General features: G+C 32.2%; 2 protein-coding genes and 1 long non-coding RNA gene across 3 annotated transcripts; 2 read left to right on the forward strand and 1 right to left on the reverse strand.

The window, feature by feature from the left end:
* Positions 1–9617: 9617 nt before the first annotated feature.
* Positions 9618–60438, forward strand: LOC134689769 (serine/threonine-protein phosphatase 6 regulatory ankyrin repeat subunit B-like). Its single transcript, XM_063549738.1, has 6 exons — positions 9618–9725; positions 10258–10480; positions 13237–13479; positions 53322–53375; positions 55856–55993; positions 56837–60438. The coding sequence occupies exons 1-6, from the start codon at positions 9618–9620 to the stop codon at positions 60436–60438; spliced, it is 4368 nt and encodes a 1455-aa protein (XP_063405808.1).
* A 7220-nt stretch (positions 60439–67658) lies between these two features.
* Positions 67659–71570, reverse strand: LOC134689559 (uncharacterized). Its single transcript, XR_010101866.1, has 3 exons — positions 71442–71570; positions 70370–70498; positions 67659–67833 (listed from the first exon to the last, which is right to left on the reverse strand). It is a non-coding gene; the product is annotated as an uncharacterized LOC134689559 (long non-coding RNA).
* A 24389-nt stretch (positions 71571–95959) lies between these two features.
* On the forward strand, positions 95960–96427 carry LOC134689770 (uncharacterized). The gene has a single exon (XM_063549740.1). The coding sequence runs from the start codon at positions 95960–95962 to the stop codon at positions 96425–96427; it is 468 nt and encodes a 155-aa protein (XP_063405810.1).
* Positions 96428–144179: the final 47752 nt, after the last annotated feature.

Here is a 144179-nt window from a genome sequence, read left to right on the forward strand (position 1 = left end):
ACAAGTCTAAAAGAATACAACATCACCAAAAACACAATAAAACGAACAATATGTTAGATATTTCGGATAACAGATATCCTTCTTCGGTTATTGCACGATGAAAAATGAATCATGTCAATTCAAATTAAGACTCTATCAAAATCTTAATTTATACAATTTAAGCGAACGCTGGAACAATTTTAAAATTTCCAAACACACCGCAAAGACTACAAAAATATGCCAAAAATAAAAAAAAAGTTATTTACGATGTGAACTGGCACAACTCTAAATTCCCAAAGGTGTTGACAGTTGAGATGTTAAACAACTGCGTGGAAATACAGTCCCAATAAACAGTCCTGACCGATCTAAACTGGTATGATATTTAAAATATGACAACGGTAGGGCAGTTGCATCAGAGACTGCGTATTTAAACATCCCAAAAATATAGTAATTTGATGATAAGAAAATTGAGTAATAATTTTTTACTAAGGTTAAGTAATAGAACGTGGCTGCGTACTTACATATCTTTGCCAACTGTAATCAAAACTAATATAATTCAAAAATTCCTGAAAAGTGTAAGGGTCCAGTACGGAAGCCGTAGTAACTGGCCACAAGTGGTGGCAGGAAATAAGGGATGGTAAGAAAAATGAGTGACTCTTCTATGTTTTTTCATTAATGCGCTCTGGGGAAACTGTCCTCAGCTTTCTTATCCAAAAATTTTCCCGAGCAAGTCTGTCGGCCTTTGACCAATCTTCGTTGTGATCTATGATAGTGATGGTAAGTTTTTTAAGATCAGCTTGGGCGTGCCCATGTGATCTTAAATGACGACTTACGGGGAGGTCGGGCTTGCATGTGTAGTCGCTACGATGACCATGTATGCGTTTGTTGAATGGCTGTTCTGTCTCGCCAACATACTGCATGTCATATCGACACTGAAGAATGTATACAACATTCTGGGTTTTGCAAGTTACATTACATTGTGTACACAGACCCAGTGGAGTGGCAAGTAAATGTTGGAGTAGTCACTATTTGTTGGCAAGTCAGACATCGTTTGTTACCACACGACTTGCACCATCCTGTAGTTGAACAGCTTTTATTAGAGGAGATGGCAGCTTTTACAAATAAGTCTTTTAGACTTGCTGATCTCCGAAAAGCTAAGACAGGAGGATCGGGAAAGATTGTGGATAATTTTGGGTGATTGGCAATACTTTGCCAATTGGCACGGATCAAACGTGAAAATTTTGAAAAGGCGGGATTGTATGTTAACACAAATGGAACTATTTTGCTGCGCCTCTTCTTTTTGTACTGTAACAGGTCTTTGCGGCTGTTATTGTTAGCACGCGCAAATCCCGTATCTATGTCCCATTTCTTATAACCTCGTTTGATTAGAAATCCGTGAAGTTCCTGTAACCGCTGAGTGACAGCCTCCTCAGAGGAGCATATCCGCTTTACTCTAAGAGCTTGACTGTACGGGCTACTTTTTGTACAGTGTTTGGGGTGACAGCTTTGGGGAGAAAGGTACTGATGTTTATCTGTAGGTTTACAGTAGAGGTCTGTTGATATGACACCGTCCTTTATACATGTAGTTGTGTCTAAGAAAGATATCTTAGAGTCGGATATTTCATATGTACATTTAATTGACTGGTGGGCGTTGTTTGCATGTCTGATAAAAGCATCCAATTGTTGTTGGGATTCGATCCATTTCATGTCAACATCATCGATGAAACGGAACCAAGACAGAGGTTTGGATAAAGATGATGAAATAATATGTTTCTCTTATTTGCCCATGGAAATATTGGCGTAAGACGGTGCAATTTTCGTCCCCATCGCTGTCCCGTTTATTTGAAGGTAATATATATATATATTTGAAACGTCTAAAGAACAGTCAACGATTTTTTCCAAGAGGGCGCTGGAGAATTACGAGTAACGATACATGTTCACAATGAGTTAATTATATAAACGCCTCAAAAAGTGTGCACAACAAAAAAAGTAAACTATAAATGTATATATGTAGGACTCGGAACCACGATTGTTCTTCGAACCTCGATGGTCACGCTGAAGTACGATGGTTCACGCTGAAGTGCGATGGTGACATTGTGACGCGTACTTGTTGTTAGATACGCTAAAGTGCGATGGTCTTACTGTGACGTATGTAGTACTAACTTAGCAGAACCAGATTTTGGGTTATTGTAAGTGTAATCATTTATCAGCTCTAATTGATTACAATTCTTCAGGTTATAATTGTAATCATTAGTCAGCCTCAAACCTGATTACATGTTATTTGATTTAATCAATTACTTTCAAAAATTCCTTGTAATTCTGATTACTTTCTTATTTCATTCTGATTACAATCAAAACAATCAAAAATTGTGCTCATGGTCAATACATGAACCTTTTTCTTATTTATATTTAATAAATATTTAACATGTTAAAACAGTTTTGCTTACTTTAAGCATGTTGATTGATTTGTATACCTCCGTAAAAATAAACTGTTACGGACTTATAGTATTGAAAAGTCATCATTAGCCTAAACAAAGAAGTAAAAGATATTGTACATATTCACAATTAAAAGATGCACATACACATGTATACATGATATATTTTTTTGATAATGACTGTTATGATCAATTATTAACCAACTCACTACAATATATATATATATATAGAAATGCCTATGCTTTATACGTTATTACTCTTTGTTTAATCTAAGAATTAAAACCATTTAATAAAAATGTTATAAAACTGGCTTATTCTGACTTGGTCCTGTTGTAGTTTGAGAATAGCTGTATAGTTTGGATCCGAGACTCGAAGACTGTTCTTGAATGAAGTTGCCTTAGCTGGTTAATAAAAGTATCAATATATGGACTTTTTCATATTGGTCCTGTAACATGCCCTAGATATTAATAATGGCCTCGGACAGTTGTAATGGCCCTCGGCATGCCTAAGGGTCACTACATCCATTCTTGGCCATTATTTATACCTCCGGCATGTTACAGGACCAATATGAAAAGTCCATACACTAATACTATACTAATAATCCTGAATTATAATATTTTGTTAAAATTATTTTTGTCAACTTTCAAACTGACAGATAGAAGATTAATTAAGGTTTGTTTTATTGCAATTATCCATTACAACTACAGGGCAATGTATATGATAAAGGATTAATCAGACATGTGAAAATTTATCTTATTAGCAAAAACTAAATTAAACATTGGACAAATATATTGTTCAAAATTGGCATATTTTGGTATTGAGTGAATTGCCAACAACACTCATTTATATATAGGAAATAAAAACCATTCGGGTTTATTTTGGCATAACGAATTGCAGTAGACTCAAAATAAAATTATTAAGTTTACTTTTTTTTATTACAAAGAAGGTTTCATCTCAAGAATAAAACAAAAATATAGCTTCTTGTTATCACGAAAACATTGCTAATAATTTATTTAAGTTATTATTAGGTTATGTATACATAAAGAGAAGAGTAAAACATAATATTGAAATTAATACATTTTAAATGTCTTTCAAAACTTTTTCGGAATGCACTATAGTTGCTTCTAGAAACACTGGTTACAATGTAGCACATTTTGACACCAAGATTATCAATGGTTTGTTTCCGATTTAGTTTGGAATATATGTGTAACCATCCCTATATAGATATGAGATATGGTATGAGTGACAATGAGACAACTCCCCATCCAAGTCATAATTAATATAAGTAAACCATTATAGCACTACAAACCATTAAAGGCCTATATCTGTACTCGACTGTACTGATTTTTACATGACTAGTCTGAATTGGTGTGACTTTTATTTGACATTACCCATAAAACACACATGTACTGAGGTAATTACACTATAGTAAAGAGCTGTATGTATGCCATGTCTTTAATTTGACAAAAAATACTTAAATTAATTGAAATAAGTGTTTACTGTAACTGTGGAACACATTTCTTTTTTTAAAAAGGTTATTAAGGATTGCTATGGAAATTTAGTAATCACGATTATATAAAAAACGGTTCAGACTAGGTCGAGCATAGTTCAGACTCGTAAAAAATGGTTAAGTACTGGTTAAGTACAAATTCAGACGGTTAAGTTTTGCTCAGTCTACAGTCGAGTATAATCGATTAAATTTTAGACCAATTCAGACTGGTCGAGTAAAAATCAGTACAGACGAGTACAGATATAGGCCATTTCAGACATTTGATGGTTTATAGTGTAGGTCAAAATAAGGTCCTAAAAACGGAGAAATTTAGTTTGACAACGTTGTATTTGAAAAATGTCATATTGTTCAAACGTAATGCCAAACCATCGCACTCCGTCGAAGACCATCGCAATTCAGCGTGACCATTGAACATCAGCGCCCCAATCGCACCTCAGAGTCCTATATGTAAATGAGTCTAAATTGAAAACTACGTTCAAACCCAAATTGCGTTGGATAAAAACCGCAATTTTTATATGTGTGCATGTAAAACAAATTTGGTTGTAGACATGGTCGAAGGGTCTGAAAACAGCACAATCAACATTTTCCAAAAGACAAAAAAGTGAAAAAGTATATTTAAAAAAAACGCATTTGACTAACAGGTCGAACAACTGATGTTCGTTAACCCTGCTGACTGTCATTGGCGATTGCCAAATAAAATTGATCACAAGATGTAACAAAATGGATCTTAATATAAATTTAATACTAAACAGAAAAAAAATTTACTGGTTGCCACGATGCTATGCCACAAACATACGGTGTCAATATTTTTCTTGTACACCAGATCCGGATTTCGACAATAAATGTCTCTTCGGTGATGTTAGGGATCGAAACGGTGTTTGGAAGGCCATATAAAAGGTACCCTCAATTTAAGAAAAAAATACCCTTATGAACGGATCATATAAACCGGAAGGAAAATATGATACAAGCCCAAACGAAAAAAATAGAAACGAGTCTAAATTGAAAACTACGTTCAAACCTATGATTGCGTTAGATAAAAACCGCAATTTTTATACGTGTGCATGTAAAACAAATGTTGTTGTAGAAGGGTATAAAAACAGCACAAACAACATTTTCAAAAAGACCAAAAAGTTAAAATATATTTAAACAAAACGCATTTGACTAACAGGTCGAACAAATGATGTGTTTGTTAAACCCTGCTGACTGCCATTGGCGATTGCCAAACAAAATTGATCACAAGATGTAACAAAATAGATCTTAATATAAATGAAATACTAAACAAAAAAAAATAACTTGTGGCCACGATGTTATGCCACAAACATACGGTGTCAATATCTTTTTAGTACACTATATATATCTAAATACAAAAGTCCGTCATTTCCGGAAAGTTCTTATATTATTTATTACTCACAAATACTTTCATGTTTTACAACAATCTTCAGATGAAAGGCGAATAGTTGTAACTATGACACTGTCGTTAAGTACGTAAAGTCATTAAACAATTAAAAAACGATAAATGCCAATACTAACATGACATGTAAAAGTGAAAATTTTATTTATTGCATTTATTGCTGCGGCTGCAAAGAAATTAACATCGGTCAAACTGGTAATAGTTTAGTGGAAAGAACAAGCATTCATCGACAACACATCCGACAGCGGCAATATAGAAAAATCATCTTAGTGAACATTAAAGTCGTTGTAGTAGAGGGCTTTTTAATTTTTTCACATTCTATAAGATTAATATAGAATGTGACATTAAAATATCCATAAAGGAACAATATTTTATAACCAAATTCAAGCCAAAACTAAATGCGCATTAGGCTTTCAATAGCTTACATTTCCATATTTTACTTTAGAAAGTTTGTCTCCCTTTTCTAATAGTTTAATGACGTTACGTTCTTAACTACCATTTCATAGTTACAACTATTCGCCTTTCACCTGAATGTTGTTGTAAAACATGAAAGTATTGAATATTAAATAATATATGCACTATCCGGAAATGTAGGACTTTTTTATTTAGATATATTTATCTATCCCCAAGACTTTTAATATGACTATGATAATTGAGCTGATCTGTAACATTAATATCTCCATGCCTTATATATCATGTACTGTAATACAACGCTAGATTAAAACTGACGAGGAAAGGTAACACACAGCAATCGAAGCTTTATTTTAGTGAAGCTCATGTAGTCGTGTGGTCTAGCAGGACGGCAGCAGTGCAGGTGATTTGGTGTCACGATATCTCAGTCGAATGGGTTCGAATCACGGCGAGGGATGAATAAAACATTTGCGAAAGCAAATTTACAGATCTAACATTGTTTGGTTGATGGTTAGACGAGTTGTATATACATATTGAACACAGGCATGTATCAACATCATTGATGGTGATCCGATGGACAAATCTGTTGTAGAGTTGTCACTGACTAAGACGTACTTATAAATATAATTATATTCTGTGAATGTATCTTACATTAATTTGAAGAATCCTTAACTATAGATAATTGTGCTGATCTGTAACATTAACATCTCAATGCCTTATATACCAGACGCTAGATTAAAAATGACCAGGAAAGGTAACACCCGGCCACCAAAAGCTTCTGTATCTAAAAACTAAAAGGAATCGTATTTCTCACTAATGTCAAACTATATATCAATTTCATTATTTTAGAATAGATACTCAGTAACGATAGCTGTCACTGATGGAACAAACCTTCAAATGTACAGAAATTAAAAAAACATTATATAAGATTCACAAAATGGGACAAATGACACAACATTATACTTACTAACAGAGAATGGATGAAGAACCATCTACATCACGTGGTAAAAAACGTCAAATAACACAAGACCATGATGATGTCACACATGCAAAACGTCCATGTAAAGAAGGTATATTAAATTGTTTTTTTAGTTTACAAATATCGTACTGAGTAGACGTAATGCATAATATTGGAAAGGAAATGGGAAATGTGTCATAGCAACAACAACCCGACCATAGAGCAGACAACAAATTATTGCAATACTACAAACTCATATAATGACATTAGTAACATACATATATTGTGATAACTATGTTTGCATATTTGTATGTTCTTCAGAAATCCATATCATAAATGTATGCAATACTTTCTGAACGTACGGGAATGAACAAAAAATAACAGAACTTAACTTCATTGATTTTTAGACTGCATATTCCGACAACCTCTTGACAGCTTTCAACAAACTTAATTATATTTTCAATAATGTTAATTTGGAAATAACTACCAATAAGAGCGTTTCATTGACATTGCCTTTACAATAAATATAAAAGATTGTGTCTAATTCTGATTTTGTTATGCAAAAAAGGCTGAAGATGCCTGTTTTATGCGTTTTCCCATGATATATGTATTCATTTCCTTAGGCTTCCACAAATCTCCCTTTTTGAAATTTGATTGCACCAATCATTTACAGTTGTTTTATGTGTAAGCTTAATAACTTCAAAGAATACATGTATTTTCCAGCGTTTCAGAGTATAGCGAGAAAATGTGTTCTAAAAGGAACGTTTTATAAGAACGGTATGTCATGCGTAGTTGTATACGTGGTTACGTGGACCAATCATTTGGATTGTGGCAATAAGTATTTTTATGTTAATGACGTGTAAGCGGGTGTTTGAAAATCATTCCGCAGACGTTCAACACTTAACTTCAATATTTGATAATATTTGATATTGTATATTATTTGGCCGTTTTTTCTTATTATGGAGTTTGGCATCGATATCCCGAGGCGTGCCTTGAACTTTCTCCGAACACAGGTTTCTATATCAATTTTCTTAAGTAAAGTTTTCTGTTGGTTTGTCCTGGGCAGCGAGGTTACGTTACAGACGGATACATATATACATTGTACATACATAGAGATATGGGCTCTTATTGATCCAGTGTAAACTTGTTTCAGATGTTTACTATGCATAAAATTGACACCTAACATCCATGTATTCCAACATCAATCCGAATTCCGATAGCAATCAATCTTATTGATTTTGCAGGACTCCGTATACATACATTTATCATAAGCATATAATACAAAAACCGTCGAAACATTAAATTAATGTCGGATTGATATAAAGCAATTGCAAGTCTAGTAATACTAGCATCATGTGATCAATATTTTGTAATATAATTACAATAAATACATATAGCATGTATACGGAGTCTTCCGAATAAGATTGATTGCTCTCGGAATTGGATTGATGTTGGAATACGTGGATGTTAGGTGTCACTTGTATACAAAGTATTAGTATTCTTTCTGTGTACCTCATTTGAAATGTATATGCATTTCATATATGTCATGTTTATATGATAAAATCATAATCTTTCAATCAGTTTAATTGAAATCTGGAGCTGGCATGTCAGTTAACTGCTAGTGGTCTGTTGTTTTTATGTATTATTGTCATTTTATTTATTTTCTTTGGTTACATCTTCTGACATCAGACTCGAACTTCTCTTGAATTGAATTTTAAATGCGCGTATTGTTACATTTACTTTTCTACATTAGCTAGATGTATAAGGGGGGGGGGATCTCATAAACATGTTTAATCCCGCCGCATGTTTGCGCCTGTCCTACGTCAGGAGCCTCTGGCATTCGTTAATTTTGTATTTTCCTAATTTAAGTTCTTGTGAACAATTTAGAAATTAGTATGGCGTCATTATCACTGAACTAGTATATATTGTTTCGGGTCCAGCTAAAGGACACCGGAATTTCTCGCTACATTGAAGACCTGTTAGCATGGTTAGTGAGCTTCTGCTGTTGTTTTATTTTTCTAGGGTCGGGTTGATATCCCATTTCCTTTCTCAATTTTATTAGTATATAAAATATACATTAAACGCCGGCTCTGTTAGTCTACACGGCAAAATGCATTGCTTTGTGTTTGTTATTATAGTAGTGTAATTGAGACAAGCATTTTAACTATTGTTTACATTTTGACTTTTGGGTGGTTTAGCAGATGATTTTTTTTTTGGGTAAAAACAGAGAAAATTCTGCAATTTATTTCTTTTTGCCGAAAGTGTTAGGGTTTTTGTTTGGTGATGCGATGGACAAGAACCAAGAAAGCTGAGTATATTAACTCAATATCAAGCCAAATACTGTTAGCATAATAAAACCTTTAAAAACATAATTTGAAAACATATTGTGTGAACCATGGGAATTTTAAAAGATTGTACGAATAAAAGGACTTTACCAATGTACTCATTAATGAGCCCACCAACGCCTTAGTAAATAAGACTTTTTATCAGCAATCACATGTTAGAAAATTAAGGAAACATTATAATTGTGTTTGCATTGATGTGTTTGGTGTATTTAACAGCAAATTGTAAGCAATATTGTTCAAATGTTATTTACAGCAAAACAACTAACTTTAGCCGATGATGAAAAAAGGTGGTTGGTTATTGGAATATGTCTGCACATTGTACTATCACCAGTCTTGAGGGAATATGTTGAAATAATTTTGGAAAATTTTTATGAGACATTAAAAAGCTCTCATGACATTGATAAGCAAATATATTCAAACCATTTAAAAAAAGATCCGAAGACAGGTTTCGTGCTGAATTATCAAACTGCCAATAACAACAAGATAAATGTTGGTAAAAGAAAGGCCGAATACGACTACAGAATCAATAGTGCAGTTGATTTATCCACGCTTTTTCTACAGACAAAAATGGTACACTATTCAAAGTTTGACCAAGCATGTGACTCTTCTGCTTTGCTGGGATTGATTATAAATATTGACAAGTTTGATCCAGCTCTAAAAAAGGATGCTGTTGATGTATGTAAAGTATCTGTATAAACTGACTGATTACCACTCTTGAACACAAACTATAGATATACTTTGATCAAGATAAATGAATAGAATGAAATTATAGAATAGTGTTTTTTGCAGACAAAAAAAAAACAGTGTCATACATTTTTACATTGGTCACAGAACAAATTCAAATACATAGTTTTGAACATTTTCAGAAATGATCAAACTCAATAGATTATAAGACTATAAAAAATCTATAAGTGGAAAGTCCACCATATAATAAAAAGATCACTTCGTTTGGTATACGAACAGGTGTTTGCTTAATAATTGCACTATGAAATTAAATTGACAGGGATATAAGACAATTGAATATAAGAAAATGTAGTAAAATTGTCAATAATAAACGCTCCTCAGGAGGCAAAATAAATTTTTAACATTCATTTGAAGACTTTTTAATGCCATGGTATTTTTTACTCTCTTTTTTTTACTGATATCTATTTAGTTTGAGAATTAAAACCTAATATAGTACATGGAGTATGATTTTGTTTTACGACAGGTACGTAATTCTGTAAGAAATCCATGGGCACATTGTGATTTCTCTGAGTTGGATGCTACAAAGTGTCCCAATTCTTTTCAACTGATGAAAAAACTAGTGAAAGACCTCAAACCGGAACTAGTGAAAGACCTCAAACCGGAAATAATGGAAGACTTTAAACGGAAATTCAGTGAAGAAAAGTTAAATACATGTATAGAGGAAATAGAAAAATGGGAAATGAATGGTAATGTTGAATTATATTTATGTTTGAGTGACAAAGAATATACATTTGCGGAATGCCTTGTATTCGATTACGATATATGCATACACGTAACTTGTAATGCTTTACTTAAAAATTAACTTTTATTTTTAAAAGTACTGTCAAAAGCTGGTTTTTATTAAATGTATTATTAAAAAGTTGAATTACAAAAATAATCAACTCTAGTCGGGAAGTCCTTAATCACATGGCAAAATAAGATGACAAAACAAACCAAAAACGAATGGACAAGACCTGTATTAACCGTTAGATAATAATACGGAGAGTGTGACTGTGGACCCGTGTGCATTTAGAGTATGCGACGCTCAATCGTATGTTAAAGTAGAATCTAAAGCATTTTCAAAAAGGCGACAGAAGGTAAACTTTCCATTAGTCACCAATCTTTCTTTAATATCATAGAAGTCAAAGTCTATACGCCCGTTATTACTTAAAAACTTAGAAAACATCTTCTTCCATAAAATACTTATTAATCAGCGTCAAACCGATCGCACCTAAGACACCATCGTGATTCGAAACCTCTGAATGAATTGGATTAAAAACCGTAATTTGTATACGTGTGCATGTAAAACAAGTTTCGTTGTAGAAGGGTCTGAGTACAGCACAAACAACATTTTCCAAAAGACTAAAAAGTAAGAGAGTATTTTTAAACAAAACGCAAAACAAACAGGTCGAACAACTGATGTTCTTTAACCCTGCTGACTGCCATTGGCGATTGCCAAACAAAATTGATCACAAGATGTAAATAAATGGATATTAATATAAATTTAATACTAGACAGAAAACAATAAAATTGTGGCCAAGATGTTATGCCACAAATATGAGATGTCAATATTTATTGGTACACCAGATCCGGATTTCGACATTATATGTCTCTTCAGTGAGGTTAAAGATCGAAACGGTATTTGGAAGGCCATATAACTAACATTCAATTTTAGACAGACTCTTAAATTTTTAGAGTCATTATAGGATGAACGGATCTTATAAACCGCAGGCAGAATATGATACAAGCCCAAACGAAAATATATATATGTTGTGTACAAGATGTAGATTTGTACAAATTATAATTTGTACAGGATTTTCAAACAAATTATAAGTTTTTTGACACATACCTTTTTGAACCAGGTGATAACAGTTTATCTTTTGAAACGTATCAGTTAAATATCTTAAATTCAAATGTATATACTTCAACCTAGCATTTAGTGCTATTGTTGTTGTCCTCATACTGGAAAGAAGGACAACTGCTTGGTTTAACATTTTATTTATTTTTTCTCCTTATACCAAAATCATATCCATAAAAAGTCTTTTTGCGATCTTCTTATGTTTTTGTAACAATGCTCAGTAATAGAGTGTATCATGTAGTCAAGGACATATGATATAAAAATGCGAAACAAAAGACTGTGTGCTTGAAACATCCATTTGTGTTAAGCAGTTCACGAAACACTGATAACTTGTACAAAAAATCTGTACAAATTATAATGTGTACAACATTACAACTTGTACATAACATACATTGTATACATAAACAAACATAGTTTCGCAAAATTACACTGTTTTCCCATCTTCCCGGGCGAAAGAGGGTGTATGATTATAAGGGTTAGGGGAATGTAACATTTTAAAAAACGAAATGATTTTGTTGACACAAACTTCTAACTTTACCGGATTCGAACATCCCTTAAAATTAATGTATTTCATATGTATTTCATTCTATAACTGATTATAGTTTAACTTATTTTGAGTGGTATTTTGAATAACGAATAATCAGTATTTTGTTATAAAGCATATAAACATGTCATTGTTCAAAAACAGTGCCCACATGCACATTGCTTAGTACTGTGTATCGATTTATTTTCGTGGGTATCAACTTTCGTTGATCAAAGAAAACTGGCATATTCGTGGATATTTAATTTCGTGGTTTTTCTGAAGTCTGCATACAAGCCTATAGAAAATTTGGCATTCGTTGTTTTTTTTTTTTTTTTTTTTTGGTTCACCTGTACCAACGACATCAACGAAAATTGGTATCCAACGAATATTAATGAATCCACAGTATATGACAAACCGCCTTTTAGCCCTTTCGATGCTTGATTCATAGCTGGAGTATACACATGCTCTTTGCTTTACAGATATTATTTAAAGAAAAATCCATCAATTAGTTTTTCGTTTAAATTGCTATACGTTTTTGGTAAACACTCTTTATTCATATGATTCTTTACATTGAAAGGACAACTTTATCAATGGCAAATATAATCATAAATACAAGATCAACATGATAACAAACAAAATAGTTAGAATACCTAGATTTGCAAGTATACTTCCTTTTAAAGTTGTTGCACTGAAACGAAGATTTTGATCCTGATCGCTTTATGACTAAACACAGCAGTAAGTTGAAAGAAACAGTAAACATTTAAAATAAAACAGTAATACGGAAACAACACAAAACGTTGTATTCATGAATTACAATTAAACTAACATGTAGGAGAGTAAATGGAGAGTGTTGAAGATGCGAATACATCCAGGTGAGAGGCAAAAGCTCTAAAGAACCTCTAATACTGTTTGATGGTTTGGGCATACAGTGAACGAGGGCATAAAATAATACGATTGATAAAGAGCACTACTATTTTAAATTGTTTTATAGTTGAATATGTTAAAAAATCAGTGTTAGTACTGTTGTGTTAAGGTACATTTTAGCTCCTATATTTTTGTACATTCATCTCTTTTTTATTTAGGTGTACGTTTTGTGAGTGGAAATACTCATGATCCGGAATTAGTCTACGAATTACATGAACAAACCTGTATTCTTGCTGAATATCTGAACTCCTTAACAAAAACAGACTACGAAATCAAGAGGATCAAGAATGCCCTTGCAAAATTTAAAATTATCTTTCGTAAAATAGGAAGACTAGAGAAAGGATTTTCTGAAATGAAGAAAGACATGAAAAAGGGATTTACTGAAATAGACGAAGTAAGTAGTACGTTAATAATGTATTTGAAATAAACTCATGATTGATGTCGATTTTAGAGTTACAAAATGTACTGGTAAAAAATAACGTTTATCCTAATCACGATCCAATGCATGTATATGACCTATAATGGTTAACTTTTGTAAATTGTTATTTGGATTGACAGTTGTCTCATTGGCACTCATACCACATCATTCTATATCTATATATCATACACTTAGTCTACTGTTCACGATGTTATCATTTACGCATCAATAACGTTCTTCCCTGGCCGGAATTCGGACTCATGCTACTGAGATATTAGAACCGAATCGCCTTGCACTGTATGCGACGCGCTACTCGGCTACCTAAGCTCTACAGTTATAAAGCTATTTGTTGGTCGGGTGTTCATTCCCTCGTTAGTTTTAATCTCCCGTTGTAATACAGTACATGATATATAATGCAAGAAGTTCCGCGCCGGCTATAGTGCGAAGTGATTTGGTGCCACAATTAATTAGAAGCATGCATTATAATCTAGGCCATGGTAGAACAAATTAACAGATCATACATTAAAGTACTAGTGCAATAAAAGTATGCTTACCGGAAATTGTTGGAATATATAGTATGTATATTCAAATGCAAAACAATGTTTGGTAGAGAGGTCTACATACAGCACAAACAATATTTTCCAAAAGACGTTAAGGTGAAAAAATGTATTTCATCAAAAAGAACTGGAATAGCAGATCGAACAACGGATGTTCTTTAACCCTCACCATGGATTGTTGCCAAATAAAAGGATAAGCAAATTTAACAAAATGGATCTAATTAGTTATCAAAAGTACCAGGATTATAATTTTATACGCCAGACGCGGGTTTCGTCTACATAATACTCATCAGTGACGCTCAGATCGAAATAGTTAAAAAGCCAAATAAATACAAAGTTGAAGAGCATTGAGGATCCAAAATTCCAAAAAGTTGTGCCAAATACGGCTAAGGTAATCTACTCCTGGGGTAAGAAAATCCTTAGTTTTTCGAAAAATTCAAAGTTTTGTAAATGATTAATTCGTAACCAAACAGAAAACAATAAGCTTGCAGAAAAAATGGTATGCCACAAACAACACGTGCAAAAAGATGTACATCATATCCGGAACTCGACATTTAATTATCTTCAGTGATCTTATGAATCGAATCTGTATTTAGAATGCCTTATAATTTACCTCAATTTAGAAAAGACTCTTGAATTTGAAGAGCCGAAAAAAGATGAAAGAATTATAGAAACTCGAAGAAAATATAATACACCTGATCGCTATTTATTCCATTCCTGATAAGTTATTAAATTACACAACTTTTTCATCCAGTTGAAGCTATCTGGAACCCTGTTTAAATAATGCACCCTGCATGATAATTTTTAATGTGACCTGTTTAAACTATTGTAAATACTTCAAACAAAATATTTTGTTTACCTCAATTCAAATTTCGAAAAAATGGATCATACTCTATCAAAATTTCTTAATGGTCGCTTTCTAAAGTTTTTCCTTCCCCCAGCTCACTACTAATGACCTCTATTTTCGTTGGCATGACCCAAATAGGAAGTTATGTAAATGACTGATTTTCCCGGATTGGATTAAATAGCGACAAGGTGTATACAAGCCCAAACGAAAAAAATAAACAAGTCTTAAAGGAGACGTGTCACAACGTTTTTTTTAAATTATTTAAAAAATATTGGTAAAAAAACGTATTGAAGTACATTTTTCTTGTCAAAACCTCATTTAACGGTCTTTATATGGTTAACGAATCCAGCGCTTGTCGTTATCTTTGATTTAGAAAAATATAAATTTCTTGATCAATTATATATGAAGTAACTTTATTACTAAAATGTATTCAATAGATGTCAATAATGATCAAATTATTATAAATGATATTAATCTATCAATGGCTTCATTGTGGCATCAAATATATCCTTTGCATGATAAAAGATTCATGAGAAATTTCTTAAACAAGCAAATCACTAAATACAATAAAATAAAATATTTTTCTATCATTCTCTTATAATTTAAAAACCACCGTCATAAATTACCTATTACCTTACCAAGTATGTTAGGTGTTAAATCTAAAAACAAAAGCTGCCCCCAATAAATGTGTAATAAGTATGACATAACAAGGGGGTATTAAAAGTTTTAAAACAGTAAAATATGTCAATATGTCTTTTTCTCCTCCATTATAATCCCATTGAAAATGTTCTATGAGCACTGACTTATTTGTGTGATATTTTTTTCGTGTGGTATATCTTTAGTCTATAAATTGTTTTGTATTTTGTGAGATCTCTTCAACTTCGACAAAATTTGACACAGGGGCCTTATATGTAAAATATGTTAAATGAAAGCTTATGGTATTGACGTAACATTATTGAATTGGCTTCAGAACTATCTACACGACAAAACAGAGAGCAGTAATGCATAACAGCAAGAATTAAAAAAACGATGGGCCATTAATTAAAATTGAATGTTTCATTTGTACGGCCCAATGAAATTGAATATCATCCTAACGTAAAATGAGGTGTTCCCCTTCATTCCTAAACAAAGATCCATTTAGAGCTAATATTATAAATGATCCTTCTTGTCATTGTGGGTCAGATATTGACATGGTTGAGGATGTCTACCATTACTTCTTCGTGTGTCCAAAATACACATCGCGTAGAAATCCCTTATTCAGTAATCTTAACTGGCTATCCGAAAACATTGTTTTAGATACAAAACTATTAATTTGCGGACTCATGGAACTTTCGAATGAACAAAATATTCAAATTTTCAAACATGTTCAAAATTTCATAAAATGGTCAAACAGATGTTGATGCCTTGATAAAGCGTTACTGTTATTGGCACGGTACATCATCGTTAGCATCATCATAATTTTTAATATGGAGAAGACTTCATAAGTATGATTTACTTGTGTCTAAATTATTTTGCTTAAATTTAGCAAATAAAATATGTTTTAACTAACTCTGTCTATACTTCTACATTATCTTCTTCTCCCAGATCTGTATAAATTGGATTTATCTACATTATTTAAGTTAAAACTATATTGTTCAGCTTCATGTCTTATGCAATATCAAGATTTGCATACATTCACTATCCAAAATATTTGTTTCTCATACAAGTCACCTTTTGCATAAAATTGCTTGACACGTTAACCCTGCATCAATAGTCTGTCATTTTTAAAGCATCACTTGGCTAGCATCTATTCACAATTATTTTTTTCTCAAGAAATAAAATAATTTAAAATAGATAAATAAGATAATAAGAGTAAAAACTAATAACTAATTGCAATATACCTTTCATACTTCCTTAATTTTTATTAGAAAACTCAGAAAGAAATTTATGTACCAACTACAGGTTAGGTATTAGTTATTATTTTTTGTTCACTTAAGAAGCATTTCTTGTACATTCTCTATTCATTTTGCTTTTTTAATTTTATTTATTATACTCCTTTCTTTACAAAGTAAATTCACAAATCAATTATTTTCTATCCACCCCCTTTTTTAAGCTGCACTGTATATTCTGTAAAGCCTAATATCCGACAGTTAGGTATTGACTTTTATTTATTTAAACAGGTTAAACATATATGCATTACGTAACATATATCTTTAACAATTGCTCTAGTCTATTTTTCAACCTCACCTGTGCACCCAATAGGTGATCATCAAATTGGACGCATGTTACGCAGTAGTGCGTATTGCCGATGTTTTATATATCACCACCCGGGGGCATGACACCTGTAGCTTTCAAGTTCAAAGATAACCCAGCATTGCATATAACGTGTGCCGCATACCTGTAACTTTTGGTCGATGTTGAAGACTTTTAATGTATTTGTCCAATTTCAGGGTACACCTGCATACGTGAACAGGTAGGGAGGTACACAATACCAAATTTTGAAAATTGAGATATATTTGGCTATACAATTATACACAAATATGACAAAACTATAAAATATAATATTATAAAAAGGGACGCACACATTTTTGCGAAGAAAAATAAAATATTTTCCTAAGCCTTTCTCCGCTTTTTATAAACTCCCAACGTAGGTATATGTGACCTTGGCTCAGCTGTCGTGGGTTGTGTCAATGGAATGTGCGGTATCCCATTTGGACAGAGTTTATTTTACTTTTATTAACATTTAAATTCATAATTTATCCATTTTAACGATAATTATATTGCTTTCAATGTTTTTTTAGGGTAATTATATATAAATAAATATTTATTTACAAACAAATTTAAAAAAAAAAATCATGTCACATCTCTTTTAATTGTTAAGTACATTCAAACTTAAAATTACGTTGGATAAAAACAGAAATGTGTACACGGTAGCCTGTAAACACTTATAGGGAGAGGGGTATAAATACAGCACAAACAATATTTCCCAAAAGACCAAAAAAAAATAGAAAAAACATCATGTCAATTTTGTTTTTATATTTACAGAGATTCGTTTCTCAAGATCACACTATAAAAAAACACGATACACAGATCGGTAAGTTATAAAATTAAGATGGAAAATAGAAAAGAAACACTGTGTTTGCAAAATGTTTTTGTTCATCGTTATATAATTGAGTAAGACCAATTTCCATGCATTCAATTACCATAGATCCTGTAATGTGTAAATTATAATTTCATTATATTTATGAATCATTTGTATAAAACGCTGGTTGTGGTGCTTAATCCCCATTTATAATACTCTATTACAGCATATTTATGAATCAAATCAGCTTTATTATCAAAGTTTTCGCATCCTCGTTTTGACGGTGGAACTTCGTCTCATATAGACTATTTACGATTAAATGACATGCTTACTCTAAATGCTGTGGAAAGAATTTATTCTCCCGTTACTTATTCATTTTCGTAGTTACAAATGTAGGAAGCCTTATAACTTGTGTTGAACCGTTATCATTACAATCTAAATAGTGCAGCAACCAACTTCTTTGTAAAAAGTTTCTTTTACGATATTGCTTGATAAACAACTAACGCATTATATATTTGAAAAAGATAACTCTTCTATCTTTATGCTTTCGATGTGTTTGTGACCAAATCATTTTAATGGCACGATTGTAACAAATGTATTTAATATTGAACAGTAAACCATCTAAATTTGGGGGACCCAAATATGAACACGTTTTACTTCAGTTATTTAACAAAAATAGAAATTATTCAATAACACATATTTGGAACATTTCCCGAAAAAGATGATTGCCAAATAGAGTCAATGGACTGAGTAATTTTCCCAAATAGGATGGTAAACAAAAGTAATAAATAGAACGGTGAAATTCACTATCTCAGTTGATATTCAAAAGGAAATATGTAGACTGGGGAAATTTCCCCACAAGAATGATAACCAAATAGTAATTTATAAGACTCGGAAACTATCTCTACAGAAAGGATTACGTTCAGTGAAAAATATGTCGTATTTATCAATAACAGGGGAAATTGGCAGAACATTTCCACAAGCAGATAATACAAAAAAAAACTTTCACTCTGGTAAATTCAACATCAAATATTACAGATAAAGATGAAATAGTACACGAAATGGGATAATGTACTTACACTAGTTTTTTGTTTAACTGTAACTGTGTATACCGGGGTATTTTATAGTCGAATATATGTATTGGTTTTCTCATTTAAATTGCCGAAAGGTTGCCTCTAATTTCTAATATCTGTATATGAGCTTTAGAAAGATAATTATGTAGCTGTGAATTTTGATTAACAGATATTGAATGCTGTTTTCTATCATTATTCACTCATTTAACTAAACGTTGTTCGTTTAACTTTCATTCATGCATTTATTACAAAACTGAGTTTTCTTTTCCCTTTTTTTTTGTATACATCATTGATATCTAGTAAGTAAAACACTTTTTTTTATAAACAAGGCAGTCGTTAAGTTTTGCTGCTAGTAGAAGAGATCGATTTAAAAGATCGTCTTAAGTGTTCGGGTTATATTTTTATATTGTATATACATAAACCAATACTTACTAGTATTAGACACACTTAAGGGGGGCTTTATCCAATTTACACCAATATATTTTTGACAAGGTAGAATGATAGTTTTCAACAATTGAAGAGGGGGCTCTTTCAAAAATTTAAAACACATGATAAATGAAGAGCAGCCAATTTCATTTAACGAGCGAGTGTACAGAGGAGGCGGGAACCCGGGAGTCAGGGGGAGGAAATCGGGAGTAAGGGGGGTAACGGATAGGAAGGAGGCCAGGAATCGCGAGCTAGCGTGGCGGGAGCATAGATAATTTTAGGAAAAATGAAAAAGGTCGTTTCCGGACTTTCCGTAATGTCCGTACAGTATTGTATCTGTTTCCAACAGAAAACTCCATTAATCGTTCAAACCAAAAAATAGCGTGTATACTAAAATTTGGGAGTATATAGGTTTTACTTTGTCTGTTTGTCTGAACTTACTGCGTCCTTTTTCTAAACTTAATACACTGACTGACCACAGTGACATAACACGAGAATTGATATTCAAAGAATTCTCGTAAAAGCGTGCGGACATCGAGACTTCGTTTGAAAATTTTATTTTCAAACTTAAATCGCTTATATTTCGAAAAAGAGAGGAAACGTTATCAGAGGGCCATTCAAACTCGTAAGTAAAAAATTAAATGATTACACCATGGCTAAAAAGAAGTAGACCAAAAGGAAAAACAATAGAATACAAACACAACATAGAAAACTTAAAACTGAAAAACATGAACCCAACCATAAACTGGGGATGATGTTAGGTGCTCCGGAAGGGTAAGCAGATACTGCTCCACATATGTCACCCGTCGTGTTGCTCGAAAACGGAAGAAATGTTCAAAATAAAACTTTCTAAACTCTTTCAACAAATTAACCGATTTTAAGCTTTTAAAACCAGTAAGTTGTGCTCACAGAATTTTAAGATAAGGTAAGATATGTTTTATTTTCCAAATTAGGTCCCAAGGGTGGCATATACACATAACATATGTAATTAATACAAAATACAGTATTTTAAAAGCCATTCATATAATAAACTTTAACTATTGAAATAAAGTCATGCATGTATCAGATTTTAGATAACAAAGTATTAAAAGAGTTTCTACTACAGAGATACAACTTTTTTTTTCTCACTTGATTTTATAATATTTTGCTGAACATGTGTAAATATAAATGATTGATTAGCTGCAACCGACAGCAAGGGATGATGCTTTAGAATTGTGAGCTTAATAGCTCTCGCATTCATCCTCGTATCTGATGCAGACAAACAAACACAAATGTACAAACAAAGTTCATGTGTATTCACAGCAAAAAAAGTATACTGCAGCAATAGATTTTGAGAATAGTGTAGGTTTCCCTACTGCAACAGACACTAAGGGGCGGTTCTCAAAGAGCTGTGTTATTTGCAAAGTCCTCCTCGTGTCTAAGCAAACAAGAAAGCTATATAATTAACAATTTTTCGAAATAAATTTATATTAGAGGCTCATAAGAGGCTGAATTGTTCAAATGGGTTTTATTTGATTATTGGAACATATAAAATGCAAAATGTCAAAGTAACCTTGATATTTATCTTTGACTAAACTATGTGTGCGGCACAATGTTTTTACTACTGTTGTTGCTTAAACACAGCATAAAGCGAAATACCATTAATATGATATGATATACCACTGTGGTTTTTTTGTGGGATCGTGCTGCTCAGTTTTTATGCCCTACCTACGATAGTAGAGGGGCATTATGTTTTCTGGTCTGTGCGTCCGTTTGTCCGTTCGTTCGTCTGTCCGTCCGTCCGTTCGTTCGTCCGTCTGTCCCGCTTCAGGTTAAAGTTTTTGGTCAAGGTAGTTTTTGATGAAGCTGGAGTCCAATCAACTTGAAACTTAGTATATATGTTCCTTATGATATGATATTTCTAATTACAAAGACAAATTAAACTTTTGACCCCAATTTCACGGTACACTGAACATGGAAAATGAAAGTGCGAGTTTCAGGTTAATGTTTTTGGTCAAGGTAGTTTTTGATGAAGTTGAAGTCCAATCAACTTGAAACTTAGTACAAATGTTTCTTATGATATGATCTTTCTAATTTTAATGCCTAATTATATTTTTTACCTATTTTCACGGTCCATTGAACATGGAAAATGATAGTGCGAGTGGGGCATCCGTGTACTTTGGACACATTCTTGTTTATAATTAATTTCATGTATTTCCTATATCATAAGGAACTATAATTCGTTTTATGCCATTCAATTGTTACCTGGAAGTTCAAAGTGTTAAAAGTTAACGGACGACGGACGCTAAGAAATGAGAAGAGGACAAGACCACTTTTCCAATAATTACAATTTTTTTTAAAATATACCAGGAAATAGTTTAGAAAATTAATTGACATACCAGTATTTGATCTTATTGGTTAAACTATATTTCAAATGAATAAGAAGTATCAAAGTTAAATGAGGTGATCGTACCTTGTTTGTTGTGTTTAACAAGCCCGGGATACGGTGGACTTTCCAACCTTGCATTTTATTTTCCACTTACCATGACATGCACATATCAGTATAAAAAAAATGGTCTGTTTTAATCAGTTTTCAAAACACTGGTCTGTTTTAATCTGTTTTCCCATAGTTATAGACATTTAAACTCAAAAAGCTTAACCTATCGAGCATGCACCTTGTGATTGCAACACCTCTGACATATCTGACATAAAATTTAGTAGGTTGTTTCAGAGACATATATATATACATGTGTATATATGTCTCTGCTTAAATTTGATAGATTTTCTACATCCCAGAACATCTTGTTATCGCCACTCCTCTGGTATGGTATCATCGGTTAGATACTCGTGTGCATGTGATGATGTTCATATCTATTGAGGATCATTGAGATGAACCTCCTCACCAAAGGACTAGTTGGAGAAAAGGAGGTATGTTCGCGGTTCTAGGTTTTTTTGTGTGGGGGTGGAAAAGAGGCAAATCTGAGCCAAGGGGAGGGAAGCGGAGGTCAAGGGAGGAAGCAGAAATCAGGGGATGGAAAGCGTGAATGAAATACCCTTTTTCCACCCCCTATTTAACGACATCTTTGGTTTACTTTGGATATTTAGGTACTGTTTTTCAATAAAGTTTTCTGTTATTTGTATGTAAGTGATACAATATGTAATCAAAACAGCGAAAAAGAGTGATAACATGCTTTTTCAAAAAAGGTTTGTACTTTTAAATTTAAAGATTGATTTATATCACAATATTCTCATTTCATTTGCACCATCAAATGAAAAAAAGACCAATTAAAGAATAGCTCTGTATCGCTCATCTTCATCGCTTTACATAATCAGCATATGCAATATTCAACCATAGAATAAAAATGAGAAGGGAAATAGGGAATATGTCGAAGAGACAACAACCCGACCATAGAACAATATTAAGTAGTTGAGTGAAAATTTTATTATTCTGAAGAAAAAAAATAGACCTAAATTTGCTGATATGTACGTTTTAGATTTTCTCAATAACCATCATGATAACTATATCGAAGAATATCGAAAAATCCGTACCAAATAACCGTAAAGGGCAATAATAACATGAATAACTATAAGGGGTCAGGTAAACAATTGATTATGATTTTTTTTTAAATCTGGTCTTCCTTATCACGTTTGCTTTTATTAGTTTTTTTTATCTGATATAGTTTACAAGATGATAAAAAAAATTATAAAATAGTATAATTTATCATTTAAGGTAGAACAATACAAAGATTTTTTTACATCCAATCACTAACCTTTGAAATGCTGTAACTTTCTTATGAATGCATAGAAAATAATAAAAGAGGTATATATAGATAGATAAAAGATAAATCTTTTAAATGAATGCAATATTTTATTATGCAATCATTATGTAATCAATTATTATGTAATAAGTGGCAAAATCTGGGTAAGGTCATTTGAATGAATTTAGCTCTATTATCTCTTTAACTATACGGCAAATATTAACGAAATCTTAATCAACACATCATGGGCTTCAAAAGGGTGTCTCATATTGTCTCTATGGTATTCTATTCTCTCATAAATCTCCAATTAGTGAAAACATCCTAACCACATCAAAGAAGATAATGTTTAATTAGGTGTAAAATTTGTTCTATACATTCTATCTGAAATCTGAGACACCCTTTTGTAGATAATGGCCATAGGAACAACATATAATAAAATCAACCCTCTAGGGATACCTATGCAGAAGCTAATTTAGTTTGAAAGTGGAAATTTGGTGAAAAATATTTTAGACACTGTTAACATTATAATTGGTTACATAATTGTTGCATAATACTAACATTGCATTAATTTGAAAGAGTAATCTGTTAGCGATCCAAAACTACCACTTCTATAAATTTTCAAGCATTATTAAGAAAGTTACAGCATTTTAAAACTTGGTAGTTGGAGTTATAAAATCTTTGTATTGTGCTACCTTAAGGGTCATGAATTGAGGTTGACCAAACAACTCTAAACATTTCTGTCAAGTCGGATGTTTTTTCTCTAGTAATTTTTTTTATAAAGAACCTTTGTGAGCACGCTCACATAACGCACGCTCCCACGTTTTCACAGGAAAAACGCCATCTCGCCACATTTCTAAGTTCATACAATCATAACATCTACAAAATTCATCTGATACAAGTTTCTTGTGGATATACACTTTAAAAAGTTTCATAAATTGCTGTTGGGTGGTTTCGGAGGAGTTGAGGTAAAACACTGTTGCAGTAGTACTTTTGGCCATAATTCTAAGGCTTACCAACATTTTGGTAAAACTTTCCACAAATGCATAGATTCCCATTACTAACATACATACTTTAACCTTCAGAGTTTGATTTCAAGATTTTAATTTAGAAATTGATATTATATATTAAAATAAGTATGCATTGTCAATATCGTGACGATGGCTTCATGACTAAAGAGTGCAACGACTTATTTTGGTTATTCTAAACAATGCAAACAAAATATTAATATTATTTCTTTGATATTCTTTTAATTTCATGAAAAACAACCAATTCAAAACTATAAAAAGTTAAAAAAATCCAATAGCGGTCAAAAGTAACCATTTTCGTAGGAAGAAGTTTATTTTAACAGAGTCATATAATACAATTATGTATTATATGTATCTGATGATAACATTATTTAATACAATACTATTAATCAACACAAACAATTTAATTCTCTAAGCATCTTAATCTGTTATACCTTTTCACTTTTTTATTGCAACTAATTTTATTACAAATTAACGTGTAAATTAAGGTGTCTTCGTAGAGGTCCGCGTTCATCGATTGTAAACACTGTCGAGTTCGGTATACATAAAAATTTTAAATATATACGTATCCGTCCGATCCGTGCATAAATTTAATTTACTGATGGATCGGTGACAGTTGTCAGGGTAACTCTCACATAGGTTATTTGACTTATCTGACGGATCCTATGGGTCACCGGTCATCGATCACTCATCGATCCGTCAAACATCTGTCACCGATCATTCATCGATCAGTCAAGTTCAAGTCAAACAGTAATGCCTAAGGTTGCAAGTACTGTACCTTCCAAATACAAATGCACATCATAGACATACTTTTAAAAGTATTATAACAGGTGAAAAAAATTAGTCACATAAGAAACAAAAGCAATAAAACTGATCTTAACAAATAGAGGCAACAGTAGTATACATAGTTGAGTGAAAATTTTTGTTATTCTGAAGAAAAAAAATAGACCTAAATTTGCTGATATGTACGTTTTAGATTTTCTCAATAACCATCATGATAACTACCTTTGTACTATACCTGAAATAGTTTTCGCAAAAATATCGAAAAATCGGTACCAAATAACCGTAAAGGGCAATAATAACATGAATAACTATAAGGGGTCAGGTAAACAATTGATTATGATTTTTTTTTAAATCTGGTCTTCCTTATCACGTTTGCTTTTATAAGTTTTTTTTTTATCTGATATAGTTTACAAGATGATAAAAAAAATTATAAAATAGTATAATTTATCATTTAAGGTAGAACAATACAAATATTTTTTTACATCCAATCACTAACCTTTGAAATGCTGTAACTTTCTTATGAATGCATAGAAAATAATAAAAGAGGTATATATAGATAGATAAAAGATAAATCTTTTAAATGAATGCAATATTTTTATTATGCAATCATTATGTAATCAATTATTATGTAATAAGTGGCAAAATCTGGGTAAGGTCATTTGAATGAATTTAGCTCTATTATCTCTTTAACTATACGGAAAATATTAACGAAATCTTAATCAACACATCATGGGCTTCAAAAGGGTGTCTCATATTGTCTCTATGGTATTCTATTCTCTCATAAATCTCCAATTAGTGAAAACATCCTAACCACATCAAAGAAGATAATGTTTAATTAGGTGTAAAATTTGTTCTATACATTCTATCTGAAATCTGAGACATCCTTTTGTAGATAATGGCCATAGGAACAAAATATAATAAAATCAACCCTCTAGGGATACCTATGCAGAAGCTAATTTAGTTTGAAAGTGGAAATTTGGTGAAAAATATTTTAGACACCGTTAACATTATAATTGGTTACATATTTGTTGCATAATACTAACATTGCATTAATTTGAAAGAGTAATCTGTTAGCGATCCAAAACTACCACTTCTATAAATTTTCAAGCATTATTCAGAAAGTTACAGCATTTTAAAACTTGGTAGTTGGAGTTATAAAATCTTTGTATTGTGCTACCTTAAGGGTCATGAATTGAGGTTGACCAAACAACTCTAAACATTTCTGTCAAGTCGGATGTTTTTTCTCTAGTAATTTTTTTTATAAAGAACCTTTGTGAGCACGCTCACATAACGCACGCTCCCACGTTTTCACAGGAAAAACGCCATCTCGCCACATTTCTAAGTTCATACAATCATAACATCTACAAAATTCATCTGATACAAGTTTCTTGTGGATATACACTTTAAAAAGTTTCATAAATTGCTGTTGGGTGGTTTCGGAGGAGTTGAGGTAAAACACTGTTGCAGTAGTACTTTTGGCCATAATTCTAAGGCTTACCAACATTTTGGTAAAACTTTCCACAAATGCATAGATTCCCATAACTAACATACATACTTTAACCTTCAGAGTTTGATTTCAAGATTTTAATTTAGAAATTGATATTATATATTAAAATAAGTATGCATTGTCAATATCGTGACGATGGCTTCATGACTAAAGAGTGCAACGACTTATTTTGGTTATTCTAAACAATGCAAAGAAAATATTAATATTATTTCTTTGATATTCTTTTAATTTCATGAAAAACAACCAATTCAAAACTATAAAAAGTTAAAAAATCCAATGGCGGTCAATAATAACCATTTTCGTAGGAAGAAGTTTATTTTAACAGAGTCATATAATACAATTATGTATTATATGTATCTGATGATAACATTATTTAATACAATACTATTAATCAACACAAACAATTTAATTCTCCAAGCATCTTAATCTGTTATACCTTTTCACTTTTTTATTGCAACTAATTTTATTACAAATTAACGTGTAAATTAAGGTGTCTTCGTAGAGGTCCGCGTTCGTCGATTGTAAACACTGTCGAGTTCGGTATACATAAGAATTTTAAATATATACGTATACGTCCGATCCGTGCATAAATTTAATTTACTGATGGATCGGTGACAGTTGTCAGGGTAACTCTCACATAGGTTATTTGACTTATCTGACGGATCCTATGGGTCACCGGTCATCGATCACTCATCGATCAGTCAAACATCCGTCACCGATCATTCATCGATCAGTCAAGTTCAAGTCAAACAGTAATGCCTAAGGTTGCAAGTACTGTACCTTCCAAATACAAATGCACATCATAGACATACTTTTAAAAGTATTATAACAGGTGAAAAAAATTAGTCACATAAGAAACAAAAGCAATAAAACTGATCTTAACAAATAGAGGCAACAGTAGTATACATAGTTGAGTGAAAATTTTTGTTATTCTGAAGAAAAAAAATAGACCTAAATTTGCTGATATGTACGTTTTAGATTTTCTCAATAACCATCATGATAACTACCTTTGTACTATACCTGAAATAGTTTTCGCAAAAATATCGAAAAATCGGTACCAAATAACCGTAAAGGGCAATAATAACATGAATAACTATAAGGGGTCAGGTAAACAATTGATTATGATTTTTTTTTAAATCTGGTCTTCCTTATCACGTTTGCTTTTATAAGTTTTTTTTTATCTGATATAGTTTACAAGATGTTAAAAAAAAATATAAAATAGTATAATTTATCATTTAAGGTAGAACAATACAAATATTTTTTTACATCCAATCACTAACCTTTGAAATGCTGTAACTTTCTTATGAATGCATAGAAAATAATAAAAGAGGTATATATAGATAGATAAAAGATAAATCTTTTAAATGAATGCAATATTTTTATTATGCAATCATTATGTAATCAATTATTATGTAATAAGTGGCAAAATCTGGGTAAGGTCATTTGAATGATTTTAGCTCTATTATCTCTTTAACTATACGGAAACTATTAACGAAATCTTAATCAACACATCATGGGCTACAAAAGGGTGTCTCATATTGTCTCTATGGTATTCTATTCTCTCATAAATCTCCAATTAGTGAAAACATCCTAACCACATCAAAGAAGATAATGTTTAATTAGGTGTAAAATTTGTTCTATACATTCTATCTGAAATCTGAGACACCCTTTTGTAGATAATGGCCATAGAAACAAAATATAATAAAATCAACCCTCTAGGGATACCTATGCAGAAGCTAATTTAGTTTGTAAGTGGAAATTTGGTGAAATATATTTTAGACACCGTTAACATTATAATTGGTTACATAATTGTTGCATAATACTAACATTGCATTAATTTGAAAGAGTAATCTGTTAGCGATCCAAAACTACCACTTCTATAAATTTTCAAGCATTATTAAGAAAGTTACAGCATTTTAAAACTTGGTAGTTGGAGTTATAAAATCTTTGTATTGTGCTACCTTAAGGGTCATGAATTGAGGTTGACCAAACAACTCTAAACATTTCTGTCAAGTCGGATGTTTTTTCTCTAGTATTTTTTTTTATAAAGAACCTTTGTGAGCACGCTCACATAACGCACGCTCCCACGTTTTCACAGGAAAAACGCCATCTCGCCACATTTCTAAGTTCATACAATCATAACATCTACAAAATTCATCTGATACAAGTTTCTTGTGGATATACACTTTAAAAAGTTTCATAAATTGCTGTTGGGTGGTTTCGGAGGAGTTGAGGTAAAACACTGTTGCAGTAGTACTTTTGGCCATAATTCTAAGGCTTACCAACATTTTGGTAAAACTTTCCACAAATGCATAGATTCCCATAACTAACATACATACTTTAACCTTCAGAGTTTGATTTCAAGATTTTAATTTAGAAATTGATATTATATATTAAAATAAGTATGCATTGTCAATATCGTGACGATGGCTTCATGACTAAAGAGTGCAACGACTTATTTTGGTTATTCTAAACAATGCAAACAAAATATTAATATTATTTCTTTGATATTCTTTTAATTTCATGAAAAACAACCAATTCAAAACTATAAAAAGTTAAAAAATCCAATGGCGGTCAATAATAACCATTTTCGTAGGAAGAAGTTTATTTTAACAGAGTCATATAATACAATTATGTATTATATGTATCTGATGATAACATTATTTAATACAATACTATTAATCAACACAAACAATTTAATTCTCCAAGCATCTTAATCTGTTATACCTTTTCACTTTTTTATTGCAACTAATTTTATTACAAATTAACGTGTAAATTAAGGTGTCTTCGTAGAGGTCCGCGTTCATCGATTGTAAACACTGTCGAGTTCGGTATACATAAGAATTTTAAATATATACGTATCCGTCCGATCCGTGCATAAATTTAATTTACTGATGGATCGGTGACAGTTGTCAGGGTAACTCTCACATAGGTTATTTGACTTATCTGACGGATCCTATGGGTCACCGGTCATCGATCACTCATCGATCAGTCAAACATCCGTCACCGATCATTCATCGATCAGTCAAGTTCAAGTCAAACAGTAATGCCTAAGGTTGCAAGTACTGTACCTTCCAAATACAAATGCACATCATAGACATACTTTTAAAAGTATTATAACAGGTGAAAAAAATTAGTCACATAAGAAACAAAAGCAATAAAACTGATCTTAACAAATAGAGGCAACAGTAGTATACATAGTTGAGTGAACATTTTTGTTATTCTGAAGAAAAAAAATAGACCTAAATTTGCTGATATGTACGTTTTAGATTTTCTCAATAACCATCATGATAACTACCTTTGTACTATACCTGAAATAGTTTTCGCAAAAATATCGAAAAATCGGTACCAAATAACCGTAAAGGGCAATAATAACATGAATAACTATAAGGGGTCAGGTAAACAATTGATTATGATTTTTTTTTAAATCTGGTCTTCCTTATCACGTTTGCTTTTATAAGTTTTTTTTTATCTGATATAGTTTACAAGATGTTAAAAAAAATTATAAAATAGTATAATTTATCATTTAAGGTAGAACAATACAAATATTTTTTTACATCCAATCACTAACCTTTGAAATGCTGTAACTTTCTTATGAATGCATAGAAAATAATAAAAGAGGTATATATAGATAGATAAACGATAAATCTTTTAAATGAATGCAATATTTTTATTATGCAATCATTATGTAATCAATTATTATGTAATAAGTGGCAACATCTGGGTAAGGTCATTTGAATGAATTTAGCTCTATTATCTCTTTAACTATACGGAAAATATTAACGAAATCTTAATCAACACATCATGGGCTTCAAAAGGGTGTCTCATATTGTCTCTATGGTATTCTATTCTCTCATAAATCTCCAATTAGTGAAAACATCCTAACCACATCAAAGAAGATAATGTTTAATTAGGTGTAAAATTTGTTCTATACATTCTATCTGAAATCTGAGACACCCTTTTGTAGATAATGGCCATAAGAACAACATATAATAAAATCAACCCTCTAGGGATACCTATGCAGAAGCTAATTTAGTTTGAAAGTGGAAATTTGGTGAAAAATATTTTAGACACCGTTAACATTATAATTGGTTACATAATTGTTGCATAATACTAACATTGCATTAATTTGAAAGAGTAATCTGTTATCGATCCAAAACTACCACTTCTATAAATTTTCAAGCATTATTAAGAAAGTTACAGCATTTTAAAACTTGGTAGTTGGAGTTATAAAATCTTTGTATTGTGCTACCTTAAGGGTCATGAATTGAGGTTGACCAAACAACTCTAAACATTTCTGTCAAGTCGGATGTTTTTTCTCTAGTAATTTTTTTTATAAAGAACCTTTGTGAGCACGCTCACATAACGCACGCTCCCACGTTTTCACAGGAAAAACGCCATCTCGCCACATTTCTAAGTTCATAGACTCATAACATCTACAAAATTCATCTGATACAAGTTTCTTGTGGATATACACTTTAAAAAGTTTCATAAATTGCTGTTGGGTGGTTTCAGAGGAGTTGAGGTAAAACACTGTTGCAGTAGTACTTTTGGCCATAATTCTAAGGCTTACCAACATTTTGGTAAAACTTTCCACAAATGCATAGATTCCCATAACTAACATACATACTTTAACCTTCAGAGTTTGATTTCAAGATTTTAATTTAGAAATTGATATTATATATTAAAATAAGTATGCATTGTCAATATCGTGACGATGGCTTCATGACTAAAGAGTGCAACAAATCACAAATTAATGAGTTCTTTGCAATTGCAAACAACATTCTACTGAAGTTTATGTATAATTTCTCCAATACAGAAGTAACGTACTAAGATACTGAGGTGAACTAAGAGTGCGTTTTAAATCGAGTGGTATCCTTGACATCAGGTAGCATATCAAACCAACTGAAACTTATCATTTTAGGCAACACACACACAAATGTAATATCTTTTTCCTTATAAAGTAAGCATATTCTATGAAGAACAGCCAATCTTGATGAACAAAAAGTACTGAAATCATATGATGGTTAATAATTTGTATCAAAATAAATCAATAACTGCATTCCTATTCCACAATAATAAAAGTTTAAGTATTTTTCTCATTATATCGCAATTCTGATTAGAAGACTTGTCTCAAGATGGTAAAAATAACTGATTTCAAATAAAATAGTATCCCTTTTGATAAAAAGAGGACTTATTTTGGTTATTCTAAACAATGCAAACAAAATATTAATATTATTCCTTTGATATTCTTTTAATTTCATGAAAAACAACCAATTCAAAACTATTAAAAGTTAAAAAAATCCAATGGCGGTCAATAATAACCATTTTCGTAGGAAGAAGTTTATTTTAACAGAGTCATATAATACAATTATGTATTATATGTATCTGATGATAACATTATTTAATACAAAACTATTAATCAACACAAACAATTTAATTCTCTAAGCATCTTAATTTGTTATACCTTTTCACTTTTTTATTGCAACTAATTTTATTACAAATTAACGTGTAAATTAAGGTGTCTTCGTAGAGGTCCGCGTTCATCGATTGTAAACACTGTCGAGTTCGGTATACATAAGAATTTTAAATATATACGTATCCGTCCGATCCGTGCATAAATTTAATTTACTGATGGATCGGTGACAGTTGTCAGGGTAACTCTCACATAGGTTATTTGACTTATCTGACGGATCCTATGGGTCACCGGTCATCGATCACTCATCGATCAGTCAAACATCCGTCACCGATCATTCATCGATCAGTCAAGTTCAAGTCAAACAGTAATGCCTAAGGTTGCAAGTACTGTACCTTCCAAATACAAATGCACATCATAGACATACTTTTAAAAGTATTATAACAGGTGAAAAAATTAGTCACATAAGAAACAAAAGCAATAAAACTGATCTTAACAAATAGAGGCAACAGTAGTATACCGCTGTTCAAAATTCAAAATCGATAGAGAAAAAACAAATTCGGGTTACTAATAAACTTGAGGGAAACGTATCAAATATAAGAGAACTACGACACAACAGAGACACAACACCGAAATGTAACACACACAAAAACGAACTATGATGTAAAAATGGCCATTTTGTATCTAACAAACACATTACGACCTAGGATAGAGGCTATGATAAGCGTTTTGTCTACATAAGACTCATCAGTAACGCTCATATCAAAATATTTATAAATCCAAACAAATAAAAAGTTGAAATGCATTGTTGATCCAAAATTTCCAAAAAGGTGTGACAAATACGGCTAAGGTAATAATTGCCTGGGATAAGAAAATACTTAGTTTTGTCAACAGGAAATTTATAAAAATGACCACATTAATTTATTGATATTTATGTCAAGACTGAAGTTTTGACTACTGGGCTGGTGATACCCTCGGGGACAAAACGTCCGCCAGCAGTGGCATCGACCCAGTGGTGATAATAGTTATCAAAGGTACCAGATTTGTAATTTAGTACGCCAGACGCGCGTTTCTTCTACATAGGACTCATCAGTGACGCTCATATCAAAATATCACCAAAGATGTCAACTACAAGATTGTACGATGCAGTACTTTGTCAACTGGTAACTAGATATAACCCTACAGTTATAAATTTTACAGGGCTATTAAGAACAATTAAAGCAAATTTTGCAAAGAAATGAATATTGTAAAACACATATAAACGCAAATTTTTTTCAAAGGAGCACTCAACAAATCAAGACTTGTTAATAGGAAGCCTTTTGAGAAGGGACCCTTGCTAAGATAGAATTTATCTAAAACTATATGTGTCGAAACGACCAGAATGGACCCATCTCAAAAATTTTAAAATATGCAATTTCAACAACACATGTGGACAAAAAACGATGGTAGTTTCACATATCAAAAGTCCGTTCAAAGCCCAATATCTGAAGGCGTTTAAAAGTCTGTATAACTGTGATTTTCAACAATTTATCAAAGTCCAAAGCCCGCAATTTTGGCAAAATTTAGCGGAGCGGAACGAAATTCCAAGTTGATATGTTACTCGTCATGGTAAACTAACATACCAAAAATTAGCCCTATATCTGAAGGCGTTTTAAAAAAAAGTCCTTTTAACTGTGATTTTCAACAATTTATCGTAGTCCAAAGCCAGTAATTTCGGCAAAAATTAGCGGAGCAGAACGAAACTCAAACTTGATCTGTAACACATCATGGTTAACTTACATACCTAAAATCAGCCCAACATCTTAAGGTGTTTAGAAAACAACAGTACAATGGTTTGTAACGGGATGGCGGAATGACTGAATGACGAACAAGGGTAAAACTATATGGCCCCGACAACTTTCTTGCGGGAAATTCCAAAGGTGACGACAGTTAAGATGGTACAACAACTGCGTTGACAAATGGTCCAAGTAAACAGCCCTGACCGATCTAAGTTGGTATAATATTTTAAATTTGACAACGGTAGAGCAAATTTGACAACGGTAGAGCAATTGTAACAGAGACTGCGTAAATAAACATCCAACTAAATCATGTAAATAGCAGTTTTATAATTAATAGAAAAATAATAAAAACAAATATTTACTAAGATAGAATAACTGAACGTGGCTGCGTACTTGTACATTCATTCCTAATGATTAGAAACCTGTAAATCTAAACTGGTATTATTTTTAAAATCCTTAGTCAAGAAAGGAAGCTGGAGTTACTGGAAAAAAGTGATGACAGGAAAAATGATTGATGGCAGGGAAAATGAGTGATGGTAGGAAAATGAGGGACTCATTCCATGTTTTTTCTTTTATGGCCTCTGGGGAAACTGTCCTTAACTTTCTTATACAAAACCTTTTCCGAGCAAGTATGTCGGCCCTTGACTTACCCTCATTGTTCTATGATTGTCATGTTAGAGTTTTTCAGTTTGAGCGTGCCCAGGTGATCTCAAAATGATGACATATGGGAAGGTCGGATTTGCAGGTGTAGTCACTTCGATGACCATTCATGCGTGGGTTGAATTGCTGTTCTGTATTGCAAACATACTGCATGCCTCATCGACACTGAAGAAGGTATACAACATTCTGGGTTTTGCAAGTTACATTACAAAATACAATATACACAGACCCAGTGGAGTGGCAAGTAAATGTATGAGTATTAAGTACTTGTTGACATCGTCTGTTATTACACGACTTGCATCATCCTGCTGTTATTAGAGGAGACGTCAACTCTCACAATTAAGTATTTCAGACTTGCTGGTCTCTAAAAAGCTAAGACAGGAGGATTTAGAAAGATTTTGAATAGATTTGGGTGCTTGGTAATAATTTGCCAATTGGCACGGATAAAACATGAAAGGTTAGTAAAGGCGGGATTGTATGTTAAAACAAAGGGAACTATTTTGCAGCGTCTCTTCTGTTTGTAGTGTGACATGTCATTGTAGCTGCTATTGTTAGCACTAAAAAAAAACACTTATTATTGTCGCATTTCTTATAACCTCATAATTTCAAAACTCTGAGAGTTTGACTGTACGGGATACTATTTGTACAGTGTTTGGGGTGACAGCTTAGGGGAGAAAGATACTGACTTTAATCTGAAGGATACAGTAGAGGTCTGTTGATATGACATCGTCCTTTATAGATGTAATTGTGTCTAAGAAAGATATTTAAGAGTCGGAAATTTCATATGTTAATTTAATTGACTGGTGGGTGTTGTTCGCAATATTTGTTGGGATTGGATCCATGTCGTCAACATCATTAATGAAACGGCTCCAAGAGTTTGGTTTGGATAAAGATGTTGAAATAATTTGTTTTTCTAATTTGCACATGAAAATATTGGCGTAAAACGGTCCCATTTCCGTCCCCATCGCTATCCCGTTTATCTGACGATAATGTCCACCGTTAAAGGTGAACTAGATATACATATATATATGAATATATACATATGTTCCTAGTAAAAAGACAATTAATCATTACGACTCTATAAAAACGGTGCTTAAGATTTAAGTATGTATGCTGGTGATGGGAATCTATGCATTAATGGAAAGTTTTACCCAAATGTTTGTAAATGTGTTTTCATGGCATTTTCAATGTCAACAATAAGACTGACGGACATACATAAAGACAAACGGAAACACGGACGGGTCAACAACAATGACAGTCCCTTAGACAACAAAAAGGAGAACACATATATGTAACATGGAGTACCATGATGTAGCGCACAGGACCACATAGGAGTTTAATAAAAGCACAAAGGACCTAATGGATATAATATACAAGTTATTGTTGGAGAAAAATCATAAAAATTGAGATTTCCTATATGTATGTTTTAGTGTATTCTCCCCTATCGGCTCGTTACAAACTTTTTATATGAGTTATGTTGTAGCTTAATTTTTGAAGTTTACAAATAAAGCAACATCTAAAAAAAATGATATAAATAATAATGATAACAATCACTATAATTATTCACATTTTCTCTAAAGATCACATAATTTAAATAGCAATACTAAATGACCATATTTAGAGACGATTTGAAAATACTTCACTTATGATCACATACAAAAAAACGTAGATTTAAATTTTGAAGTTCATTATTTTTGTTTTAAACAGAAATATTTATGCATTTTTTTACAACGTGATATGCCCTATCTACATTTCATGTTCGTCATTGTTAAGAAACTTGAAATCTTGCATTTACAAACAAAAAGGAAATTACAAATATAGAGTTAATAATTTTTGAAATATTTGTTCGCACATTATCGGTTATATATGTTGCAAAATGTATACATGTATACTTGATTTTTTAAGTTGCACTCAAAAGAGTATTAATAAAAATCTTATGTCCCGCCGTCGATTCAATTATGTCATTGTTTTGCCTGTATGATGCTCATTTTTTTTTTTTTTTTACAAATTATCAGAACTCACCACCGAAACCAATCTTATATGTAATGCTCTATACGTGCGTGTAATCTACATAGAACTCCTTAGTTGCGTTCAAATTAGATTAGTTGAAAGCCAAACTTTCAACTACACGATAATCTTTCCAATTTATCAGTACTAATATACCATTTGCTTCGTCGTTTGGCGTTGCACACACCTGTTATTACGTTAATTTCGTCCATTTTAACACTTTACTTCACTTAAGGTGGTATGGGAGTCTAAAATGAAAATGATAGAATTTGTTCATACTTTGTCAAAATGTAGTATCTATTGATACATGTTCAAAAATATTATAAAAATGATAGGTCACCGTGCATTTTCTCAAGCTACAGGTTATGACAAAATGAAAAATTTTGTATGGATTATACAGGAAAAAACTAAATTTTGTGAATAGCAACTAAACAAAATGATAGAATTGTAAAATAAATTAGAAAAAGATTGCTTTCATACAATGCTTTGAGAATATCAAAAGAAAAGGTAGGGTCACCGTACTTTTTTTCCGGCTAAAAGACAAAATAGGAAAATTTCACGAAGAGTCCTTCAGAAAATGCACTGTTTTAGAGTTACCTCCACTTAAATTGCAAATTTGAAAATATTAAAAAAACAGCCAAAAATAATCTACACTTGTAAAAATATTAATATTTATAAGTTATATTTTTATAAATTGGTTCTTTTAAATGAAAATTCACATTAAAAATCTGCATTCCTGCATCAAATTTTGCTAACTTGATAGAAAATATGGACCTTAGATTCTCTGTTTTTTACAATCCAAGATGGCGAAAGACACCCATACCACCTTAAGGGGTTATATTTCGTTCATAAAAAATTGTCCGAACAGAGTTGTGAAGAATATTGATTACAATTGACACACTATATATATTGTACGGTCCCCATCATCAATTCATCGAGTGATATATATACTACTTAACAAAAGAAACGGTACACGACTTTGGAATAAATTTCATCAAAAAATATTAAATATAAAACAAAATGAGATACTTTGTTTTAAAAAGCTTTCATTTGCAATGTACGCACATATGATAATGAAAATCAAAACTTGTCGAAAAGTATCTTAAATACGTGTAAACGACCATAGGGTGCAAATTAGTTTTGCGGAAAGTTGAATAAAAAATCGACACATAATTTTCTAAGTACTAAATAAAATTTCAAATTTATTTAAAAATATTCAATATGCTAATCAAGTTATGTTTATGTTGTAACTAATGGGTTAAAATATTGTTTTTTTTTACAAATTTTTGGGAAAAAAAGTCTTTTTTGAAATCTTAATAAATGCAAAAAAAATAAAAAAAATTGGTGTTTTAAATCAATGCTTTAGATTTGAAAATAACACACAGTAAATTTGGAACCTTTCGAATTAGTTATAAGATTGTTACCGTTTTTTTTAATTTTACTTTACACATACTGTCTGTGGTAAATCAGTTGATAATGTATACATTTTAACGATTTCTTGTGGGGCTGTATGATTTTTCAAAACAAATTGATGGCAAACATTGATTTTACCTTTAAATGAGAGGTTGGCATCATTAGTTGGTACTTCTGTTTTTAAAATTGTCGTTTTATGTAAATTTTGTAAAAAAAAACAGATCGCCAAAAAACGTCACGAAAGCAAACAAAATATTTTTTTTAAACGGATTTATATTTCCATAATGATTAAGTATTACTACCTTCAATATTGGTCCTATAAACGGAAAACTTTATCTTTTGAAAAAAAAGAGTCGTTAATCGTTACTTTTGTTGACTAGTATATGTTTTGGTGTCTCAACTCAAAAGCTGCTTGTTTTTGTAGTATCCTATCGTCAGATTCATATTGTATCAGAAATGTCGTGTTCTCTGTTATTTTCCCGATAGTGCCGCCTGCCCGATTGCGACATTATTAACTGTTTTAATGCATCTAAAAACCGTATGTCTGCCTCGGTATTCAAAAGACTTGTTTGCCAGTTAAGCAATTAACCTGTAAGATATTGATATATATGGAAGTAAAAAATGAAAAGAAAAGAAAAAGACCAGAAAGAAAAAAAAAGGAGTTTCATAACGTAATAGCTAATATGGTATAGTTAAATATGACAACATGCTTACAAACAAGAGGAAAATTAAATAAACTACCTTGCATTTTGCACGACAAAACGTCTACCTCTCCTTTCACAATGGATAATAATTGCAACTAACCAAAATAAACAAATGTAAAATACATGTAATAAAAACATAATGTCTCTTTGACAACTTGGAATCAGGAAATATACAACATTAAAGTATTTTGGGGGAAGGGCGGGTAGGGGTGGGTCTAGAGTAAAACCCATAGATCTTTTTATTAACTTGTCTCAAAATGTATGTTATAAAGGTAAAGTGGTATACCGCTGTTTACTAGTCATAAAAATGGATTTAACTAAAATGAATCCGGGTCACAAACCAAACCGAGGGCACACATCATTTTTAAGTGAAAAACAACGGAACAACAGAAACACTGAACTGCTACAAAATCAAACGCTAACGTGCATATAAATGGATTATTACAAAGTATGTAGGACCGCTTTTTTCCAAATTATTTAAATTGTGTATAAATTATGCATGGAAAACCTTATTTTGTGTGATAAAAAGAACTACACCGTATAATTTTGATGAAATATGAAAAGATATTTCTGAAAATATGTTTTTTGGATAAGAAAATGAATAGAAAATGGTGTCACAGGATTTGTTTATTTGCTATATAATTAAATTATTAAATTCAACCATCAAGCCAGTCATAGTTGTTAAAAACTCCAATTTGCTGTGGCTACCTTTAGACGATTTGCAGTATTGTACTTAGCTAAATTGGTAAAAGTTAATGATTTGACAATTTTAAATTTGATGCTGATTAATGTCTTTTTGTCTATTTAAAGAATACTATAAATATATTGTATTATAAATTCTGTAAAGTGATATTATGTTTTTGTAAATGATCACACCATCAGTATAATATATTCGTCCTTGGTAAATATTTTGCAGGTGTGCTTTATTAATGTATCGATTACAATTTAGAACATTAGCATATATCTGACATATTTTCCCATTCAACATAGTATAGAAATTCCGTGTTCTATTAAATTGCATCTTTGTCAAATGAAACAGTCAGCTAATATAACCTTATTATATTCAGTAAAGTGATATTATGTTTTGTATATATAATCAAGCCATCATAATAATATACCCTCTCTTGGTAAAATAGTGCAGGTGTGTGTTAATAAATGACGCACTTGTAGAAATTTTCGATCAATATTTAGAACATTAGCACAGCTGACATATTTAAACATTCATTTTAAAATAGAAATTCCGTTTCATATTAAATTTCATCGTTCTTGAATGAAACAGTTACCTCTGCTGGAGGACTTACATGTATCAGTCCCCGAGGGTATCATCAGCTCAGTAGTCAGTGCTTCGGTTCTGACATGATTTAACAAACTTCACTAGAATTGTCCGTTTATAAATTTTGAAATTATTATGAAACTAAGGTTTCAACTCCCTCATACACAGTTGGCTTTAGATGAATTTGGCTATCTATTTTAGATATTTTTTACATATAGCTCTTCAACGATTTTCGGTGCTTATACATCTTCGGATTTCAGATCTTTGGCTTTGAGCGTTCCTGATGAAGGTAAATCCAGAAAAGCGCTTCGGACGCAAGAAACTATCAAACGTGTTGTGTAGCTAATTCAACCATCTCAGATTGGTAATGGGGGAAATAAATCACACATATTTACAATTCCTTATCTTTAAATGCATGTTCCTAAACAAAACACATATAAAAATGAACAAAAAATAAAATTACAGTCTTATAATTTCATTATCAGAGTATGTACACAAATAAATGGGGTACGATTCCCGATGAGACAACTATCTACGTGTGGTTAATCTGGCACTCTTCGCTCTCCAATAGCGCTTGAGCTGTCTTGCCTGAGAAACAAGTTCTTATATTAAAACATACGGTATTTAATTCATTAATCCATGACTATTGAATTAGAAACTTATATGTTATGCAACGTTTCAAAGAAAACATGTTAGCAACTGTTTCTAATATAATGGGTATTTCATTGCGAAAAAGTATCTAGGATAATATGGATAAGCAGCGCATGCAATGCAGGAAAAACATTTCTACATAGTTTTATCTTTTTAAAAAAGGTGTGAAGGAATATTCATTGTTTGATAAAGACAACAGTAGTATACCACTATTCAAAAGTCATAAATCGATTGAGAAAAACTCAGGGAAACACATGAGCTACAAGAGATAAATAAAGGAACAACAGAAGCACTTTAGTGAAGTAAACGCCAACATACATATAAACGAACAATTTGATAACAACTGCCATATTCCTGACTTGATTCATAATATTTAAATTTAAAATTATGAGTTGAATCTGGATTAACGGTTAGCCAAACATCTAGCTTATATAGCAATATTTAGAAAAAAAACATCGCTAAAATGATAACAATACGCGACAGAAATACAGCACATACACATCCAAGATCACTCACTACAGAGACACGAACAAATGTGTAATTAAATAGTTCTTACAACATGTAAACGGAGAATAACAGCAGTGAGGTCCCTTTTCGGTGTATAGATATTAACCTTGTTGTTTTGTTTTTTCTCCTTTAGGAATTCCTGTGAAAAATAAAGACGCATTCTATATCTTTGAGACTGCGATTATTTGTTAATTTTTGCTTTGGTTATTTTTTTTTTTTTAATAATTGTGTTTTGGGGGAGGTGAAACAGAGCATCAATGGCAAATACGTGTGATTTTGTTATATCACGACTATTCTTAATCTGAGAAACATTTAAAAAAGATGCAAATTATTTTTTTAGAACACCGGATTTCCATTTTAAAATAAATGTGAAAATATGTCATCCGTGCTAACGTTCTCCATTGTGATCAAAACAATTATAAATTGCGTCATTAAATATAAAACAAGTCAGTCTGCAATTTACATTCATCAAGGACGAGTATTTGATAGTTATGTCGTGATAATATACCAAAACATAATATCACTTTGCATTACTAACAATACAATATATTTATAGTTATTTGTATTCAAATGGGCAAAAAAACATAAATCACCATAAAACTTAAAAATTTCAAATCATTAACATGATTAAGTTTCATAAGTTTAGCATAGTACCCTTTTTAAAATCGTCTTCATGTTGTTGTTTTCCATGATTCCAAGGATTCATAGAGAAAGTCGGTACTTATTGTGTTACATTTGAAATGACATTGATAGGTTAATTGCAATTAGTATCCATTGTGGTTTTTCTTGCGTTTAGCTGATTGCCTGGCATACTTCAACTGTCGTCCAGAATATGCATGAAATATTTGTCTTTGGACGTTAAGCAACCACCAACAATCAATCACCAGCTGAATCCATCAGTATTTCTTAGTTGTTTTTCAAAATAATGGATTTAGGCTCTCGATACTTAGGGCCTTGGATAACCCACTTCGCAGAATTTTTTTTATTTGTTTGTAGTACTTACTTAAGTTTTGTTTCAGTGTTGTACATAGTTTTATTTCTATAGATTATAGGCAACCTGAAATGAACTGCTTCTTCTGTCAGTAGCTTCTTATTGAACATGCATATATGTGCAAACTAGTTATATTTACTTACTTTCTCTGTTATTTCTAACAACTGAATTGTGCTGTGCGAATTTGCATCAAGTCCAGGAAACTGAAACACATAAATGTATACTATGTTTGTTGTCTAAATATGAAATAAAGGGTACTATTTTCATATAAAATGATATACAAAGAAAATATGAATATGGGTCACTGATGCCATACTTGCACTATAATTGTCCATACTAGTCAACAAAAGAAACGATACACCACTTTGATAAAAAATAATATTTTACCGTTTAGTAGAAAACAATTACAAATAGATACGATATGTTATTTTAACGTTCTGCGTGACCAGGTAACAAAAAATAAAGTTCTACACAGTTACTGGACCGAATACGGACGGGGCAAAGTCAGTATCTGGAATTTTAGATTGCGGAATGTAATAGCGAGTATTGTCGCCTTCTCGCAGATACCACAGCTTCACACCTAGAAGGCACAGAACCAACATAAGTCATAATGTTGGATTAGTGGATATTGTTTAACTCCTGTTTGAGAGCAAAATGCATGCTTTGTAGCGTTTCCGGTGGAATTTGGTTTATCGAACATGTCTGCCAATCTGATCCCATAAATGTTCTATAGGAGAGATATTCAGTGATACTGCTGACCAAGGGATAACTCGAAAATGGTTTTACTCAAGATAGTCAATACAAATCCGTGCCACTTGACATCTAGCGTTATCCTGTTGGAAAACGTGGTTGAAACCGCATGTTTGCGCCTATCCTAAGTCAGGAGCCTCTGGCCTTTGTTAGTCTTGTATGATTTTTAATTTTAGTTTCTTGTGTATAATTTAGCGTTCAGATTCACGTCCAATATCACTTAACTAATATATATATATATATATTAGGGGCCAGCTGAAGGACGCCTCCACGTGCGGTAGTTTCACGCTGCATTGAAGACCTATTGTTGACCCTCTGCTTTTGTCTGTTCTATGGTCGGGTTGTTGTCTCTTTGACACATTCCCAATTTCCATTCTTAATTTTATTGGCGAATGTCATCCCTAAATCTCAAATAGTTACAAGTCAACTTAAACGATGTTTAACTGTGTTCGTCCGTTGTGATATATTCCACCCCATACAACCGAACTTCATTCTCCAAAACGGTAGCGGAAGTGTTAAAAAAACGTATCACGCGATTTTAACGTTGTGACGTCGCATTTGGTCAGCCGCTACGGGGTCTATTATTTGTTGGGCCGGATTGCCTAAGACGAATCATCAAGTTTTTATATTGCTATTCCTGCCCAATGCGAATGATTTGTGACGTCAGCGTACGTCATTTCAACTCTGACGATAACTCCAGCATGTTTATGCACATTTTGTGGCATCAATTTTATTTTGTTTTTAACCATTGTTTTAAATGGCAAATTGTTTACCAGATGCAGTAGCTCAATTATTGGCTTTAAAAAAAATAAATGCGTCATTAGTTCACAGTGAACTCGATCACCGGACGAAAAAATAACACGAAGGATTTTCGTCGTATTGATTTTGAATATTTTGTGAAAAAAACCACTTAACAGATGGTTTTTGTCGTTAATTACAGAATAAACTTATACAAAAACTTTAAATTGAAAAATATAGAATAAGTGATAAATCTAAATGTGTATCGTGTTTTGTTGTTGACTAGTAAATATTCAGTGGACCATAATGTAGGGATACAAATTCTTTTTTGAATTATATTTAGAAAGACAAAATCAAAGGGAACATGTATATTGAGAAGTATGGTGATTAAACAACTTCCTTCATGAAAAACTATAACCAAAAATTAAAACCTGAAATTGGAGGGACAGATAGTCTGATAGACACACTGACCAAAAATAAAATAATTCCCTTATACTATTGTAGGCCTGACAAAATAAATAAACACATCATAATCTGTCTAGTAAGTATGTGTTATGTAGAACCATGTGCAACACCTTTCTCAAAACGTTAGCAGAGTCACTCAAGCATAGAATGTGACTTATTGTAGATATTTCTGAATAGAGTTGCATTATACCTCCAGGCTGTAGTGTTGATATATCTCTTATGAATAGCAATGTCAGTAAGATTTCCTAGAAATAAATGTTGCAGAAAATAATTGATGACAGTCACTGAACCATGAAAAATCATATTTTAGCTGTAGTAAAATCTCAACGATGCATTGTATTTCTTTTCCCGTGCTCGCTTACTCTCTCATTAAAATACAAACTATTGTTCTACAAATCTTGCAAATAGCTGAAAAATAAAAGGTCGACATCAATATTTCCTTAATAACAGTAAAATCAAAAGGAATTATACCAATGAACCTTATTTCTGGGTAAGATTGGGCAATACATATCTATACTATTAAACGAGAGGACCTCATTTTGTGTGTCGCTTCTCTTCCTTCCACAATAAATCAATCATCATGCCTCTGTGTTCTTTAGGAAACATGCACAGTCGTATTTGACATCCATTCTTATGATTATTCAGATTGAGTTATTTTGGGAGAAAAACCACAAAATAGGTGTCCGGATATTGTTTTCGTTATCAGACTGACTTTTAGTCATAGATTAGACTTCCAGTTTTAAACATGCACAAGAACAACCAATCGTATGATAGATTACAAAAATGAAAAATAAATAAGCTAATCAGAGCGTTCTCCATATCATGCTTTTTAGATCACAAGAACCACAACTATTATACCTCCTTAAAGACAATTGTTTTTCGCGTTTATCCACATGTACACTACGATTATACTGCTATAATATGCAGAGACTCTCTGTATTATGTTTACGTTTTTCTGAAATATTTACTATACCAGTTGCATATATATTAAAATAAGTAAAACATGTGGAAACAAGAATGTGTCCATACGGATGCCACATCGGCACTATCATTTACTATGGACCGTGAAATTGGGTAAAATCTCTAATTTGGCATTAAAATTAGAAAGATGATATCATAGGGAACATATTTACTAAGTTAGGAGTTTAACATCAACTTCATCAAAAACTACCTCGACAAAAACTTTAACCTGAATCGGGACAGACGGACGGTCGAATGAACGAACGGACGAACAGACTAAAAAACATGAATCCCATAAATGGGCCATAAAAATTTATTGTTGAAAGTGAAAACTTTAACTTGAAGCCGGACAGAAGGACAGACAAACGAACGAACGAACGAACGAACAGACTATAATTCCCATAAATGGGGCATAATAATTTATTGTTGAAAGTGAAAGTAGTGATTTGGACAAAATGACAGTAGGGTTGACATTAGAAGGAGGCAGGACTTCTTCGGGACGTCGGGATCGGGTGTTTTGTAAAAGCTCATCCGTTGTGATATGTTCCACCCCATACAACCGAACTTCATCCTCCAAAACGGTAGCGGAAGTGTTAGCCCGGTTCCCGCCTGGTTACCGCAACGTTAGAACACAATGACTACACAATTTTGTCCGCATCAATTTAGAGAGCCCCAACAAGTCCTCTTTTTAGTCAAAAATTTAAATCCTTAACAAATGTCAGTAGTTTTGATACCCCAAGCTGACTAATATAACCAAATTTGTTAACCGCATCAACCAAATGTGACCAAATCTGCACCTTGTTTTGAAGTTATATATATCCCAAAAGTAAATCAGTAATATTTCTATGCAATTAAGGATTGTATAATAAATATAACAGCAATATTGAAACACAATGACTACAAAAAAAAATTCAAAATTAATTACATGAATTAGGAGTGCCAGTATTTCTTCTCTGTATTCATAAAAAGAATTGTCACTAAACTAAGTAGTGCTTTGTATTTGAAACAAATCATATCTAAAGACACAATCCAAAGCTGAAATGACTGTTGCATATGTTGTACGTTATAATGAAAAGTATGGTAGATATCTTCCTGGAATAGTATACTGTTCATTGACGTAAGTATATTATGTCCGATGATTGATTTTGTTTGTAGCTTAACGTCCAGAGACAAATATTTCATTCATGTTTAGAACGAGTTCGTTTCTTTGGTCGTCCCAGATATCACTTTTAATCGGTAATCTGAGCATTGTGCAGGAGATGTATGTCTAAATAGACGAGATGGTACGAAATCATTTAACGCAATATATATCGTCCCTACACTGTACAATTTTCGTTAGAACATTCCGCAAAACACAGAATTGTAAATTCAAGGCAAACAAGGTGAATTACGCTTAAAAATATTTAAGAAAAGGCTGATAAAACGAACATTGTAAAACATGATGTTGTTATCCCATCAGATAAAAAAGTTTCGATATGCGTAGGATAATCTTTATATTCGCCTTCTTAGTAAAAAAACAACGTGTGATTATCGTATCGACATTATTCAATGTATTTAAAAATATGAAAAGAAAAAGACATGTTTGATATATGCATTTTGTGAGTCGATATTTGTACCTTTAACATGTTTAACTTTAAAAAAAAGATAGGAAACCCGCTACTTTAAGTTTTCAAAACAATATTTTTGCAATTAACAAAATTTAATATGCTGAACTAAAAGTATTTTTGTTATTTTTTTGGTTTTAAAAATATATACCTTAATTAAGAAAACAGTTGTTTATCAAAATAGAATAAATGTAGAAATATGTACGAAGGTTATTTCATAACTTACACAATCAGTTAACGCGAAAACTAAACTTGGTTTACTTTTAACTTGTCAAATATGACGTATACGCCCGTTAACTACATACTAACGGACACAGAATAAACGCATGTTTTCTCGGATAGACATAAGAAATTTCCATGTTTGTCGCATTGACGTAAATCTAGTAAGAGCACGTAAACTAGTAAACGTGAAACATTGTAGTTAAATATATTTTATTTCGTTTGAAATTGCCTTTTCCCGTTTGCTACTTGTAGTTATTATTTATATATAGTATAACTAGTTCTGATACTAGTTCTGCAACAGTATGTACTATCTATAAAGTTTGATGTTATGTGCATAAGGCACGAGGTAAGTTTTTGGCTGTTTTTACGGGTGGGGTTTAATGGTACTATATACAGTTTTGCATTTAAATGTATTAGCGTCAGATTGAGATTGGTCACATTGGTATATTTACAGTTGCGGCTATGTTAAGGAAAAATAAACGATACGAAAGAGGGACAATGTTTTAAAATCTGTACAATAAAGTAAAATAAAATATTGAAACACAAGAGAAAATAATATGTTACTGCGAGCAACTAATAATTCCTGTGGTTGTCTTGTTTATAGCCTAATGAATTTAGAGATTACATATTTTAAATTCGGAAGAACAGAGCGAGGAAGAATTTTACCAACAAAATACGTGCAATCATCGTGACGTGCGTTCACTTTATGTAATGTTTGGATCGCCGCCAACTGTATATATAGAACATGTCAATTTGCCATTTTCCTGCTTCAAATCCATTCTAAACAAACACATCCATCTATAGAAGGATACTTGTATCCCTAAATGAACGGTTTATCCCTCTATACAGGTATAAACACCATATAGAGGGTTTGTTCCAAACCTGTTGTATGGCCATGTAATGATTCTTTTGTAAATGAATTTGATTAATTCTAATTAATTTTATATAACCATGAATACAAATATTGAATTTGAGGAAATATATGGAAACTTGTGTAAAGTGTTACTTGGTCTAGTTCATTGGACTCTATCAATACCCGAAGTGTTTATGCAATGAACTCTATGCTAGGTGTTAATGTAACTTTGCGTATAGATTCTGAGTACTAACGTTGTTTATCATTTGAATAACGTGTTATATTGTTCTTTTTTGTGTCTTTGTTCTAATGTTAATCTTACTTTTACTACTTTGGTTTTTTTTTCTGATATCCCTTTTATGTGGTTATATTGAATTAAGTGGTATTTATACATCTCGTCAAGATGTTGTTTGTATTATCTTTCATTTTTGCTGTTGTGTTTTGTACCTGCGACTGTTTGTGTTTCTTTGGTACATATTACGTGGCTTCATACTTTAACAGATCCAGTCATAATATTATTATTCTTTTATTATTTTTAAAATACTTTGAACGACAAAATGAGTTTACTCAAGTAATGGTGTTAACCATATGTTATAAAATTGAGAATGGAAATGGGGAATGTGTCAAAGAGACAACAACCCGACCATAGAAAAAAACAACAGCAGAAGGTCACCAACAGGTCTTCAATGTAGCGAGAAATTCCCGCACCCGGAGGCGTTCTTCAGCTGGCCCCTAAACAAATATATACTAGTTCAGTGATAATGAACGACATACTAATTTCCAAATTGTACACAAGAAACTAAAATTAAAAAAATACAAGACTAACAAAGGCCAGAGGCTCCTGACTTGGGACAGGCGCAAAAATGCGCCGGGGTTAAACATGTTTGTGAGATCTCAACCCTCCCCCTTTACCTCTAGTCAAAGTAGAAAAGTAAACGCATAACAATACGCACATTAAAATTCAGTCCGAGTCTGATGTCAGAAGATGTAACCAAAGAAAATAAACAAAATGACAATAATACATAAATAACAAGAGACTACTAGCAGTTAACTGACATGCCAGCTCCAGACTTCAATTAAACTGACTGAAAGATTATGATTTCATCATATCAGGCACAATCCTTCCCGTAAGGGGTTTAGTATCATACCATCATACCATATATGAGAAGAACATAACCCGTGTCATGCCAACAACTGTTTTTTTTTAATAAATGTGTTTAGTTCCGATGCAAAGACCCTATAAGTGAATCAATATTAACGCCAAAATATGCAATCATTAATGACCTGACAACAGTATCGTAACTATATCCCTTCTTAATAAGTCTATTCAAAGGCTTTGTTAGTTTCTGAGGTGAATACTGACACCTTTGTGCTTTATAAAGAATATTTTCATAAAACATTGGATGTGAAATACCTGAACGTATAAGAAGTCTGCATGTTGAGCTATATTTACGAATGATGTCCTTATATCGATGATAAAATTCAGTAAATGTTTTGACTAGTTTGTGATATGGAAAACCCTGGTGTATAATTTTTCAGTAATACACAAATTTCTCTCGTTAAAATCTAAAACATTGTTACATACACGAGCGAATCGTACAAGTTGAGATATATAAACACCGTAAGATGGTGACAAGGGAACGTCACCATCTAAAAATGGATAATTAACGATAGGAAATGAAAAATCATCTCTTTTATCATAAATTTTAGTATTTAGACTTCCGTTAGTGATATAGATATCGAGATCGAGGAAAGGGCAGTGGTCATTGTTAGTATTAGCTTTATTTAAAGTAAGTTCAACAGGATAAATTTCTTAAATATACATAATGAAGTCGTCATTATTGAGAGCCACAATATCATCCAAATATCTAACGTTATTATTAAATTTGTTTATCAGATGTTGTTTCGATGGGTCTTTGCTTATTTTTGTCATAAATTGTAACTCATAGCAATACAAAAACAGGTCCGCCATTAGTGGTGCACAGTTAGTCCCTATTGGAATTCCGATAATCTGACGATATACGGAATCCCCAACGCGAACACAAATGTTATCTAGCCAAAATTCAATGGCATATATAGTATCAACGCATGTCCACTTAACATAGTTTTTTTGTTTATTGCTACTAAAAATGACCTAAAAGAGTTTAAACATATATATTCACATTCTGACTTTTTAAATGCCCATTTAATTAGGTGTGTGATTTTTTTCTTTATGAGAATGTGAGGCAATGTGGAATACAGGGTAGAAAAATCAAAACTTTGAACAGATTTAAAATCACCAATATAACCATGCAATTTATCAAGTACTTCCAACGAGTTCGTTACACTCCAAAAATCATTAATTCCACTATTTTCGAAGGCCTTATTTGAACAATTTATTATCAGGTTTTTAATTGTACCAAGTGTGCTGGTAAGAAGAATAGATAATTTAGTAGTGGAACAATGGCTTGAAGACGAAATAAATATATATGTGTAGGGTGTTTTGTGTAGCTTCGGAAGCCAGTACATAGTTGGGACTTTCATTGTTTTAGGTTCTGCTTGTAAAGCGGTAGCTAAAAGTTAATGTTTGTTACAGATATCATTTTCTGAAAATGGAGTCAGATAGAATGTTGGTGAGTTGGTGATTTCTTTTTTCAGAACCTCAAAGATTTTTTGTCAGCCTTTTCCCGTTTTATCCATTTCATACAGTAAGTATGGGGTGAGTCGTGGATGATATTACGACACTCATTCCAATTAATAATTGACGGGGGACGATATTTAGGTCCTTTACTGAGGAATGATTTTAACTCTCGGTCTTGAACGATGTTAAGATCTCCAGCTATAACATGGGAAATGGGTCCATAAATATATTCGGAGATACTACAATTACATGAAGTAGGTGTATTTTCACTAATAGTAACATCTTTACACAATTGACTATAATTAAACACAAATTTCCTAGTAGATTTTTTGTAAATATAACAAATAAGAGGTAGCTCAGTATTGTCAAAATATCCAGGTATTTGTTCTTTAACAGAATGGTCGTTAAAAATACTGGCAATATTTACAAAATCAAAACCTTTATTGACAAACCTTTTTATAATAAAATGTTTTTTATGATCTTCAGGGCGATCAATTTTGGGAAATAGTTTAGAATAACAATATGCCATAATAATTTGAACAATTTCATACTTAGGACTGCTATATGAAATTGTGTTGCAATCCTCCAAAAAAATATTTAACTTGTTAACCGGTAATGAACAGAGTTTTGTTAACAGATACTGTCTGCCGTTGTTTTTTGAAATAGAAATTAGGTCCGAAATATTGGTATGAATGTTCCGAAATTTTCTTTGATTGCGATTTGTTCTACGACCGTGAGAACGGTTTTTCCGAACAGTTTTAGAAACTATATCCAAAATGTTCACAGAATCGGTTCTAGATATATTACCAATTCCAATGATATTATCATTAAGACCGAGAGGGTAGACTGTCTGTAATTTTTTAATCCAATTTAATTCAATTATTTTCCATGATCGTACAAACTTTGAATGAGATTCACCAGGCTGCTTATTAACTACTTCTAAAGGTTGAACTGCTAAATATTTAAAAGGATGGTTGTGCTTCTTAAGGTGTTGGTAAATGATACTTTTGAATGTATTGGGTCTTTTTAAACGATACAGATGTTCTTGAGTGCGTTTAGATAAATATCGTCCAGTTTCTCCTACGTACTGAATACCACACCCCGGTTGAATCTGTAAAATTCTAAAGAACTGTTGGATACTTTTAGACTTCGGTCTTTTTCTGATATAAGTTCTTACAAAACCCTGTTTACCACCGTTCCCCATGTGAAATTATAATTTTGAAAAAAAATTGAACGACACATATATTTTATATTGACGTATACATTCTAACGTATCTTTTTATTCTTTTTTCTGCGTTTTGTAAGGCTTGCAATGGATTTCAGATCATGTCGGTTGCAAACACATGTTATATTTTCAAATGTATTAAGCCAATGTCTGTTAACTGTGTAGCTTGTGTTTAATAGTTGAAGCATGTGAAAGTTTTTAATCATATTTTAGTGTTTATGTCACAAATTACACGAGAAAGTGGTTTTTAAAATGGACAAGCAACATACACAATGAAGTTAGTCACATTCCATTGAATATTTAAATGATAATTCTTTGAAAATAGAATAATCATGTTGTCTGCTGGAGTTGTGAATTTTCAAAAAAAGGAAATTAATCATTTGTTCAAAACAGTAAGATAAGTTTGAAAATAAACATTGCAATTTCATTTATGATATAAGGACATTAAGTGCATCTATAATAGGTGTTTGCATAATAAAAGAATTTTTTATTACGAAAATATTAATATAATATTCAATTATGTCAGTGTCTCTCTCTGGTGTAAGTTTTGTGTTCCTAGAGGTGACATAAACCTATGAGCGCGTACGTACCTGTTTAATTCTCTGACTGATACCCTAAAGTTTATTCGTGTCCTATTCGCTTGTCATACAATTTTTATACATTGTATACCTTTATACAATATTTTTTACATTTTTTTTGTATTTCTTGTGTTAAATATCTGTTCGTCAACGTGAAATAACCCTAGCGACACGTATGCATCTGTTTCAGTGCTCGACTAGTAACCTGCTACTTATTCGTTCCGTTTCCGCTTGTAATAAGTGTGTTATACGTTGCACCTCGACTGATACCCTGTCAGCTATTCGCTCATTATTCGCTTGTTACAGGTTTGGTATACGTTGCATCATTTTAATTTCACTCTCTGGTGTTAGCTATGGGTTCTTAGATGTGCACTAACTGTATTAGCGCGTATCTGTCCGTTTCAGTAGTTTTTAATATTCATATTTTGAGAAAAATTGAAATTATGTAAAGTTAAAAGACAAGAAATGATCGTTGTTTTTAATGACATGTTGCTAGCTCACTTATTTTATTAAAATTTGTTGTCAATAAAATCATTCAAAATTTCATAACAAAATATTGGAAGATTTAAAAAAGGAGATTTTTACCTTAAGAATATTCCAGTAAAACAATGCCTGTTCAAATAGCACAAAATGCATACAGTGCATGCCCCTCTCAGTCATGTATCAATGCAATAGGACGAAATAAGTCGAATGAGGTTCGTTATGTCGAGTTAAGTCATTTCACTCTGAATGTCTAATGGGTTCATTTCATCCCTTATAACCTATACCTAAAACCAGAGATGAAAAGATTTGTTTATAAAATGAACTGTTTAACACACGTATTACAAAGAAGAAGGAACAAATTGGAAACCGGGTTGCAGTGGAACGCTGAATAATAGAGACAACAGTGATATAACGCTGTTCGAAATTCATAAATCGATTTCGGAAAAAGACAAATCCGGGTTACAAACTTAAACCGAGGGAAACACTTCAAATATAAGAGGAGAAACACAACATTAAAATGTTTCACACATAGAAACGAACTATAATATAACAATGGTAATGTTTCAGACTAACACACTGCAAAGTTTGATGCTTTTACCACAACCTGAACAATTGTTTCACAAATTCACAGGACTATTATGGAATAAATGACATTAATAGTAGTCACCAACAATTGCGTAGAATTTTCTTAGATTTTTGTTTTATTAAAAGTGTGTCACATAGCCAATTAATAAGCACATTGGTAACATTAGGTAAATCCCTTATTCGCCATACCGTTTAGTTATGAGGTAGAGCCATACTCAAGAGATCAGTTTAAGTTTAAAATTTTGATCTTTTTAGGGTTTTTACTTTTTATCGTTTGCCACATTGCTTTACGTATTACTTTATATTTAAACTTTTATAATTTTCAGACGAATTAGAAGAACATGTTATCAAGTGTCCCTATCATCATGGTCATGGTCATGGTGAGTTTTATCTTTTCAGAAGTAATGCAAATTTAATCATCATTATCATTGTAAACATCTATGGCCTTAATGTAGTAGAGAATGTATAAAATTCATAAATGAAAAAAAACAAAAACGGGAGGAATAAATGAATTGAAAAATGAAAAAAAAAAGATTTTGTCGAAGGCTTAAAGTTTCCTGCTATATAAAAATCAGAAGATTATTTAATTGTCAATGCAAAAATTTTCTCAAAGGGTCATAACGAAGGAAGAAGGTCAGAAAGTGGCTTTTTCTAAGTTTATATTAGTGCGGATTATCATGTTTGTATTGTTTAAATGGTGTAAATATGGACTTTTCAGTAAGTTATGTGTTTATAAACGTTATTTCCACCGTTATCCTATAAAATGTATACATTTAAGCAGCTAGCATAAACTTTTATTATATATTTTTATAAAACAACATATATTTACCCTGCTAGTGGTTTTTTAACTTATCAAATATGAATTGTAATGCACAGACTCCTCGGGGAGGAAACGGGAAAAGCCAAACGTTTTTTTCGGTATTTTCTTACACTTCGACCTATAAAAATACTGCATTTGTCCTGTTTACTTTCGACGTATTCTGTCTTACAATGTAACTGTTGATCATGTTGATATTGGAGAATTATCGTTTTACACGATTTATTGTGTTGTAATATGTTTCTCTAATAATTTGTATCCTTCCTTTTCGAACATTTTCAGAAAGTTGTGTGTTTTATATTGGATGTCATTAGACATGTTTGCATTTTTTCGTGACGTCACAGTAGGAAATTCAGAAAAAATCATCAACATTGTAGATTATAATTTAATTTTGATCAATTATTTGCTAAGAACAGATATTTCACTGGTGACGAGAAATGTTTTCTTACACCGCTCAGGAAATATGAGCACAAACAAATATAGAAATTGTGTTTACAAAACAATGAACTTCCCACGAATCTTACATTTATCGAAATACGATCTGAACTTATATAAAGTTATCATGAAATACAATGCATTGTATTGGAACGCTAAACAGGACAAGGGCTCCAAATAAACCTGCAAATCTTGTAATATTGTGATTAATTTTTTGATGCAATTAATATGGGTTAGATGCATGTTAACGTGTTTTTCAAAGGCGATTTTTGATTTTAACAAAATGTGAGTGCAAAAAGCTTATTATCAGATTTGGCTAATTATCGTTCAATCCTATTCTATATTGATGAAACATACTGAAAATTACATGAATCTAACCCTTGTTTTTTGTTTTGCACGAATATAATTAAAAAAGATTAAAAAAACGACTGCATGGTAGTAGTCATGTTCATTTCCAAATTACAAAAAAAAAGTTACTTCCCTTTTCCCCCTCTACTTGAGAACTTTAACTTGTCAATGATAAAGCTATGAAAATCAAGAAAATATATTTTCCCGCCAAAATTTCAATGGCTTATATCTCGAAAACAAGCACATTAACTCCTATATTTTTTTTTCGGTTTTGATAGCTTGATTAAGCCCCTATAAATATATATACTGATGAAGGATATCTGTTATCCGAAATATTTATAAATAATTACATTTATAGTTCCTTTTTATGTTATTGGTGTTGTTATGTACACTTTTTAGGCGTTTATATAATTTATTTTATTGTGTACATGTATCGTTACTTTTAACGATCCAGCGCCCTCGTGGGAAAAATTGTTGACTATTTTTCAGACGTTTTATATATATATTTATATATTTATATATACTAAAAATTGAATATATATATATTTATAAAAAGCTATTCATTTTGAAACTCAGTAGCGAACTTCCTCAAACAATTTATGAAACCATTAATAACAATTAAGATTTTTTTTAACCTTGGTAAAATTTAAATAATTTCTCAAATCAAGCAACCTTAAAATTTGTTCTGTCAAAGTCCCATGATGCCTCCATTTTAGTCTTTGATCTTTGTCTAGTGAATCTTGTACGGCCTTCAACAATGAGCAAAGCCCATACCTCATAGTCAGCTGTAAAAGGCCCCGAAATGACAATGTAAAACAATTCAAACGAGAAAACTAACGGCCTTATTTATATAAAAAAACAATTAACGAAAAACAAATATGTAACGCATAAACAAACGACAACCACACAATTACAGGATCTTGACTTAGGACAGGCACATATTTAATTTTTGTGAAGCATATCTTCGAATTGTTAAAGTGTACCGATAACTTGCATACTGTCTTATGATTTTTATGATAAAGGGTTACTTCTTGAGAGGGTGCTTACATCTAAAGTGGTACATATAATGTACTCCTTTAAAAGACATAATAACGATTTATCTGTAGAATGTATCTTGTGTTTTTGGTCAGATGTATCTAAATATTATTTTTACGTACGTTTTTTTTTTTACTCAATTGGTTGGTGTTCTCTTTTTATATTTAGATTTTGGTTGATTTTCTCTAAATTTTCTTCTAGATAAAATTTGCACTATTTTTGTAGGTGCCACTAACCTTCAAATTATTGAATGGAAAGATCAAGATCTCTTGTTCGTAGAAACACCTGTTGTAAAAGCTATTTCACAGATCATAGAATCAGAAAACAAGGTCTTAATAGTAGGAGAACCGGGTATTGGTAAGAGTATGTTGATGCATCATATCGCTTTACATCAAGATAGCACGAATGAATACAGTATAATTCCATGTTGCAGTATCACGGATATACGCACTTATTATGATGAAAATATAAGGCAGATGTTTGTTCTTGATGATATATGTGGCACAATTACGGTCGGTTTGGGTGATCTCGAATATCTTCAAAAAAATGAACACTTTCTAAAGCTGATGATGCAAAAGGGAAAGACAATTATAGCAGCAACCTGCCGATTAGATATTTACAGTGACGAAAAATTTAAAGCATCATGTTCTTTTTTTACATCAAGTATCTTTAATTTGTCCTTAAAATATTCAAAGGAGGACAAATTAACGATCGGTGAAAAATATTTAACCGTTACTGATTTTCAGTGCTTGAAAGATCAAAATGAATATTTTACACCTCTAATGTGTTTTCTTTATTCTATAAACGAGAAAACTGAAAACTTTAACTTGTATGATTTTTTACACAGTCCCTACAAAACATATGCAGAGTTATGGGGGAATATGAAATCACAAGATCCACACAAGTATTGCGCCCTTTTTTTACTTGTTCTTTTAAATGGCACAATTACGGAGTCATCCTTTGATGTGTTTAATGAAAATGATACAATAGATAAACAAGTCTTGGGAAATTGTCTTGAAATCTGTACATTAGGTCGTGATACATCTATTGTTTTAATGAAGAAGGTATTTGACCGATTAGTTGGAACTTACTTACAGAAAACAAGAAACGAGTATAGGGTTATACATGACCAAATGTTTGATTTTTTGTGTTTTTATTTCGGTAACAACGAGGAAATATTTGTAAAATGTATATTGCGTAACGCAGCCATCCAAGTTTTCAATGAACGAACACAGCTTATATCGATTTCTGATCAAGGTAGAAAATTCACTATACCAATATCCAAGAACGTTGAAAATGAATACTTTGAGAGAATAAAAAAAGATTTAGAACTTGGAAAACTGGATCAATCTTTTGGCAATGCACATATGAAGCACGAAAAATATAGAAATAAATTTCTAGAGGTATTAGAGTCAATAAACATCAAAGCCCTTACCAATGATCAAACTATATTACAACAAAACTTTATAACATCATGCTTTCGAGGATATTATGGTATAGTAAAATATTTCATTTTGAATTATGTCGATTTAAACAAAGGAGATTTGTACAATACACCTTTAACAGCTGCTTGCAAAGGCGGAAATGAAAAGATAGTACAGCTACTTATAGACAAAGGAAGTGATGTTAACCAGGTTGATGGAAACAGAGATACACCTCTGACCGCTGCTTGTAGCGCTGGAAATGAGAAGATAGTACAGTTACTTATCGGCAAAGGAGTTGATGTTAACGAGATAGATGATTTGGAACACACACCTCTGGTAGCTGCTTGTAGCAAAGGCAGTGAGAAGATAGTACAGTTACTTATAGAGAAAGGAGTTGATGTTAACGAGGTTGATAGTGTGGGAGAAACACCTATAACAGCTGCATGTATAAGAGGACATTATAAGATAGCACTTCTCCTTATAGACAAGGTAGCTGATGTCAACCAGGCTGATAGTGAGGAAAGAACACCTTTAACAGCTGCCTGTGAGGGAGGCAATGAGAAGATAGTACAGTTACTTATAGACAAAGGATGTGATGTTAACCAGGTTGATGGTGTGGGAGAAACACCTCTGACAGCTGCGAGTAAGGGAGGACATTTTAAGATAGAACGGCTCCTTATAGACGAGGAAGGTGATATAAACCAGGTTGATAGTAAGAAACGAACACACCTTACAGCTGCCTGTGAGGAAGGCAATGAGAAGATAATACAGCTACTTATAGACAAAGGATGTGATGTTAACCAGGTTGATGGTAACGGAGATACACCTCTGACAGCTGCATGTATCAAAGGCAATGAGAAGATAGTACATTTACTTATAGGCAAAGGATGTGATATTAACAAGACGGGGTTGATGGGACACACATCTCTGCTAGCTGCATGTGGCAATGGCAATGAGAAGATAGTAAAGTTTCTTTTAGAAAAAGGATGTGATGTATACAAGGAAAGTATTATTGGAGAGACACATCTAATAGCTGCTTGTAAGGCAGGAAATGTGAAAATAGTAGAGTTACTTTTAAACTCAGGATGTGATGTTAACCAGGTGATGTATAGGACAAACTCACCTCTCCTAGCTGCTTGTATCGAAGGTAATGAGAACATATTACAGCTACTTATAGACAAAGGATGTGATGTTCACTGGGATGGTAATTTGATAGAGTCACCTCTAACAGCTGCCTGTGAGAGAGGATATGAGAAGATAGTACAACTACTAATAGACAAAGGATGTGATGTTAATAAGGCTAATGGTATGCAAATAACACCTCTGGAAGCTGCATGTAGCAAAGGAAACGAGAAAATAGTAAAATTACTATTAGAAAAAGAATGTGACACTAAGCAGGCTGGAGATACGAGACCCCCACCTTTGGTAGCTGCTTCTACAGAAGGAAATGAAAATATAGTAAAATTACTTATAGACAATGGATTTGATGTAAATCAGAATGGTTGTCAAACAAGGGGACCCCTGACTGCTGCTTGTGAGCAAGAACATGAAAAGATAGTTCAGTTACTTATAAACAAAGGATGTAATGTTAACAAAGTTGATGGTTTGATGGAGACCCCTCTGACAGTTTCATGCCAATATGGAAGTTCGAATATAGTAAAATTACTTATAGACAATGGATGTGATGTTAACCAGGTTGGTGGAATGTGGGAGACACCTCTAAGAGCTGCCTGTCGTGGAGGAAATGAAAAGATAGTGCATATACTTTTAAACAAAGGATACGATATTAACCTGGTTGATGGAGTAAATAAAGATACACTTATCACATATGCGTGTATGAGAGGAAATAAACAGATAGTACAGTTGCTTTTTGAACAGGGATGTGATGTTCTCTATGGAGGCAGTAAGGAACAAACAGCTTTAATAGCTGCTTGTCAGGAAGGGAATGAGCAGTTAGTAAAGTTACTTATAGACAAAAGATGTGATGTTAACCAGGTTGGCTGTTCTGAGACACCTCTGACAGCTGCTTGTAGGACACTCCATACAAATATTATACAATTACTAATAGACAATGGAAGTAAAGTAAACCAATGTGATGGTAAGGGAAAGACACCTCTGACAGCTGCTTGTAGGACACCCCATACAAATATTATACAATTACTAATAGACAATGGAAGTAAAGTAAACCAATGTGATGGTAAGGGAAAGACACCTCTGACAGTAGCTTGTTCTAAGGGAAACAAGAATATTGTACAGTTACTTTTAGAAAATAGTTGTGATGTTAATCAAATTAATAATTTGAAAGAGACGCCTCTGACAGTCGCTTGTTCGGGAGAAAAAATACAGATAGTAGAGTTGCTTATAAGCAACAGTTGTAATGTAAATCAAGTTGTTGGTACGAAACATACACCATTGACAGTTGCTTGTTTGAAAGGATATAAAAAGATGGTAAAATTTCTAATAGAAAACGGAAGTGATGTTAACCAGGCTGATGATATGGGAGAGACACCTCTGACAGCTGCTTGTAAAAAAGAAGATGAGAAGTTAGTACAGTTACTTATAAAAAATGGCTGTAATGTTAACCAGGTTGGCGGTATGAAGCAGACACCTCTGACAACTGCTTGTTTTAAAGGATATGAAAAGTTAGTAAAGTTACTGATAGAGAAAGGAAGTGATGTTAACCAGGTTGATGGTAATGAAGAGACACCTCTGACGAATGCTTGCAAGATGGAATATGAGAATCTAGTACAGCTACTCATAGACAAGGGATGCGATGTTAACAAGTCAGATGGTATTAAACATACTCCTTTGACAGAAGCTTGTTTGGAGGGACATGCTGAGATAGTAGAGTTACTTATAGACAATGGCAGTCATGTTAACCAAGTGGATGATAGTAAAGAGACACCTCTGACAATGGCTTGCGCTATGAGATATGAGAAATTAGTACAGTTCCTCATAGACAAAGGAAGTGATGTTAACAAGTCAGAAGGTATTGAACATACTCCTTTGACAGAAGCGTGTTTGGAGGGACATGCTGATATCGTAGAGTTACTTATTAAAAATGGCTGTGATGTTAACCAGGCAGATAGTGAAGATTTTACACCTCTGGCAGCAGCTTGTTATAATGGAAATGAGGAGATAGTACAGTGCCTTATAGACACTGGATGTGATGTTAAACAGGATGTCAGTACTGAGTATACACCTCTTACAGCTGCGTGTAGAGTTGGAAATTTGACATTAGTACAGTTACTTATAGACAATGGATGTGATATTGATAAGGTTGATCGTACAGGAGACACACCTCTTGCAGCAGCTAGAGAGAACAGACATGAAAATATAGCCCAGTTACTTCTAGACCAAAGGTGTGATGTTAGCAAGGTTTAAAGAAAGGGAGATACATTTATGACAGCTGCTTATTTAGTGCAAAAATAATATCCATATGCCAATATTGGCATCAATTATCATAGTTATTACTTATACAATAACTATTTGCAAGTATTGTCTACTACAGGAATAGACTAACTCATACGTTTCTGGCAAACATTAAATTGAAGTAAACACTACTACCGATAGTCCAATTAGTTATCGACAATTGTACAGTTGAAACACTTGTCATAAGAGAAAGTATAGAAATAAATAACGGATATACATAATTAAACAGTAACAGCTGCGGATTACCTCGACTGTAATTGGACTAACCTCTCGTTACGTTACGTGAAATCTGAACATATTCATTTTCCTATTTCATTTGACGTTTCCTTTTAGTTAATTCGGGTGTCTATTGTAGACGAAACTGTTGTCTTGAGAACACAATTATAAGCCTTGCATCAATAATTTTGGAATTAATTGTATTTGCAAATGCAAATCCCTAAATCGAAAGATTAAACACCAACTGAATCCTAGTAACGTTTAAGATAAAAAAAAAAAAAAAAAAAAAAAAGTTTAATGTTTCAACATTAATGTGTTCTTTGTGTCCTATGCAACTGCATTATAGAAAAGTTGTATATATTGATGAAAACATAAAGCGTATCATTTACATGCATCAGATACGGATTCCAATAACTAATATCTCTTTTAAAAAGGTTCAGACCAAATTATTTGAAATCTGTTATCTTCTTCTTTCGTTGTAGATCTGATCAAAACTGAATAAGACTAAAGGGAACCCAAATAATAAAATAAAACTGTCTTCTTCCTTTTCCCATAATTTACATCTTAAAAGTATTCATCCATTTACTTAGCTTTTTTCTTCTTCAACTAAAACACAACATGTTCATTGTTTATGAATGATAAATAGTCAGTTCTTCCAGTTCTGATTTTTGTTTTCTTACACTATAAAGATTGATGTAATATTAACATATGTATACATAATAATATGTCGATGCTAACGACTACCATTTTTGATATAGCTGTTCTGGTTGTACATATCTTTTGTTTTAATTATGTATGAATAGTCTCCAAACATTGGTTTAAGTTTTGAACATTGAAATAATTTTGCAATTGATTATTTACCGTGTTTGAAAACATGTATGTACATTATATTTTTTCTATTAGATGTCTACTTCACGTTACTGCATAAACAAGGTATATATTCATAAAATTGTGTATTATTTGATATACTATAGTATAAGTCTATGGTATAATACATTTAAGAATTACTCATCATGTTATCGTGCTAAGAATTAAAGATCAATCAGAATAGTATCTTTTATACTGAAAGATTTTTCTTAATCAAGCGTCTAAAGAAAAATAAGAAAAAAAGCAGACAAAAGATGCAATATTATTTTAGTTTGGATATACTTAAAAACGGAAAAAAAATATATGGATCAAATATACATGCACAATTATTGTTTTATTGTAATTAGTTGAGGTGAAGTTGGTCTACCTACATTGCCCATAAGATATGTATTAATTGTACATTTGGAAACAAATATGCGAACAAAATCAGGTAAATGCATTGTCTGTTACCAACAACTGTTAAATTCATGGGACTATTGTTTTCGATCTTATATTCGTATTCAACCAGATGCAAGGTACTATAATTTGGTAGTTATAAAACCGAAGTAAAGAGAGGAAGACAATCAAAATGTAACAATGTGATTTTTTTAGTTGGACAATCATATTAACACAATGAGTTAATTTTTTCTTTGGTCAAAATAAATATCATTGTTACAATATGATTATTTTACTCTCCTAACTGTGGTTTAAGTTGGTTCAAGTAATGTTTATTTGCATATATACAATGAAATGTCATGTGAAACTTTGTCTTTATTACTCAACATGATAAAACTGTACCCATGCCAATCATTTCTTTATTTGAAATAAAGAAATCTGCACAACTATTCGAAAAGTGTCAATTAAAAAAATGAATAAAAGGGAAAATCAATAGTGGAATTACACCAGCACGGATATGAGACAAATGTGAATTTAAAGTGAAAAACATATTTTCTTCGTTTGTTTGCGTTATAGTTTGTGTACATATTGTGTTTTGTTTTAATATTTATTCACGGTCTCAAACTTGCATCTTAATATATACCCAAGAACGGAAACACATATATAGACCAAATATTAATAATCTATAATAAGCTGTTTGTAATTAATTGAGGTGAAGTTCGTCTACCTACATTGTCCATACGATATGTTTTAGTTGAACATTTGCAAATAAATATGTCAGCATACTCATGTAAATGCATTGTTTGTTACCAACAACTTTCAAATTCATGGAACTTTTTTTCGAAGTTATTTTCGTATTTAACCAGATTTTAGGACCTTTTATTTGGTAGTTATAAAACCGAAGTAAAGAGAGGAAAACAATCAAAATGTAACAATGTGATTTTTTTAGGTGGACAATCATATTGACACAATTAGTTTATTTTTTTGTCAAAATAAATGTCATTGTTACAATATGATTATTTTACTCTCTTTACTATGGTTTCAGTTGGGTCAAGTGATGTGGGTTTTTTTTTAAATATGTATACAAAGAAATATCATGTGAAACTTTGTCTTTATTACCCAACTTGATTTTTAAACTGTATCCATGCCAAGTATTTCTTTATTTGAAACAAATTAAATTCGCCACAACTACTCGAAAAGTGAAAGTTTTTAAAAACAGTTCTAAAAGAGAAAATCAATATTGGTATTACACCAGCACGGATATGGACCAAATATGAATTTAAAGTAAAAAATATTTTCTTCTTTTGTTAGCCTTATAGTGTGTGTACATATTGTTTTTTTAATCATTAGTGGTCGCAAACTTGTATCTTAACATATACTCAAAAACTGAAAAAACATATATGGAACAAATATATATGCTCAAAAATAAGCTATTTGTAATTAATTAAGTTGAAGTTCGTCTGCTTACATTGCCCTTAAGATATGTACTAATTGTACAATTGCAAACAGATATATTAACAAAATCATTTAAATGCATTGTGTGTAACCAACAACTGGTATATTTCATAGGACTATTTTTTTCGAACTAATTTTCGTATTCAACAATATGTTTGGTACTATAAAACCGAAGAATAGAGGAAGACAATCATATTGTTGACTTTAGGTTTTTGCGTCAAAATAAAAATCTTGTTACTATATGATTAGTTTACTTTCTTTACTTCGATTTTAGTTGGTTCATGTAATGTTTATTTTCATATAAACAACCAAATGTGAGGTGAAACTTCGTCTCTACTACTCAACATGATACAACTGTATCCGTGCCAAGTGTTTCTTTATTTGGAACAAAGATAAATCCTACACAACTGTTTGAAATGTTTAAAATTACAAAAAAACTGAAAAGGGAAAATCAATAGTTGTATTACACCAGCACAGGTATGAAACAAATATCATTTTCGTTTTTTTTTTTACATTACTATGCTCGTTTTCAAAATAACTAATTTCATGTAGACATGTCTTGGTTCTTGGTACCTGTTTTGAGCGGGCCAGAAATGAGGCACCGATTCAGTTTTTGGTTTTATATTTTTAAACAAAAGCTGTAACGTCACCAAGATTTACCGTTCATAACATGTTGGTAAAGGTCATCTGACTACAAAAAAGATGCCTAAAACTCTGCCCAGAAATGTTATTATTACTAAAAATATTAAAGATAATGCAATTTCCGCCATTTTATTAAGGTCAAAAACATTCTACTCTTCCCTGGATGATTATCAGTCCTACATCCACATTAGCCGATAAATATATGTAACCGCATACTTCCCCATGTGGTGTTTTTGAACTCACATGACTGTCATGTGACATAGTTTGACATTTAAGCGGGAATCACAGTAGAACAAATGATCGTCGCTTATATAATTTTCTATGGTTTATCGATTTTTGATTCATTCAATGTATGAGGTAAACATTGATAAATGTATTATTGTCATTGGTGTTTTATGAATGCAACTTTTTATTTTCAAATATATGGAATATATATATATATCAGTTTCATAAATTTTGTACAATTTTATAATAAAATTGAAAGAAAAAAAATAATTAAAATTTTTGTTCTACTTTCCCCATGATCCTTCAAGTGTATGAACATTTCAAAATTTGTAAATAAAATATAATTTGTTGAACAGTGTTAACTTTAATGACTCCAGATTGAAGCAATTTTTCGATTTACCGGTTACGAGCAAGTGTTTTTTACTGGTTTGTTGACAGTGCGGCATTACTGGTACCCATCATTTTTGACAGTCCGTTTGTAATGTTTGCAAACAAGATTTTTATTGCTTTTAATGTTTCAAATATCTATTGTTTAATGATTGAAATATATTAACAAGTAGTCAATCTTTTATTCCATTATGTTTTCTCTACTTCTTTTAAATGGTTGATTAAATGCAGAGACAAACACGACGTTAAGTGCGTCATTACTGGTTCCTCTGGGATATGAATCTAAAGTAAAACAAAAATCTTCTTTTGTTCGTGTTAAAGTTTATGAACGTATTGTTTTTATATTCATTAGTTACAAAGTTGTAATCATTATATTTGTTTTGTTCATTTGCATTTAGTTGTATCTTATTTGTGCATTTGATTTCGGCTACACATTTCTTTTTAACTAGCTTTAAATGTTTACAATTTCTATGCTAATAAAGATTTATACTTCTTGTATTTGACTCATTTATAATGTTATGTTATATACATTTATTTTATGGTTTTACTCATTGTTGTCTAATGCTTTGAATTGATAGTGGATGTAATTGTTGTTGCTCACAAGGATGTTTTTAAGCAAAGAGTTCGATTGTTTTCACAGACGCCATCAAGTGTTGGTTGACCAATAATGAATATCTGTTTAAAAGATGACAACTACCATGTTATATTTGTCATGACTCCAATCCCATCACCTTTCTCCAAAATGAAGTATAAGGAATAAGAAGAAGAACTTGTTTTAAACTAAAATGATCAACACGATAGGTACCTTATGTGTAGCACAATCGTCTGAATATCTTAAATTACCATGATATTTGCAAGTGATATTTAAGTGGTTCGTGTTGCTCTTTTTTCAGTTATACGACGTATTGTTCTTTGATTGTGTATACTTATAAATGGTTGTGTTGTTTGTTCCGGTAACAGTCTTGTATATCTTTTGTAATGGAAATTAAAAATAAAATACAATTTTAAATTATCAAGTGTCAGAGATAGCAAATTTTACACACTTTTGGTACTACCTAAGGTAATGTTAGGGTTTGATGAAAGTCAAAATCAAATCCACTATTATGTTGTGTCTTATAGTTTTATATACTAACCTATATACATCAAGATGTGTTATATGAGGAACAGGGTGGACGGAACGCACGCGTGTGGTGCAGAATATGTTTGACCTTTGGGAGCACCGGAGATTAATTAAGTTTAAAAATTTTGTGTTGCTCTGTCTTGAGTTTTTGTGTGTTTTCTTTAGTTTACTGGGCCTCCAAAGGGTCCCATGTTACATTATTCCATATCTTGGAGTCCGTCATCGTCCGTGGTCGTCAATTGTCATAAACTATTTCAAAAATCTTCTCCTCTTATACTACGGTGCCGAATACCTTCAACTTTTAACTAAATTTTAAGAAAGGTATCTAGTTAATAAATTGTATCTGAAGTGTTGATCTATCGACAAACATGGTCATCATTGCTAAAAATAGAACAAAGGGGTCAAATGGAGTTTTTGGCTTATATCTCAAAAACTAAAGTTTTAAGAGCAAATCTAACAAGTGATCAAAATTGTTTGCAAGGTCAAGATCTATCAGCCCTGAAATTTTCAGACGTATCAAACAACCCATTGTTGGGTTGCTGCCACTAAATTGGCTTTTTTACTGAAATTCAACCCTTAAGGAGTTATTGCCCTTACAGGGCAATTTTACACCAGTCGTTATGTTTTTAAACTTTAGAAATCTTCTCAAATGAATATAGTATACATTTTGTACTTTATGTTTTTGTACGTCAAGAAACATAGACACTATTGTTTAAACGGAACATATGGATAAAATGCAATAATGTACTTTTGGAGAAAATAAGACAGCTACAAGGATATTTATTTTATGAACATTTAAATTGCATTTTAAGCAACTCATTTATATATATTGAAAAGTAAAAATTATCATTAATGAAAGATTTAAGCAATCAAAAAACAGGTGAGCGATTAAGGCTCTTGATAGCCTTTTGTTCTTTGTCAGCCTTGACATCGACACTGTCTTTTTGTTTTGACTTTTAAAAAAACACTTTAAAACTGCGGTATTTGTTTGCACCTGTCCTGAGTCAGGGATCTAATGATCAGTAGTCGTCGCTTGTTGATCTGATTCATAAGTGTTTCTCGTTTCTCGTACATAATGTTTTTATAAACAAACAATGTGGGTTGAATCTGGTTTTGCAGCTGGCCAAACCTTCCACTTTTGTGGCATTGTTAAATATAGCACTATAAAGTCAAAACAGATGGATATTTATGGAAGATCATGGAGTATGAACTCTAAGTAAAATGAATAATTACTAAGTAATGTTTTTGTTGTATATGTAATAGTTTTATAATTTTACACTATAAACAGCTCAGAGAGAAAAAGGATCATGTAACGTTGAGTACAGATTTTACGTATATAAGACTTGACGTAATCACGGTAATGTACTTTAGTGTACTTAAATGTATTCGACTTTGTTTTGGACTGTACTTAATAAGTCTGATACATTGCTTGATAATCTTGGTGTAATCTGAAAAAGTCTCGACCAAAACTCAACCCGTCTTGACTCAGTCTCGACTCAGTCTCGACCTGTTTCTACTAGACGTGACAAAATTTGGACCAGTTTCAACCAGTCGTTACCAGTTCGACTTGTGTTGACCAGTCTCGACCTGTTATGACCCGTCTCAACCTCTCTTTATGAGCCATGATTTTTAAATTTAGACTAGAGTTGTCTGCATCAGCTCTTTCATTCTATACATTGAATTACAAAATCATAGGTCATTTGGTAGTTCAAATTAAAGAATTATTTTTTTCAGTTAAAAAGATAGCTATTCAGTTTTGATTAATATTAAGGTTGCAGTCTTGTAATTGATTGCTCCATAGGCTTACATGCAAAACAGCTGATCTTCAATAAATTTTTATTCAAAAATGCTACATAGAAAAAATATTTAGTCTACATTGCATGCATTTAGTAATGTTATACTATGATTTCATGCAAAAAAAATGGCACCTTGCCACGAAGAATAAAAAGTTAATCAACCTCAATGTCAAAACTTCCTTTTTCTACTTTCTGTTTGCTGTTTTCATCCGACCGCACCACTTCTAGTAAACATGAGATCCTTCCACCTTCCTGTTTTAATTTCTGAAAAAAGATGACATATTTTTGTTACATTTAAATAGTACTATCAATTCATCACAAAGTTTTAATTAAACAGTTTATAGGCTGTGCAGAAAAAAATTAGAAAAATTGGGACTATTTTATTACACTCCATGTTTTGACATGCACCGGAAACTGAAAAATGTAATACAAGACTGGTACCTACAACCGATTCAACATTGCTCGGAAAATTACGAAAAAAATATTTAAGAAAGAAGAACCATTTTCTGACTTGTATGCCAAATTATTTTTGTATTACTATTAAATTGCGGCTAAAATTACATTTTTTAGAGTTGTACCCTTTTTTGGATATTTCAGATTTTTTTTGTTTTTTTAACTATAGGGTCATGTCTAGTTTTTGCTTACAAATTTTTTCTATAGGGAATTTTAAGCTCAATGTGTGATATTTTTGTTTGTTATATATTGATCTTACTAAATATTAAAGAAAAAACTGTATTTTTTAATATTATGTAATTTTTATGTATTTTTAATTACTGTATTGTAAAAAAGTTGCTTTTTATCAAATAAAAGTTAGATTGTTTTCTTTGTGTTAGTTTTAATTCTTCATTATTAGATGACTCTGTGTAGCAGAATGTGTGTAGATTCTTTTGACTGCTTGATGGTTTTATGGTACTTCACACCAAGGTTAGAATTGGGTCTTTAATGTCATGTGGTGGAATTCTATTGAATTGTCATTATCATCCCTAAGGTTCTAAGAGGCTGTAATATCTGGCATTTATATGCAATTAGTTGCATTTTTGTGGTGTTTTGACTTTTGACACAGTTGATTGATGATGTTGGAAAAGTATAAATTCAGAAGTATTTTCAAAATAGGCATCAGAGTTCAAAGATGCCGTATACAAGTAAGTCCAAAAGTGTTCAGTTTAAGAAGGGAGGTGATGATAGGAGAGTAATTCCTGTTGTTGAGTGGGATGAAAAGACTGATATTAGGAAGAAATATGTTAGGCCAGATGCTGGCAAGACCAAAGAAGAAAGTTTGAATGACAAAGCCTTGACAATTTTGAAGGAAAATGTTACTAAGGTAGATAACTCAAAAGTAATATCTGTACTGAGACCACAGCCTGGGGAACCCAGTGTGTTTGAAAGATATACAGATAACTTAATCAGAGGAGATAGGAACACCTATAGGTTTTTGCATGCAGATAGAACCTGTAAACTATTCACCAGAGCCTTTCATGAACATTTGGAGCAGTCACCAGGCTGTTATGGGAACTTTCAATTTGATTATGATGCCGAAGAGCAGAGAACCATGTGTTGGAGAGAAAAAGTGCTTTGTACTCTGTGTAATTATGAGTCCTTGATGTACCCCTTGTATGAGGAGATAGAGGAGGATGGAAAAAAGGGCAGGAAAGCAGGTGCTCCAAACAGAAGGTTGCAAATTGGACTTGCAGATACAGGTATTTCAAATACTGCATGGTGCCAATTGATGCGTACCGTTAGCCATCCAGCTCCATCAAGGACCGACATGCAGAGACAATCCAATGAATGCGGTGATATGTTGGTCGATATGAACAGGGAAGATATGAAACAGCAGCGACAGATTGTAAAACAAGCATTGGAGCGCTCAGGGTTCCCAACCGACACACCGATACCAGCAGAATGTGACACTCGATACAATAATCCACTGTTTGGATCTCGAACACGGACCCCGTTTCAACCTGGGACACAAGCAACAACCACCATTGTTGAAAATGTGACAGCTAGGAAGAAGATCATTGCTGTACATGGTGCCAATAAGCTCTGTAAAACAGCCAGCTATCTAAGGTCAACTGGGGAAAATGCAATTTGTCCAGGACACCAAGGCCACTGTTCTGCAAACTTAAAACCATGGGACTCGATTGGTAATGAAGAATTGTATGGGGAACTACTGGCAGACCAATTAGCAGAAGATGAACAGCCTCTAGTTATTGGACAGTTAACAACAGATGGAGACAGCCATGCCTACAGAGGTTTCAGCAAGAAACATAGTGAAAGTGTTAACCTGACACCAGAAAACTTGCGGGACCCACGACACTTGGCCTCAACACAATTGCGGAGCATTGATAAGGCAGCTTTTAGTGATTTCATGTTTGACGGAAGGACGAAAGCAAACCGTGATAAGATTCACAGGAGATTTTCCTTGGATTTAACCAACAGATGCACTGTGGAATATAACTTTGCAATCAAGGAGGCTGCTGGGAAGTTGGATAAACTTGTAAATAGACTAAGTTATGTAGCTGATTGTATTATTGACTGTTACACAGGACATTGTGGAGAGACATGCCGCGCCTATTCCTATATTTGTAAAGGGACAGAAAGTGATTTCTGGGGAAAAGAGTTCTTGCCTGAACATGCCAGATGCCTATACATGACAGAGGATGATGAAAAACTAGTACGTGACTGTATGAACATAAGATTTGGGAGGAAAAACTTGGAGAAAACGCGATTCGGAACAAGTACCCAAAAATGTGAAGCTACAAACAGAGGATATAATAAGTCAAATCCTAAGGATATTACCTACCAGAGAAATTTTCCTGCTAGAATTCACTCCACTGCACATAGAATTAATCATAGACCTGGAGAATCAGCTGTTTTAAAATGTGAAGCTCTTGGTGTACCACTCTCTCCAAATTCACGTCCGATTCATCAACTGAAAAGGGAAGACGAAATTTATGAATACCACCAGTTGCGTAAAAAAAATCCTGTTGTTAAACATGAACGAACTGTTTCGAAACTTGAAAGATTTGAACTTTACGATGAAAAATCTGTAGAAAAAGAGACATATCAGAAAGATCTGTTGGATTCAGAGAAGACTTTACCAAGTAAACGGAGAACTCGTGCTGATCATTCTTATACAAAGTGATATTTCTGTATTTTACTTACTTACTGCAACTAAATTATGCATTCTGGGTACATTCCATGTGTCTGACAGGTTTGTGGAACTAAATGTTTACATATTTGTCTGCTATTATTTATATTGGGAGGTTCTAGAGACAAATGTTCAGGATTTATACACAAACTATTGTGACATAGGTGCGAAACATGTAAATTCACAGCTATCTCTGTTAAATCATTATGCAACATAAACATAAATCTATGGGCCAGATAAAATTTAGTTCTTCCATTTGGCCACTTCACTTTAAGGCGACCATATTTTGGACCACGAGTTAAACCCTTTCTCTTTGATTGACTGAAAATACTGTCGACCAAAATTGGCAACCCTTGGAATTTTGGACATTTTGATCAATTTTTGAAATTAAGCCTGCTAATTGCACAACTTTCCACTGAGGATCCATTTTAAAAATACCATGAGGTAGTATAGTACCCAGAATATGTAAATCAGTTGCAGCATCCTGGGAAATTTGCATTTTTAACATGAAAAAAAAATCCAAAAATCACTACCCAGGTTGCAGTCTTGTAATTGATTGCTCCATAGGCTTACATGCAAAACAGCTGATCTTCAATAAATTTTTATTCAAAAATGCTACATAGAAAAAATATTTAGTCTACATTTCATGCATTTAGTAATGTTATACTATGATTTCATGCAAAAAAAATGGCACCTTGCCACGAAGAATAAAAAGTTAATCAACCTCAATGTCAAAACTTCCTTTTTCTACTTTCTGTTTGCTGTTTTCATCCGACCGCACCACTTCTAGTAAACATGAGATCCTTCCACCTTCCTGTTTTAATTTCTGAAAAAAGATGACATATTTTTGTTACATTTAAATAGTACTATCAATTCATCACAAAGTTTTAATTAAACAGTTTATAGGCTGTGCAGAAAAAAATTAGAAAAATTGGGACTATTTTATTACACTCCATGTTTTGACATGCACCGGAAACTGAAAAATGTAATACAAGACTGGTACCTTAAAGAGTCATAATTAAATTAACGGTACCATTTTTTTGCACCAGATGCGCATTTCGACAATATATGTCTCTTCAGTGATGCTCGTGGCCAAAATATTTTTAAATCCAAAGCTTATATAAAAGATGAAGAGCTAATAATCTAAAAGGTCCAAAAAGTATAGCCAAATCCGTGAAAGGAATCAGAGCTTTGCATGAGGGAGATACATTCCTTAATTTATAATAATTTATAATATTTTCTAACAGCAAATTTTAATAACACAAAAAAATCCGTATTTTCATGCCAGTACCGAAGTACTGGCTACTGGGCTGGTGATACCCTCGGGGACTAACAGTCCACCAGCAGAGGCATCGACCCAGTGGAAGTAATTAAATTAACGGTACCAATTTTCTTGCACCAGATGCGCATTTCGACAATACATGTCTCTTCAGTGATGCTCGTGGCCAAAATATTTTAAAATCCAAAGCTTATATAAAAGATGAAGAGCTAATAATCCAAAAAGTCCAAAAAGTATAGCCAAATCCGTGAAAGGACACAGAGCTTTGCATGAGGGAGATACATTCCTTAATTTATAATAATTTATAATATTTTCTCACAGCAAATTTTAATAACACAAAAAAATCCGTATTTTCATGCCAGTACCAAAGTACTGGCTACTGGGCTGGTGATACCCTCGGGGACTAATAGTCCACCAGCAGAGGCATCGACCCAGTGGTAGTAATTTAATTAACGGTACCAATTTTCTTGCACCAGATGCGCATTTCGACAATACATAAGATTTGTTATGAATTTATCCTTTTTATTATATAGCAAGAAAACGAGTGCCGTGACCCCATTGTTTATTTTTCTTATCTGAAAACATATTGTTAGAGCTACATTCGAATATTTTATATTAAGATTTCTTTGGTGCTGTGTTCTCATCCAAAGTTTGGTTTTCCGTGCATAACCTATACAAAATATAACAGTTATGTAGCAAGGAACAGAGATCCGTCACCACTATAATGTATTGTTCTTATCTGAAAACATATTGGTATAGCTTGTTCTAATATTTCATCTTAGCTTTCTTTGGAGAAGTTTTCTTTTTATCACACAGCATTAGGTTTTCGTGCATACTCTTTACAAAATATAACAATTTTGCATAATCTATTGCGTGAAATAAAGCGCAGTGAACTATACGTTTTATTATATTTTTGAAAACAACATGATATAAACTACATTTTGACAAATTATCCAAAATATTCTATGGATTTAAATTAAGACCCCCATCTACCTTAATCCTTAAATTCACAGCAAAAATGTAACCTGTCATTCTATAAGCTCTTGGTATGCATGGGATAATTGTAACGTTTTATGTAACCCATGTGTATTTGAAATAGCTATAGAAATAATTAAGGCTGACTATCTGAATTTAATGAAGACTAAACGGTCTATTTTTTTATCTTTTAAATGAATCTTTTAATGTGACAGTAATGAATCAAACTACCAATATATAATTGAGTTAGATGACACAGACTAAATTAAAAAGTGAAGACTGCTTGATCAGACAGGTCGAGACTGGCCAAATCAGGTCGAAACTGGTCGAGATAGGTCGAAACTGATCACGACTGGTCGAGACTGGCCTAATAAGGTCGAAACTGGCCTAATAAGGTCGAAACTGGTCGAGATAGGTCGAAACTGATCACGACTGGTCGAGACAGGTTGAAACTGAGTCGAAACACAACAAAATTCGTCGAAAAAAAAAGAATGGGTATGAAAACAGAGGAAGGTCTGTAAATATTCACATTCGGCTATTATTGCAAAATACTTTCATAAAAAACAAGTATACTTCGATTACGTGCAAATGACCCTCCGGTTGAGTCACCTCGTAAAATACAGCGAGAGTGATAGCTTCAATAATTCTAAGAATTTGGGTGGTTTTCTTTTTATATCAAACTTAGAATATTGTTTTGTATTGGATTATGTTGGAAGTTGGTAAGGTAAGCGGTTTGTTCGTTTTTCGATTTTCGATATTCAAATTTAGTTGAAAATCATAAAATTTAAAATATTTGATAACATTTAAATCATGATTTTAATAGCTAAAATGACTGAAATGATACATAGGAAATCGTTGTATGACCACTTTAAGCTGTCGAATATAAGCCATTATAAAAGGGGATTTTCATCAATAAAACGACATCAGAGATGTAATCTTATACATTCAATTTCTTAAAACAAAAACAAAAGCCGATAAATCTAGAAGCATTAACATAATTGAGAACTATAAATATAAATATTTTGGAAAGCTATGGAAAGCCACACGCCTCGCCACTTCCTCCCAGATTTTTGGAATAGCGATAAGATCCCCAGGTTTTTCAATGTACCATCGCATAAATTTCTGAATTTATAGTACTCTGATACTTCGTTAATTATGTTGTTAGATTATTACTTGACATGTTGGTTTTTTTTCCAAAAGTGTTCGAATAGCATTATTGTAAAAAAAATGGTGAAGGGTTTCATAGAACCCTGCTTTTCTCTTGCTTCTAGTGTAGTAATCACTGTAAAAAGTGAAGATCTTTTTATCATTAAAAAAATGTCCAATTTGATTTTTTTTTTCCTGATCTGGAAAATTAGAGTATTTCTAATATGTCCAATACTTATAACAATCCATGGAGGTTAACAAGGTTTCATGTAAACTTTCTTTATTTTTGTTAATGTGTGATGCTAAATAACTTATATTATCAAAATAAGATGTGTTGGTAAGATTGCCAATGAGATAACTTCCCACTTAGGGACCTAATGACATAGACAAAAACAAATAATAGTCACCGCAAGGCCTTCAGTAATGAGCAAAAATCAATGTATGGATGTAGCAAGTATTACAAGGCCCTAAAAAGACAAATGTTAAACAATTCAAACAAGAAAACTTACTGCCTGATTTATTTCAAAACAATAATCGAAAATTTATAATTGATAATACTAATCCGCAACAACCGAATAACAGTGTATTAATTTAGCCGCAATTTCATCTACCAGTATAATAATAAAACAAAAAAAAACAAAAATATATTAGAATTTTGTATCAGACATAACGCTCTAGCATGAACAAATCTTCTGCTAATGTTTCATAAAAGGTTGACAAAAATATTGGACACATTGGAGGGCAACATACTTTAACCTTGGATTTCGTCTAATATATTTGTTGTTTTATTTTATCTGTTAAATACGGAAAGTGCATTAATATATAGGACTAAGAGACAAGACATTAATTATATTACATAAGAATTCTCTGATTTTTTTCAACGTGTATGATCATTTACATGATTTAAACATATATATCCTAATATAAATCTTTTATTTTGATAAATTGCGTTCTTTTATATACCTCACACTATCTTAAACATTCGGAATATACTGTTCAACGATAACGATGGATATGTTCCAATGATCACTTTCTCTCTTCCACGACCTACCGAATGAGACTTATAACCGACTTGGACAAGACGACGAAACCAAACGTAACTATGATTGTTAGTGTTGGAACCAAAAACGCAAAGAAATAAAGTATTGTGTTGTGTATGTACAGTTGGGTGCAGACCAAGCATTACATGTAGACGGGCCGAAAAAGTTAACGCGGCGTTTACTCGCGTGCACTTCATGTAAACGCCGCGTTAACTGTGCGTTAACTCCGAAATTGCAGTAGACATTAAAAGTAAACGGGCGTTTACTTTCGCGTTTACATCCGCGTTAACGCAAAATCGGCGCGTCTTCTAATTTTGTAAAGAGTAAACGGGCGTTTACTTTCCCGTTTACCTCCGCGTTAACGTGGAAAAATGCGCGTCATCTATTTTCGTAATAAGTAGACGCGCGTTTACTGTTTGTAGTAAACGCCCGTTAACGCAGTTTGTCATCGTAACCTGGATACACTGACCTTAAATATGAAATGATAAGGAACATCAAAATTAATTGACCAAATGGTCATTTCTGCTTGACATTTTGACGATTAAAGTTATTTAAAAATGTCACACATTTGTATTCAATTGAACAATAATTATAGTAAATTTTTGGTTCTTCGCAAATAATAGTTTAAGTATGTTTATTCAAATACATGTAATTTAATCCTCACCAAAAATAAACAGTTTTCTCATCTTAGACAGACTGACTCGTAAAACAAAATTATTTGATATCATTAACCAAAACTGACAATATTTACCTCTTAACAATTATCTTATTCTATATAGAAGTAATTCAGTTATATTTTTATGCCATAATTGACCATATAATACAATTGACAGCAATTGTTGTACGAGCCTGACGGCCATGACCTCTTTTTATTTAAAATATTGAATAGTAAACAAAATTCAGTAGTTTTCATACATCAGACTAACTCGTAATATATAATTATTTGTTCGCAACAACCCAAACTGACCATATAAGCAATTTATTAAGTAAATCTATATAGCCCGCATAGTAAATGAGTTATATTTTGATATAAAGATTGATTGTATAATAAAAAAGGAAGCAATATTTGAATATTATGACATAAAAATTTTGTTTGCATCAATTTAGAGTGCCAGCATGTCCTTTTTTATTCAAAATATTGAATCGCAAACAAAATTCAATAGTTTTTTTTACCTTAGACTGACTCATATAATAAAATTATTTGTCCGCAACACTCAAAACTGACCATATAAGCATTTCATTATGTAAATATATATAGCCACATAGTAAATGAGTATATTTTCATGTGAGAATTGATTGTATAATGAAAAAGATAGCAGTTTTTTAATATTATGACTTAAAATTTTTACTCGCATCCATTTAGAGTGTTAGCATGTCTTATTTTTTTATTCAATATATTGAATCGTAAACAAATTTCAGTAGTTTTCATACCTCAGACTGACTCGTATTATAAAATTATTTGTCTGCAACACTCAAAACTGACCATATAAGCATTTTGTTATGTAAATCTATATAGCTGCATAGTAAATGAGTTATATTTTCTTGTAAGGATTGATTGTATAATAATAAAGGTACTAATAATTGAATAGTATGACTAAAAAATGTTGTTTGCATCAATTTAGAGTGCCAGCATGTCCTTTTTGTATTCAAAATATTGAATCATAAACAAAATTCAGTAGTTTTCATACCTCAGACTGACTCATATAATAAAATTATTTGTCCGCAACCACCAAACTGATTATATTAGCATTTTATTAAGTCTATATAGTCACATAGTAAATGAGTTATATTTTCATGTAAGAATTGATTGTATAATATAAAAGGTAACAATATTTGAATATTATAACCAAAAAAAAAATGGTTCGCATCAATTTAGAGTGCCAGCAAGTCTTTTTTTTATTCAAAATAATGAATTGTAAACAAAATTCAGTAGTTTTCGTACCTTAGACAGACTAGTATAATAAAATTATTTGTCCACAACAACCAAAATTTACCATATAAGCACTTTATTATATATGTCTATATTGCCATATAGTAAATGAGTTATATTTTCATGTAAGGTTTGATTGTATAATATAAAAGGTAGCATTATTGGAACAGTATGAATACAAAAATTGGTTCGCATCAATTTAGAGTGCCACAATGTCCTTTTTTTATTCAAAATTTTGAATCCTAAACAAAATTCAGTAGTTTTCATACCTCAGACTGACTCATATAATAAAATTATTTGTTTCACAACAACCAAAACAGACCATATTAGCATTTTATTATGTAAATCTATATAGTCACATAGTAAATGAGTTATATTTTCATGTAAGAATTGATTGTACAATATAAAAGGTAGCAATATTTTAATATTATAACTAAAAAAAAATGGTTCGCATCAATTTAGAGTGCCAGCATGTACTTTTTATACCAATTATTGAATCGTAAACCAATTAAAGAAGTTTTCATACCTCAGACTGACTCGTATTATAAAATCATTTGTTTCGCAACAACCAAAACTGACCATATTAGCATTTTATTATGTAAATCTATATAGACACATAGTACATGAGTTATAATGTTCATGTAAGAATTGATTGTATAATATAAAAGGTAGCAATATTTGAATATTATGACCAAAAAATTTTGTTCCCATCAATTTTGAATGCCAGCATGTCCTTTTTTTTCTTCAAAATATTGAATTGAAACAAAATTCAGTAGTTTTCATACCTCAGACTGACTCGTATTATAACATTATTTGTTTCGCAACAACCAAAACTGACCATATTAGCATTTTATTATGTAAATCTATATAGTCACAAAGTAAATGAGTTATATTTTCATGCAAGAATTGATTGTATAATATAAAAGGTAGCATTATTGGAACAGTATGAATAAAAAAATTGGTTCGCATCAATTTAGAGTGCCACAAAGTCCTTTTTTTATTCCAAATATTGAATGGTAAACAAAATTCAGTAGTTTTCATACCTCAGACTGACTCGTATTATAAAATTATTTGTTTCGCAACAACCAAAACTGACCATATTAGCATTTTATTATGTAAATCTATATAGTCACAAAGTAAATGAGTTATATTTTCATGCAAGAATTGATTGTATAATATAAAAGGTAGCATTATTGGAACAGTATGAATAAAAAAATTGGTTCGCATCAATTTAGAGTGCCACAAAGTCCTTTTTTTATTCCAAATATTGAATGGTAAACAAAATTCAGTAGTTTTCATACCTCAGACTGACTCATATAATAAAATTATTTGTCCGCAACAACCATAACTGACCATATTAGCACTTTTTATGTAAATCTATATAGGTGCATAGTAAATGAGTTATATTTTCATTTAAGGATTGATTGTATTATATAAAACTGGAAGGTAGCCATATTTGAATATTATGACTAAAAAAATTTGTTCGCATCAATCATGTCAATTTAGAGTTCCACCATGTTCTTTTTTATTCAAAATATTGAATTGAAACAAATTTCAGTAGTTTTCATACGACTGACTCGTATTATAAAAATATTTGTCCAACAACCAACACAGACCATATTGGCACTCTTTATAGCTGAATAGTAAATGAGTTATATATCCATGTAAAGGATAGCAATATTTGAACATTTAAATTGACGGAATGGTACAAATGACGTACATACTTATGTTACACTTTATAAATATCCCCGTACAATTTACGTTTGATAATTTGTTAAAACAGAAGCTGAAATCATGTCAATCCAAGATAAACGAGGGGAATTTCGATTAAAGATTATATATTAAATGCACCGAGTTATAGAATTCAAAGAGACAATTAAAAATGGGGAATGAAACAACGTAAACCTTGTTTATATCCCATCATATAAAAATATGTTTCCGATGTCTCGGATAACCTTTCTTTCCGTATAGATATTTGTACATGTAATTTTTGAAAAGAAAATATAGAAAATCTGCTAATCAGTAAAATAATGCACTTAATGGAACTGATTATGTGTAATTGAATAAAATTAATATTCGAATTAAAAGAATTTATGAATTGTTCTGGTTTAAAACACATATACGTAAAATACAAAGACTAAAGGTCGTTTTTTATAGAATAAATGTACAAAAGAACTTGAAGTTTATTTATCAATTAATCCAATCAGTTAACGCGAAAAGTAAACGCGCGTTTACTTTCAATTTCACGTAAAAATAAAGTTAACGAATTCTGAAGTAAACGCCCGGTTACTTTTAAGTGCACGTAAAAATAATGTTAACGAATTCTGAAGTAAACGCCCGTTTACTACTGTCTAAACGGAAACAAAGTAAACGCCCGTTTACTCGGGTAGACATTAGAAATTTCCATTTCGACCGCGTTAACGTAATTATAGTAAACGGGCGTTTACTTGTAAACGGGAAATCTGAAGTTAACTAACGAAATATGTGCACGCGGCGTTAACTTGCGTTTACTTTATGTAATGCTTGGTCTGCACCCAACTGTATTAGTTGAAACATTACAAACAAATGATGGACAGCAAACTCGTTCATTTGACGTCATAGAGTATTGATATTTGTTGTATACATATTTCGTTTTGTGTGAATTATCTATTCTGTTGGATATTGTTGCACTAAAACACAAAAGATTTAATTATGATTTTAACTGCATATGGCAACGTGACTTGCAAGTAATGGTTGTATATCACAGACCATCACTTGAAATATAAATTCATAATCAGGTACGGTTTTAATAGTTGACGACGACTTGAGAAATCTCCACTTGAATCGTGATTGTAGAAAATGCATGTTAGTATTTACCAAGGACTGCTGTTACTGAGTAAAATCCTGCAAATCTCTGCTGAGCAATGTTCACCAGGATTTATCCGGATAAATCCAGATAAACGAAATGTAAGGTTGCGTGGATTTGCTTATCGTACATTTGAAAACATGTCACCGAGGGCATGCTTCCAAAAATGTATCCGGCGAACAAGATGCCATTCTTACAACTATAACAAAGCTTCTCTTAGATGTGAACTTAATAATTTGAAACCAATGTATGTTTTGGAAGGCGATCTTCAAAATGATAGCGGTTATGTCTACGTTGAGGCTCATCATTACAGAGCGGTAAGATTAAAATTCGAATAAGGGCATGCATTCATGAATGTTAGACACAAACACAAATCCTATATTCCCGAGTAACGTTTTTGTTTTGTTATTACATTTTAAATTCAACGGGTATAAAGTAATTTGGTAACATGTGTATAAATATGTTATCGTATAATAAAATAACAATATGTATGGTTGTCTCATGATTCTTTACTCTAATTCTTTGCTTATCTACAGAAAATCAAAAAGAATTAACCTCTATCAACAGATTAAAAAAAATTTGCATCTTAGTTTTTGTCTAACCTTTAACTTTAGTCGAAATAGTGAGCCATAGCAATCCTACATTCAGTCGTCAGTGGCGTCCACAAATATTCACTTTGTGGTTAAAGTTTTTGACATGTTGATACAATACATGTAACTTGTTTAAACTATCCTGGATTTCTATCAAACTTGGACAGAAACCTGTTTATGATCTAACAACAGGTATTATCCAGAAGTAAATTTTGTAAAAGAAAAAAAACATTTTGTGATTTTTAATGATAAAAGTGCTGGACTTAATTTTCTGTATTATATATGAAAATGTGTAAAAATTCTTGTTTTCATGATCCTAGCTTAAAAATGATATTTTAAGTATTGAATGGTTCTTTTTATAACTTCATAGGGTAGTAAAAGTGTTGACCGTGCCCAAATTTTTACATTCAAATTTATACAAAATGTATTTTGGTCAACGCTTCTACACCCAAATGATGTTACAAAAAGAAGCATTCAATTCTTAAATATAAAACTCAAAAAGTCATATTTTTTCAGATTATTGTTAGTGGGGACTTCAAGCAACTTCCTCCCGTACCAAACTACTTGTATGGTGATAGTGGAGAATATTGTTTTACAAGCAGCATATTTACAAAGACTTTTCCTCACCACTGTAATTTAAGAATGGTTAGTTGGTATTTTTTTGCAAATTTATTATAAAATATAGGAGAACAGAGTGGGTGTGCCTGGGTTTGATTCCCATCCTAGGCATGTTTTTAATCAGCTGGTGCAAAGCAGGCAGTGTAGCTTAGTAGCTCCACACTGACTCTGTTGTTCTTGTGTCAAAAAAAATCAAGAGGCCAACGCCAGGTCTCCCGATCTTTCCTTTTCTTTTTGAAAACCATATTCAACAAAACCATGGTATAATTGTGAAAATTATAACATAGATAACCATGGTATAATTATCAGTTATTGGGATTTATACTCTTGTTGCATTCCCATAGGTTACTATGTACAGCTATAGTTTAAGTTGATTTAAGGAACAAAATGAATTAAAACAATAGAACAGAATTTGACTTATAAATATCTTTTGAAATACTTTTCAAAAATATTAGTCTAGAACAATTGAATCTTATCATGTCATAGGACTTAGGTTCTAGTTTATGTCAATGCCAAAGTCTCACCAGGCTCTGAAAATGAGGCACAGTCAAATAGGCCTGTCAATTTCAAAATTACATTTGTATCCTGGTTTTTTAAGTTGAAAAAAATTATTCAAAATCAATTTAAAAAAAAAAAGATGTGGTATAATTGCCAACTAGACAGCTCTCTGCAAGAGACTAAATGACACAGAAATTAACAATTGTAGTTAGTTCAGTCACTTGTTAAAACTATAAACATGTCCAATATCACTACACACAACTTTTGAGGCGCATTAGGGATATTGACCCAATTATGTTCCTTTATATCATATGCAAAGGTTGGGTGGGGGATTTTTGGTCAGTACCTTAGACAAGTTTTGTTTTGCCTGCAAAGAAAGTTTGTTAAACACTATTTCTTTTATTCCTTTCAGGTCTTTCGCCAGAATGAGCATAAGTTGATTAGGGCAATTAATGAATTATGTGATGGCAACCCAACGAAAGAAACTGAATATTTTCTAAAAAGTCCTGATAGACCATTGCAAAATATTCCTAACAATGATATCCAATATTTGTTTGGTACAAATTTTGATGTAGAATTCATGAACCAGGAAAAATAAGATGAACTAATTCCAGGTCCTCCAAAATATTTTAGATCTTTGGACACTGGAAAAGTTGATCTATTACGTAAACGTGCGGCATGTAAAGTGTTGTCAGTTAAAGCCGGGGCACCTGTAATTTTGATTAGAAATATTTCAGGGCTATATAATGGATGCCTAGGACACATTTCTTCCTTATCAAATGATTCTATTGTTGTAAGTTTTAATGGAAGGCTAGTTGAAATGGAAAAATGTTTGTTTGAGGTGTATGACCCAACAACTAAAACTATAATGGCATCACGAATGAAATATCCGTTGAGGTTGGCTTATGCCTTAACTGTGCACAGGGCACAAGGCCAAAGTATCAAATATCTGGAGGTAGACTGCTACTCATTTTTTGCACCGGGTCAAATTGGAGTAGCCATAGGGCGTGCCATAGCAACTGAGGGATTACGTATCCTGAATTACAACCCCATGGCTAACACTGTGCGGGACAAATTTGCCATTCCGGTATCGGCAAATCTGACTTTGTCGGTTTACAAGATTTCAAAAAACAAATTTGCCCAGTGATAGATTATTGAAAAATTTAAAAAATGCCATATGTCCCAACTTGTCACTGTTGTCACTCTTGTCACTGCAGCTGATTAAAAGTACATTTCCCATGGGAAATTTGATAATTCCCATGGGAACATTAGAAATTCCCATGGGAACATTGAAAGTTCCCATAGCCATCGGAACATAAGTAAATTGTTTGTTCCCATTGGAAGTTCTAAATTTCCCATGGGAAACTTTAAATTTCCCAAGGGAATTTTTCTTCCCATGGGAACTCCTTTTCTTCCCATGGGAAACCCATGGGAACGATATTTTTCCCATGGGAACAATATTTTTTCCCATGGGAACAAAATGTTTTCCCATGGGAACAAAATGTTTTCCCATGGGAACAATAATTGTTCACATGGGAAGTGATATAACTAAAAAGAAAACATAAAAAAATCATCTCATTGCATGAGTGAAGCAATTTCACAAAACGGACTAAGTTATTATGGGTACAAATATTTCTTTGTATCTTAATTGTAGAAATGTATAATTGTGTGTTCTACGATTTTTGTCTTAGCATGCTTAATTGAAAGTAAATCGCTATGTGTCATAGTGCAAATCCAGTTTCCAAAATTTAACTACATGTACTATACATTCAGAAATTATTGCTGTTTTTATTATTGTGAAAATAGTGACAGGGTTATGATTACAATAATATACACTTGCATATTTAAATTTGTTATGAACTAAACAGGATAATTCTAAATTTTGCACACAAAAAAATTATGAAATTGAGAAAAATCGCACTTACAATTGCTAGCAATAATTTCTGAATTTTCAGTAAATATAGTTTTGCATATTTAGCTTTCACACAGTGTCTTATGTTTATCCATTTGAATGTTTTTGTGTTTTTTTCATGCAGACATTTAAATGTTGATAGGTCTTGCTCATTGTTGACGGCTGTTCAGTCACTGGCTGAAAATACCTTTATCTCTGGTTTTTAGTTGTCTCATTGGCAATCACATACCATATCCTTACTTAATTTCAACACTTCTTAATTTAAGCTATGTACATTTGAGAATATCATTTTCAAAAAGAAAAAACATTACAATTGGTATAACAAATAAGGCACATGTGTTTTAATATTTCATCTTTCACTGAGATAACACCATCAAGTAAAAATGTATGAAACAAAAGCAGAAAATTAAACTAACAGCAATAAAATAACTTAAGCAAATGTCAATAAACCTGCACAAATAACATGAATAGTATATCTAAGGTCATAAGCAAGTGACAATAAACATGCAGCAATAGTATATCTAAGGTCATAAGCATAAACATGCAGCAATATTATACATTGTATATTGAAGGTCATAAGCAAAAGACAATCAACAGACAGCAATAGTATATATAAGGTCATAAGCATAAACATGCAGCAATAATATATCTAAGGTCATAAGCAAGTGACAATCAACATACAATAATAATGTATCTAGTAAGGTCATAAGCATAAACATACAGCAATAATATATCTAAGGTCATAAGCATTAACATGCAGCAATGATATATCTAAGGTCATAAGCAAGTGACAGTCAACATACAGCAATAATATATCTAAGGTCATAAGCATAAACACACAGCATTTATAATATATATCTAAGATCATAAGCAAGAGACAATAAACAGGTCTTGTATAAGAATATTAACAGTATCTGGGACAAGTTTGCAATTCCGCTGAGTGCAAAAGTTGTCACCTTAATTTTTGGAGTTAAGGTGGTATGGGAGTCTAAAATAAAAATGATAGAATTTGTTCATACTTTGCCAAAATGTAGTATCTATTAATACATGTTAAAAAATATTATAAAAATGATAGGTCACCGTGCATTTTTTCAAGCTACGGGTTGTGAAAAAATGACACATTTTGTATGGATTATACAGGAAAAAACACCATTTTGTGAATAGAAACTAAACGAAATGATAGAATTGTAAAATAAATTAGGAAAATATAGCTTTCAAACAATGCTTTGATAATATCAAAAGAAAAGATAGGGTCACCGTGCGTTTTTTCCGGCTAAAATACAAAGTAGGAAAATTCCATGAACAATCCAACAGAAAATGCACTGTTTTAGAGTTACCTCCCCTTAAATTGACAATTTCAAAATATTTCAAAACAACCAAAAATAATCTACACTTGTACATATATTTATATATATAAGTTATATTCTTATAAATTGGATCTTTTAAATGTAAAAACACATGAATTATCTGCATTCTTGCATCAAATTTTGCTAATTTGATAGAAAATATGGACCTTAGATTCTCTGTTTTTTACAATCCAAGATGGCGAAAGACACCCATACCACCTTAAGTCAAAATAAAGTTGATAACTTGATTGGTATTGGTTCTCTGATATTTGTCCTAAAATGTTTGGCTCTAGCACCACTGTTGAAAAAGTTATGCCCCTTTTTTCAACAATTTCCTTTGAGGAAAAAGAGTTTTCCTCAAGGGAAAAAGATTTCCCTTCGGGAATTTGCTGCATAATTATTTCCTTTGAGGAAATTATTTTTCTTTTGAGAAAATTTGCCGCTTCAAATTTTCCTTTGAGGAAATTTCCTCTAAGGAAATCATTGTTCTTCAAATTTCCTCTAAGGAAAATTCTGAACATCAAATTTCCCTTAAGGAAATGTTTTTCCTCTATGGAAATTTCATAACAGTACAAACAGTATAAATATATTTACTCCTAGACTGAATTATTGATACAAAAGATATTAATATAAACTTTAATACAATTTTTCATGGTGAGTATTAAACATACAAAAACAAAAGGCTGACTGTTTAACATGTTTAAGAAAATACAATAATAAGCAAAACACTGAATATCATACTATTTGTGATGTTATTAATATTGTGCTTATATTTGCATATTAAATAAAATAAACACTTTTCATGTCAAATTAACTTGTCTTCTGTTTCAGCTGCTGTGTATAATTATTCTAACCCCTACATAACAGTTCATTGCATAAATAATTCCATCCACAAGACATCTTCCTTGAATTGGTTGAATAGACTTTGGCAACTTGTTCTTCAAACATCTTCTCTGTATATTTGATATGATGGAGAGCCATGTACATAATATTATGTACATGAATGGATAACGCATGTGTTTATTTCAACAACAAACATGACAAAGATACTATTTTTTTTCTTAATTTCTCCATAATCCATCAGTGAATATGTAGGTTGTTACATTTTACACCATTGTGTTCTTGTGCATCTTTGATAGTACATTTTACTCCATTTTGTTTATAGCAATTTTGTAGAATTTTTCTTTTTCCAGAAAAACACACAATTGAGTTCATTTCACATTAATTAATCCAATAAGCACATTATGTAGAAAAGTATTAATAAATAAGTTTCCTCTTCAGTATAGACTTGCAGGACCTGACGATGATCATAAAAACCAAGATATTTGACCTATAAATACACAAAATAAAAAAAATGAAGTTATAAACATGATAAATGCATAAAAAAACAGAAATATAAATAAGCTTATTTTATCATGTTTTAATTAAAGTCATAAGAAATCTCAAATTAAAAAAAAATATGCATATGTTTTTTATAACTAAATGGATAGTTTTCATTATACATGTACAACTTAAGTACATATACTTTTTTCTGAGGAAAATTCTTTAATTTGTCCACATTTAGAAGAAGTTTACTTATTTTTAATTGCTTGCTTCCAGGAAGCAATACGCCGATATATATTTTCCAAATGCATAGTGACCCGAGCGTAACCCTCCTCGTAAAAATCTGGTGACCACAAAATATGCAAGGATCTTTCATTGAAATAAACAAATAGCTGATTATACATGTTAGACACGTGATCAATACCCATGCTTTTTGGGATTTGTTTACTATAAGGTGACAATCGGTAAAACTCAGCTTCAAAACACGGCATTTAATGAGCAGCATTATTTGTTAAATCATAACAAACAGAGAGACACAAAAATTGACGATTTATATGATATACTTGTGAATGAAGTTTATGATGTATACATGCATTGCTTCAAAAATTGGACAAACTTTATTTTTCTTCACTCACTCGTTTCATATGACTTTAACATTTGAGAAACTTTCATTTGATATTCTTACTTGTCATGCTTTATATGAGTTCTATTATTTCAGTGCTTTATGTCCAAGATTTAATATTCGTTGTTTAGTGCCTTGCAGTGATATTTAAAGTTTAGCCACTTGCAAAAGTTGATATAGAATGTTCATATGTTGTGTTATTTGAACCACTGTCCTATATCATGGTCAGGTAAGAGGTTGAGTGCTCACAGACATGATTTTTTTTTATTAATTGTTATTGTTTTTGAACATATTGTCAGAACTAAATTGGATTGTTTAAATCTTTTCATGTTGGGATCTTTATTGGCTGACTTATAAAGGAAGTGTTGTCTCATTATTGAAGGCCAGTCCATCATTGGCCTTTAATTTCTTGCATCCACTTTTTTTTAACTCTAGTGGATAAGTCACTCATTTACCATACCACATCTTCTTATTTTTATAAGAGTCATCATTCAAAGGCAATTACTTTTATCATGTTTATTACTGTAATTCAGAAATCATCCAGAGGTTTTTAGTAATGCATGTAATGTAAAAAATCATATTTTGATAACAGAAACATATATATATATCATGTATATATAATTGATGCAGATTTTTTTTGTAATCACAATGAGTTGTCATTGGTTGTCATTTCCCTAAAAAAATCACAATAAAAAATGCTAGCAATAATTTCTGAATTTACAGTTTATAGAAGTGGTCTTACCATTAAGGCCTTGTTGTATTCTGTTTATCTTGTTTTGTCGCTCATTTCTATTGAAACATTATTTTTCATTATTTTTCTATATATATTTCTTGTCCTATAAAACATGAAAAGGGTAAAAACTATTATTAAACATCAGTATTTTCTTTATATACAATAATATTTAATTTGAACGGAATATTTGTGCTATTTCATTTCACAAACTTTTTGTCAGTCATGACTTTCAAAGACTTTCACCCTGGTCAATAGTTTAAAAAACGAACATTCCCATACTTTTTCTTCTTGTTTGTACTAATTTTTCATTGGACAACAAAAACATGATTCAACTATTCTTCTATGATTTGTTTTGCTTGACTACGTTAAACTCTGAAATATTGTTTACAGTATAATCTGTATGTGTCTCACTCGTCAAAATTTGAAATTAATATATATAAAAAATCAATAAGAATGCTATGCATGGCTCAGCTTGATACAAACGTAAACTTTAAACCCTGAACAGTTGGGACAAGTATGGACACAACATTCAAGCTGGATACAACTCTGAATTTTAAATTTGGATTGTGATTCAATAGTTGATGCAGCATAGGTTTCTGACATTGAATGAATGTGGTCCAAGTACTTGAAAATTTTAAATTGACAATTAACCTCTAAAATGTTCCAATATTCAAAATCTTAATACATGGTTAGATGCAGCATATCAACATGATCAAAGAACCAAATAATTCATTTTTTGATGAAATCGAATAAAGTTCAATTTTGGACCCTTTAGATCTCAATGTGGATAATTTGATAACGGGCCAGAATATCAAAAATCTAAATGAATGGTTAGATTCAGCATATCAAAGAACCCCATATATTCATTTTTTTGGAAATCAAACAAAGTAAAACATTGGACCCCAATTTGGACCAACTTGAATTTGGGCCCATACTAAAAATCTAAGTAAATATTCAGATTCGTCATATTAAAGAACACCAAGAATTTAAATAATTATTAAAATCAAAATAAGTTTAATTTTGGACCCTTTGAACCTTAAGATAGACCAATTTAAACAGGACCAAAAAACTAGGAATCTAAATACACAGTTAGATTTGGAATATATATATATATCAAAGTACCCCAATAATTCAATTTTCTATAAAATCAAACAAGTTTAATATTGGCCCCTTTTCGCCCCTAATTCATTACAGAGCTCCAGATAAGCTGCGTATTTGCGTGATCACGCAATACAAATAATAAAAAACCCAATGCAATTGCCCATTGCAGGGTTCAATAACCCAATTAATTCAACGGAAAACTTAATTATATACCAAAACCATGAGTTCTCAACCCCTGTATTGGCTACCGTTTGCGTTATTCACCCTTATCTGTTTACAGTCGTCGCGTAAATCTATTTTTATAATATTTATAATTGGAAATTTCCTTTCGTTCTAAAAACAGATCCCTGCATCAAGCAGCTAAAATGGGTCCCTGTTGGAGTTTTCCCTTGCTCAATAGGTACACATGTTTTTGAAAACATTTCGATCCTCTCGGCGTTTATCCAATTAGCGTGTGTCATGTAGTCATATTTTTTTCGCATTGCTCGGGATTTATCATAACATACATTGAATTAAAACGAAAGTGAATGTCCGGTAAAAATATTGAATAGAAGCATGTTTTCTGCTTCTTTTGAAAAGCTGAGGGAAAGTTATGATGATAACAAGACTCAGCCAGTGTTTTTAGGAAGCGTCCATCGAACGCACGGGCGTGTGTGCGTACCTTAACGAGAACATTGCTAATAAACACGGGGTTTCGTCAAAAACAATATTCGTTGGAAAAAGTGAAATGGCCAAATCAATTATCGACATGATATAGCATCAGAAACCAAAATTTCTAATAAAAGACAACTAAACCCAGATTTATGTAAATTAAATAAAAAAAACATTCAAGTATAATTAGAGTTTTTATACTATTATTTTTTTTCATTTTACGGTTAATTATTGAATACACACACAGGCTCTGGTCTCACAATTTATTATATACATGTAAAGGTATAAGACGAATGCCTGTGAATACACATATCCGTTTTGGTGAGAAAATACAAAAATGGCCGAAGGTTTGAAACAGGACACAAATTAATCCTACAATTGCTCCTCAGCTTGCAAATAACCCTAATCCTTACCCTAAACCAAATAAAACAGCTAAACAAAGAAAGAAACATATTTAAGATGGAAAATAATCTGGGGTTGATATTGCCTAAATATTAATATTGTGTTGATGAAAAAACCCAATGCATTAAGGATCTTGGTGGTGAAAAACCCAATTTGGTATCAACTTGAAGGGTGAATTGGAATTGATAATGCAATTAAAAAACTTTATCACCCAATTATATAAGAAAATGGTGGGTAAAAACCCCAATTTGTGAATTCTTATCTGGAGCTCTGAATTCATGTGATTACTAAACACTGGTCACAAACCCTGTGTTTGAGTTTCATAGATTTCTGTTAACTTATACTTTAAGTAATTATGTGAAAACCAAGTGTCTTTGGACTACGACAACAACATGATAAAATTGAGAATGGAAATGGGGAATGTGTCAAAGACCCCCCATTTTTTGGACTGTCAATGCATTTGAATGGGGACATGTAATAAACCCCCCTTTTTTTTGTCCTGGGTTAGGAACTCCCTTTTTAGAATGGCTGGATCCGCCCCTGAAGGGTCTATAATTAAGTTTGACAACTTCTGACATACTACTTTACCAAAAAAATTGACACATTTCATCCAATTTAATTTCATCCTTTACTTGCTATTTTATCCATAATATTTTCAAGAGCTTATTTTCAGTGGTCAACAACGAATGTAAGTTTTTAACGACCATGACTGGCTATAATATATATATAGCACTTGCACGGTCGTTCCATTGGACCGACCGTGCAACTGGGCTGTATAGCCAGTCAAGGTCGTTAAAAACTTCCATTTGTTGTTCCAGTGGACATATTTCATACCAGATAACTTATTCTTTTTATATATATGACAACTGTTGTTCAATCTGATACACGTACCTATAATGCACAGTATTTTGAACAGCTTCAAATATATGGGGTCCGTAGTAATACCGCAAAGGACCTCATTAGTGCACTAAGAACAAAAATGTGCACTAAGGACCTGATGGAATATTACAACTGTTACAAAGGACATGGCATATTAAAATAGACTTTGTAAAAATTCATAATTTAATATGGTACGATTGCCTTTTACAGCTGACTATGCGGTATGGGCTTTACCTCAGGCTTTGCTCATTGTTGAAGGCTGTATAGTGACCTAGTATGGTTGTTAATGTCTGTGTCATTTTGGTCTCTTGTGGACAGTTGTCTCATTGGCAATCATACCACAACTTTTTTATATTGGCTCATTGTTGAAGGCCGTAAAGACCTAAAGTTGTTAATGTCTGTGTCATTTTGGTCTCTTGTGGACAGTTGTCTCATTCATTGTCATTGGCAATCATACCACATCTATTTTATATTGGCTCATTGTTGAAGGCCGTAAAGACCTAAAGTTGTTAATGTCTGTGTCATTTTGGTCTCTTGTGGACAGGTGTCTCATTGGCAATCATACCACATCTTCTTTTTTATATTATTATGAACAATTTCTTTAAATTAAAAATGGATGTATGTATATACATGTAATAAAAAGAAGATATTTCAAGACCTATTTTTCATTTATATTCAAACAATTGTCAACAAATTGTTTGTGACTTTTTGTCCTATCAACTTTGTTACTTTATGTCTGAGTCAGACATGTATCTGACTTTTTGTCGGAATGTCCTGTGGCTTTCTGTTCGTTTACCTTCCATCTTAATCAGTGAACTGAATAACTGTTGTTTTCAGAAGTCAAGGGAGTGTTAAAAAATCACATGTGCAAATTGAGAGTCAACACTTACACAGGGACTTCACAATACTTTTTCAGAATGTCAGCGAAAAAGAATCACTGGTGACAGGGGAGTGTAACCGATGAATCAGATAAGATTTTCCCGGTACGTCTAAACACCGCTCAGGATGACCTCCTGAGTGCACACATGCAGGGCATACAAAGTGCACTCTTGACAGACCCTATATAGTCGTCGTATCTACACACATGATGGATGTATATATTCGTTATAGATCGTTATACACTTCTCATTTTAGAGTTAAATTTGCAAGTAACTGCTGGGGAACCTCTTAAGATTTTAAAATAATAATGCTAAAAAGCACCCTTGCCTTGCATACTGAGGTGGCAAACTGGTGTGTGTCAGTATTTTGATGTAAAACTGCGTAGTTTCATATCGTTTGATTCAACGTTTGGTTGGTTATTTTTTAAGGATCGTTGTAAAATTATATCTAAATCTTTGTTAAAATACGATTTTAAATTGTTCAATTCTTTCTATTTCATAATTTTGTCAAAGTCTTCTTTTTAAAGTTTTAAATTTTAAAGAAAAAATGAATATTCCATTTTGATTTGGAGAAAATCTTTTTGAACTGTTATGACATGGTGTTGCAAAGCTGATTACAGGTAACTATAACATACAGTAACACACAGATTACAACGTCTAGAACACGTAATGAAGACAAACTGTCTAAATTAGATCTGCTTGACATGTTTGCTGAGAAATTTGAAAAATTTGAAAACCACATATCCAAAATGAGCAATGAAATAAATGATATCAGAAATGTTCAGCAGAAACACTCACAAACAATTAAAAACCAATTGTTCAGAGAACAATTGAAGGTCTTTCCACCAAAACAATGTATTTTAATATGTAAGGTGTAAAAATAGGTTTAAAATGTCATTTCAATAGTCAAATGATAGCTTATTGTACGCTGATTCCAAAAATATATGGTTTCTAAACAATATTTTTTTAGATAAGGGAGATATTTTCTTACTTCCGGTTTGAAAAACTCTATTTCCGATAATATTTGACTATTTACTTGACACTGATTCCAAAAATATCTTGTTTTTTATACTTTTATGTAATAAAGTACAATAAATAGCTACTTCCGGTTTACACAAGGTCACTTCCGGTTGTTTTTTTAAGTTTAAATGGTTTGATACCGTTTGTCAAAAAGTCTCATGACTTTATTATGTATACACATGGGGTAAAAGCAAAGGTCAAAATCTAGAACGTCAAATTAAGCTATGACCTTGAGATCAATTTCAAGGTCATAAACCAAGGACCTCAAATCAAAAGACCATAGGTCTTAATTATATTTAGTTAATGAGTTATATCACCATACTCGTATTTTTAAATACCAAAGGGGAGAAAACTCCCTTTCACATTCAACGTACCCTTGCAATCAAAATTTACGTGTTACGACATGTCACAACAAACGATTTAGAAAAAATAATTTGTCGATATCTTAAACGTTTTTTGGAAATGAGCCATATTCAAAAATTAGAATATGACCTTGACCTGTGACCTTGACCTAATTTTCATTTTTTTTGGACCAAGGACCTCAAATGAAAAGATCCTAGGTCTCTATCAATTATGGTTTACCAGTTAGAAATGCAATTCACTTATATCAAATGAATAAGGGGAAATAACTCTCATATGGAGCATTCATATCACTTCGGTCAAAATAGGACAGATAATGCAAAGGATATAACGAGCAATTTTGTAAAATAAATTTGTCATAATATTTTACGTTTGCGAAGGAGTTGCGCTCACAAGGAAAACAGTGTTTGGGGAGATAACTCCTACAAAGAAAAGTTTTTCGGTTATGCAGGGTAAATTTCAAAAGCGCATCAATTGTTCGATATCATATACAAAATATCTAAGTGACATATTGCGAAACAAATGTTTATCGCAAGAACAAAATTAGGCGGAAGAAAAAAAAAATAAATTCAGAGAACAATTGAAGGTCTTTCCATCCTTTTTGATATGAAAAGTTGTGAAACTAAGTTTAAAATGTCATTTCAATTGTCAAATGATAGCTCCTATTTAGCTGATTCCAAAAATATATTGTTTCCATACATTTTTTTTAAATAAGGGAGATAATTTGTTACTTCCGGTTTGAAAAATGTTACTTCCGATTATATTTAAATATTTACATGAAACTGATTCCAAAAATATCTGGTTCTATATACTTTTATATTAATAAAGTACAAAAAATAGCTACTTCCGGTTTACAAAAGGTCACTTCCGGTTGTTTTTTTCAAGGTTAAATGGTTTGATACCTTTTTCTAAAAGTTGTATATCTTTATCATGTATACATATAGAATAAAAGCAAAGGTCAAAATATAGAACATCAAATTAAGCTATGACCTTGAGATCAATTTCAAGGTCATAAACCAAGGACCTCAAATCAAAAGACCATAGGTCTTAATTATATTTAGTTAATGAGTTATATCACCAAACGCGTATTTTTTAATACAAGAGGGGAGAAAACTCCCTTTCACATTCAACATACGCTTGCAATCAAAATTTACATCTTACGACATGTCGCAACTAACAATTTAGTAAAAATAATTTGTTGATATCTTATACAGTCTTTGGATATAGGTGAAAATAAGCCAAATTCAAATATTAAAATATGACCTTGACCTTTGACCTTGACCTAATTTTCATTTTTTGGGACAAAGGACCTAAAATCAAAAGATCCTAGGTCTCTATCACTTATGGTTAATAAGATAGAAATTCATATCACTTATATCAGATGCATAAGGGGAAATAACTCTCATATGGAGCGGTCATCTCGCTTCGGTCAAAATAGGACAAATCATGCCAAGGATATAACGAGCAATTTTGTAAAATAAATTTGTCATAATCTTTTACGGTTGCGAAGGAGATGCGCTAACAAGGAAAACAGTGTTTGGGGAGATAACTCCTACAAAGAAAAGTATTTGTTTACGCAGGGTAAATTTCAAAAGCGCATAAACTGTTCGATATCATATACAAAATATCTAAGCGACATATTGCGAAACAAACGTTTATCGCAAGAACAAAATTAGGCGGAAGAAAAAAAAAAAAAAAAAAATAATCAGAAGAAAAACAATAGGTCTTTCCACAGAAAAGTGGAAAGACCTAAGAAGTAAACAAGAAAATCATCATCATAACATCGAAGATAGAGTGAGGAATCTTGAAAGATCAAACAAAAAATTGGAAAGTGAAAATTTCGAGTTGAAAGAAAAATTTCTAGAATTAAAAACCAATTGTTCAGAGAACAATTGAAGGTCTTTCCATCAAAACAATGTATTTTGATATGAAAAGTTGTGAAACTAAGTTTAAAATGTCATTTCAATCGTCAAATGATAGCTCCTAGTAAGCTGATTCCAAAAATATATTGTTTCCATACATTTTTTTTTAAATAAGGGAGATAATTTGTTACTTCCGGTTTGAAAAATGTTACTTCCGATTATATTTGAATATTTACTTGACACTAATTCCAAAAATATCTGGTTCTATATACTTTTATATTAATAAAGTACAAAAAATAGCTACTTCCGGTTTACAAAAGGTCACTTCTGGTTGTTTTTTTCACGGTTGAATGGTTTGATACCTTTTTCTAAAAGTTGTATATCTTTATCATGTATACATATAGAATACAAGCAAAGGTCAAAATCTAGAACGTCAAATTAAGCTATGACCTTGAGATCAATTTCAAGGTCATAAACCAAGGACCTCAAATCAAAAGACCAAAGGTCTTAATTATATTTAGTTAATGAGTTATATCACCAAACGCGTATTTTTAAATACAAGAGGGGAGAAAACTCCCTTTTACATTCAACGTACGCTTGCAATCAAAATTTACATCTTACGACATGTCGCTACTAACAATTTAGTAAAAATAATTTGTTGATATCTTATACAGTCTTTGGATATAAGTGAAAATAAGCCAAATTCAAATATTAGAATATGACCTTGACCTTTGACCTTGACCTAATTTTCATTTTTAGGGACCAAGGACCTCAAATCAAAAGATCCTAGGTCTCTATCACTTATGATTTATAAGATAGAAATTCATATCACTTATATCAGATGCATAAGGGGAAATAACTCTCATATGTAGGGGTCATATCGCTTCGGTCAAAATAGGACAAATCATGCCAAGGATATAACGAGCAATTTTGTAAAATATATTTGTCATAATCTTTTACGGTTGCGAAGGAGATGCGCTAACAAGGAAAACAGTGTTTGGAGAGATAACTCCTACAAAGAAAAGTATTCGTTTACGCAGGGTAAATTTCAAAAGCGCATAAACTGTTCGATATCATATACAAAATATCTAAGCGACATATTGCGAAACAAATGTTTATCGCAAGAACAAAATTAGGCGGAAGAAAAAAAAAAAAAAAAAAAAAATAATCAGAAGAAAAAACAATAGGTCTTTCCACAGAAAAGTGGAAAGACCTAATTACAATCTCATTCCATGAAGTACAATTTAATTTTTGGTGGTATACGAAATCAAGATGGTTATGAGGAAAATACAGAAGAAGTATTGAGGTCTTTTCTTTCGGAAGAAATGGAAATTCCTAATGTTGGAGATATACAATTCCAAAATGTGCACCGACTTGGTGAGCGGTCTGACGGCAAGGAACGAAGCATTATTGCCCGTTTTACTAGATTCAGTGACCATGAACGTGTTAACAGAGCAGCTGCGAGTAAATTAAAGAACAAACCACAATTTTCTATATACCAGCAATACCCGCGTGAAATAAATGAGAGGCGTAAAAAACTAAGTCCGAGAATGAAGGAATTCAAAAGGCAAAGACGACACGCAAAGCTAGTGTACGATAAACTCCTGGTAGATGGTGAAGTATACAACCCTGACGCCAATCGTGAGCCCCCGCCTACAATTCCAGGTCAACCGTTACCCAATAATGATGGAGATTATTAGGACAACGCATCAGACATTGATTACGGTCATTTAACTGACATTCATAATACCTTGAAAATAACCTTTTTAAATGTATGTGGTATCAAATCAAAACTTTTAAATCCAGATTTTGATGTAATGATTAAAAATTATGATATTCTGATATTTGTTGAAACTAAAATTGATGAGTTTGACGAGTTAAAATTGCCAGATGGTTACAGCTACTTTGCAAAAAATCGAACAAAATTTGTGAAAAAATCAGGGGGTATAGTCGTTGTATTTAAAAAATCACTTTCTGACTGCCTGACATTTTTGAAGTCAGACTCAGAATTTGTTCAGTGGGTGGAATTTTCATTAAATTGTACTAAAACTTTGATGAGCAATAAATTTCTATTTGGATGTATTTACATCCCTCATGAAAATTCGAAGTATTCTTCAGAAGAAGCATTCACTGAGATAGAAGAAGAACTTCTATTTTTTTCTCATGATATAAATAATATTGCTCTTGTTGGTGATTTTAACTCAAGAACAGGACATATGAGTGATATTGTAGAAATAGACGAGAATTTGTTTGATATGTTAGATATTGTTAATGCATCTGAAATTATGAATGAAAATACATTATGTGTAAATAACTTTATTAAAAAGGGTATACCCCTTGAAAGGTATAGTGAGGACAAAATTATTTTTAACAATTATGGCAGAAAATTAATAGAGTTATGCAAACGATGTTCATTATGTTTTGCAAATGGTAGATTGCATCAGGATAAATTTATTAAATAAAACACTTGTAAAGACGCAAGTCTTGTTGATTACCTTATTTTGTCAAATGATATGTTTGACCTAGTTATGAAATTTGAAATATTTGACTTTGATCCTACACTATCTGATGTTCATAATCAGATGCATTTTTCTTTATGCATTACACACAAAAATTACACTGATCAACAAAATAAGAAAAACAACACTTATGTTCGATGGAACACAAACAAGGCACACGAATTTACACAGGTACTCAGCGATGACACGGATGCATTGAATTTAATCAAACACACCCTAGAAAATTTTCAAACGGAATCCGTTACACCACTACAGGTCAATGACCTAATTAGTGAACTCGGACATGTACTCTTAGATACGGCTTCAACTGCATTTGGACCAGCAGGCAAACAGCGTCAAAGATCAACTCAAAACAAACCATGGTTTAAAAAAGAATGCAAGATTATGCGTGATGAGTTTCACAGAGCAAGAAGGAAATACAAAAAAATTAAGACTACAGATAACAAAACACTGATGAATATGAAGGCTAAAGAATACCGACAACTCCTTAATATGAGTTATAAAAAATACCAAGAAAATTACGAGCTTCGATCATTATCAAAAACAAACACAAAATCATTTTGGAATACACTTCACAAATTTTCAAGTAAAAGAAAAGATAACCCACAGGTAGAGATTGACACTTTTTTTGAATATTTTAAAAATTTAAATGCAAGTAATGATGATGAGGGAGATTTTAGTTTGAATATTGATAGTATTTGTGAAAATCCTGTATATGATGAGTTATTAAATGGGAAAATAACAGAATTGGAAATATCTGATACAATAAAGGTGCTGAAAAATAACAAAGCTCCAGGTACAGATAAAATTTTAAATGAATATTTGAAATATTCAACTCCATTGTTAATTTCTATATATTGTGAGCTTTTTAATTTAGTGTTAGATACTGGTATTATTCCAGAAAGCTGGACCAGTGGAATTATAAAACCTGTTTTCAAAAACAAGGGTAACCCGTCTGACCCTGATAATTTCAGGGCAATCACACTTATCAGTTGCCTAGGGAAATTATTTACGTCTGTTATAAATTCTAGATTAAATATTTTTGCTAACGAGTTCAGTCTCATTTCCGAAAACCAAGCTGGTTTCAGGAAAGGATATTCAACAGTTGACAACATTTTTGTATTGCATACTCTAATTGAGTTATATTTTTCGTTTGGCAAGAAGCTTTATTGTACTTTCGTCGACTTTCGGAAGGCGTTCGACACTGTCTGGCGATCGGGGCTATGGACAAAATTACAAAATTGTGAGATTAAAGGTAAATGTGTTAAGGTTATCTTTAACATGTACCATGATATTAAATCTTGCGTTCAGTATAATGGTGACCAGTCTGAATTTTTCTCTTGTCTTACTGGTGTAAGACAGGGGGAAAATTTATCACCGTTTCTTTTTTCTATATTTCTTAATGATCTAGAAAGTTATTTCAGCCAGTTAGACGGTGAACCTCTTAATATTATTAAAGAGAAGCTCGAAAGTGAGTTGCACATTTTTTATAAATTTTTTTTTATTTTATATGCCGATGACACTGTCATTCTGTCTGAAAGTATGGAAGGTATGCAAAGAGCTCTAGACATTTTTCAATCATATTGTGATATATGGAAACTACAGGTTAATGTTAATAAAACTAAAGTTATGATTTTTTGTAAAAGAAAAACGAGACAGAATTTTATTTTTACTTTGCAAGATTGTAACCTTGAAATTGTTGATACATATTCATACCTAGGTGTTATTTTCAAATATAATGGAACGTTTATTAACACAAGGAAAAAACTTGTTGAGCAAGCACAAAAAGCGTTTTATTGCATTTACAAACTATTTCGTAATGAATCAATACCTATAGATATACAATTAAAAATGTTTGATTCTATGATTGAACCAATTTTATTGTACGGTTCAGAAGTGTGGGGTTTTGAAAACCTTAAAATTATTGAACAAATCCACTTGAAATACTGTAAGAGAATTTTGAAAGTTCGAAATTCAACTGCATCATTTATGGTTTATGGAGAACTTGGGAGGTATCCACTCGAAATTCGGGTCAAATTGAGGATGATTTCTTTTTGGAGTAAATTAGTATTAAATGAAAATAAACTTAGCAGTACTTTATACAAGTTAATGCTATGTTTAAAAAGCAACCATGGTGTGAATTTCAAGTGGATAAACCACATAGAATCTATCTTTAATGAGCAAGGCATGAGCTTTATTTTTTTAAACCAGTTTGCTGTATACGAAAAGGCTTTAGTAAAACAAATTTTGTGTGACCAGTTCATACAAAAATGGTATAGTGATTTACACACCACATCACGTGGACAATTTTATTCACTGTTCAAAAAGAATTTTGAAATAGAAAGATACCTTATTAATTTAACAGAGTCATCTAGAATTTGGATTTCAAAACTCAGAACTACAAACTTACGATTGCCTATAGAAACTGGTAGATGGTACAATATACCAAAATCAGAAAGAAAATGTAATTTATGCAAAGAGGATATTGGTGATGAGTATCATGTATTATTTATTTGTAAAAATGCTTTTTTTTTTTTTTTTTCGTTAGAAATTTGTCTTCTTTTTATTTCAATGACATTTTTGTGATTCTCAAAAATGTAGGTCAATCAACTATAAATATGACAGCCAGAGAATCAATTTTCTAAAATTTTTCTTTGAAATTTTCTCAAAAAGGAATTTTCCGGATGATATAAAATTTGTGTATCAATTTCGTTTTTTAGGACTGACATCATATTCAAATATTTGGTTCTCTTTTCTGATAAATAAAAACATTTATAAATCACAAAGCAAACAATTGTTATAATATGATTAAGTACATGATAATCCACATCTTCAATTTTGTACCCTACTACAAGATTTTGTAGACAAAAAACATGTTGCCCAATATTAAGATACATAAATATTTTGTGTAGTAATGTCCAATAATTTTTCACCCATGCACATTCAAAGAAAAAATGATTATAGCTATCAGATTTAGAACATAGTTCACAGTTTTCACTATTAACTACCTTCCAGCGATACAAATTATGGTTAATAGCTAAAATATTATGCAGTAATTTCCATCTAAACATTTTTAATCTATTATCTTTTAAAAAAAGAAAGGTGAAAGATAAATTTTTCTTAATGAAATATATAACATTTTCACCTGATAGTTGGTTTTTCCATGAGCAAAAACCTACTGGAAGCTCTTTATTTGACCTGATAATAATATTATAAATTTCTTTAAACTTAATTTTGTCTAGATCGTAATACAATCCATTACTTAACATTTTAATGTCTTGTGTAATGTTGATTTTAGTATGTTTTGATATATTGCTCTTTAATTTTTGGATCCAACTTTTGGGTAAAGCTTTCCGAAGGGAACATATTTCGGAAATCCAATTTTGTTTCTTTTTAAGTTTATCTAATATTTTATGAGAAATTTCTCCTTTATCATCAATTACATCATTTACAAAAATTATGTTTTCCTTTACCCAATTACTATAATATAAACTTTTACCACCTGTTTTTATATATTGGTTTCCCCAAATAACTTGCTTTCTTATATCTCTATAATTATCAGGTACGTTCGTCTTTCCACCTCCATTTTTAATCCAACATTTCAAAATTTCAAAGTAAAAATTAGGTAAGTTTTTAAGGTTTTCTAGTGACTTATGAGTATTAAGATTCATTTTACATATTAAATTATTTTCCCCAAACTCTCTAAAATAAAAAGTAGGTATGATTTTCCAGTTAGCACAAGTTTCATCAGTGAATCTTTTAACCCAATTTATTTTAATAGCCTCAATGTATGCGTCAATATCTGTCATTTTTAATCCCCCTTCAATATAATCTTTTCTTAACACTGAGCGTTTAACTTTCTCGCTACCACCCACCCATAAAAAATTAAATAAGATTTTTTTAAATTGACTAATAATTTCACTGCTTAGATTTATCAATGAAGCAACGTATGTTATATTGGGAATAACTAGTGTTTTAATTATAGTTACTTTTCCTATCATACTCAATTTTCTTTTCTTCCAATCATTTAGTATCCTTTCTGATTTTTCAAACTGTCTTTCTATATTTATTGTTTCACATTCTTTTTTGTTCAGGCCAAAATAAATGCCAAGACTTTTCACCGTATCTTTCCAATTGATACTTTCAAATTTGTCTTTGCAGTGTTTTAGTTTACCTAACCATATACCTTCTGTTTTATTTCTATTAAGTTTAAGCCCTGAAAAAGATCCAAAAGTTTCTATTAAATTAAGTGCATTTTTTATTTCATTTTTAGATCTTAGAAAGAGAGTTGTATCATCTGCTAGCTGTGAGATTTTTAGGCTGTGAGTATTTTTATCAATTTTTATTTGTATCCCTTTCAGATCATTATTATCCCTTATCCTACAAGCCAGTATTTCAACTGATAAAACAAACAATAACGCGCTTAAAGGGCATCCTTGTCGAATTCCCCGTTGAATCCCGAAGGTTTCAGAAATCCACCCGTTATTTAAAATACATCCTTTTATATCATGGTAAAGTGTTTTGACCCACTTTTGAAAAGACTTATTAAATCCAAATTTTTTTAATGATTCCAGCATAAAGTCCCATTCGAGTGAATCGAACGCTTTAGAAAAGTCAATAAATAGTATAGCTCCATCAATATTAAAGTTTTCAGCATAATCTATAATATCTTGAATTTGGCGTACGTTAAATCCTATATATCGATTTTTAACATAACCATTTTGATCTCTATGTATAATTAGGGGTAAGATTTTTTTTAGTCTTTGTGCTAAAGTATATGTAATAAGTTTTACATCAGTATTCAATAAAGTAATTGGACGGTAATTATCTAAGGACAAAGGGTCATTTTTTTTTAAAATCAATGATATTATCCCAATCTTTTGGGTCTCAGATAAAGTTTCATTATCATAACATGTATTAGAAACATTCAATACAATATGTTTTAAATTTGGCCAAAATTGTCGATAAAACTCAACTGTTAAGCCATCTTTGCCTGGAGTCTTATTTAGTTTCATATTATAAATAGAAGATGTTAGCTCTTCTAAAGTTAATTTACCATCCACTTGTTTGCTTTCACAAGGAGTTAAAGAATGATCAATGGGGGTATTTTCTATGTATGTCTTTAAAATTTCAGTTTCGGGACATGTACTTTTGTACAGAGATTTATAATACTCTTTACTTACATCTAAAATTTCACTTTGATCAACAGTAACCTCACCGGTTTTGGTCATTAATTTATTAATAGATTTTTTAGCCTGTCTATTTTTTTCTAGAGATAAAAAGTACTTAGTATTTTTTTCCCCTTCCTCTACCCATTTTATTCTTGATCTAACTTGGGCTCCTTTGGCTTTTAAAGAGTATATCTCTTCTAAATCTTTTTCTAAATTTTTTATTTGATTAAAAAGTTCATTATTTTTCCTATCAGGTAATTTGTCTAATCTTTCATTTAAAAGATTTAGTTTGTTTTCCATTATTAAAATATTATTTTTCCCTTCTCTGGCTTTTGATTTACAGTATTGGATAGTAGACTCTCTTATGTCAGTTTTTAGCAGGTCCCACTGATTTAGGACATTTGTAAGATTAAAATTTTGCTCATACTTTTCAATTAACTTATTTATTAGTTTATTGTACTGAGTATCAGTCAATATACTGTTATTCATTTTAAAATATCCTTTACCCCGATTATTTGCATAAATGTCTAATTTAAGCGAAATAGCCTGGTGGTCTGTGAATGAAATTTGTGCAGGCCTGATATCAGCAGATACAGTACTTAGGCGTGCTTGTGTGCATATTATAAAGAAGTCTATTCTACTAGCTTCATTTGTAGAATTTTTTCTTTTCCATGTGAATTGTTTTTTATCTTTATTTAATTGTCTCCAAATGTCTATCAATTTATGTGTTTTAATTAATTGTTTTAAACCATTGACTGGCTTTTTTAACTTTTTATGTAATTTATTGTTCTTTGTATCTAAAGCTGAGAATAAATCATTCATATCTCCCCCTACTATTAGAGCACCAAGAGTGTGTTCTTCAATTAATTTACTTACTTTTTTATAAAATTGGTTTCTTGCATGAACTTCATTAGGTGCATACAAGTTTACTAAGGTAAACATCTTATCTTGAATTTCTATATTAATTATAATAATTCTCCCTTCTTTATCACAAAATTCATTAATTAATTTAAAGTCTAGTGATTTATTAATAAAGTAAGAAACTCCCCTTGAATTTGTTGTGCCTAGGCTGTGAAGATGTTTGCCATGGAATTCATTGTTAATTTGCTTTATCAAATCTTTTGACAAGTGAGTTTCTTGTGCCATTAAAATGTCGCATTTCTGCTGTTGAAACCAAGAGAATAATCTAAAGCGCTTTTCTTTTCTCGCTAAACCTTGACAATTAAGTGAGCAAATGTGGAAGTTTTTTGTTATCATTATAGTATTAAAGAAGTTTAATTGTTGATCTCTTAAACGATTTATTTAAATCTAGCAAAATGTATAAACCTGTTCTATGTATCGTGACCCAGATAAACATGTAGTTAGTTTTAGACCTATAAATAGCACAGGTAAAGTTAATTTCTATTTTTAGTTTCATTACTGACTTTCTGAAAACGTCTTGTATTTTGTAAACATTAGCATTGTCATTTACTGTAATTTTGATAGCGCGGGTGGTTCTTTTGTATTTGTAGCGGAATCGGTTTTTATATATCTTACATTATATGTAGGGTGGCTTATTTCAATTTACAATTCATTTTCATTGTTATTATTTTGCTTACATGTTCGTATCTAGGGTAAACTAAAAAGTGTAGTTGATTTCTATTGGTTAATCACTAAGGGTTCTCGGTGTTTTACATATGATAAATGATAAAAAGCTTTTCTTTCCTTCTCGGTAGTAATCAATAGTTGTTTGGATTAAAATATATTCGAGTGCACCTTTATATACAAGTTTGTACCGAAGTACGCGGTTGGTTAAAGTTGTTATTTCTTCACCTGTAATTAGTATATAAAGTAGATATTTTATTAATTCGGCCGCTTGATCGTATAAAGCCAAGGTCTGTATAAGACATAATCGACATTTGGTTTGAATAAAACCGCCGTTGTTTATCTTTATTATTAAGGGCTTACGGGTGTATTATACCCCGATGTCTGAATAAGACACTGCAACTTGGTTTGAATAAAACCGATATGCTTTATTTCTTAGGGTGATTGTTCGTTGCTTTATTTGGTCCGCTTTTAGTCCATAGCGTGTTCTAGTAAGAATTGAGTAAAGAAGCTTTTATATTTTGGGGGTTTGAATTGAAGATTTAATGAGATTACGATAGAGTTTAACAGTCTATGGTATTTACGGTAAAATGCCATTTGTTTAGAAGCCGAAACTTAATATTCATTTTACATTTTTGATAGGAGCTTTTACATTATTTTACAATGTAATATTTTATGTGACTTTGATACTTTGTATTGTTATTGCAATATTTTTTACATCTGTTGATATTTTGAGAGACCTTATTAAATTATATAAACTTACTTATCTCGATCTCTTCAGCCAAGGAGACTCAGGGCCCAGTGGTTCGAACCTTTACATAAGGTTAACAGACGGTTTAATACAATTTATAATCGGAAATATCAAGTAGACTTGTGTTTCGGGAATTAATCATTTCCGAGCCATAAGATCAATTACGCTTGATTTAATATAATTGTCCGATTACAGGTGTTTCAATTTGTAGTTAACTTAGGTATATTGAGGTCAATGTCAAGTATTGATTTGTCTGTGTACTTATAGGTAAAGGTGTGTTCGAAGAGTAGACACACGTATTTACAGTATTATTGATTTGGACACACGATAAAAAGGAACTCGTCATTACAATGTAGAAATACCTGTAGCTTTAGAGGCTGAGTTAACATTATAGCTGACTTTAACAAATAAAACACAGAGTTAATAAAAGAAAGATATTTTATACATAGAAAAATACAGAGGTTAAACCGTCTCCTGTTACATTTTGGCGCCCAACGTGGGGCCCTGTTGTAAAACATCCAATGCTGAGAGATAAGGATATTGTATTTTTTATTATTATTGAAACTGAAAGCTCGAACATAGAGTTTATTTAAGAATATTTATAATTTCAAAATGGCAGAAGGGGGCAAAAATATTAGTTCTGAAGATTACATACCCGTTGAAATGGCAAATAATAGAGTCATGAGTTTTATTAGTGATATTGAAAGGGATTTAGAGGATATGAGACACAAGGCATTTAAAGATTATGAGGATCATAGGGGTCTGTCTAATCCTGGTCATGGTGCAAGTCGATTTTTGATAGGTTCTAGTGAGAAGGTTGATTCTGTTGATAGGTCTGATTGTAATAAGTTAGGTTCATTTGAATTATATTCACGGGAGGGGGATAAGCATAAAAGTAGTACTCCGAATGAAAACTTGCGATCCGGCTTTAGCGTTAAAAGGGATAGCAGTCGCGATTCGAATGTTAAATTTAACTTAGAGCATGGTCACTCAACGGATTGTTCTGACTCGAATAATCCCCGTCAGCGAATGAGACCAGGGAGAGAATCCGAAGAAACTCTTCCAAATAATCGTGAAGGGTTGCATGCTTACAACCTGCCCAGTCGCGAGGAGGCGCCCCGAGATACGGTTGGAATGTACAACCGATTATATAATCCTCCAACAACTGCTACCCCTCGTCCGATATCGCGTTTGAGTATAGGTACAAGACCAATTTCTAGGCGTGAAAAGGAACCAGAAAAGTTTGACGGGAAGTCAACCGACTACAAAGATTATATGGTACACTTTGAGCAAACGGCGAAATGGAATGGTTGGTCCGATGACGAAAAGGCTCAGCAATTAACAATGAGTTTGCGAGGCTCAGCGCAAAAGATTTTGGGTGATTTAAAAGCGGAACAGCTTAAAAATTATGAAGAATTAAAGAAAATTCTATGTCAGCGTTTTAACCCAAAAGAACGCGTCGCTGCATACAGATGTGAATTAAGAACGCGAATACGTAGACAAAATGAAAGTCTTCAAGATTACGGTTACGCATTACGTAGGCTTGTCTGTCTTGCATATCCAGACAGTGATTTTAACTATGTTCTTGAAGAACTAGCTATAAATCAATTTACAAATGGACTTGGAAATTTCGAAATGCAAAAGCAAGTACAATTTTCGCACCCGAAGACGATCGACTCAGCAATAGCGTATGCTGTTGAATATGAAGCATTTGTCGGGACACAGGCTGATATAAGAAAACCGAAAGATAAGGAAGCCGAATTTAATATTAAATATCCGGTACAGGACGTTAAAAAACAAGACATAGACAAACCGAAGCCCGAAGAATGCAAAACTCAAACTAATGCATCGGAAGAAGCGTTGATGAAGGTCCTTGACTATTTTAAGGAAATAAGCCAAAAACTTACACAAATGAGCCTTCCGCGAAATCAAGAGCGTCACAATTTTCGTACTCCAATTCGTTGTTATAACTGTGGAGAACTGGGTCATATTGCAGTGCGTTGTAGGCAACCCCCAAAGATTAAGAAAGATGTAAATGAAAACAACGGGGATTTAAACAAGTAAGGGTTGATCCTGTTCCCAAAGGTTCGGCCCCACAGTTGAAAGGGAATATGAAAATCAGAATAAACCATATTACTCCAAATTGTTTATATTTGCCCGCTAAAGTAAATAGCATTGATGTTAAACTTTTATTAGATACCGGTTCTGCTGTCAGCATTTTAAATAAATCTATATTTGAAAAATTAGGCATTGCTGAGACGCAATTAGGTGCGTTCGGAGTCGAGCTTATCGCTGCCGACGGTAAGCCGATACCAGTACTAGGGAAATTTAAGTTACAACTTTTGTTAGATTGCTGTGCTATAACACATGATTTTGTAATTGCTGACATTGGTGAAATGGCAGGAATACTAGGCATGGATTTACTCGAGACGTATAGTGCCTCTATAGATATAGCCAACGCAGAGATTAAAATTTCTGATCACTCTATTAAGCTCGAAAAGGAAAATAGTAGACTTTGTGCTTTTGTAAGGACAGTTAGTAAGGAAAAAATACCCCCCTTTTCTGAACGAATTTTTGAAGGGAAGATAAGCGGGTTTCAAGGTGTTGAAAGTGAAATTTTGTTTGAGCCAATTAGGTTTCCTGACAATAAAGGAATTTTGTTAGCTAGAGCTCTTATTAACCCCCAACAAGGCAAAGTTCAAGTGTCTGCACTAAATAGTTCTTCTGTGGTAGTTACTTTGTCAAGGAACTCTATAGTAGGATGTATACAGCCAATTAAAGCTGTTACAAAAGTGAATGTTGGGATAAATGATAAACATGAACAAGCTTTACCCGAACATTTAATCCCGATAATTGATAAAATATCTCCTAAAGTAACGGAAAGTCAAAAACAGTCAATTAAGGAGCTTTTGATCGAATTTCAAGATATATTTGTGGGACCCGACGGAAAGCTAGGCCGTACAAATTTAGCAAAACATGTCATTAACACTGGTGATGCGAAACCCATTAAATTGCCCCCTCGTAGAGCTCATATTACGCAACGAAAGGTAATAGAAACTGAAATTCAGAAAATGTTACACCAAGATATCATAGAGCCTAGTGAAAGCCCTTGGGCTACCCCTATTTTGCTTGTAAAAAAGAAGGATAATTCCGTTCGCTTCTGTCTAGATTTTAGGAGAATTAATTCCGTTACAAAAAAGGACGCCTATCCACTCCCTAGAATTGACACTTGTTTGGACTCCCTAGGGGGTTCCGAATGGTATAACACGCTAGATATGGCTAGTGGTTATTGGCAAGTGGAGATGGATGAACAAAGTAAAGAAAAGACCGCATTTACATCTCATATGGGGCTATTTCAGTTCAATGTGCTTCCCTTTGGTTTGACAAATGCTGGTGCTTGTTTTGAAAGACTGATGGAGTTCGTACTTAAGGGATATCAGTGGAAGAGATGTTTATGCTATATCGATGATGTTATAGTATTTGGCAATACTTTCGAAAATACATTGACAAATTTGAGATTAGTCTTTCAAAGATTTCGTGAAGCAAATTTAAAGTTAAAACCTAGCAAGTGTTCTCTTTTTCAAGATCACGTTTTATTTTTGGGTCATATGATATCTTCAGAAGGAATAACATGTGATCCTTCCAAAATAGAAACGGTTCAAAAATGGCCCGTACCGACAAATGTCCATGAAATTCGAAGTTTTCTGGGTTTGGCTGGTTATTATCGGCGATTCATACCTCAGTTTTCAGAAATTGCATCTCCTTTAACCGAACTAACAAAAAAGGGTAGAAAGTTTGCATGGAGCCTTGAATGTCAAGAAGCTTTTGAAAAATTAAAAGACAAATTAACTTCAGCCCCAATTTTGAGTTACCCAAATGAAGAGGGGATGTTTATTATAGATACTGACGCTAGCAATAATGCTATTGGAGCCGTTCTGTCCCAAAAGCAGGGGAATGACGAAAAAGTTATTGCATACGCTAGTAAGATGTTGAGCAACACACAGAAACGCTATTGCACTACGTATCGAGAATTACTGGCTGTGGTTCATTTTGTAAAGAACTTTAGACATTTCTTATGGGGTCAAAAATTCTTGATAAGAACTGATCATGCATCGCTTGTATGGCTCAAAAATTTTAAAGAACCAGAAGGCATTGTTGCCCGATGGATATCAGTTTTGGATACGTATAATTTTGTTATTCAACATAGAAGAGGTTGTCTTCATGGTAACGCTGACGCCCTATCCAGAATTCCCTATAGTAGGTGTAAACGTTCTAAATGTCCTGGTTGTGAGGGTCTAAATGAGGGAAATTTAGAGCTAGAGGGATGTTGTTTTCATGATTTTGAAAAACAAGCTGTTTTACCAATACAGTATGGGGAAAATACAAGTACTATTGACACTTTAAGTACAGATTCGGATATTGATTCTGACCCAGAAAATGAAATTCAGTCAAATTGGTTAGTGAGTTGGGCTGATGAACAAATTAGGGAATGGCAAAATAATGACTCTAATATTTCTAAAATTTTACAACTGAAATCTGAATTTGAACACAAGCCTCCCCGTTTACATGTATCAGATTGTAATTTCGAAGTAAGGTCTTTAGGGTCTAATTGGGAGCTTCTGGAAATTCAAAATGAAATCTTGTATTATAGATATGAACTTGAACAGGGCAGGTCTTTGGTTTTAGTTGCGCCTTACAATATTCGGTCAGATATCATGCATCAGTTGCATACCCAGAGAATTGCTGGTCACTTAGGTAGAGACAAAACTCTTAAGGCAGTGAAATTTAGGTTTTTCTGGCCAGGCATGTCTACCGATGTAATGAACTGGTGTAGGGAATGCTGGGATTGTGCTAAAGGTAAACCCGGACCAGGAGCTGGAAAAGCCCCTCTCCAACAGTCAAAAGTTGGGGCTCCTTTTGATCGTATTGGAATAGATATTGTAGGACATTGTCCAATTACTGCCAATAATAATGAATACATTATAGTGATACAAGATTATTTTACAAAATGGGTCGAAGCTTTCGCCGTTCCCAATCACACGGCTCAAACGGTTGCCGATAAATTAGTTACTGAGTTATTCTGTAGGTTTGGTATTCCCAAACAAATTCATTCAGATCAGGGTAGAGAATTCTGTTCAGAGTTAATGGCCGAAGTATGTAAATTACTCGAAATCGATAAAACCAGAACCACTCCTTATAGGCCTCAAAGTGATGGTTTAGTAGAACGACAAAACCGATCATTAAAAAAAATGCTCTCCAATTTTGTGAACGAAAATAGAAACGATTGGGATGATCATTTGCCGTTTTTACTCATGGCTTATAGAAACTCAAATTATGATAGTACTGGTTTATCACCCCATAAAATGATGATGGGAAGGGAAATGACATACCCCATTGATATTTTAGCTGGTAGCCCTCCTAATACTCCAAAAAGTGGTTGTCCTATTGAGTATGTACAGTGGTTGAAATATGTACTTGATAAATCACATTGTTTTGCAAGGATGAGCCTTGATAAGGCAGCTCAGCGCCAAAAACAGAATTATGATAGGGGCGTTAAAGCACGATCTTTTGAGACAAATGATTTTGTTTGGAGGTGGAGTCCTTCTGTGGCCGGCGTTAAATTTGGTAGAGGTTGGATAGGTCCTTTTGTAGTTTTAGAACAACTATCAGATGTTCTCTATCGTATTCAAAAGTTACCTCAGACAAAACCCATAGTTGTACATGTTGATCATTTGAAATTGTATTATGGAGAAACCCCTCTAGCATGGCAGATTGACGATGTTTCTGATGATGAAATATCTCATGTTTCACATAATGAAGATGTTGAAATGTTTGAAACTGATGTACATAATGATAGTAATGATATAGATGTAAATATAGAATCTAATATAAATGATAATGAAAATGATAGGGGAGAAATTTTGAAAACTCCGCCACGTAGAACACGCTGTGGACGTCCTGTTAATAGGCCATTAAAGTATTCACCCGATTAAATGTATATATGTTTTATTTTAAAGGTCTCTCATTTTATCATTTTTATTATATTAGTATTGATAGTTATGTAAAAAGAAGTAGAAGATAAAAAAAAAAACACACACACACACACAGAAATTCTCTTTCATATTTCAGAGGCATAATATGTTGCGTTTTCGCAGCATACTGATTAAACTACACATCATATATATATTTTTTTTGTTTTTGTTTGCGTTATTATTATTATATTTTAGTTTATACTTATATCAAAACTAGTAAAATTTCATACGCTGATATATATATATACGGCATGGATCTTAGGAGCCAGTTTATAGAAATGACAGAATTTTCCATGAAACTGTATTTATGATATTTCGAAGCAGTGTAGCATGTGTCATGTCTATAAACGCGTGCATAATATTGATTGATACTCGCTCTGACACTGGGTGAAAGAACTCTGTTCGTCAAAGCTTTATGTTTCGATAAGGCCGAAGTGACTAAAAATCGTATTATTGCACTACACACTTTAGGTATATATTGCAAGTAGGATTGCCTTAACTAAGGTTTAAAACTATATAGATTTGATGGATTTAGGTTTAGAGAACCTCCCAAGTTTATATAGACCTTAGGAGTTTATTAGAGGAAAGTTTTGCTTGTACACGTCTAGAATCCTGGTGTTTGGTTATAGTATTGTGGGTACAGGATTTAAATCACGCGCATGATGTAGTAGCTATAGAGTCGCGCCACGTCTGTTTTAATTATCATCTTTATGATTTAAATGAACTATATTTTCAAAATCTATATTCAGAATTATTTTACCGCGTATCTATATAATAATATGTAGATTAGTATACATCCATACAAATAAAAAAAAAATAAAAAATAACAGCACACAGATAGTTTCATTTTTTTTGTTTTGTTTATTTCATAATTGTGTTCTTTTCTTTTGATTTATTTTTTACTGATGATTGTTGTTCGATTTTAGCAATGGATTACACGATATCGTCAAGAGAAATGGCTAGCTTGGACATGGACACAAGAGTATTAAGACCTGGTTGTCCAATTGGTGGAATGCCTTGTCCAGTGGCATCCTGCAGTACAGGAAAACTCAATTTCAGACAGCTTGTCCGCCACTGGAAGAAATACCATGAACTGGAAAGACATGCCCATAAGTGTCCGTTATGTGGTATTACAGACACCAGACGGAATGACCTAAAGCGGCATATCAGAGTAATGCATTGGGTCACGGGTGGTAATATGGAACATCTGATGAAGTCAGTTGTCGCCGTGACTGTCGTTAACCCTCAATACAAGGAACCTGGGACTGCGGTCCTGCCTAGGTATGTCCGTCCAAGTCAGGATAGTACGGAAGACTCATTAGTAGAAGACCGCATTACTGGTGTAACCCCCGCCGATGATGAAGAAGTGGTTGAGGTAGTTGAGGAAATAGTGGAAGTCGATGAGGTATATTATGAGGCCCTCACACCTAGGGAAATGGCACAGCGACAACGGGAGGAATATGCTAGACAACACGCCATTCATTTGAATGAATTAGAAACTCCGGATGATCTTGTCGCACGTGACCAGGTGGCAACATTTGCTGATGTCGACGGGAAAACTCGTATGGTGGTTAAACCCAACTGGAACTTTAAAATGTGACTTTAATTTTTTTTTATATATATATTTTCAAATGTAAACATTTGCTTTTTAAGTTGGGGGGAATGTAGCGGAATCGGTTTTTATATATCTAACATTATATGTAGGGTGGCTTATTTCAATTTACAATTCATTTTCATTGTTATTATTTTGCTTACATGTTCGTATCTAGGGTAAACTAAAAAGTGTAGTTGATTTCTATTGGTTAATCACTAAGGGTTCTCGGTGTTTTACATATGATAAATGATAAAAAGCTTTTCTTTCCTTCTCGGTAGTAATCAATAGTTGTTTGGATTAAAATATATTCGAGTGCACCTTTATATACAAGTTTGTACCGAAGTACGCGGTTGGTTAAAGTTGTTATTTCTTCACCTGTAATTAGTATATAAAGTAGATATTTTATTAATTCGGCCGCTTGATCGTATAAAGCCAAGGTCTGTATAAGACATAATCGACATTTGGTTTGAATAAAACCGCCGTTGTTTAGGTGTCAGACCACCAATTACTCCGTCCAATTTAGAACGTATGTAAAAGTAGACCTACTCTGACACAAAATAGTGCTTTTGATGTCCTTGTTTACTTAAACTAACAAACAAATTTGCAGAAATGAAACTTTTGGTGAAAGATAAATATATCTAGATCATTTTGAGCCAAAATTTACTTGTCTATGAGTTTGCATTAAAAATTGAGGATTAATGCGCTCCATAGTATGCTAATTTTAGATTTCCAGAAAACAAGGTTTTTGTTTTGGAGTACTTCTATTTAAAGGTCAGTTATTTTGTTAGAAGGCTTTAAAGGTATGCTGAAAATTGGCATGTAGAAAGCTGAAACATGTACAATTCAGGATATACCTGGTTTCTATGAAGTTAAACTTAAGGTAAAAATTTTAGAAAGCTGTGAAAATTGCAAAATTTGGTTGAACAGATAGGGATTTATAATTGGTGGTCTGACACCTTTATCTTTATTATTAAGGGCTTACGGGTGTATTATACCCCGATGTCTGAATAAGACACTGCAACTTGGTTTGAATAAAACCGATATGCTTTATTTCTTAGGGTGATTGTTCGTTGCTTTATTTGGTCCGCTTTTAGTCCATAGCGTGTTCTAGTAAGAATTGAGTAAAGAAGCTTTTATATTTTGGGGGTTTGAATTTAAGATTTAATGAGATTACGATAGAGTTTAACAGTCTATGGTATTTATGGTAAAATGCCATTTGTTTAGAAGCCGAAACTTAATATTCATTTTACATTTTTGATAGGAGCTTTTACATTATTTTACAATGTAATATTTTATGTGACTTTGATACTTTGTATTGTTATTGCAATATTATTTACATCTGTTGATATTTTGAGAGACCTTATTAAATTATATAAACTTACTTATCTCGATCTCTTCAGCCAAGGAGACTCAGGGCCCAGTGGTTCGAACCTTTACATAAGGTTAACAGACGGTTTAATACAATTTATAATCGGAAATATCAAGTAGACTTGTGTTTCGGGAATTAATCATTTCCGAGCCATAAGATCAATTACGCTTGATTTAATATAATTGTCCGATTACAGGTGTTTCAATTTGTAGTTAACTTAGGTATATTGAGGTCAATGTCAAGTATTGATTTGTCTGTGTACTTATAGGTAAAGGTGTGTTCGAAGAGTAGACACACGTATTTACAGTATTATTGATTTGGACACACGATAAAAAGGAACTCGTCATTACAATGTAGAAATACCTGTAGCTTTAGAGGCTGAGTTAACATTATAGCTGACTTTAACAAATAAAACACAGAGTTAATAAAAGAAAGATATTTTATACATAGAAAAATACAGAGGTTAAACCGTCTCCTGTTACATATTTACAACTTTTATATTTTTTTACAGATATGGAATTAATCGTGTCACAGAATGTTGTTAGCCAAATTACTTTACTAGAAGTGCTTAATTCTGGAAATATGTGCACAACGAAGAAGTGTGTGATATCGAAGTTCAAGAACAGTTGGATATTTTTGGCTGTTTCTTTAATGTTTATAAAAAATAACTGTGTAGAAATATGTTCGTAACCTGAAGAAAAGAACATCGGAAGATTGTCATTTACCGAAACTGTACTTTTATACTTCAAGACTGGCTGTTTTTTACTTGATTCCAAGAATATATTATGACAAAGGATTAAAGTGTGTCTATGAATACTGCATTTCGTTAATTTAGTGCTCCAACCAATTAAGCAATTTTCATTTGTTTTAGATGTGCATGGAACAATATTTTTTATCCAAACAGATTTACCACCTTTATATTCATAGTCTATACATTTTTCATTTACAAATAATTTCATATATGCTGTATTTACTACATTTTTAAATAAACAACTATTCTGATATTTCTCTTTTGAATGTATGCTATCTACAATATAGACATCACATTCACAAATTACAATTTTGTTCACTTGATAAACACAGTCTATGTTTATAATACAAAGTAAACAAAGAAATATATACAATATATACAATTTAAAACACATGAAGATTTGTAGTTGATAGTTATAATTAAGATGAGCTTAGGATTTTGTTTTTTTCACTGGTTCTTCTCTCTTGTGAAGCTCATCAGTAGGAGTACTTGCTGTTTGTTTAGTACGTGTTTTTTTCTCTTCATTGGTTTTATTTGATGGAGTTCTAAAGGCTTGTGCTAGGAAGCGTTCCATGCTAGGCTGATCTTTATTTGAATTTTGTTTGTCCTTTTTATTTTTTGCTCGTTTAGCCTTTTTGACATGTCGTTGTTCCTTTTTTTCACTTAGGTTTGAATGATCTTCAAGATTGTTGCCTGCCTGTTTGTTAAAAGTAAAGCTAGGCGTTTTTTGTTCTGCTTCAGCTGCTTGGGTTGTTTGTGACGCATCCTTTTGACAGCTTTCTGGATGTGTGGGAATGTTTGAATCTGATTCTGATTCAGATTGGCTATCTTCACTAGAAGAATCAGAGTCTGCATTACAGTATTTTGCTGTATGACCGGACTTCCCGCATGTCTGACATACCCAATCATCTGGGCAAGTAGTGATATAGCTTGCTTTATGACCGCTGCCACCACCTGTTCGACACACCCAATCGTTTGGGCATTCAAAAGATTTATGTCCCTCTTGTAGACATTTATTGCATTTAATGTTTGTACGGGTGTCAACTTGACCTCGATGGAGTACCACTGCTTTGTATTTACCTATGAATAAAGTTTTTGGCAAAGGATTTGGTATTGGGTCACATATTGCAATGCGATCGCCAGTCTGACAATTTGTTACGCGTCCATCGACTCGTAGCCTTTCACGAAATAATGTATGTACTACACAGTGATTACATTCAAGGGCTCTTTGAATTTGACCGTCATCTGCTGAGCAAGGTATATTTTTTATTCTTACTCGAACATTGTTAGGATCTTCATTTTCAGCAGTTTTGGGATTTCTAGCATATGTTTGTATTAGCTTTTTACGAATAACAAGACCATTTGTGAGTGTTTTATCCCGGTCTTCCTGATTGTCAAAATATAATCTCCATAATCCCCTAACCCTTTGTAAAGCTTTCAAATGACTGGGGTCTACAAGATGTTCAACAGATCTGTATAGCTCGAGATGAGTGAGGTACTGGTCTTGTGAGGGCTTATTAGAACCAAATAAGTCTTGTTCCAAGATGAAGATTGGTTTAACTTCACTTACTGACTGATCATTTGACGTTTTGTCTTTAGGAGAAACTGCTTCAGCATAAGACTTGGTCGAACTTTTTGGATCTACATTTCCATCCGCCATTTTGAAAAATTGAGACGACTTCTAGACTTTGAATATCTCAATTATTCACATCAATGTACATTAAATCGCCACTAAAACTTAGCTACGAAAGGAATATTGTATATTCTGTTGAAAATACGCTCAAAAACTATTAAGAATCACTTCATTAAATGTCAAAATCTGATTTTTTTCGAGGAGCTCTGCCTACCGTAGTTATGGCATGGGCGCGTTCGAATCTTCTCTTATTTGTAAAAATGTAGAGATAGTAGATTTGAGAAACAGATATGTACCACAGTATTATAGAAATAATCCAAACATTGTAAAAATGGAAGGTCTTTTGTCACTCTGCAATATTGAATTATATAAGAAATTGTCAATGTTTATCAGAAAACTGTCTTCTCTTCTTTAAATTTTGTCTGTATTGATTTGTTAATCACTTGTTCATTTCTGTCATATTTTATGTATATATGTTATCAATAATGACCTCTTGTAACACATTGTAAATGTGTCTGAGTGTTTTCCTAATAAATCTTGAAATCTTAGTAATTTCCAATACGACAGTGCGTGTATTCTCGGGTGTGTATAACGTATAGTTTTCTAGAGAACATCCTGTCTACGTGTAATACAGATTGATGACATTATACAACATTTCTTTTGTTAAATTTCAACACCACTAATTTTTCGAAGAAAAAAAATCCAAAAATAATTTATATGAAATTAAGAAGAAAAGAAGCAAATATACATAAACTTCAGTAATTACGCATTGAGTAAACATAATTTCAAAATTGCATGAACAAATCCGTGAGAAAACGTATACATGTATGAATTAAGATGTGTTTTAAAAGACCCATTGGCTTTAGTTCACACTAGGACCTAAGATAACTAGAACTAAGGCAGCAACCATTTGATTTTCTGGGGGGGGGGGGGGGGGGGTTGCGTAGAACCATCTATTTTTTTAGCGACAAACCTAAAACTATTTTTTTCTTTCAATTTTAACATTACATATAGTGGCAGCTGAGGGTGAAACAACAACTTTTTTTTCCAAAAAAAACCATAGCCCCCCCCTCCCCCCCCCCAGAAAATCAAATGGTTGCTGCCTAAGCAATGGTTGATCCAGAAAGGTTCATAAATGGGGACTCATTGACTGCCTTAGAGGGGTCACGTCCAGTCATGCTTCCGTGATTCCCTATATAATCTACCATTTGTTTCCCAAGATTAAGGGGGTGCAGCTGGAAAAAAAACGAAATCCGCCTCTGCTAATTGGGAAGTCATTTGGTCTGATAAACACATATATATAAATATAACTCTGTGGCGGATCCAGCAATTTGAAAAGGGGGCAACCCAGGACAAAACGGGGAGGGGGTGGTTCCAACCATATGTCCCCATTCAAATGCATTGATCGTACAAAAAAGGGGTGGTTCCAACCCCCCGAAACCCTCCCCTGGATCCGCCACTGATACATAGTATGCATATAATTAAGAACAGCTTTTGTTGCACACAGGACATTAAGTAACTTAGGACATGTATATATAATAATGAGAGTTCAGGTTTTACATTAGATTGATAACTTATTTTATAATTTTGTTATTTTGTTTTTTTGTTCAGAGACATATAATACATGTTTTGAGACATATATAATACATGGACATATAATACATGTGTCTATGGAAAAATCAAACCATCTTTTAAGAAGTTATTTCAGTTTGAATCGACTGTCTTTTGCATTAGGATTCCAACACGTTAATGTCATTTACAAATGCCAAAACCTGCAAATATATTTTAGGCAGAAAGAAACATTTATGTTCGGTGATTTTTACACTAAACGTTTTCGTAATTTGTTTTGAAAATATTAAAAAGTACATGTACATCGTTTTTTCAAGATTTGTATAGTAACTGGTTTAATTAAGTCGCCTTGATGAAATTTAAATTGCGAAACGCTAATTAATAAATTATCTATCTATCGGTATGCGCCGTTATTCGGGATACGTCACGGATGACCGATGGTCATATTTAATACGATAACCAATTATCATTTGAATTTGTCATTTGATCTTTAATAATTAGGACTAATTGGTGATGGCAGAGAATATGTCGCTGGTGATGGTTAAAATTATATAGAAGTAAACTTTGCAAAAAAAAATAAGGTTTCCTTGGGCGTGAAAAAATTATGAAATTATATGAATATGCTAAATATTTTTTTTCTTTCCGAAATAATAATTAAAGACGTTTAGAAATAACAAATTTTCACAGTCGGGAGATTTTCAATTCAAGTTATTTCATTTTGAAAACGTTGAAAAATATAGATGATAATCAGCTTAGCGTACCCGGTTATAAGTGGATAGGGCATAATCGGAAAAATGTTCACTGTAAAGCTAGGCGCGGATCTGGTGGGGTTGGTGCCTTCATTCGTTTAAACCTATACGACTCTTTTTATGTTAAAATTCAAGATCGGAGTGTAGAAGGTATTATGTGGATTTGTTTCAAAGGGAAACATTCTGATTTTAACTTTTCTGTTGTCATATGCTATTTACCACCGACCGATTCAAGTAGACCCAGTGATCAAGAAAAGTTTTTAAATGATCTATTGCAACAAGTGTATAGTAATCAGTCGAAAGGATATACGATCATATGTGGTGATTTTAACGCCCGGTGTGGATCAAATACAGACTATATTGAAGGTGTTGATGATATAAAGCCACGTTCAACTATTGACACTACAGAAAATTACAACGGTGATCTATTTTGTGAATTTTTATCGGACAAAGATTTTGCCATGTTAAACGGTCGAATAGGAATAAACGATTTTACATATATTTCTCCTCAAGGGAGATCGGTGGTTGATTACATTTGTGTGCCATATGAGCAGTTAGAATCCGTTTTAGATTTTAAAATAATGAGAATGTCAGATGTAATAAATACTTTAAATTATAACCCAGAGAGCATACCTGATCACTCGCTTTTATCTTGTGATATTAAATACCCAGTGAATGTTGATGAAATGTCAAATCATTACGCAAACGAAGTAAAGATGAAACGTAATTCTCGTAAGATTCCAGATGATTTCTTAATAAGTGATGAAGTGCGACATAAAGTTCTGGATGCCATTGAGAAAATTGAACACTCCGTATATTTAGATCAAAATGTACAAAACGTATATGACGAATTTCATAAATTGATAATTAACGAAATGGAGACAAAACTACCACTTCTTCAACAGAAACATTTAAATAAACGTTCGAAGTCCTTTTACAAGCCGTACTGGAACCAAACATTACAAACGCAATGGAACTTATCATGCGAGTGCGAAAAAAAATGGTTGAAATGTAAGGGCCCACCGCACAAAAAGAAACTTTTAAAAGAAAATTATTGTACTGAAAGGAAGATATTTGATAAAATAAACCATAAATTTAAAAGGAAATACCAAATTCAGAAGGAAAATGAACTTCATGAAAAACTTAAATCGACAAACAAACGTGAATTTTGGAAAAGCATTGGAAAACTTGGCATTGCAAATGAAAGGAAAAATCAAATCCCGTGGGAAGTAGTTGACTCGGATGGAAACATAAACACTGATGAAAAAATTGTGCTGAATAAATGGAAGTCAGATTTTGAGACATTATTTTCAAATAATTTGAACGCAACTACACCGGAGTATTCTGCGGAAAATGACCAAATGGACCTATCAAATCTAAACTGTGCTTTTACACGGGAAGAAATCGTTATTGCTGTAGAGCAAGCTAAACTTCGGAAAGCGGCTGGATGCGATGAAATACCAGCGGAAGTGCTCAAAAATGAAATCGCAATTGTACTGTTATATATAATCTGTAACGGCTGCTTTGAACTGGGCAAAGTACCTGAGCAATGGACCCAAGGGATAGTTAATCCAATACTCAAACCAGGAACACAAGACAACCGACTACCAACAAATTACCGGGGAATAACGCTGGTGTCCGTACCCAGTAAGATATATTGCAGTGTACTAAACAACCGTCTGAATGCTTTTTTTGAAGAAAACGATATCCTTTGTGAGGAGCAGAATGGATTCCGCAGCAAACGTAGCTGTGAAGAGCATATTTGGAGTTTATTTAGCGTTATTTCAAATAGGAAAATTTCAAAACATTCAACTTTTGTTAGTTTTATTGATATGCGGAAAGCATTTGACTCTGTACCAAGGAATTTATTGTGGTTTAAACTTCGAAAAGTTGGAATAAGTGGCAAATTTCTGTCTGCTCTACAGTCCTTATATGAGAATGTTACATGTACAGTTCGTGTCAATGATAGACATACACCATGGTTTAATGTGGACTGCGGAGTAAAGCAAGGCTGTTTATTGTCTCCCACATTATTTGCCGCCTACATCAACGACCTTGCTGAACGTATCAATAATCTAAATTGTGGTGTTCGCTTCGATGATATTATGCTGAGTATACTTTTATATGCAGATGACATTGCACTGATTGCTCCGGACGAGGAAAGTCTCCAGAAGATGTTAGATACTGTTTCAGAGTGGTGCCGTGAATGGAAAATTGATATAAACCCTATCAAAAGCAACGTTATCCATTTCAGGAATAAACCCGTCAGTCGATCGGACTTCCAATTCAAATGTTCCGACTTGGATATTGAGTACACTTCTTTGTACAAATACTTGGGCATATGGTTCGATGAGCATTTTACTATGGACAAAGCAGTTAAAGAACTTTCGAAGTCAGCTAGCAGGGCACTAGGCGCGCTATATGGAAAGTTCATTAGTGCTGGTGGAATGACTCACAGTGTATACACAAAATTATATTCCACTATGGTAGAACCCGTTTTATTCTACGGAGCAGGCATTTGGGGAACTAAAACATTTTTAGTGATTAATTCGATTCAGAATAAAGCATCCAAGTTATTCTTGTCAGCAGGCAAATATACATCAAATACCGCCGTCAGAGGTGACATTGGATGGTCTTCGTGTTTTACCAAACAGCGTATTGCTTGTATTCGTCTGATGTGTCGAATTAGTAGATCAGACGATGTCCGTATTACCCGTAAGATATCAGCATGGATTGCAAATAGGCGTAAGGGATGGTACTACCAAGTTAGCACAATGATACAAAAGATTAATGCTACGGACATAGTGAACGATAATAGCATTACGACAAAATCTGCGATGAGAACAATTTATGAGCGCGTAGTTATTGTAGACAACGACGAATTTGTTAGCGAACTTTTTAATGACAAGAACAATCCAAACGGCAATAAACTACGTACATATAGACAATACAAAGAAAAAGTAGAAACAGAAAAATATTTGAAACTTCAGTTGCCAAGATCGGTCCAACGAGTTGTTGCCCTGTTCCGAAGTGGATCGCTTCCGTTGGCAATCGAGACAGGCCGATACGCACGACCGCAAATACCAGTTAATGAAAGAAGTTGTAAATTCTGTCCGAATGACGTCTTAGAAAACGAGAAACACTTTTTAATGAACTGCACTATGTATGATGACTTAAGATATAATTTATTTTCTCGAGCCAAAAACTTTATAGAAAACTTTGATACTCTTGATATTGACAGTCAATTTATCAGTCTTATGAAATGTAAAGAAATACAATCCTCATTATCATACGCACTTTTCAATTTTTATCAGAGAAGGATGAAATTTATTTGAATATTAACATATATTTTTCATAGTTATATTTTTAAATTCTTTTTACTATCATTTTTATTATTGTTACTTTTAAGTACAGATATTTTTTAGCTAGATCACTTACTTATATCATCACATTTTAAATTATTTTTGTTTCCCTAGAAATATATATATATATTTTTTTTTCTCTTTCTTTTTGTCAGTTTTTATTTAAATAAGTGTATTCGGTTTTTGGCAAAACCTTTTAAACATTGCTTATGTTTTTATCTGTAATCTCTTTATTAATATAGTCTTTCTAATATTAATTGATACTTTTACTAGTAAAGATTTTTAAAAACAGCTTACTTAATGTGATAAACCAGTAATTATTTTTGAATTTTATAAAGAAATGCTCATTTTATTTTTTATATAAATGTACAGTTGTCTGTTGTGTTTTAAAGTGTCTCATAAGTCTATTCTAAGGCTGGATATTTGATCTTTGTTTGTATTATGAATTGTTGTATATATATATATTGTCTGATCAAATATGTGACACTATAATAAACTAATTATTTATTTTATTTTATTTATTCTAATTCGATGTACAATGTGGCTTGGAGATCAACTTGTGAAACCCTGCTTAATGAAGGTTTGACTACTTTCGTCTTTTTATATTGCCAAATATTCTATAATCAAGGATTTGTACAAGGCCTTGTTATAAAATAATGAATCTTATCGCCAATATCACCATAATTACATAAAGAACAGATACAATATTCTCCTAAAGAGTTTGCCATCTAACAATTCAAAAAGAAATGTTGAGTCGAAACTGAGGTACCAAATCTATAAAAAGAATCACTACTTTAGTCGAAATTAACCTGTATATATATTCTTTTTTTCAAAACTCCTGAAATAGTTCAACATTATCTATAGAGAGCTTACATATGCAAATCTTTTTTTAATAGTATGTGAGCGTAAATGAAATTTGTTTATTACCCCCGCCCCCTATTTTTCCTTCTATAAAATTTAATTGTAAACGATTTTCTTTCTTAATTTGTGCTGAGACTACTATAACACATGTGTTATAGAAGTCTCAGATTTGTGTTTGGTCATTAACTGGGGTTCAGCATGCTGTCAAAAAAAAATGTCTCCTTGTGAATAAGTTATTGATAAAAAAAAATTGAAGCCTCCAGAAGAATAACGGTACGTCTAAACACCGCTTGAAGGGCCTCTTGATTGCACTCATGACATACGAAGTGCACTCAGGACCTTTATAGTCTTCGCACGTACAGGATGGATGCATATATTCGTTATACGCTTCTTATTTTAGAGTTAAATTTGGTAGAATTTGAACTTAGATAGAATAATAATAATAATAATGATAATAATAATTTATTTTATTAAAGTGTCACATACTTGTCTACAGATTGTTTATACAGTTTATATAATATACATTGCACAATAATAAAATAAGACAAATACCCAGCCTAGAAAGGCTTATGAGACACTATATATACAAATATATATCTATTTAACAAATATAGAATAAAAACATAATAAAATGTTAAAAATGTTTAAAATTATCCGGATATTACACATCATAAAAAAAAAAATATTAACATAAGTAGTTAAAAAAAAAAACCAAAAAAACATATCTTTTAAAAATAGATATGACAAAATTAAGTATGACGTAAAAAATAAATAAATGATATGTGATAAAAGAATATATTTTAAAGAGGTTATACAAACAGATTGCGAAGAATAAAACGAAGTAATCTTGTTTTATTAAAAACCCTCTCAGTAAAATAGTCAATAAAATAATATGATAATTCTTATAAAATAATGAGGGCACGTGTCACTGATTACACAACTACTGAGCCATGAATTATCCAATCAACAAAATTGATTGGATTATCTTTATTGTTTATAGATTGTATTGTTAGTACAGTGTGACCATGCGGGAAGTAATATTGTGACGTTTAAAATGAATAAATCACGAGGTTTTAAGATTTTCGTATTTTATTAAAATTTCGTTCCATAAATTTTTAAGTTTTATTCTTAATCTTATTATCCTGTCCTGGACCCGCAATAATTAATTCTTTGCACGAGTTTGAAAAGGGAAATAAATGTTCATACTTTTAAAGAATTTATATTAATTAAAGATTTGTATATGGAATTCGTTCTTAACTGTAAAAGCCGTACATTTTTGAAACAATCAAACTCATATACATGTAGTTAGATGTTATTTCTCATTTTTATGGAACTTGTCCAGGAATCTCATTTTTGAGTTATACGAATGTTTTAAGAAATCCGCATTTATTAAGGGTTTTTTCTCTACTTACAGTCGTTTTGTCCAGTTTCACAAGCCTGAAACGAATTTCAATGTGAAAATAAATTTTGAAAAATGAACTTCTCACCGTTTTCGTCTCCGTTTTTTGAAAATTATGATATTTTGGGTATAATTATTTATCATTTATTACAATATGTAAGTTAGATTGTAGTAAGATTCTAAATTTGATTTGAAAAAATGATTTTTGTTACAGCGAGAAAGACTATTTCGAAGACAGTTTATTGACACGAAATCCGTTCAAGCTACGACTAAGTTTTCGTATAATGGTTTGTTGAGAATAAAGATATACAAATTCAATAAAATTTGATATTCATTCAACATTGTGTTTGTTGAAAAACTTGATTTAGAGAGAGAGAGAAAAGAATCACACTGAAAAACAAAAATCGAACTTGTTACAGAAAAAACGCAACTATATATAAAATAATTTTATTTATTCGTGAACTGCAAAACACAACAAATATATTTACCCGCCATCATGAAAAATAAACTGAAAAAGTACATCGAAAGAGATATTTTATTTTTCTATATGCAAATTCATGTTAAAGGTAAAACTGAACTAACAATACAATTCCTAAAAAAACAATAAAGATAATCCAATCAATTTTGTTGGATAGTTCATGGCTCAGTAGTTGTGTAATCAGTGACACGTGCCCTCATTATTTTATTATAAGAATTAACATATCTATCTAAGTTCGATTCAGGCGCGGATCCAGAGGGGGGTTCCGGGGGTAGGACCCCCCTTTTTTTTGGCCGATCAATGCATTTGAATGGGGACATGTAGTTGAACCTCCCCTTTTGTCCTGGGTTAGGACCCCCCTTTTTAAAATGGCTAGATCCGCCCCTGCGATTTCAAATTCTCCCAAAATTTAATTCTAAAATAAGAAGCGTATAACGAATATAAACATCCATCATGTGTGCAGATACGATGATGGTAATGGGTCCTGAGTGCACTTTTTATGTCCTGAGTGCACTCAGGAGGTCCTGAGCGGTTGTTTAGACCAGAGACATATTATATGTCTCTGTTTAGACGTACCCGAAGAATAAATCACTTCCTGAACCTAAAATACATTTATCTGTAATTAAAGAAAATCAAAACGTGATAATTCATCTGTGGTCCGATAAAACGTATTCTCGATGTTGAGGTATTGACGATATACAATCACATTTATCAATATACAGCAAGTAAGTAATTTGGGGTTGAATGCCAGTAGATCAGAATTTGTTAATTGAACTTTACCTGTTTAAGGGGCACTATAGCTGCCAAATTCATGTTCTTCATCGATTTTAATAAAATTCACATAACGTGTATATAGTGTCAGAGACATATATATATGTCTCTGATAGTGTTGAATAGTTTATTAAAATGTTACGCACACTCTTGGCTGATATGCATAAAACCATTATATTCCATGACACTGCATGAATAAGAAATTGACTTATCGTATAATACCAGAACCAGAGACATATATATTGTATCTAATATCTCTGCCAGAACTGAAAAATAAACTACATAGTCCACATAAGAGGGTATGGATGTGAATTAACAGAATAGACAACAAAGGACAAAGAAAAAAAAGGAATAAAGAATAGTGAAAGAAAGAGAATAATGGAAAAAAGTGTAAGTTATAAAAAATATAACTAAAAAAAAGAAGACAGAAAAAAGACACCCCTTCCGAGACGAGCCTTACATGCACTGTTATTTTGAGATTAATACATGTATTAGTAGTCAGCCCGTAAAGCCTCTTTCACCAATTTGAGGATTACCCAAGGTTAATTTTACGGCGGCTCATTTATTTTGGCTTAGAAATAAACATAATTGACAAGTTTCTTTCCCCTGCATTCTCGATCCCACATGTAAATAGCACGGTGATTTCAAATAAGACATTGATTGTATTACAACACTTGCCGTCAGTATTTGAATATATTGATTAAGAAGGTATAGAACACTATTATCCACCACTGGCCTAAATAGTTAGTCCGCAAACAACGAGCTCATAAAAACCTAGCACTTTGAACACAGCCACCGGCATGATGTGAATCTGAAAGCTTCCCACTATATCTATTTCTACCCATAGAAAACTTTTGCTATTCATTTATTAAAAATGAAATATGTTGATATTAATGGTATATAAGAATTATTGGGGAATTCAAACCATTCCTATTGTAAGTGATAAAACTAAATTTATATCAGGGTGATTGAAATGAGGGTGAAAAGGGGGGACCAGGAGTTCAGGGCCCCCTGTTTGGGAAAAAAAATGGGTTGATTATACATGGAATCACTGATGCATGTCAGGAGCAGGCCCCTCTTAGGCAGTCGGTGGGCCCCCACTTAAGAAAAATTCTGGATCCCACCACTGTGGTCTTCAGTTGTATTATCTTTTAAAAAAAAATTACACCTGTATAGTGAGTGGTGATAGGACCTTTATCGGGACTCCGGGATTGGGTGTTTTTAAGGTCGGGATTTCAGGATTCGGGATTTTTTTATTCGAATTTTGGGACGTTGGGATTATGTTGTTTTTAAGCTGGGATTTCGGGATTAGGAGCCCCAATACCCTCCCTCTATAGTGTATATTCTAAAGTGTAAATCAAGGGAAAATAATGTTAACTATCTGTGCATTGGGAACTGTTAAAAGGTATTTTGGGGGGAAGAAAGAAGGGAGGGTGAGTCCATGGCAGGTAATCCCCACCCCCTTCAATTTGAGAGTATGCTATTATCTTGTCAACGGTCCATATCCCCCCCCTAAACCATATATATTCTTGAATGGGACAATAAAACAAATCAAATGAAATTAAAAGGAAGTGTTTGAGGGTTACCCCACCCTGTTCAATTTGATAATGTGCTATGATCTTGTGAACGATCCAGATCCCCACCCTAAACCATATATATTCTTGTGGGGGACAATAAAATTAATAAAATAAAATAAAAAGGGAAGTCCGTCCCCCTCTAGTAAGTAGTTTGAAAACTTGTAAACGGTCAAGATCCCCACCCCTAAACCATATATATATATTCTTGTATAGAACAATAAAACAAATAAAATTAAATATAAGGAGAGTCCATGGGGGTCACCCCCACCCCCACATGTTCGAGAAACTTTTAAATGGTTGAGATCCCCAGTGGGTAGGTTAAAAAATTTGGGATTCCTGTTTCCCACCCTCAAACCATCTATATTCTTGTATGAGACAATAAAATAAACCAAATGAATATAGGACCATCCCCTTCATTTGTGCGACAAGATCTTCAATCAAGTAATAATTTCGGTTTGTTGTTTAAATATTTCGGAGGTTAATATGACCTCTTTTTTGGTGATGATGTTTTCGTTTTAAAGTTGGGAACATTTTTTGTACCAACAAAAATAAAAACACAAAGTCAATCTAGAATTATGTTTTTATCATTTTTTTATGTTTAGGTTGTCAGCAAGATGAAAAGGACAAGTATGCAGTTCAAAATTCAAAATGTGGATAAGCTGAGGTTCAAGGTCTTACCTTTGCAGATTTTCATATTTTGCATGAATGAATTCAAAGGTTATATGATGGACAGCAGAGAAAGAAAAAAAAACCTTTTCATAATATGAAATCAAACAAGGAAATTAACAGTGTAGGCAAATGTTTTGAACCCTTTGTCTTGGGTTGGGAACCCCCCCTTTTTAAAATGGCTGGATCCGCCCCAGCATACCATCTAGCTAGCTATAAAGGCTTTAATAATATGAAATCAAACAAGGAAATTAACAGTGTAGGCAAATGTTTTGAATTAAAAAAAAAGAGCCTTTTACATATATTTAACAATGTTAGATTTTTTGTGCATTTATTTTTGCTTACCGTATTTTCAATAATGGACAAAATTGCATGATTGAATGTTGTAATTTAAGAAAAATCAGCAAACATGTTATAAAATGGGAAGTGGAAACTGGGAATTTGACAAAGAGACAACAACCCAATCAACGAGCAGACAACGGCCAAAGGTCACCTATAGGTCTTCAATGCAGTGAGAAATTTTCGGCACTGGTCTTCAGCTCATAAATATGTATCAGAAATGAAAATGAGATACAGCTTTCAGTTGTATTAATAAAAACCTCACAATAAGTTCTGAATATCAGAATATACAGTATTGCAAGATTCTCTCAAAATGTACACATAGAGCTGAAAAACTGTAAAATTAATCATGCTTATTTAACTTTAAAGTCCATGGAGTCCATCTAAATATGCATACTCTCGAACAAAGGAATATAAGTATGCAATAGACATCAAGTTTTCAAAAATAAGAGTATCTATGCCATTAACTTACGACAAGATCTTCAATCAAGTAATAATTTCAGTTTGTTGTTTAAATATTTCGGAGGTTAGTATGACCTCTTTTTTGGTGATGATGTTTTCGTTTTAAAGTTGGGAACATTATTTGTACCAACAAAAATAAAAACACAAAGTCAATCTAGAATTATGTTTTTATCATTTTTTTATGTTTAGGTTGTCAGCAAGATGAAAAGGACAAGTATGCAGTTCAAAATTCAAAATGTGGATAAGCTGAGGTTCAAGGTCTTACCTTTGCAGATTTTCATATTTTGCATGAATGAATTCAAAGGTTATATGATGGACAGCAGAGAAAGAAAAAAAAAACTTTTCAATTATCCTGCTCCTGGATAAATGTAAAACATCTTGTTTTTTGTTAAGTTTTATGCTCTGTTTTGATAGTGTAAGTGCATTCATCTGTCCAGTCTTTCCTCTAAATTGTAAGTTTTTGGTGAGTGTTCGCCATGAATTTCAGTAAGTAACTTGTGGATTTACATGTATATATACTCAAAATTTAGTACTAATATTAATGGGATTTTAGCATGACATCCTGCCAAATACTTGTTAATCATGTTTATGTTCCAGAACATACAAGTATTTGGACTGTACGCATACAGTCTGCCCAATTTTAAGAAGTTGGTCAAGTTTATTAGAAACAAATGTACAGTACAGATCAACATAACTGAAATCTTTAATAGATTAATACAAAAAGTTTAATTGCAGTTAAAATAAAAACACAGGTTTGGTCGAGCTGGTACTTTTTTGATTTAAAACCTGAAAATGAAGCCACAGCAAATTATCAAATTTCCCATGGGAAATGTACTTTTAATCAGCTGCAGTGACAAGAGTGACAACAGTGACAAGTTGGGACATATGGCATTTTTTAAATTTTTCAATAATCTGTCACTGGGCAAATTTTTTTTTTGATATCTTGTAAACCGACAAAGTCAGATTTGCCGATACCGGAATGGCAAATTTGTCCCGCACAGTGTTGGCTGCTAGATTAAAACATGGCGACGTTGTATTTAATTTTTATGATTTAGACAGTACACCACCACTTTTGGATTTACAGTGGTGCCAGGGTGAAATTACAGATAATGAATTTGAGCATAAAGTTGAAGAAATTGAAGAAATATCAAATTGGGATGACAATGAAAATTTTGATTTTGAAGACAATGTTATTTTTGATTTGACAAATATTGATATGAATGAAGATGATGAAGAAGAACCACATGCACCAACCGCATTCCAATGTCCTTATGACATAAACACATTCATTAATGATAGTGATGCCGATGACAAGTTAAGAATAATAGAAACACAGCTCAAAGTTTTACTTGAGAAACACTATTCAAAACTTCAGGAACTTTTCTCAAAATATCCAACAAAACCTGCAGACTTTAACCTTATCTTCAAAAAAGTAAATTCTCATCTGATCAGTGATAGCCATGTAGCACTATTTACAGAAACCTTCAGAAACATCACTTGTGATAAAAACCGGATTTCCTCTAAATTATTTATGTGGACAGTCAACCAGAAAGTTACTGATATGGCAAAAGAAGTTGAAGACCGACAGCAACAATTATTCGATTTAAAACCTGAAAATGAAGCCACAGCAAATTCTGCTGGCTTAAGTAAGCTGCGATATCTAGCTGGAGCCTGTATTTTAAGATGATGAAGAGACTAAGAACCTCAGTTTTGAACAAACTCCAAAAATAGTAAAAAGTGAAAAATAGAACGGAGATTGGCCTATAAAAAACAAAAACTTCTCTCCAAATTACGAATTTCTGAGGAAGATATAACTTCTACAACTAATATACCTGACAGCCTTCATGAACTTAAATATAGGCAAGGGGAAGGTAAGCATTTATTCCAAGTCAGTGATGAAGTTTTTGCCTTCTTTACATTACTGAACCAGAAATAACAGGTTTTTCTCACAAATGAATCATTCCATATTCATGGAAAAGATATTCATACTACATGTCGTTCCTCAGTCAAATTTAATGAGACACTTATTGACAAGTGGTTTACTCTTTTTAAAGAAGATGATACAGCAGAAGTTGATGACCAAGATGAAAACACAGATGAAATATTTACAGGAGTATTGGTGGACATGTTTGAAATGATTGTGGAGTATTTCATTAAAGTTGCGATGTCAAATGCAATCAAAAGATTTAAAGCCAGCATCCCTAAAACCAAAATAACAAGCTTTACGAGCTAAGGTTCAGGCCATGGGTGACCGGCCATCCAAAAGAAAAATTGAACCAGTATCTGATGACATAACACAACCATCAGTGTTTAACTGTCCTGTTTGTAATACATCCATATCTGAAAATCCTGACAAGTTTAATGAACAGAGCATAGGGTGTGATTTTTGTAACAACTGGTACCACTATAAATGTGTTTCATTAACTGGAAAAGAATCTTGCTTAAAAAAAAAGACAACAAAATGGAAATGTCTTATTTGCAGTGATGTAGGAAAAGAAAAAAAAAAGTGACAGATATTAAGATAGTTCAACAACATTTATTTAACTATGCTTATGAGGTATTTCTTGTTATGAATTCATGTCATTTGATAAATAATATATATTTATATAAATAAGGTGTGATTTGAGTGCCACTGATACAACTCTTAATCCACGACCAAAAAAATAATATGTGTATTTCCTATTACATCTTTTAAAGAAATAGGATAGGAAGTAAGGGATTATTTTTATATTACCATATTTGTTTTACATTGAGTCTATGGGAGGGACATTTTGACATAAACAGTGGCCTGAGTGCTTATTGAAAAATTACATAAAAACTGAAGGGTAGGCTACATTTTTTTTAAGCGTAAAATAGGGAGGGTATGGTAATAGGAAACACACATGTTTTTTTTTATTTGGCCTAAGCCAAAATTTAGTTAAAAGTAAGCAATTATAGGTCACAGTATGGCCTTTATTACAGAGCCTCACACTAAACTTCTTGATTTTATGTTCAAATAAATGCATCCATGCTAAACAAATATTACAGAAAAGGACAGATACTAGTATGCTTGGATACAATGTTAAAACAAAGCAAAAATAAAATTTGAAGGTAACCTACATTTCTAGATCAGTAAGCAGTTCCTACTCTCTTATATAAATATATGATAAAGCATAAAAAAACATGGCAAAATCTATATTACATGCCATATCAGCCTTGACCAATATCCTTGGGCCTAAAGGTCCTTTGGCTGATTTGATATATATGTGATACCGACTTTGCTATGTATTATTTTCTATATAAACTAAAGTTGTCTTGGGTAAATTGATAGAATTATTAATAATCTAGATACATTGTAAAATTCAAATTCAGGCTGTTTATTTTAAATATTGTTATGTGAATGCCTTTTAAAAAAAAGAATTCAACCTTTTGCTTTATTCAATGAATATACATGTAGTAGAGCTGTTATCTAACAGCAAATGCATAATGAACTTTATTTTGGACTATAATTGTGTCTGATGAGAAATTCTATAACTATTTTTAGCATGAATTGTGCGTTTCCTTATAACTTCATTGAACTTAGATAATTGTCCAAATTTTTTAATATTTTTTTTTCAAATATATTGCAATTTGTTTTGGCAGTAAATTGTAATCTATTTGGCTGGCTGATATGTACCATTGTACTAATATCTATTTGCCATATATATATTTTTATATTCAGGTTGCCCAATACAATGCTATAATAAACCATTTATATTCATTTTTTTATGTAGTGTTTATAAATGTACTGTATGCTATGGAAACCATCAGATATAAGAAGAAAATGAAAGTTACTTGTCAATGTGTTTTTCTCATTTATCATCGTTTTTTATGAAAATACTAGTAACAAGAAGTGTAACTTTCCATCCTTAGACCAATGATTCATTAACCGTTCACTTACTAGTCCCCAACCAAAGAAGTTAAAGGGAACACAGGTTTTCACTGTCTGTCTATTAATTAGCTTTCCACACTTTTTTTTCTCATTCTTGAAGATATTGGTTTGATATTTGGTATAAATTTAAAAAAAGAAGATGTGGTATGATTGCCAATGAGACAGCTATCCACAAAAGACCAAAATGACACAATCATTAACAATTATAGGTCACTGTACGGCCTTTAAAAATGAGCAAAGCTCATACCACATATTGTCAGCTATAAAAGGCCCCAACAAGTATAATATTTGGCATGGCTACATTGCACATCAAGTTCAAATTTTGTTTTCAGAAACAATGATTTTTTAATGGTAGGTGACTATGTATTGTCATGCAATACTCTCAGAATGCTGGGAACTCTCATTCTAGTTTGTGTACACACTTGTTACTTATAAATATCTCAAATCCTTTCTTTTCAAGTTTGAATGTAAAAAAAAATGAGAAGTGGTATGACTGCTAATTAAACAACTCTCCATTAAAGACACAATGTCGTTAAAAGAAAAGCAAGTATAGGTCCTTCTTCCATACACCAAATATTGTTCAAAACCATACCAAATCAGGAAAGTTTTACATAAACCAAAGAACCATGTAAATTGGATTAAGTTTAGATGACAATTGCAGGACAGATAAACACAACTTCCATACACAAAATGAAGTTAACCTATTGTTATGGTATCTGAAAAAATATATATATTAAATCAGAGAAGTTTTATCAACCATGAAAATAATCTTAAGGTAAGATGAGGCACACAAGACAGATATATACCGTTACAATCATTACATAAACCAAATATAGTTCACAAAAATGAGTGAACATTGAAAAATGAACTAGTGAAATGAATTGTCACCATAATCACCAGCCTGGAGCTTTTAGAATAGTATAGTCTAAATAAAAGTGAAAAAAATATGATATATTTTGTGTTATATACATATTATATTCACCCCTTGTTTTCATTTTATCCATCTACAAATTTCAAGTGGCTAAATTACAAATCTGGCAAATTCTATGAATTGTATATCCTACATATTTTAGAGGGTAAACGTTTCAATCTAAGTCGAGAGCTGTAAGTGTTTACCCTGCAAAAATATTTATATCCTAACTTATTATTGAGCCCATTTTTTTTTCAATAACCAGCAAAAATAAATGTTAACTTGAAGATCAGACATGTCCTACTTGCTTAAGAGGAAGTCAGCTTTTTTTTTTAAGCAACAGAATAACCAATATTTTTTTTAAATGGAGGCCAAATTATGAAAAGAAAAAATACCCCCCTCTTTTTCCACTTTAAAAAAAAACAGCACAAAAAATAATTAAAAAAATGAAATGAAATGGTCTGTGCCCAAAGGTAAATTTAATGTTGATACAAGTTGACTTATTCCAACCCAAACACATATAACAGGTTCTTGTGACTTTGTATTCCATGAAACAGTATCCTACTTTTATTTTGGAAAAAAATACCAGCACCCAGGTACACGCCCATTTTTAAAGGAAAAAAGTCTTTCAGAGTTGAAAAAAAATCAGTAAAAAATATCTATGGATCGGGAACCCTCTTAAAGAACCCATGCTAACGTTAAGAAATATGTACACTGTTAAAAAATAGCATACCAAGCGGATATTTGGATAAGATCGTCTTCAAAAATTGAACTTGCCGCCATCAAAACTTTTCAATTACCTCCCTTTATTGTCTTTTACTAAAACAATCCTAATATTATTTCGATTGATTATCAGAACAATTTACATTGTTCCAGAAATTTTAATTATTTATTTCGTAAGTATTTATAAACAATTTAGATTTTAAAAACGACAGTTTTTCTTTTTTACTCAATGCAAATTTATTCACTGCGGGACTGTACCACCATGTCGCCCGTTTCAACTGTAGCAGACGAAATTTCACGACAAATAAGCTAGAGTCGTGGCAAATATATAAAACTGGTAGGTTTAAAAGTTATCGATTAGTACAAAAACATCTTTTGAGTCGATTTAAGCAGCCGGAGGCGTTCGCTTGGCACCCGTTGACATCAAATTGTCAATGTTTACATTTTGGCGCAAAAAACGCATTTCACAATTTCTCTATTATTCTATATAATACCACAAAAAATATTTTATTTCCCCCATTTTTTCGCTATAATTATGAAAACTTCAGGCGACTGTGCATAAATACAGATACATTGTAGTTTGTTTTGCTGATGAGCTACTGAAAACCAATTAATTTTCACGAACGATTCATTTTCGCGACTTCTGCGAGTAGAAAATATCGCGAATATAAATAATCGCAAATATATAAAACTTGGATCAATTCTAATTTAATTACATCAAACAAAGTTGAAAATCGCGAAAATAAATTGCCGCGATATGGGTTAGTAAAGGACTAACTCGAAATAAAGTATCAACGAAAATTGGTTGGTTAACAGTATTCATTTCATTGTTTACTATGTAGAAAATCTAATTTTTACGTGTGTCTGTGTTTGGGTTTTTTCTACATGGATTTTTTGTCTTGCAGGCCTCCTTTAGTAGAATGTGTGTATTACAGAGCATTTTTCTGATTCTTCATTGCTGTCCAGTACTGTGGTTTCTTTTTTTTCTTTTTAATAAACAGCTGCGCCACGGTCACATGATACAGCTGTCTCGTTTCAAAGTTCATTTCTCTTATGCATGGTTGTGTCTTATTATCCATTTCTTGCATGGATAGCAATTTCTCGTATCACACTACAAGGAGTGTGTTATGAAAAAGTGATAGTATGCGTTAATTTGATCTGCTTATACAACACAATCAGAAGATATTACGGCATTTTCACTGGCTTTTCGTTAGATCATTGATTTACTTCAAAGTTACGACGATGTACATTTCGTGTGCAAAATACTAGAACAAAGATTCACGGGAGAGTGTTGACCATATTAAGACATCTAGGTTGGATGTCCGTTAAGTTCTATTATTTTTGTAATGACAGTTAAAATCCTGGCCTGTAGAGTAAGACAATATTCAAACATTTTAAAAAGTTTTTCAAATTAAACTTGATGAAAAAACGCATAGTTTAAAAATTTCCCAATTGGCTGATGACACAACATTCTTTCTCAGTTCAAAAAATTAAATACACCAAGCATTGAACCTAATAGAAATATCTGGTTTAAAACTGAATAAATCTTAAACAGAAGGTATATGGTAAGGTAGACTTAAACATTGTAAAGAAAAAATTTAAGATATACACTGGAGCAAAAACAAATTAAAAGTTTAGATGTCTACTTTGGATTTAATAAAAGTGAATGTGACAAATGAAATATTGAACAAAACAATGAAACAGGAAATATTGAAAAAAAAACAATGAAACAGTCAAAAAAATTAATACTTGATTGGGAAAAAAGAAATTTCACAATAATAGGTCGAATAACATGTGTTAAGTCGCTTATTTTACCTAATCTTACTTGTGTAGCTTCGGTTGTTTTAATACCCAAAATGTACATAAAAGATTTAAAAAAAACGTATATACAACTTTATATGGAATAATAAACAAGAAAGGTAAAACGTTCAACACTTACCAAAGATTACACATATGGAGATCTGAAAATGACAGACATTTATTACTTCGTAAATGCATTACCAGTCCGGAATGCGGTTCGATAAAATTGCTCCCCTTGTTTATTTCGCTCTCCTGTCAATTCATGTATTTCGCTACCTCCAAAGGTAGACGCTACAACGATGGGTGTCGTCAAGAAAGGTACAATTAAAGGATTCAGATAGGAATTAGACGATCACCATTGGTATAGATGAGTTGTTTGATAGTTGTTGCATTGGGATAAATGCATGTTTTGAATTAATTCATAATCAGAAATAGCTGGGAAGGAAAGAAACGTCTTGCTACGTGAACCCGGAAAGGCCGGGACGAATTTAAAAAAAAAATCTAGAGACGATCGTTCTGAGTGTGCCAGTCCACCTACACATTTAAACGCGTTCACAAGCACATTATTCCTTATCTATGTAATGTGTTTTCATAATTATGTGATATAGAGCAAAAAAAGGTAGCAGTTTTTTGTGTCGTGTTGTTAAGCATTTCCAGGGGAGATAATGTTACTTTTCACGGTGTGTTTGATAGGTTTGTTACATTGTAACATTATATAATGCACAATCATAAAGTGGATTAAAATAGCCTCTCACACTCTATTAACTGAGTTTCAATTATTCTACTTACAGTAGTGCTATTATATAAGACTTCGGAGGTTCATATCACTAATATTCAACGTTTTTATATCGGATTTTTTGTTACTATTGTTATTGAACGGTTCATAGTAAAAATTAAAAAAATAAATCCGATAAAACCGTTGAATGTAAATGACATGAACCTCAGAAGTCTTATATATTGCTCTTTAATATATAAGACCAGAGGTTTATGTCATTTACATTCAACATTTTTTATCGAATGTTTGTTTACTTTTAATATTGAACGGTTCAACGGTTCAACATTGGTAGTTAAAAAAAACACCGCTAAAAATGAATGGTTCAACATTGATAGTAAAAAACAATCCGATAAACATGTTGAATGTAAATGATATGAAGCTCCGAAGCCTTAAATTATTGTACTATCGTTTATTAGTTCTTTATCCTAACTAAATGTTTTTTTGTGGTGTATATTACAAAAAAAAAGGGGGGATCTTTTAAAAACAACAAAATACCTACAATATCTGTTTACAGAATGAGAGAGATATTTCGTATTCTAAAACTAATTTTTCTCACATGTTTGTTGGATACATGTTGAAAATACAGACAAATGTTTAGTACGTATACCCATCCCCTCTTTTTTCAATTCATTAATTCAAGCTACAGCTCTGAAGAATATGCAATAACCTAACATTGATAATTTAGCTAACAATAAATTCAATACATGTTTCTAACAAGTGAAGATCAATGAAAACATTTGATATGATGTGAAAACATGGCCAATTAAGTAGGATCTTGTGGTTTCGTAGACATAAATGGTTATTCAATATTTTCGATTCATATTCTAGTATATTTAATAACATGTTTATATTTTGTGACGCATCTGATGTATAAATCCATTGCCAGATCCGGGAAAGAGCTCTTAGTTCCGACCCGTTTGTACTGGGAACATGTGGTTGCAATCCCCTCTTTAACTGCCTGTTCGATTTTTTTGTTTGCAGTGCCGAAAAGGGAGAAATACAGCAGTTTAATCAAGAAGTTATGTGAAAGTTCTGCTATACATCTGACAGTCAGGAATTATTCCAAAGTACACATGTCGACCAGAGGCATGGAGAGGGTACCAGATGCTTATCTCAGATTCCAATTTAAACTAAAGAAAGCAATATATAAAGATATGTGTTGGAGAAATAATCTATATGAATATGAAGTTAGGCCACAAAAAGGAACTTCTTTTTTTCATGCCCCACCTACGATAGTAGAGGGGCATTATGTTTTCTGGTCTGTGCGTCCGTTCGTCTGTCCCGCCTCAGGTTAAAGTTTTTGGTCAAGGTAGTTTTTGATGAAGTTGAAGTCCAATCAACTTGAAACTTCGTTTACATGTGCCCTATGATATGATCTTACTAATTTCAATGCCAAATTAGAGTTTTGACCCCAATTTTACGGTTCACTGCACACAGAAAATGATAGTGCAAATTTAAGGTTAAAGTTTAGGTCAAGGTAGTTTTTGATAAAGTAGAAGTCCAATCCACTTGAAACTTTGTATGCGTGTTCCCTTTGATAAGATCGTTCTAATTTTAATGCCAAATTAGAGAAATTATTCCATTTTCGCGGTCCACTAAACATAGAAAATGAAAGTGCGAGTGGGGCATCCGTGTACTCTGGACACATTTTTGTTATATACAGAATTTGTCAAACGTATCCATAACAGAAGAGATGTGAATGCATCCTTCATAGCCTTGTAATACTGATGGTAATAATTTATAAAATGTCTGAGATGATATAGCAGTGCCATTGGTTTCCCCTTTCTCCTTCTTCAAAGAACTTCGTTCTTATGTTGTACTGTTATACCACTGTCTCATATGAGGGGGAGGGTTGGGATCCCGCTAACATGTTTAACCCCGCCACATTATTTATGTATGTGTCTGTCCCAAGTCAGGAGCCTGTAATTCAGTGGTTGTCGTTTGTTAATGTGTTACATATTTGTTTTTCGTTCATTTTTTTACATAAATAAGGCCGTTAGTTGTCTCGTTTGAATTGTTTTACATTGTCTTATCGGGGCCTTTTATAGCTGACTATGCGGTATGTGTTTTGCTCATTGTTGAAGACCGTACGGTGATCTATAAAGTTGTTAATGTTTGTGTAATCTTGGTCTTTTGTGGAAAGTTGTCTCATTGGCAATCATTCCACATCTTCTTTTTTATATTGATCATCTGAACTCTTTTTTTTTAAATTGGAGCCCTATTCAAGAAGAGTTAAAAGAGCATATGCTTAATTTTCGTTATTTTTTTAGAATCATCATTTTTTTTTTAAATGAAACGGTTTGTATATTCTACATAAAATATGCCGTAAATGTTAACACCCCAAAAAATCTTTAGTAAATTCATTTGTCAATTTACAGAATATGTCAAAGGTTTAAGCATCCCAACCATTACCATGTGACTTGAGTTTCTGATTATCAATATCAAGCAAACTCGATATTTTCCATAACATCATAATAGTTCCGTTTAATTATTAAAAAAAACAAAGGACTAACTCTTGTACAAAACTGTAACAGATTATCAAAGACTGTCTAGTAAGTACAATTTTAACCTAAGCCCCTGCTCTTAAAGCATCGTTTTAGCAACGGGTTGGGTGCAGAGACTGAAGACTTGAGACAATAGCATGGATGTAAGTATATATAAGAACAACGTTTTCAAGAATGTAGGCGGGGAGGGGGGTGGCTTTAGTTGGAAAAAATTGTTTGATTAAACATAGGGAATCACTGAAGCATATCTGGAGCGGGCTCTTCGTAGCTCCGTCAGTGCCCCCCCCTTAAAATTCTGAATCCGCCACTAAATATTGGTTTGAACAGTGCGATGGAAGTCTTCAAATGTATTTATATATAAAAAAAAAATTAATGAAAGTCTTTGTGTTGGTTATTTACATACAGGAAAGAAAATTTAACATTCAAATTGCGAAAAAGAGTGAGGGGTAAGATTCATTCAAAAAAAATATCGTCTGATCCAAAACTCGTTCGAAAAAAAAAGAAAAAAAATATTTATTTGATGGAGGCGGACAATAAATGTTCGCGCTCAGACAAGAAAACCATACCCCTTTGTAGTTAAATGATTAACTTACTTCCCTGTTGATGGATTGTTTCCATGCTTGCTTTTGTAGGGTATTGTTGAATGTTTCACACTCGAGTTATATATATACGCATGTGTAGTACATGAAATATGAAGACACCGGTGTACTACTATAGCACTTGACTTGTAATAGTGAGCATGTATGATAAAAATAGAGTGAGCTACCGTACACGGTAAAAATTAATATAAGGGAACTTTGATATCCTTGAATCTGTTTCTGAGTTGTGAAGAACTAACAGTGGGACGGTTATACACTCAAGTAAAATACTATAATACGATCGAGTCTATATGTGATAAACTTTAATAAAATTGAGTCTAATGTAAAACTTTTAAATAAGTAAAGACTCTTAATGTCTTGCAAATTTTCGACTGAAGGTAAACTATTAAGAAAAGAAAAAAGATATAAATAGTAAATTCAAATCGTATAAATCGTATGAATAATATTGGCGAACATTATGTCTTTTGACGATTTTAAGATGCTATAAGATAGACTAGAAATGTATCGAAAATATAGCACAAAAGAAATCATGAAATACCTCAGTGCAATCCCAATTTTAAATGCAAACACATGAAAAGAAAAACAAAATCACACCATATCTCTACATGACACAAAACAAAAACCAACTGCAATCAACAAATAAGACTCAAAGAGTCACAAGAAATGAAAAAAAATCCATTTGCGGGCAACTACCAACTTATCATACATAGACCGTTGGTTTTCCCGTTTGAATGGTTTTACACTAGTAATTTTGGGGCCCTGTATAGCTTGTTGTTCGGTGTGATCTTAGGCTCCGTGTTGAAGGCCGTACTTTAACCTATATTGGTTTACTTTTTAAATTGTTATTTGGATGGAGAGTTGTCTCATTGGCACTCACACCACATCTGGAGCGGGCTCTTCGTAGCTCCGTCAGTGCCCCCCCCCCCCCCCCCCCTTGCCAATGAGACAACTCTCCATCCAAATAACAATTTAAAAATTAAACCATTATAGGTTAAAGTACGGCCTTCAACACGGAGCCTTGGCTCACACCGAACAACAAGCTATAAAGGGCCCCAAAATTACAAGTGTAAAACCATTCAAACGGGAAAACCAACGGTCTAATCTATGACTGTATAACTAAGGTGTAACAAAATGTGTAACAAAACTTTTTAAATATTACAGAAATTATGACTGTCGGTGTAATTGTAATTGTTTAAGAAAAAAACATGTCAAGCATGCATATATTATTTAAAAAAAATAGTTTTAATCACTTAAAAGTCATGTGATGTTACATATAAAGGATGGGTGTGTTCGATGCGTAAATTAATTAACAAAACCCCGTCATATAACATCCAACTTTGAAGTTGCGTCTTAATGTCAGATTTAGGTGTGCTACTCTGGGAATGGTCTTAAACGATTGACAATTCATTTTTCCATTTTTGAAATTTTTCCTAGATTTTGTCTATGTCCAGCAAAAAAAAGTAGCAGTTTATAAGGAGACCCCCTGAATGACGTAACAGCTTGACTTATGGTCGTTTTAAAAACGATTGTTTGCAAGTTGCATTGTGAACAATTGTACAAGATGATAACTAATCAACATGACCGAAATATTTTTAATGACTTTACGGAAAGTAAATTTTGTGACATCTTGACAACCGTATACAAAGTTCATTAGACTTGTCTACCTTCTAAACACAAGAGGTCGAATTCTTTAGTTCTATTTAAACCGCATATCGGACTGTTAAAAATTTTATGGGTTAAACGATTGACGGCAAAGGAATTTGCTAATTGGAAAGTCATTCCAACATATTATTTCAATAAATTTGGTAAAAACAACTTATATTTCATATGATGCCAGACAACATAAACTTATTACCTGATTTAAGTAATGTACTACCCTCATTTTACTTGAACATATTAAAGAGCTGGTACAAAGCAAATAATACACCAACAAGTAATACACCAATCATAATTTTTTGAAATATTAGGCAGCAAATGTTGTGGGTTAATAAAAATATAAAATTTAAAGGAAAATGTTTAGTTTACCTAAATTGGATAAAAGATGGTATTATTTTCATTAATGATATAATTGATCAAAAAGGGCACATATCACAAAAAGTTATATTGGAGAAACTAAGCTCAAAAACTAATTGGATCTCTGAACTTTTAAAAGTGAAAAATTGTAGTACATTAAAATCTGATAAATCTTTGAAAACTTTTGTAAAATGTCGAGTAATTTGTCACAACAGCAAAGAAAAGTGCAATAAAGATATTATCAAAAAAAAAAAAGTTTGATCATTTGTGAAAATGAGATATCGCTTGATATCAATTCTCGTTATTTAATTCAAATACCTACGAAATAGCAGTTAATTGAACATATAGCATGTTTTATCACTCGAAAAAGCCCGAACTACACTCGAAAAAAATGCATCAAATCTCTCAAAAAACCACGATCCTAGCCGGACACTATACGTACCGTGTAAAAAAAATGTCCTTCCCAATTGAGTAGAATATTAACATTTTATCAACTGCATTGAGGTACATTTTCGCCAAATAACCATATACTCCTCGTATGTTTTGGCTTTCACAATATGTGTTCTAGTTCGTTTATTTATCACGAAATAAAACACTATGTTAGCAAAAATTGCGTCCACAAATGCATGAGTACACCGTGTTAGTTATGATGTAGCAGTTTTTGTGAGATTCAGGTTTGACAAGGAACCTTAACGACTTTTGCGATGTTACACATTTTGCACGGTCATCAGACTATAATCCTCCTTAACTCAGAAATAGGTAACCGAATTGTCAATATTATCAAATTAAGTACATTAATGTATGTGATGAAGCATCTGCATTAATCAGACTCAGGTGACAATCAAACAGAGACAAATATCTAAGATTATCTTTGATTTTTAAGGGTGAAGATCTTTTTCAGGGAGATAACTCTTTAAATCAGTGATGCGATTGCAAAAGTCAAGTTTCATCAATCTATTTTAAGAATTTACCTGAATTAGATTTAAAATCATCTATGTAACCTAGAAGCTTCGAATGTATAAATGAAACCGGTTGACACAAACATATTGATAATTTTAAGTTATTTTCCTTAACTTAGGTCTGCCTCCTTAAACGAGAGGAGCTGAAGCTGGTACGTAGCCGGAAACTTCTCTAAACTGAAAGACCATAGGTAATTTGTCTATCTCTATATTCTGAGGTTACATCTATGACGTTAGCTTATAACGTCACCGCATTCTACTGGCCTGGGGTTTCTAGATTTAGTAACTTGATATGGATCATTATAACATACAAGATCAAAGCATAATCTAGGAAAATAGCGATAATTGAGAACTTCTTAGAAAATACAAAAAAAAAACTTTAATGGGGAAAGTAATGTTTCAGTCAAACTAATGTCCTATCTCAAGTTTGGTCCACTTTAATAACAGTGAAGTAAAATATGCATATGCAGTTGGTAATTTACTCGGCCCGGAACTGTTTACCGTCTGAACACCCAAGTAAACCCTCTTTAGTTTTGTGTGGTTTGTATTACTCAATCTTAAGTATTTGTGGATTTTTTTAGCTTTTCGTCATTTATATTCAAAACCATGGTGTTTTTCTGTTCTTAATGGGCTTATGATTCTTTTATTAAATATTGTTATCTCGTCTGGTTTATATTTAAATGCAGACAGAAAAAAGAAATATTATTGATCGGTCGGAGTAAGGTTTAACGTGTTGTTAACGCAGCATCGTCGTACTGATGTCCTCATCTTACACCTAGGCGTTATACGAATAAGTGTAATGTATTTGAACTGATCAATGATAGAAAAGAATACAATCTTCATTTGCCTCAAATTAAAGTTCTCGTAGAACATTTGATGTTCTTCACCATACAGTAAGTTCCTTATCCTAGACCCCTCTTTTTTGTTGGTTCTTCCATTGGCCGAAATTAAAACGATAGTTTAACACGAATATTCTAAATACAATTTTAACCCTGAAAATGTTTATATCACTATACGAAAGAAGGACCTTTTTGAATAGTTTGTCTGCCTCTTCCTTTTTATGTCTATTAATTGATTTGTTTTTGTGTCTCTAAACCGTTATCCCTGTCTGGTATTGATTTGTCATGTACGTTTTTACATTTATTGCCAGAAAAAAAAACGGTACCAATTTCACTGCACCAGATGCACATTTCTACAATAAGAGTGCATTGGGATGATCAAATACCAAAACAGTATGATACAAAAACCTATTAGAAATGCAGAAGGGCTGAACGTAGAAACCAATAAGAATGTCCCGAGTATTGCTTTTACCAAAATTCTTACATATATGATTTTTTTCCAATATCTACACAAGTTTTGACGGTGTTATAATAGTAACCAATGTACGATATTCTAATTTCGATTTTATGAATGAAGCAATTACGCTTCATATGACATTGTGACATGGATATATGCTTTGTTACGTCAATTTTCTTTGATCGAAAAAGCAGAAATTGGAAGATCATGTATTGTTTGCGTTTTATAGAATGCTTGTTATTGCATACTGTGGATTTATTTATTTTCGAGGGTTTCAATTTTCGTGGATTGCTGAAAACTTGAATATTCGTGGATATTTAATTTCG

The sequence above is a fragment of the Mytilus trossulus genome, chromosome 11, assembly GCF_036588685.1.
Source record: "Mytilus trossulus isolate FHL-02 chromosome 11, PNRI_Mtr1.1.1.hap1, whole genome shotgun sequence".
NCBI lineage: Eukaryota > Metazoa > Mollusca > Bivalvia > Mytilida > Mytilidae > Mytilus > Mytilus trossulus.

Bases quoted from the DNA above. Each gene is read 5' to 3' on its own strand.
- LOC134689769 (XM_063549738.1), top strand. From the start codon at position 9,618: ATGGTACACTATTCAAAGTTTGACCAAGCATGTGACTCTTCTGCTTTG. The intron at 53,376-55,855 runs GTGAGTTTTATC...CTATTTTTGTAG, and splicing joins TCATCATGGTCATGGTCATG to GTGCCACTAACCTTCAAATT. The intron at 55,994-56,836 runs GTATGTTGATGC...TGCGTAACGCAG, and splicing joins AGAACCGGGTATTGGTAAGA to CCATCCAAGTTTTCAATGAA.
- LOC134689770 (XM_063549740.1), top strand. From the start codon at position 95,960: ATGAAGTACAATTTAATTTTTGGTGGTATACGAAATCAAGATGGTTAT.